Below are 144,179 nucleotides of genomic sequence, written 5' to 3' on the forward strand. Positions count from 1 at the left end.
TGTGCAAAATGGAGATAGGGCAATTTATACACCTGCCCGAATGCAGACCAGTGTAGTGTAGTGGCCAAGTGCAACTCGGTTAAGCTTTCCTGCTTGGCAGAGCAGAAAACGGCATGCCCCTCCCACCAACCTGAACAACGACTTGGCAAGCTGCTTCAGAAAACAAACACAGACCTTTGATACAATCTCTGCTTCTGGGTTGGATGCAGGTTTGGTGTTTCCCTGCATGCTTTCTCAAGGTGATGGAATTGGGTGGAGGCTGTTGGTCCCAAGACGCCTGAAACAAAACCTCTTTTTCCTCTCTCTTGTAGTGTGGCCAAGAACTGTGGAAAATCTCATCAAATAGTTTCTATGCTTTGATCCTTCATGTCACAGTAGTTTTAAGGCAAAGACATTGCAACAGTTGTAAAACTCATAGTAGCCACCCAGAAGTGTAAGAGATGTTAAAGCTTTAGCTCATGGCTGTAAAACAATTACATAATTTCAAAGATCTGTCCCATGCTTCCATGGAGAGCTGCTAATGTTGTACAAAGCAGCTTCACAAAAAAGATGTCCAAAAAAAAAAGCCAGAAGGAAATCTCTAAGGGATTTGGAGTAGCAGTATAAAGAAGCTATAAAAAGGGTAGCAAACCTGAGGCCCTCCAGGTGATGTTGGACTACAGTTCCCATCAGCCCTGAGCAGCATAGCAAAGAATGAAAGATAAAAGCCTTTTCAGTCCAGCAACTTCTGAAGGGCTGTATTTTCTCTACCCTTGAGTGGTTGTATAGACCAGATGGGCGGGATATAAATCAAATCAATCAATCAATCAATCAATCAATCAATCAATCAATCAATCAATCAATAAACAAACAAACAGAGGCAATTTCACTAAATTAGATATTAACTGTATAGTGGCCAATTCCAGGTTAGGATAAGTACACGGATCTAAATCTTGTTTGTTCGTATGCCCCCGTCTTAGTGCATGCAAGCACTGATGAGAACAAGGAAAAGTAGCATCTACCAGGAGCCACATAAGTGACCCATAGGGAGAAGGGACTGAATGGTGACATGATTCCACAGGGGAGGGTATCTTACCCAAAGTGCCTCCCCCCCCCCGCCCACACACCAATAATAGATACCCAGAATGTTTCACCACTGTTGCTCAGGCTTCTGACTTGTGGAAATAACTCTGTTAATGATAGAATCATAGAACTATAGATATGGGAAGAGCACTTTACCATCTTGGTTGACTTCCTTCAGACATATTCCAGCTTTTTAATATCCCTTTTGAACTATGGCAGCCACAGTTAAATATTAAATCTAAACAGTTCTCTTTTCTAACATCAGATGCTGATCCAATAATATTTTTGAGGTGAAATCCATAGCAATAGTAACATGAGTCAGGAAAAATATTGCACATAATTTATTTTAAATGATCAGTATATAGCTATTGTGACGAGAAAGGAAAAGTTGAAAATGGTGGTACAATATCAAAGAAAGTTTACCATTGGGACTGTGTACTTAAGTGACTGCAAAGCTGGAATCAAAAATACAAGAGTGACACAAAATGGGTGGTGAGGCCAACCACAGACAAAACAATGAGAATGCAGAGAACTCCAGTGCTGAAGTACATGGGGCCCAGTCTGTGTGAAAAGAACAAAAGATGTTACCATTAGTTCAGGTGGTTAGCTGTGACATTGGTTACAAGATTCTGTTTGCTTTTTAAAAAAATCCGTGTTAACATTAATAGGTTTGACATGACAGCTAATTTGTGTTAGGAGCTGTTGGACTAAAGATTCAGTTGTGAGAGCGGTTAAATGGAAAATGTGAGAGGACAGGAAGATGTCCAACTATCAACCTAATTTTTAAGATATGTTAAAGGCGTGACCTAAATTGCCTGTGGCTTCAATTAATTTGTTCATTGGTTTTCAACCATTAGGAGTATAAAGGGATAACATAGGCCACTGGGTCAACTAATTCAGTGCCAACTGTTACAACAAAAGAAACAACCTAAAGAAGTGTTGCTTTGGAAACTGATGTGTTCATGAGCACATGGGAGGGGTTTCAGTTAAAAGAAAGATACTCCTCCCCTCAAACATTGGAATAATTGAAATACTAGGACTTCTATAATAACAGTTTTGGAATTGGCAAGCATCATATGGATTGCAGTCCTAGGCACACCTACTGTGCAGAACGTATATGAGCAAGTATGCAGAGATTGTACTATTCATTTATTTTATATAAGGACTGAGACCAGGAAAATTGAGAGAGATTCATACAACAAGGCAACATTACTATGCTTAGCTATGCCCCAATATTGTTGTTATGTGCCATCAAATCACTCATTTATGATGATCCTGAGAAGGTTTTCAAGGAGTGGTTTAATCGTTCCCGCAGTAAGCTTCCATGGTTGAGCAGAGATTTGAACCCATATGTCCTAGTACTGTACATTATTCTGGCCACTACACCACACTTGTTCTCTGGCACCAATATAGGGCAATAAAAACCAAGCTCCTTTTAACTGCATTTTCCCAGCTGATCTCTTATACTGCAACATTGCTCAAATGTAAATAGAACACTATTTCTTTCCACTTTTCTTTCCTATTATATTGTTTTCTGTTACTTTCCTGTCTCTTTTCTCCCAACATATTTTCATTTAACTCAACCTGTTGTTTTACCTATTAAGGTTTTACCTGTTAGGGTTTTTGTGAGCTTCTTTCACAATTCTAATGACAAAGCCAAAGGAAAACTTCAGAATAGCCTTCCAGGTAGACAGAAGCCTATAGAACTGAAGACCAGGAGCCATGTGTGGATTGCCTGGACCTGGGAGACTCTTATTTAGCTCTTCCAATTTCTTGGTCATTCTCTCATTTCTAAAAAAAAAGCCAACCATAAAGCCCCTCCCACCCACCAGGAAAACGAAAGCCTATGGTTTGTCATAGCTGACATCACAGCAAAGGACTAATCCCAGAATCAAAATTAGACAATAATGAGCATTTCTAAACTATGGGTTTCTAATAATAAGTCTTCGTTGCAATAATGCCAGGCAACTCCAAGACCTTCCTATTTCTATAAGTTTTATTTCTACATGGCATCTAGGCTTCATAACATAAAATTACATCATAGCCATTGTAACATCCAAATATTTTATACTTGTAAGAAAAATTGTAGGCACAAATACTTGTAATCCAAAATCTTACATTTATGTAAAACTGTAGGCACATAACCTAAGCCTATATGAATACTAAACTTACGCTTTAAGCAAATACTTAAGTTATTTCAAAATATCGTCATCTAATCGTTTAGTCGTGCCCGACTCTTTGTGACCCCATGGACCAGAGCACGCCAGGCCCTCCTATCTTCCATTGCCTCCCGTAGTTGTGTCAATTTCATGTTGGTTGCTTCGCAGATACTGTCCAGCCATCTCATCCTCTGTCGTCCCCTTCTCCTCTTGCCTTCACACTTTACTAACATCAAGGTCTTTTCCAGGGAGTCTTCTCTTTTCATGAGATGGCCAGAGTATTGGAGCCTCAGCTTCAGGATCTGTCCTTCCAGTGAACACTCAGGGTTGATTTCCTTTAGAAATTATGGTCCAGCTCTCACTCCCATACATCACTACAGGAAAAACCATAGCTTTGACTATGCGGACTTTTGTTGGCAAGGTGATGTCTCTGCTTTTTAAGATGCTGTCAAGTTTTGTCATCGCTTTCCTCCCAAGAAGCAGGCGTCTTTTAATTTCGTGGCTGCTGTCTCCATCTGCAGTGATCATGGAGCCCAGGAAAGTAAAATCTGTCACTGCCTCCATATCTTCCCCTTCAATATCCCAGGAGGTGATGGGACCAGTGGCCATGATCTTAGTTTTTTTGATGTTGAGTTTCAGACCATTTTTTGCACTCTCGTCTTTCACCCTCATTACAAGGTTCTTTAATTCCTCCTCAATTTCTGCCATCAGAGTGGTATCATCTGTGTATCTGACATTGTTGATATTTCTTCCAGCAATCTTAATTCCACCTTGAGATTCATCCAGTCCAGCCTTCCGCATGATGTATTCTGCATATAAGTTAAATAAGCAGGGTGACAATATACAGCCTTGTCGTACTCCTTTCCCAATTTTGAACCAATCCGTTGTTCCATATCCAGTTCTAACTGTTGCTTCCTGTCCCACATATAGGTTTCTCAGGAGATGGATAAGGTGGTCAGGCACTCCCATTTCTTTAAGGACTTGCCATAGTTTGTTTTGGTCCACACAGTCAAAGGCTTTTGCATAGTCAATGAAGCAGAAGTAAATATTTTTCTGGAACTCTCTGGCTTTCTCCATAATCCAGCGCATGTTAGCAATTTGGTCTCTAGTTCCTCTGCCCCTTCGGAATCCCGCTTGTACTTCTGGGAGTTCTCGGTCCACATACTGCTGAAGCCTACCTTGTAGGATTTTGAGCGTAACCTTGCTAGCGTGTGAAATGAGTGCAATTGTATGGTAGCTGGAGCATTCTTTGGCACTGCCTTTCTTTGGGATTGGGATATAGACTGATCTTTTCCAATCCTCTGGCCACTGTTGAGTTTTCCAAACTTGCTGGCATATTGAATGTAGCACCTTAACAGCATCATCTTTTAAGATTTTAAATAATTCAACTGTAATGTCATCACCTCCACTGGCCTTGTTGTTAGCGAGGCTTTCTAAGGCCCACTTGACTTCACTCTCCAGGATGTCTGGCTCAAGGTCAGGAACTATATTGTCTGGGTTGTCCAGGATATCCAAATCTTTCTGATATAATTCCTCTGTGTATTCTTGCCGCCTCTTCTTGATGTCTTCTGCTTCTGTTAGGTCCATCCCATTTTTGTCCTTTATCATGTTCATCTTTGCACAAAATGTTCCTCTAATATCTCCAATTTTCCTGAACAGATCTCTGGTTTTTCCTTTTCTGTTATTTTCTTCTATTTCTTTGCATTGTTCATTTAAGAAGGCTCTCTTGTCTCTCCTTGCTATTCTTTGGAAGTCTGCATTCAATTTTCTGTAGCTTTCCTTATCTCCCTTGCATTTTGTTTCCATTGTCCTCTCTGCTATTTCTAAGCCTCGTTGGACAGCCACTTTGCTTTCTTGCTTTTCCTTTTCTTTGGGATGGTTTTTGTTGCTGCCTCCTGTACAATGTTACGAGCCTCTATCCAAAGTTCTTCAGGCACTCTGTCCACCAAATTGAGTTCCTTAAATCTGTTCTTTACTTCCACTGTGTATTCATAAGGGATTTGGTTTAGATTATACCTGAGTAGCCCAGTGGTTTTTCCTACTCTCTTCATTTTAAGCTTGAATTTTGCTATGAGAAGCTGATGATCAGAGCCGCAGTCAGCTCCAGGTCTTGTTTTTGCTGACTGTATAGAGCTTCTCCATCTTTGGCTGCAGAGAATATAATCAATCTGATTTCGATATTGCCCATCTGGTGATTTCCATGTATAGAGTTGCCTCTTGTGTTGTTGGAAAAGTATGTTTGTGATGACCAGCTTGTTCTCTTGACAAAACTCTATTAGCCTTTGCCCTGCTTCGTTTTGAACTCCAAGGCCAAACTTTCCTGTAGTTCCTTTTATCTCTTGGCTCCCTACTTTAACATTCCAGTCCCCTAGAATGAGAAGAGCATCTTTCTTTGGTGTCAGTTCTAGAAGGTGTTGTAAATCCTCATAAAATTGTTCAATTTGAGTCTCCTCAGCACTGGTGGTTGGTGCATAAACTTGGATTATTGTGATGTTGAATGGTCTGCCTTGGATTCGTATTGACATCATTCTATCATTTTTGAGATTGTATCCCATTACAGCTTTTCCCACTCTTTTGTTGACTATGAAGGCTACTCCATTCCTTCTACAGGATTCTTGCCAACAATAGTAGATATGATTGCTGTCTGAATTGAATTAGCTGATTCCTGTCCATTTTAGTTCACTGACGCCCAGGATGTCAATGTTTATTCTTGCCATCTTCTGTTTGACCACATCCAGCCTACCAGGGTTCATAGATCTTACATTCCATGTTTCTATGCAATATTTTTCTTTGCAGCATTGGACTTTCCTTTCACTTCCAGGCACGTCCACAGCTGAGCGTCCTTTCGGCTTTGGCCCAACCACTTCATTAGCTCTGGAGCTACTTGTACTTGTCCTCCGCTCTTCCTCAGTAGCATGTTGGACGCCTTTTGACCTGAGGGGCCCATCTTCCAGCGTCATATCTTTTAGCCTTTTGTTTCTGATCATGGGGCGTTCTTGGCAAAGATACTGGAGTGGCATTGCCATTTTCTACTCCAGGTGGATTGCGTTTAGTCGGAACTCTCCACTATGTCCTGTCTGTCTTGGGTGTCCCTGCACGGCATAGCCCATAGCTTCTCTGAGTTACTCAAGCCCCTTCACCACGACAAGGCAGCAATCCATGAAGGGGATTACAAAATATAGGAACATACATTTTAAAATACAGGAGCCCAAAAGGGCAGATAATACATCTCCATAACATCTCATTGAAAGCAAAAAACAGTATAACTCCAAAAGCTTTAAATATATATATATATATATATATCCAAAACCTTTAAATATATATATTTAGCTCCTGTTGCTTGTCCCAGCTCCTGCCAAACTAGCAGTGCGAAAGCATGTAAATGCGAGTAGATAAATAGATACCACCACGGTGGGAAGGTAACGGCGTTCCATGTCTAGTCGCGCTGGCCATGTGACACGGAAACTGTCTACGGACAAACGCTGGCTCTACGGCTTGGAAACGGGGATGAGCACTGGCCCCTAGAATTGGACACAACTGTACTAAATGTCAAGGGGAACCTTTGCCTTTACCTAAGCATGTTTAGACACACATAAAAATCAATGTCATATTCTCACCCATTTTTCCAGAATATAGTTAAAATCTTAAGTGAAAATGATTACTTTCTGGTGCCATGTCATTATCTTTTCAGCTGCTCTAATTATGCTTGCCAGGCATAATTTTCATTCTCTGTCTCACACTATTTCATCCTCTTTGGATAATATGTCTCATACAACTGTGTGTTTCGTTGCCCATCTATATAGTACTCTGTGTATGCTCCAACTAATTCCTATCCTGCTGGGGTAGCAGATAGCTGTGAGATTTGATAGCAGTCCCGGTGATCTGCTGGGGAGTCCACTTGGCTACTCCTGCCAGCCCGTCTACCAGTGTTCCTCTGGTATAGTCCAAATTAAGCAATTTACATTACTGTCAAAAGATAGTGTTATGAGATAACATATAAATTCTATGCTTTTTCTTTAAGCGCAATTGTGACATTTTAAACTGCACTTTCACTCTTGTTTCTGTTTGTCCTTTTAACATTACACCCTTCTCTTTCTCAAGAAAACTGGGACACAATGAATGAGATACTTCTGTCATGTTATCTTATCAGTAGCTCTGTTCCTAGTTGTTTTGGAAGGTAGTGGAGTTATTTAGAAAACAGTTATAACTATTGTAAACTATCTTTTTATTAAGTACTTTTTCAATCATACTTTTACTTTTTGAACAACCTGGGAGGCACTTTTTTTCTGGCTCTCCCTTAATCATTCCAGCACCCCATAAATTCAAGATTTTAAAATACTGACAGGACTATCATGACCAATACGAAGTCTTAGAACAAGAGACTTGTATTTCAGCAGAAATAATTGGTAGAAGGTGGCAAACAGGCACCAATGAGACACAAAATAGTACACTGCACACAGAGTGCTGTGCTTGGAGCTATTCACCTTTCTTGAGCAGATCGTGCATATCCAGTGAAGTACCAATAGCGAGCATATAGATAAAGTAACCCACAGAATGCAGCCAAAACTACAGGAAAAAGAGATAAAGCAAAGTAGTTACTGCAGGACAACTAGCAGACACTGACCTTACTTTCGAAATGTCATAAAATCCTGTTGCACACGTCCTCTCCTGTACAGTCTGAATGATGTCATCATCAGTGGCACATTGCCATTGCCATTCCTTCAATTTTGGGATGCACATGGCTTGCACATGATGAAACAAAGTTGCATGCACCCCAACACTGAAAAAGGAAATCTTTAATCAGTAGCAATGCGCCACTAAAAATGATGTCATTCCTATTGTTCTGGTGGAATCGATCCAATAGGATTTTATTCATTAAGTAATAATCCAGGAGAAGAAACTGGAATTAGTTGCTATATGAAATAAAAGTGTCATTTTGCAATTTGAAATAACATCTACAGCTTCTAGCTCCTGTCCTTAACTACTGTGCTACTACTAAAAAAGTATAGCTTTTGCTAACAAGTATGCATGTAATATGCATGGACTTGTGGTGACTTCCCACTACAAATACACTAAAAAGTGGTGTAGCTGCATCAGGGCTCCCTGCAGCATGTGTGAACAAGACAGTTGCATCTTTAATGGTCCACACACCTACATCTTTGTTTGGGCAAGGACTTCCTGATTGACATTTGCAATCTGCACTTCTGACTGGGAAGTGCTGACCTGCAGCAACCACCTGGATCAACCACATAGCATGGAACACCCCCCCCACACACACCCCACTCCATTGCTTTGTGATTGACCAAAAGTAAATCACAAAAGAGCAAGCATTAACACGCCACCCCCAAATGCATTAAAGTCCTTTGTTTTCATTCAGTTATTTTATGACTACACAAACAATTCGATAGTAACAATTAAAATTTACCTTGATGGGAAAAAATGCCAGATACCCACAATAGTGATATGAATATTGGAAAGTATTCTGAGCAATTGGTTCTAAACAAAAATGAAGAATATAATTACTCCACACTTCAGGGACAGGCAATACTTAATACATTGAAGCCTGGCTAGCACTGAGATAATGTTCCTCTGGAAAATCACCAACTAATTCACATTTATGACCAGATTTATCTCAAAAGCAATGAGAAGGTGCCCCACTGTTTTTGTACAGAGAGGTACTGTGCAACTATGCAAGCTCGGAATTCTAGGCTGACCAGATAGGGGTTCACCATCTCACTAAGAACTAAGAATGTCCATAACATAAACTCTCTGGCTTCTCTTTTCATTCTGACTCAACACTGACATCTGGTCAGCTAGCTTCAGAGTTGAAGCAATGTCTCAAGGGAAGAAAAAGATACTGCAACTATGGCTAAATCCCTGTTCCTTTTGACTGACCTGGAAAACTTATGTTCTGTTTGGATTCAGCTTCATTGTGTTTGCTTTCATGACATTCATTACTGTAGGGATGAGCCTCTTGTATTTTAAATTAACCACATCCACATTATTTTGGCAACTGTCTCCTTGAGATTATTTTCTGGATTTTCCTCTCCTTTTCCTTTCATTTCTTGCATCATTTTTTGCTACTGGCTGATCTTGGCTTGCCAGCTGCTTCCTGCTCAACTCAGAGAAGATAGGATATTAAGTAGTAGGGGGAGAGACATTTACCCCATTGCAGGGGTGGGTGGGCTTTGATTGTACTCTCTCTCTATCTCTCCTTTTTGTCTTTATTTGCTTGTTTGCTTTTCTTGGTTTTTGGCAGTGTGTGTGCGCACACTTGTTATTTTGTGATTTGTTCCCTTTGGTGGTGGGACACTTTCCCTGTTTGATTAACTTTATTAAATTGTTATTTGTTTGATTTACTGTGTATTTATTTTGTTATATACATATATTTTGTTGGGGGTGCTGGGACTGTTTTGTTTTCTTCTGAGACATGGAGTTAGAGCCCAAACAACTTCCTTTCATTTCTCTCTAAAGGGGAAGTAAGCATCTTGTATTTCTTTCTCCCCCCCCCCCCCAAAGACTCTTGTTTATTTCTAAGGCAGCAAAGTCTCCCGACACCATAAACTAAGGGAATAAAATGTGTGGGGTTTTTTGCAGCTTTGTATGATGGGGCCAAACTGAAGCCAATTTATCTCAGAGAGGGAATGGGAATCTTAATCTTATATTTGCCAGTCAAATCATTTTACCTCTGAAAACCTTCCTTGCAGCAGTTTTTACTTCCAACTACTGTACCTTTGAGGCATGTATTTATTTCCCGAACATGGCTCTGAAACCTCTGTGGGTAGAAGAAGGCTGAGAGAGAGAAACATTCAGGAAGAAACCGAAGCAGTCCCAGGAGAAGGGTGACAGATTCCCCCCTTGCTCTATTTTTTTTTAAATCCACTGCAATTTGTTCAGTCCTAAGAGCACTGTGAACAGCAGAAAAGGCCAATGGTGTAAAGAGCAGGCAGCTGTTAGCAGGTGCAAGATGAGTCCACATCCATAAAGAATGTTACCTATATTTAATAATATTTAAAACTTCCCTCTTGATGGTGGATCCTCTCCCATATTAAAGGAGCGGAAGATAAATACACATGCTGCTAGCGGTTGGCTTGCCTAGGCAAACAGTGCTTGAAGTTTTCATGTGAATGTTGGTTTCTCCTTTGAGAGCACTGTTTGAAACCAAAGTAGAGCAGGAAACCACGAGCTTTCCAATACAGTGGTGCTATCAAAATCTGGCACCATCCTTTTCAAAAATGCTAAGGGCTGGGCAGAATCAAACAGCCATGAAGACTCTGCAATGCCAAAAGTTCACTAGGATGTGAACTCCAAGGTTTCCATTTCCATTAACGTAGCCTTTGCGGAACAGAACAGCATATCTATCAATACAGAAGTCTTTGATATGGATTCTTCTAATGCAGGGGTGGAGATGATTTTTCACTCTACACTGTCCATTACAGAGACTTCAGGTGGCAGAGGAGCAGGTGTGGAGAGATAAGAAGGCTCTCTGCATATTGTAATAACCAGTGATACCCAGGTCAAATAAAGTGAGCATAAACAGAAATAAGTCTGCTGATCATAGTCAAAGTGTGACTCAGGTATAAAAGTCATCAAGCAATCCATCCCAACCCAACTTGAAGATGTTTAGCTTACTGGGCTCTGAAGATCCTTTCAAATTCTGGTGGACCTAAAGTTAGAGGAGGGGTGATTTTGCACTTCCTTCGAACAGAAATCACCTGCAGGGCAAAATAGGCTGGAGGGTGGGAATTGGGGAGCGGAGAGGAGGCAGAGAGAAGACAGGTCATTTTACTTGGTACAGGGCATGAAACATTCACATACATTATTCTGCATGAGGATTCAACTGCAATTTGGGCGCACTGATATTAGTCTGACTGGCAATTTTGTCACGCTTTTTAATTTGGCAGTTTTGCTTTGTTGTTTTAGATTTGTTTCTTTTAAAGCATCTGACAAGAACTGGAGAATAAAGATTCTTGCAAGTATGTAGAGAGATAATTGCTGCACGAAAGATTAGAACTTGATAACCTTCAGTTCCAACACCACTCAGACATTCCTAAGCATTTAATTGAAATTGCCCATATATTTTCTTCCCAACCACACCAGCCAGAAACATTCCAACTTGTAAAATTAAATGTCATATTCCACTGCATCATAGCTGAAATCATAGCTAAAACACCCATGACAGAAGGCTACCTTACCTCTATTTAAGAACTTCAAATGCAAATGAGTCCAACATTTTCTGGAGTACTCATTTCACTGTCAAATTGCTTTTACTGTCTGTAGGTTTTTCCTAATGTTCAATTGTATTATCATTTAATTTAATTTGAATTTATTCATCTGGGTTCCATCCTCAGAAGCCACATAAATTAAATTTGCTCCATCTTACATGTGATAGCCATTCACATATTAAGATATTAAGATGGCTACCATATTACCTTTCAATCATCTTCAAATTAACAATATCCAACCCCCTCAACTTCTTTTCAGAGGCCTTTAGCAACTTGGTCATCCTCTTCAGGGTATGTTCAACTTCTTAATATCTTATTAAACTGTTGTGCTCAGAACTGAACAAGAGTATCTTACACAAGATCTGACCAAAGCAGAATTGAGTGATACTGTTACTTCCTTTGACTTGAACACTACAATTGTTGAGGTGCAGCTTAATATTGCATCTGCTTTTTTGCTGACTTATCATGCTTTTGACTTATCTTTAACTTGTGAACTTGGGATCTAATGAAACTGATAGAACCCTTACATACAAACCACTGTCAAGCCATCTGTCACCCATCGTTCAGTTTTACATATGATTTTCCCCCTAGTTGTAAAAAGATCTACATATTTTCTAGTTTCTCATTTTCTTTCTTTTGACTCACTTCTCTAATCTGTTCGGGGCATCTTGAATCTTAATGTTGTCTTCTGAAGTAGTAGTTACCTCTTCAAATTGGTGTCATTACAAACTTGATGAGCATCCCCTTTATTCCTTCATTCAAGTCATTTATGAAGATGTTGAACAGCACACACTGCTCCAAAGACAGGACCCTACAGTACCCAGCTTCACATTTCTTGCCAAGATGACGACAAATAGAGGTGGGCATGAACCTCAGTTTGGAGGTTCGTGCTGGTCTGTACACATGGCACCAGAGGTGCTGTGCGTTCCCTTCCCCCGCTTCCCTGGCCAATGACCCACTCACCCATCGGAGCATGCTCCTCTCCTCCTCCCCTTTGGCTGTTTGCCCAGTCCCCAACAAAAGCACAAGTTTGCCTGTCCTGCCTTCTTGTCTGAGTGGGCAACCAGCCAAGGAGGCAGGGCAGGGCAGCCCATGTGGTCCTGCCACAGACTAGTCAAACAGGCAAAGAGAAGGAGGAGAGGAGTGTGTGGCATTTGGTGAATGGGGAATCCAGCCAGGGAGCTGGGGGAAGGGAATGTTTGTGATTCCGTGCATACGAACTGGCACAAACTTTTGAACTGAGATTTGTGCCCATCTCTAATGACAAAACATTGGATAGCACTCTGACCATAGCCCATTAACTGGTTACCAATCTAACAGCAGCGTCACCTTGCTCTGCATCATCCAGCTTGACCACAAGAATATCACATGGTATTTTCTTGAAAGCCTTGCTAAACTCAAGATACAACTAAACAGTCGCAGAAGTTTTCTGATCTGTCAAGTACAACGCCCCGCATTAGTCTGGCATGGCTTGTTTTTGAGAAATCCATGATAATAATCATAGTGTTATTGTCTAAGTACTCACAAACAATTATTTAATTATAGTTCTAGAGCCTTTCCTGGTATTTATGTCAAGCTGCTAAGTTGGTAGTTGCCCAGAGGTTCCCCCTCCCTTTTTTTAAGATAAGGCCAACAATTTGTGTGCTAACCTTTGCTAACCATTTACTTCTTACAAATACTTCTTACTGCGTCTAAAAAATATTGTGCAACACAGATATGGAAGTGGTACTCTTCTCAGCCAAGTTTTCCTTAAGTCAACCTTTTCTGCTGTGTTTCCCTGAAAATAAGACAGGGTCTTATATTAATTGTTGCTCCAAAAATGCATTAGGGCTCATTTTCAGGGGATCTTTTGTTTTACAGTCATGTCATCTTCTGATTGATGCACAGTGGGGGAGGGCGGGGCTTCACTTAACTAGGGCTTATTTTGGGGGTAGGGCTTATATTACAAGCATCCTGAAAAATCATATTAGGGCTTATTTTAAGGTTAGGTCTTATTTTCAGGGAAACAGGGTAGAACTTTAGTTTTAAACACTCAAACCAAGTTACTGCAATACAATGGCTAATGATACAGGCAGTCCATTGAAATAAAATATGTTGGAGTTATGAACACATTTGAGATTGCTGCTTCCTGCTATTGAAAGCTGCAAGATACATTTTAAGTTTTGTAACAAAACCATTAGTTTCTTATTAGTATGCCATTTAATGTGGGATAGACCACTAATGTGAATAGACAACTCTTAAGAGCAAGCGGTACCATGCATATTACCAGAACCAACTCTCATGGCCCACTAGAACACAATAAATATGCTATTCCAGTTACTGAGTTCAACTGACCACAGTGTCAGTGTAGAATTATTAGGATTTTTATACTGCCTTTTCAGTGCCAAGATAAGTCACAACTAAAGATGTTTTTGGTTCCTAACTGGCAAATTCTATGGAGAAGCAAATTTTGGCTGTGACCAGGACTGCCTTCTTTCATCTATGGCAGATTGCGCAGTTGTGGACAGGAAATCTGTGGGATCAGCTTTTTGACCTTTTCAGAAGATTGGGTGATTATAGTGATAAGGGTTTTTTTTATGGTTGTATTGTTGTGATAAACTTTCTTCTTTCTGTAAGATGGTGCAAAAAAGAAGAAAATCTAAAACTCAACGAAGCCTGGCTCCCAGCACTGAAAAATACAGCCTGCAAAAAGGTCAACAAACCCTACCCAGTCACAAGGACCAGTGATCACTGCACACAATAGACTAGATAACGACACCCACCAATCATGGTGACAGATCATCTCCCCCCTTATCACAGCCATATACCCATAAAGAAAAACACCCTGATCACCATAATCACCCAAACTCCTAAAAAGGATAAAAAAATGATTCCACAGCTACAAATAGTCAACTATCCCACACTCTACACCAGAACACAGACAGAGTTCTAGCTCCTGTCCTCTGAAGATGCCGGCCACAGAGACTGGCGAAATGTTAGGAAGAAAAACCTCCAGAACACGGCCATACAGCCCGAAAAACCTACAACAACCAAATAAATCTATCATTACATGGGGATGGGGGAGAGAGATGCAATGTTTTCAGTGTAATTAGTGTTGACCCCTTTCCCAGTTTTGCTTTTTATCGAGTTACTGCTGTTTCAACCAAGTGAGATTTGTATATTGTCATCAGGGCAAGAATGGGTTTCATTTTAATTCCGGTGCCCCTATTAGAAGAAGAAAACAAAAGCCACCTTTTAAGACTTCATGCCAGGGTATCTCAAACCCATGTATATTACTCACTTCCTCTAGTCATTCGACAGTCCCGTACATTTTTCCTCTTTACCAATCTCTTAATCCTAGAAAGAGGCAGTCACATTAGATAGATTTCCTCTTTGTAACATTGGCTCTATCTTCCTTACCTTGTTCCAGGACTCCCAAAATGGTAACAGTGGCCAGCCAGGCTGTCTGATGCAGCATGTTGGTGAGGAGAAATAAGCCAAGGCAGTCAGAAAACTAGACAGCTAAATCAGTGGGTTTTGTGCTTGCAACACCGTGGCTGTTAATATAATGGGAGAGCAAAGCCTTTATTTCCTCTTCCTGAGGGCTGGTTAGTTAACTCCATGCTTTCTGGAAAGTTTTGACGAGATGCCCAACCCACATCGGAGCTGCTTTGGAGAGCTTCCATTATCCATAGGCATTATCTTTTTTTAAAAAATCTGTTTTATTATTATTCATACATACAAAACAGCAAAGAAAAACAAAACAAAAACAACATAGCCATTATCCATAGCTCACGGATGCTTAGCCTCCTGGCCAGCTCTTATCGACACAGGTGACATTATTTGACAGTGCATAAATATGGACTACGCCATGGATTGTGTGATGGAAATTAGTTCTGTTTTTAATATTTATTTATTTGAGAGGAAGTTTAATGTCCCCTTTTGGGACAGCCTGCTTGTTGAGACAAGCACACACATGCAAGTGAAGGATGTGACTGATCTGACAGCAGCGGGTGGGAATCCCAAATCCCACCCTTCCATTCTTTTGTTATCTCCTTTACAAAAGCAATGCTTATTAGAGGTGGTGTGCTTTAGAAATTAAGTGGAAGAACAGAATATAAACTACACACACACACACACACACACACACACACACACACACACACACACACACACACACACACACACACACACACACACACACACACACACACACACACACACACACACACACACACACACACACACACACACACACAAAAACTGAGTACATAATTGGTACAGAAAGGTCTCCGAGTGTTGTCTTTCTCATACGAGCAACCTTTGGATGGGTAAGAGAAACATCTGGTTGGGCCACATGCAAAGGTTGGTTTGGTCTTTTCTCTCCTTCTGCTCTATTATGGTGATTAAAAGGAAGACAAGGGTGTTATAAAATCCACCTAGGCCAGGGCAATGGGGCAGGCAGCCCTCCAAGAGCCACTAAACCAGTGGTGTCCAACCTTGGTCCTCCAGATGTTCTTACACTATAGCTTCCAGAAGCCTTCACCACCACTTCTGCTGGCCAGGATTTCTGGGAGTTGAAGTCCAAGAACATCTGGAGGCCCAAGGTTGGGGACCACTGCACTAGACTGTAGCTTCCATTCATGGTGAGGAATGATAGGAGATGAGGGAATCTGTTCTGTTCTCTAAACACACATCCCCTTCAGCTGGTAAGGCCAGATCAAATCCCTGTTTTAATGAGGTGAAAGTGATGAAAATAGGAGAGAGGCTAAAGCATCATTGGTGAACAGCCTTGGACAAATGTGATCATAGACGGGCTGCAAACTATGACGTACACTGTGGTAGCAAAAGCAATGGAGTTTATCATTATTATCACCACAACATCTGCACAGAGTAGACTGGTGGTGCTCTTTTGACATACAAACAGCTTTTTTCATGAGGGTACTGGAGATAAATTGCCAGAGCAGTTGATTCCTTGCTCTGAGCAGTTTGCTGAATGTTGCAGACAAAATCAGCCAGAGTAGCCTTGACTTGGATTCCAATGCAGAGGCAGTTCCTACAGAACCTTAGCAAGCACGCTTCCTGTCACCTGGGACTGTTTTCAGTGTGTAGATATTGATCATATAGACAAGGTCTCTAGATCAGTGAGAGCTACCACCTGTCTACTTGCTCCTTTCTGGCTGATTAAATGTTCCTTCTGGCTAATTGAATCTTCAGAGATGGGACTCATGGTCAAGGTGAGTGATTAAAACCACTTTACAGGAAAAGGATTCTTCCTCCTTGCTTAAGAGAGGCAGGAGGAAGAATCCTGTTAAAGGAAATTGTCCTCAACGCAGATGTTTTATCTACCTCTAGGTTGGTCTCAAATCTAGTAATGTTGGCTAAGATGGTTAACAAGGTGGTGGCGGCATTGCAACTCCAAACAAATGAGAATTGGTTGCAACTCTGAAGGAAGTGCCTTCCATTGTCAGGAAGCGACATAGGAGAAAAGGCCCCCTCTGGTGTGCTCCTCAAGGAGGCCCTTCAGCAAACACTGGTCCTCTCCTGAAGATTGTAATGTTTTACAGGTACAAGCAGCTGATTCCTTAGACAGCCAGGTCCCAAGCCTTTTATGACTCTATGGTTGATGGGGGAGAGAGAAAAGTAATAGATTTAAACATAATTTAAGATAATATGGGGAAGGATTTTCAGAGTAACAGCAGTTCTAAAGACAAACTATCTGCCAGGAAAGGAATGGCTGACTAAGCCACACAGATGATTAATACATCACTACATATGAAAAAAAAAAAAACATAGTGCAGCCCATTTTGAAAAACATTGCTGGCTCCAGAGGATGTAACTAATTCCAGACCTGTTGCCAACATTCCATTTCTGAGAAAACTGATAGAGAGGGTTGTAGCAGACCAGTTGCATTTTTGGAGGAAAGTGATGCTCTGGATCCATTTCAATCGGGGACCAAGACAGTTCTGGTCACTCTGCTCGATGACCTGTTAGAGGCTGACCAGGGGAGTGTGACCTTGTTGGTCCTCCTGGATCTTTCAGTGGCCGTTGATACCGTCAACCATGGTAGCCTCCTAGACAGACTTTTAGGTTTAGGGATGAGAGGCTCTGTATTACTCTGATTCTGGTCCGTTCTCGAGGGTGGTGTTCAGAGTGTGCACGGGTTCTCCATTGTGGAGTCCCACAGGGGTTGATTATCTCCCCAATGCTCTTTAACATCTATATGAGGCCACTAGAACAAGTCATCTGGAGATTTGGAATTCGCTGTCATCAGTATACTGATGACACATAGCTCTATCTCTCCTTTTCCTCTTCAGCAGTGGAAGCTGTGCAGAACCTAGAGTGATGCCTGGCCTCAGTTATGGACTGGATGAGGGCTAACAGATTGAAATTGAATTCTAATAAGACTGATATCATGCAGTTGGGTGGAGAACCTGCTCACTATATTGCCTGGCCTGGGCCCGGTAACACTGTCCCTAAAAGACCAAGTCCACAACTTGGGTGTGCTCCTAGACCTGGTGCACTCTATGGAGAAGCAAATTTTGGCCGTGACCAGGACTGCCTTCTTTCATCTATGGCAGATTGCACAGTTGTAGCCCTACCTGGACAGGAAATCTCTAACACCATTGGTTCATGAGTTGGTAATCTCTCAGATTGACTACTACAATGCTCCCTATGTGGGGCTGCCTTTGAAGGCGATATGGAAGCTTCAGCAGGTGCAAAACGGAGTATCCAGCTTCATCTTACGAGCACAAAGATACAATAATATCTCCACAATCCTGGTACATCTGCATTAGCTCCCTGTATGCTCCCATCCCAAATTCACAACGTTGCATTTGCAGGTGGCTACCCCAAGAAGGGCTCAGAAAACTACTACTAGGAACTGGGCCCTCAGTGGTGACTGCAACGCTATGGAAAGCGTTACCTGCAGATACATGCCAGGCCATCTCCTTCTTGTCCTTCCAAAAACAGATTAAAACCATACTGTTCAAAGACGCCTTTGGAAACATCTTACCCTTGTAACATCTTAATGTGCAGAGTTGAGCTTGATTTTGATTTGCCATTCAGTTTTCCTTCTTCTTGGGGGCATATCCTGGGTTTTTAATGTTTCTTGGTTCTCTGTTGATGTATTCGTGGGTGGCATTGGATTGTGGTATTTTAATTGCTAGCTGCCCAGAGTAGTGCCCTGGCATTAGATGGGTGGGATATAAATGGAATGAATGAAACGACTGAACGTAGTTCAATACATTTTTCTTTTCTGAACGTCTAGTGTTTCTGGTTAACGTCTCCATATTAAAATGCTTTAAATTTTAATCAAAACTTTAGATTGATCAAATAGCATCCCCTTCTCATTCTGGAGAAATGAATACAAAGCTTTTTTTCCATATTATAATTGCTAGATTCGTGATCTTAATCCTTCTGCTCCTTTTCATGCTAAAGTGAGCTGAAAGTGAAGGAAATGAGCTACATTCAAGCTACATTTTCTTGGAAAGGCCAAATGTTTCAGTGGGATTTTTTGCCAAGTAAATCTGCATAGGATTGTAGTCCTATGAGTTTTGTACAGGGAGAAGCGCTGGATTTGTACGTGTAAAGATTGGCAGTTACCTACTCATTCATTACCAAAACAGGATTGTGGTATTGATCTGATGTCATCATCACAGTGTAAGCCTTTCCAAGAACTTCTTCAAACACTTCCTCCCAAGAAACCTCAAAATAACCCAGATTTCAAAACACGAACCTAGCATCCATGTCAAGTTTTTAGTTTCCTTAAACAACAGATTCTAATAGATAAGACATGGCATTTATGAAATTATAAGTCAAGACACCAAGATCCTTTAATATGGCTTAGATCTTGAAATGCCATTAGAACTGTGAAGGTTGCAAATTGAAAACGTCTCTACATTTTGTCTTTTTTAAAAACAGGACTACTCGTACCTGGTATTTTAAAAAACATGGACAATATCAAATACACAGATCAAGACAGGCCATGCAGGTTGTAACTGCTCTTAATGTTAACAGGATCTAGCAGTTTCTGCTCAAAGCTTGGTGCAGGGTTCTGAAATGCCAATTAAAATTACTAGCACCTACTAAATTAAAAAAGAGAGATTTGAGCTGTTAAGTTTAGTAACTTGCACTGTGGTGTTTAAAATCATATGGCTTAAAATGCATTCTTACCTTCATTGCTACTGGACTCCCAATTTTGACGTATAATTGAGGAGTGAGCAGAACGAAGTCTGTCAAATCATTTCACTAACGCACAAATAAAAACCTGATGGGGAGTACCTGTAACAGACCAATGATGCCAAACAAACTGAGGCTTAACATCTGGATTTAGTGCTGTTGTGGGAATTAGAAATCCTTGTCTTCTACTGTTAATCACCCACAGGTCTACCGGTTGATCTTGATCAATCTTCTAGAGAAATCATTATCTCCACCCTGGTCCTCTGTAGGAACATATAGAGGAAGTATCTGGAACAAAACGTATTTTTAAAATCTCCATATGATATTTAATTAAATATTGCTTTGTAATGGAACACCCAGGATCCAATGGAGTACTACTGCTGGATTCTGCTGCCCCTTGCTGCAGTCGGTAATCTCTCCTGCTTCATCACAGAGAATTGCAGCAGGAAGGGAAGGGGAAGAAAGTCCTGATTCCAGTGACATTTGATACTGAAGTACAGTGTTGAATCACATTTAACCATTGTATTTTGAAACCGACGAACAACTTGTAACAGACCGAACAAACTGCTTCGACCTCAAAACATTATTTCTCCCCAACCAACTCTTTTTGTCAGCATTAAAACTGTGGTTAATGTGTCTGGGGATAGTGGCCAACGATTCATACTTGAGCAGGTATCAGAAACAGTGTACTGTTGTTCTGATGCAAAGAATGAATCTACAGTTTTAAGCAGGAAATAGAGCAGATAAAGGTACTCACTATGTGACCCAGCTCACTGCTATCACTCTGATCTCTGAGCTCACTATGCAAATCAGCAGCCTACATATTTGGGTTCTTTGGGAGGCAGCAGAGGAAGATGGTATATGAAAATGAGAGCAAACAATTGACCCACACCTGGTATTACACCAAACTGACCATGGCACAAGAGCCTTAAGGGACTCCAACATACATTAAATTGTAAGCATACTCTAAAACATGCAAAGCATGAATGAAATACACGTTCCATACAAATCAAAAAGCCTGAGCTTAACTCTGAATTGGGTATAACATGCCCCAAAGTGTATGAAAGTAAAACTATGTTAATCAACAATAATTTCTATTAAAGAAACCCAGCAATGTGATGTGAAATATAATCAAGTGTAAAAGCTTTTAATATCTAACCTTAGGATTTTTGTTCAAAGCGGTAACCTTAACTCAATGGATATTTTACAAAAGGGGAAGCAAATTTGGAAAATCACAGCCAAGAGCAAAGATAGTGCAGGGAACTACAGTATGTTTGGTTCACGCAATGTATCAAAAACCACAACCACTTGTCTAATACACTAGCAAAATATTTATTTTTTTATAATGACATAACAGAAGTGAAAGATTTCTTTTTGGTGTGCCACAGTAATTGTAATTAAAGAAAAACTGGATTAATGGGCTCTTTACACATTACAATGAACAAAAAAGGTTAGCAACATATTTTAATTGTTCACCATTTAAACAAGTAAAACTTATCATAACCACCCCCAACATATATATAAAGAATTATAGTTTTTAAATCTATAAAAAGTAAAAAATATACACTCAGAAGATCTAACTCTTGTTCAATCTTTAATATAAAACTGTAAACATTTATGTACACAAAGAAAATGTGTAGAATAGAAAACAGAGCACCCTTTCAATGGAGTTGTGGGGGTATCAGAAGGCAGTGGAGGTTGAACAGTAATGATTTCACACCTTGTCACCTGTTCACGACCACAGTCTATAAATAAAGCCGAGGCAGCAGGCTAGGTAAAGCTCAGGAGAGCCACATCTTATTGCTCTGAAGCTGCAGCAACTGGAAAGCTCAAGTGCATATATTCATTTCTGAACTGCCATAAGCGGCTGAAGGACAGCACTCAGCCTTCCCCACGCAGCCTCCATGTTTTACTGATCACTGAACAGCGTGTTCATATTGTCCCACCAATGCTACATTTTAAAGATCTGAATAATTTCAGAAACCAAATGGCTACTTTGTGTGCTATAATTTAGAAGTTCTTACATCCAAGTTGAAAGCAATTTTTTTTTACAGGTGCTATTCCAAAAATATTCTAGACCAATTTGCTTAACACTTTATGTGCTCACAGTTGACAATATTCTGTGTAACTGAAGAGGCACAGACATATTCCCTTCTTACTGAACATTAAAACCTGACTGTAGCATTAGAAACATAAGGTGTTACATTTTCTTTTCACCCAAATTCTAGTTGGAAAATCCATCTAGAATTGAATACCATGAATCAATTTCACCTGTCAACGGGCCTCAAGGAGAAATCAGCAGAAAACAAATAATTAAGAAATATGAGGTCCCAAGCACCTCCAATAAGAAAAGGAAGGCACACTGGTGCTAAATTCCCAAGAGTGTACAAAACAATTACAACTATATCCACCCTAGCCCAGCATCTCCCTGACCAAATATTAAAAAATAAAATAAAGTGTGTGTGGTGGAGGGGAAGGCAGCTACAAATATTAAAATATTTTCCTGATGACATTCATCTTGGACCAAATCCTTAATTAAACCAAGCTCAATGAAACAAATTCACTCAACTGCTGACCTGTGGAAAAGATTAGTACAAATGTAAGTCTAATCTATTTTACCTACAACATCAGTGACATCTATGTTTCTTTCATTAAATTAATCACCACTTAGAAAATGGTGTTTTTAAAATATACAAGCAATGCAATTTGTTTCAGTTCGGACATTCAACAGTAGAACCACCCAGCAACATGCAGCTTTCATCATTTATCCCCATTCAACCAACTGTCCATGAAGAAGATACAATCAAAAAAACTCTGTGTAGCATGGTGTACAAACTTGCTCATGTGTGGCAAATATATGGAAAAAAATGGGAAAAGATTAAATAAAAAGTAGTGTTAAAGCAGTTTTCTTTTCCAAAGTGCACATTTGAGAAAAACACTGAAGATACAGTAAAACAATTTCCTTCCCATAATTCAACTGTTTTATCCCTTAACTCTTCCCAGTTCTAAAACATACCAAACTCACATCTCCTCACTTTTTTTGCACAGAAATGCTCCTGAATGTGCCTGGTGTGAAGAAATTCTTTGATTCTCAATTGCAGGTATGATGATGCTAAATATCCTTATAACAGGAGATAAATAGTCCTGTTCATTAAAGAACAAAAGAAAACCCAGAGTAGGGAACTGAGAGGTATCTGTGCATCTAAAAAACTTTCAAATTTATTACCTTTATAAACTAAAGGTTAAGGCAAAAGGTGGCTTGTTGGCAAGCAGAATAATTTTTTGGTAACATGTTAAGAAAAACGCTCTCTTTTCCTTGCCCTGTATAGTACGGACCTACACCATCCACGAAAGCTGCTTCATGGACCGCAAGGAAACAGCAGCATCTGCTTCACTGGAAATTAGTCTACTTGCATCAAAAGAGATTTAGTTCATCCTTTTTTTCCTAAGGGGTAGAGAGAGGGCTTTCACGATAGATCAAACATTATCAAAGTATTCTGCTTCTTCTGGCTCCTTGTGCCATTATTGCAAAGTTTTCCATGTTTCAAACAAATCCCAAGGCACAAGGCTTGCTTCATATGCTGACCAAAGCCAATACGTCCTGTTCTTACTGGTACAGCATGCATGTGACAGCCTGGAGATTGCTTATTACACATGCCCTCAGCAACAAAGAGGACAAGTAAGCTGCAATCTGTCCATCTCTCTCATTTAACAAATGCTGGAAAGGAGATGGAAAAAGTGCACAAACTTGATTCTAGTCTGATTCTCCAATTTTAAAAAAATCCTCTAAAAACCAAGAGCTCAGTCTCCCCCCCACAACAGTGCAAATTATTTAGCTTAGTAAGTTATAAGCCAATTAAGACTGAGGTGCTCACTTTAGGTCTAGAGGAACCTATGCTGGAAACTGTTTTAATATTGGACAATTCCAGCATAAAAAAACCATTAGCTATTAATTGTGAACTCTCACATCTTGTTTGCTGAGAATGCAGGCACATGTATCACTGGTGACTAGAAAATTATCCCCTCCAAACTGGAGATGATCTGACAAAGGAACAAGGGTTGCACTTTTTTTTTTCCTCAAAGTTGATAGGATGCTATTTTCATTAGTTTTCACTAGGACAAATTAGGATCAAGAAACTTGTCAAGTAATAACTGTAGGAAAGAATACCTTAACACTGAATATGTGGAGTCTTCCTTGCTGGCTTGTTTTCTGCACCACTACTGCACAAATCCACTTTTAAGTCTTCTAATTCAAAACACTGTTACAAATGGAATTTCTGGAGGGCTACTGGGGATACATACCAGATTGTTTGAGACTGTTCTCATGTGCAGTGTTTCATACACACTGGGAAAAATGAAATTATTTCCTATCAAACTGGTGCATCTTTCTCATCTCATCAGACCCGGAAGGGAGCAGCTCCAATACATTCCGACTAGTGCCTGTGTATCTTTTCAATGCCACAGGTATTTGGTCCAAAGATACTTTTTAATTTAAAAAGACTGAGAGGTGGGGGCAAACCGTATTTCAATGATTCCCTAATAACTCATCCAAGTCATTCATCCATTCTTCTGAAGTCCTGTTTTTCAACAAAGTGTCTATGAGATCTGTCTCCCCAGTCAAGTTCTGTAGCCCATTTCCCCCATGTGGGCTATTATAAGCGAAAGGCAGTTCCTGGCTGGCTGTCCTCACTGGATAACCTTGACTACAGTGCAGATTGGCTCTGCTGGGCATTTGTTGATTTTGATTCTGGCTGAAAGAAGTCAGATCTGGGACAGCCTGGCTCAAGCCTGGCAAAACCTGCTGTGACGAGACCTGCTGCTGGGTAGGAGGGTTCTTCCTCTGCTGGGCACCAATGGATGACAGCATCTGTCCAGAAACAGTGGAGTTCATGGAGGCCATGGGCCTGCTGGCGTTGAGGCTTACCTGAGGCATCCCCTGAGCAAACTGTTGACCAGTTAACTTTAGGTGAGTGGGCTGCATGTGGAAAGTAGAGCTGGCAGTAAAAGTTCCCAGACCACTATTTCCTTGTGCCTGGCTGTTCATGTTGGACATGCCTTGATGCTGCCATGATGGATTTTGGCCCCCAATAGCTGTTGGCATTCTTGCAATCTGGGGTTTGGGTAAAGTAGGATTCAGTCCTCCTTTACTGTGTTGCTGAGAGATGCTTGAGTTTCCCAGAGTGCTTTGTCCATACCCAGCAGCAAGGGGAGTCCCAGGAGCCAAACTGGGTTGTCTCTGCATCTGCGGTTGTCCACTGGCACTGGGATTTGTGTGCTGGGGGACCATTTGTGTCATACCAGATGCCATATTGTACAAACTACCTCGCTGAATATTCTGTAAGCCAGCATACTGTGTTACTCCACGATCCTGTTGATTGCTACTTGCTGAGACAGAACTGTGCCCTGTTCCAATCTGGATCATATTCTGGGTCTGAGAAAACATGCGTGGGCTACTGGAGTTGGACTGGCCTAAGTTGTTTACTCCTGCAATTGCTGGAGATGAGCCTGTAGCAGAAGAAAGAGATATTCATTGTTAGTGTTTATCCAAGAAGTAACTCAACACCTGTCATTAGCTGAGGAGTAACATAACATATATCATTACAATATTGGAACATTTCATAGACATATTTTGTATATACTAGTTTGAGTCTTGAGATGTATAGCTGGGAAGGGCTAGTAGAAAATTGCTTTATGGGACCCTTCTCTCCACCTCCACAGAACCCCTAAAAAGGCTTGTCCTGAATATACTACAGGCCTGGCCTGAACATGGTAGGTTGGGTGGGTGGGTGAGGACTGCCAAAAATTTGGTAAATGCAACTTCTCTCTGAACATGCCTTTTCTTTAGTCATCTGATCTGTGCCACTGAAAAATCTCCCATGTGAATAAATCCATGCCTCAGAAGATTACAAAGTACAGGAATAAAAACTGTTGAATAAAATTGACTACATGACTACATAAAATTGATTCATGTTGGATTTTGGGTACCTGCACTATGGTACAGTTACCTAAAAAAACAAGAGAAACACATTGCACTGAAAGCCTAATAATATAAACAAAACCTGTGTTATCTTACTAAACACACCCACTAATAATTTATATGCTTTTAGATATACATGTTATAAAATACCAGTCATCTATACAAAATAAATATTTGTGATATTCAAAAATATATACAACCACAGGGATGCCTGAAAGATTATCTCACGTGTTTATAATATATACTGTACAATTCTTTCATTGACAGATAACCATCTGCTGGGAAGCTGAATATACATTCTGACAAAGTGCTAAATTCATTCCTTGAAGTGCCTAATTTGTATAGTCTATATCCTGTTATGCTCAACATTTCCTTGAGAGTTTTCTCAAAATCCTCACTGCTTCTCTTCAGAATCTAGTTTGCTTTGACAACAAACTGTCCTTGTTTCTTGGTAATAAATTGTCTGTTGCTGCTGACCAAGATGCTTGTATATTAACTTGATTTCCATTTCTTTTATCAAAGCACTAGGGCTCAGTATTACCAACAAGTAATCTAAAGCATAAACAATATTCACATTCCATGCACTTTATTAATAAAGGGATTCAATCAAATCGTTGCTATTATGATTATTATATACTCACAAACTTCAGTCTAGATAGGCTTCCCGGAGAGAAAACTTTTGCCAGTAATTAGTTTGCACCTGTCTTTAAATATTTTCAAGGCTAATATATATTATAAACACACGTGAGATAATCTTTTAGGCATCCCTGTGGCTGTATATATTTTTGAATATCACAAATATTTAATTTGTATAGATGACTGATATTTTATGACCTGTATATAGAAAAGCATATAAGTAAATTATTAGTCGGCATTTGTATTTAGTAAGATAATCAGTACAGGTTTTGTTTATATTATTAGGCTATATGGTGCAGGGGCAGGCTCAAGATTGCCACCTAGGGGTTGTATAAGAAATAGTCATGTAGTACTTTTAACCCTAACAAATTTATTTTATCATCAGCTTGGATAGGCTGCTACCCGCATTCTCAGATGCAAGGAGGACCCAACCCTCTTTCACAACCACTGCTTGTACATTTTGTTGCTGGGACCTACACAAACTGTCTTGAATGAAACTCAATAACAAGAGAGAGAAAAATCAGTATTCATTTCTTTTTAGCAGAGTTTGGCAGTAATATCCACAATCCAATGTACATCAGACTAGAAGTGGCTTCCATGGATGCAGATTTTTTTTTTTAACAAACCCAAGATTTGTTACAAGCAGGATACAAATTCTACCTGCAAAAGTGCATGTAAAAAGTAACTAATGACTAAACTGAAAGAATCTGTAGAACGGTTGTTGTGGTTTTTTCGGGCTCTTTGGCCGTGTTCTGAAGGTTGTTCTTCCTAACGTTTCGCCAGTCTCTGTGGCCGGCATCTTCAGAGGACAGGACTCTTTCTGTAGAACATTTCCATTCCCTCCCATGGAATAATTGTAGGTCACTCCCAGTGTCTCCTTTACCTGTGAACTGTCCAACCTGCTGTTGGTATGGATTCTGTGCCTGATCTTGATACTGAGGGGGTGGTCGAGTCAGATGCCTTTGCAGCTGTTGTTCCTGATGGTGCCTTTGCTTTTCCTACAATAGGGAAGATATAAGGTTATTAGCAGCCATCTACATTTCATCAGAGTATCTTGGTGTACAAAGCAATGGTTGGAAACATTACTGCTTCATGAATCATCATCCAAATCACTGAGAGAATGGTATTTTATGCTTGTACTACTTTTACCACAGGCAGGATAGGAAAACAGTAAGAATATAATTGTGGTCTGCAATCAGTAATAAACAGATACTCCTAAATCAGTCCTAATACACCAACCGGTGATAGCTTTAATTGATCATGAAGAATTTTTAAAAACACAGAAAACAAACGACGAGGTTTTGATGATAAAACATCTTCTTCAAGGCTGTGCATCAAGTGCCTGGGGGTTAATTCCAATTTACATGCTATTACTAATGTCCCAAATCCACATGGCTGATGCTGTTGAGGCCAGGTTCGCTTCTGAGATGGACAGAGCTGCAGTATATAAGTTGTTTTTAAGCAACTTCCCAGCTCACAGTTTGGAATTTATGGCCCATCTCCTAAAACAGAGGAAAGGTAGGCAATCTGCCCCCACCCCACTCCCCAGAGCACAAAGATTCCTGCTAGTTTGGCAGGCACTTGAGAATCCCAGCAGCAGCTTGTGAAATGCCAGCTAGAAGCTAGTGAATGTCACATTGGTTGCCTTCTGCATGTGTAACAAAGTAACAGGATTTAGCTACTTGGAAGTGTTAGTGAATCAAAGATTACTGTTTCCCCGAAAATAAGACCTAATCTGAAAATACACCCTAGTATGATTTTTTAGGATGGTCGTAATATAAGCCCTATCCCCAAAATAAGCCCCAGTGAAGTGAAACCCCACCCTCCACCAGGGACTCTTTGTGCAGCAACCAGAAGATGAATGTATTTGAATAAATGCAGATTGTTGTACATGAAAAAAATAAAACAAACCCTGAAAATAAGCCCTAATGCGTTTTTTGATCAAAAATTAATATAAGACCCTGTCTTATTTTCAGGGAACCACAGTATTATAGATGGAGACAATCTGCACAAGGTGATTGTGAAATATATGGATTGTGAAAATATATATATAGTAAAGTTATAGCGGGACTACACTCTGGGCTAGTCAGGTATAATCTAAATCAAATCCCTTATGAATACACAGTGGAAGTGAAGAACAGATTTAAGGAACTAGATTTGTGGACAGGGTGCCTGAAGAACTACGGATGGAGGCTCGTAACATTGTAGAGGAGGCAGCAACAAAAAACATCCCAAAGAAAAGGAAATGCAAGAAAGCAAAGAGGCTGTCCAACGAAGCCTTACAAATAGCAGAGAGGAGAAGGGAAACAAAATGCAAGGGAGATAAGGAAAGTTACAGAAAGATTGAATGCTTATTTCCAAGAACAGCAAGGAGAGAGAAGAGGGCCTTCTTAAATGAACTGCAAAGAAATAGAGGAAAAGAATAGAAAGGGAAAAACCAGAGATCTGTTCAAGAAAATTAGAGATATTAAAGGAACATTTTGTGCAAGATGGACATGATACAGGACAAAAATCGTAGGGAATCTAACAGAAGCATAAGACATCAAGAAGAGGTGGCAAGAATACATAGAGGAATTATACCAGAAAGATCTGGATGTCCCAGACAACCCATATATTGCTGACCTTGAGCTAGACATCCTGGAGAGCAAATTTATTTATTTATTGGATTTTTACCCCGCCCCTCTAGACCATGTCTACGAAGTCAAGTGGGCCTTAGAAAGAATGGCTAACAAGGCCAGGGAAGGTAATGGCATTCCAGTTGAACAATTTAAAATCTTAAAAGATGAGGCTGTTAAGGTGCTACATTCAATATGCTGGCAAATTGGGAAAACTCAGCAGTGGCCAGAGGATTGGAAAAGATCAGTCTACATCCCAATCCCAAAGAAGGGCAGTGCCAAAGAATGCTCCAACTACAGTAGAACTGCACTCATTTCACACGCTAGCAAGGTTATACTCAAAATCCTACAAGGTAGGCTTCAGCAGTATATGGACCGAGAACTCCCAGAAGTACAAGCTGGATTTCAAAGGTGCAGAGGAACCAGAGACCAAATTGCTAACATGCACTGGAATATGGAGAAAGCCAGAGATTTCCAGAAAAACATCTACTTCTGCTATGCAGAAGCCTTTGACTGTGTGGACCACAACAAACTCTGGCAAGTTCTTAAAGAAATGGGAGTGCCTGACCACCTTATCTACCTCCTGAGAAACCTATACGTGGGACAGGAAGCAACAGTTAGAACTGGATATGGAACAAATGATTGGTTCAAAATTGTCTCCCTCCTTATTTAACATATGCAGAATACATCACAAGAAAGGCTGGACTGGATGAATCCCGAGCCAGAATTAAGATTGCCGGAAGAAATATCAACAACCTCAGATATGCAGATGATACCACTCTGATGGCAGAAAGTGAGGAGGAATTAAAGAACCTCGTAATGAGGGGGAAAGAGAGCACCAAAAATGGTCTGAAACTCAAAATCAGAAAAACTAAGATCATGGCCACTGGTCCCATCACCTCCTGGCAAATAGAAGGGGAAGATATGGAGGCAGTGACAGATTTTACCTTCTTGGGCTCAATGATCACTGCAGATTGTGACAGCAGTGACAAAATTAAAATATCCTGCTTCTTGGGAGGAAAGCGATGACAAACCTATATAGCATCTTAAAATGCAGAGACATGACCTTGCTGACAAAGGCTGGCATAGTCAAAGCTATGGTTTTTCCAGTAACGATGTATGGAAGTGAGAGCTGGACCATAAAGAAGGCTGACCGCCGAAGAATTGATGCTTTTTAATTGTGGTGTTGGAGGAGGATCGCGAGAGTCCCCTGGACTGCAAGGTGAACAAACCTATCCATTCTGAAGGAAATCAATCCTGAGTACCATATTTGCCGGCGTATAAGACAACTTTTTTTGCCCTGAAAAACATGCCTCCATGTGGGGGGGGGTTGTCTTATATGCTGGTTGCACTTCAGGAGGAGCCACCGCCGCCGCTGTGAGTGATGCGGGGCCGCTGTGGCCAGGGAGGAAGGCAGGCAGGCAGGCAGCCAGTCCGGACGGAGGGAGGGAGGAAAGCAGAGCCGGCCATGCCTGAGCAAAGCTGTTAGAAAAAGCTGTCTCTTCACAGGAAAAAGAAAGAAAGAAAAAGGAGCACATACTGTATGCAAGCTTAATTTTAAGACAGCATTTGAACAGCACCTATGATTACTATAAAACAGATCTCTCTTTTGTCCTCTAGTTTTAGTCTTCAAGCACATTAACTGCCAGCCAGAACCTCTTTGACACACCAAAACAGAGTGAATTTCCTTTAAATTGCTAACAAGCATTGTACATGCATCGTCTCATGCACAAATCAGCAATAACTTTCTAGATTCCATTTAACAGGGGATTCTTCTCAGAGACATACTATCGAACCAAACAGCATGCAACTCTCTGCTCAATGAAGAAATTCTCGAATGACTCCACCAGAGATTCGTCTAGCCTTTGTCTGAAGAATGAAACCCTAAACACTCACATTATGAAACTTTCAGTCCAACCCTATCCCCAAATTTAAGTCTAAAATACAGTATTCAGTCTTGGGCCACCCAATAATGTCTCTCTTCTATGCAGTAGTATTTCCATATTTTCAGGGATAGGCAATCTCCTAGCTAGGAGCCCAATACAGCCTGCAGGAGTTCCCCAGCCAGCTATCAGTTTCTTCTCCTGGTATCTCCAATCAGTGACTGAAAACAGGAGACTACTGAAGGATTTAAACTTAAATGTCTTGCATGTTATTAAGCTATGATCTGCAGACGAGAATACTGTGTCACTGACATTACTCATCAGTAAATGTACACAACTGAGCTTTGCCTGTGCAACTGCTGGGGAAACATCAACATGTTTAAGAATTACCTCTAGATTTGATCACATCTAAACATTAGTAGCAAAAAAAGAACGGTTCATGTTGGCTGAAATCTAGTAATAGCAACTGAAGTGGGCCCATTAAATCAGTGGGGGGGGGGTTTGATGAGTCAATTCCTCTGTAATTGCCACTGACAGCTGCAACTTACTTTCAGCCTGCATCTTCTCACTGTCACCTCAGAAACTGAAGTCCACTACAGATGTTTGCTTCACAATACAGCACACATTTTCTATAAAATTCTTCATGGCATTTTACCAGCATCAAAATTTAAACTTATACATTATTCCATAAATTCTTAACTACTAAGGCAGGAATGTCTCTCTTCTATAAGATTGTGAAAGGTTCATTCATTCCCACCAGTTGTTTAACTGCTTCAAACTGAAATGAGATTTATTATCTCACAAGGAATTATGCTTCCCACAAGACAGTAACCTGGCACTGTTTGCTATGAATTCTGAAGGCTCTTCTGCCTAGAAACAGAACAGCAGGGAGGGGATGGAAGGAAGACATCCAGGGAGAGCCTTGATCACTTCTCATGTCTCCTGTTTACCTCCACCAACGTCTCTAAACAGCAACTGACTCTCCCTGTTCTCTGGAAAATCAGGGAACACAAATGGAGCTTGCTAGAAAATGTCACAGTGTGGGGTATTCCTGTGGATTCCTCCAGACAGTCATGCTTTCTTCCACAATATTCAATGCAACACACACACACATACACTAAACAGAAAGCCCGATGTTTTATTTCTCCCTTTCATCAGTATTATGTCACCACTGAGACCACTCGATCCTCACTGGACAACTGTAAGCCCCCTTGATGAGCTGCCATGTCCCCTCTTTTACAATGAAGGGGCTGATTTAGCATTCACAAGGATCCACATTCACCTCTGAACTCTGGAAAGAGAAGAAATGACTAGCTACTTTTGGTCATAAATAATGAGTGGGAATGTTTTTTCTTTTCCTCCCTGTGCAAATGCAATCCTTTTCTTCTATCCTGTTGGGATGAGTGGGGAGGCCTTGTGGAGAGAACAAGCTGCAACTTCACTTTAGCAACAGTGGCTGAAATCCTGCTGCTTAACATAGTAAGTCACAATAGAGTAGAATCCATGGGAATCTGGTGAGTCAACTTCTCTGTAAGTTCCATTGATTCAAAGTTGATTCACTACATGCCTGTTGATTCAATGTGCCTACTTTAGGATTTAGTCAATATTTAATATCATGTAACAAGCCGTGCAAGTCCATCAAAGCAGTAAGACAGGACACAAGAAGTACCATATTTTCCTGTTTATAAGACCCACACACACACACACACACACACACACTTTTCTAACCCCCAAATTAAGAAAACTTAGTTTTGAGAATTCAGCCTCTGGGCTCTGAACAACAGACATTACAAGTCCCTGTTGCATCTGAGCCTACGAGGTGTGTTCCAATGGGTTTGTTCAGCATCAGCTGACATCACTTCAATAAGGCATGTGACTGTAGGGAAGCTAAGCCTCGTGACTGAAGGAAACCTGTTTACAAAGGCAAGGTACAGGCCATTTTGTTCTCTCCATGTTCTCAGCTTACTTTCATGTGTAAGATGCCCCTCAATTTTTAGTGTAATGATTTTAGGAAAAAGTAGTGTCTTATACACAGAAAAATATGGTGTGTTTTTGCATTCTGAGGTCTATTACCTGTTCAAGAAGCTGCCTCTGCCCCATCAGAAACTGTTTCTGTTGTTCCATTAACAAATGCTTTTGTTGTTGCTCCCTCTGCTTCTGCTGATCTAGCAATATTTGGTGCTGTTTCATTACAGCTGCTTGCTGTTGGCTGTTGAGATAGGCTGGGCTCCCATGGTTACCTGCCATGGAAACGTTCGAAGGCTGTGCATTCACACCAGGACCAGGAACAGAAACAGCAGCACGAGGAACACCAGCAGAAGGGTTCTGATCCTACAAAGACAAAGACATTGGTTAGACTTCATTTACCAAAAGAACACCAGACCTTGGAATATAGAACTTCATAATGTCACAGTTCTTTCACAGCATCATTCTGACTGAAGTGGGCCACGGAAGATGAAAACAAGGTATTGTGGATTGGTAGCAGAATACATGTTCCATCTGCAGGTTGCAGGTTCAATCCCCAGCTTCTTCATGGATGGAAAAGAATCCTGCCTCAAACCCTGGACAGCCACTGCCAGTCAGTATCAATAATACTGGGCTAGAAAAAGCAAGTATAAGGCAGCTTTCTAGGTGGCCTATGAAACACCTGACTATGTGGAACAACTACCATCCAGCAGTAATTTCAAGATGACTCAATGTGAAAACCATATCCCAGAATATTTAGTAAAGGGGACTGAATAGAATTATAACATGTCTTCCAGGGACAACTACAGACCAAAAGCAGAAGCACAGTGACAGATGTGTATGTTCAAGTAAGGGGTGGAAAGAAGATGTGTATTCCTCAAATTCTCTCATTTATTACAGGTCTCTGTCACCCCAACAAACAGGAAGAAGGTGACTAATGAAACTCTACATGAAATCATAAATGAGAATGCAGTAAGAGACAAAGTGTTTGGACACATCCACGGTGTCTCTATGCAGTTGAGATGACTTTCAAACTGCCAACTATCGTAAATCTTCCACACAAGTAATAAGATCTCCAAATCCCTTCAGCTCTAGGCAGGTAAATTCAAACAGAAGAAAGCAAATACAGTGGACCCTTGACTTACAGATGGCTTGACTTACAGACTTTTTGAGTTACAGACTTCTCTGGCCACAAAATGTAGGTTTGACTTGCAGCCTGAGAATTGACTTACAGACCAGAAAAAACCCAAAATGGAACAAAAACAGCCTGTTACGGGATTAATCGGTTTTCAGTGCACTGTAGCTCAATGGAGACTTGACCTACAGACTTTTTGACCTGCAGCCACTGTTCCAATACGGATTACTTCCGTAAGTCAAGGGTCCACTGTAGTTCAACTCAGAAAAGGTGTCTAACCAATGAGTACATTACATCAGGGTTTACAAACCATGAGGGCATGTTTTCAAAGGAAGCAGGAAAAACAGACTGCTTTGGTAATGAAACCCTGGTGCTAGTAGTCACTTCTTTACAATAAGCCCTACCATATAAACCTTACCAGTATGCCTATACACACCACTTATTCAATCATTCTTGCTTGCTATAGCCAAACTGCTTCTAGAAGCACTTACCTGGCTGTGAGGTACTAGAGGCCTGTAAGCAATACTTCCAGATTTCTTCAATGCAAACATCCCATTCTGCTCATCATTCATATGAGGCAAAGTGGGTTGCTGCCGCTGCTGCATATATGCTATCATGGGGGATTTGTTCTGTCCTGGTATTGTAACTCCTTGTCCACATTCTTTGTAATGCGAAAGCGGCTTTGTATTCCCATAGTCTAGCACAGAACTTTGACTAGACACAGGGTTCTGGTTCAAGCTGTTTGGCTGATGGCTCAACATAGACCCACCATGATAACTATTTCCAGCCCTTGGAGAACTCTTGTTTGGTATACTGGGCATTATGAGTTTCTGGTTACTGAAGTCCTGTTGGTAAACTGAAGGGCTAGTGGGATTTTCCATAGTGTAGGGAACAGCTAATGGACTGTGAGAAGACCCAGACTGCTGCCAGCTAGAAATCTGGTTGGGTTGGTGGACCTGCTGTTGATTCTGTAACAACTGATCTCTCTTCTGCTTGGCAGCTATCTGCTGGAGTTGTTTAGCCGAGGACATCTCTTTGGCACCCCCTGTATTTTGTCCAGATAACAATGAAGTAGGTAGAGGCCTTTGTACATTCGGAGACTGGCTGGATGGTTGCATCATGGACTGGTTGGGATTTTCACTTACTGGCTGGCTGGAACTCTGAAACATTGTTTGAGAATTACTAACGGCTGGAGAAGCAGCACTAACTGGAACAGAGGAAGTAGCAATGAATGTTGTGCCAGCAGAAGATGACCTGACCTGTGGAGATCCCATCTGCTCTTGTTCAAAATCTGCTGAAGAAAATTCAGTCTTTATAATGATGTCTTGTGGTAATGGAGTCTGTGCAGCTGAATTTGAAGAATCAACATCCTTCTTTTCCTCAAAGTCTTCAGTAAATAGATCTTTCATGTCTTCATCAGGCACTGATCTATTAAGTTCATCAATGAGCTCCTTCCACTCTTGCTCATTAAGGTTAAGATCAGACATCAAATTATTCTGAGATATAGAACTTCCTGGTCCCGTGATCATACAAGGTAGATCATCTGGTGGTTCTTGTTTGAGATCCTTGTTAATAACCAAAGCAAATGAATCATCAGCATCATTGCTTCCATTCAACTGAAGGCTGGAGTCTGGTAGACACTTTTTGTTGATGCCTTCTAGCCCCATGGAATGTTTTCCATTAAGCTGTAAAGTGTCTCCGCTGGAAGGTTTGCTATCAAGCTGGTGCAGGGGTGATACAGGAGGAATTCCATTGGAGGAGCTGGTCAGCCCACCAAGATTATCATCATGACGCAATTTCTTGGGCACAGAAAACATGTCCCCGTAGCCATTCTGCTGGTCGTCATTCTGAGGTGACACCGAACTATCAAGCTTCCTTTTAACTGTTTCATGAAGCTGCTAAAGAGAAACAATTCTAAATTAGCTTTATGCCCCACACAATATGACCATCTTGGTTTTCACAGTTAGCAATCACTCTGCCAAAGATAATAGCTTTTACCATATACTGTAAATTTTTAAAAAAAACATATTTAAATGTTTGAGAAAACTAAAATTCTAAACTAAACACATAAGGCCTGGGAAAGAATTGAAAATTGAGATACACATTCCCTTCCCCCTCCTCTTCCCATCTAAAACCTTTCGATTCCCCCCCCCCCCAGAAGTCAAAAAAATCATCTGTATGTCTTTCTATACTGCTTGCCTGAAATTTGCCTCCTATTGCTGTGGAGTATATTATATGTTCCCATAAACACAAAGGGGACATCTGAGCTTGCAGCATTGCTAATGCCGTTTTGGATCTGATCAACCCTTTTAATAGGTGACCACTGGAACACCTCCTCAGAGAAAATAGATATAAAAATATATTTTTAGCACTTAAATAATGACCTTATAGGACTAATGTTAGTTGAGATAAAGAGAGAACACTGCACATAGCACTGGCCAGTATGTAAATAAAGGCAGCATTACAACAGCTGTATTCATGACTTCTCTTCTAGCGCAAAAGGCCTATACAGCAAAGCCAATCTTCTTGCAGAGGGAACAGTTGCAATACATATTCGATATGCAAATTTTTTGAATCACTGTGATTCAGCCTGGTCACGTAACAAACTGCACTGCATTCCCAAGAAAATCAATCAACTTACTTATTGTTAGATTATATTTTTAGAACCAATATTTACACAAAATAATTCATACCTGAATATCTCTTCTCACCTGAACAAGAAAAAAACTTTATAAAAGAAGAAATTAAGTTCCATTCAATCGCATTTTCTTTTTAAAGTGAGGTGTGATTACACCTCACCTGGAAAAGGTGAGATGTCATCACAATGCAAATTGTACTTCTTTCTATGCTTCTTTTTTATCAAAAGCAGTCGTTATTCTCACAGCCTAAAACTGAAACAAATAAATAAAACAAGTGCTTAAGACAGCTCTACCAGAGACAGTGCCTCCCTCTATATATTTCTGCCAGTTATTAATAACATCTTCCGAGGCTCTTCTCTGGCTTCCGCTGCCCACAACGGTGCAATGAGCAGCTACCAGGGAAAGAGCTTGGTCAGCAAGAGTTCATCTGTGCAATGTCTCCTCTAGGGAGGCTGCCTGGTGTTCTCACTAGATATATTTAGAGATTAAGCAAAGTCTTCTAACATGCATTCCTTTTAAAACATATTACTTTTCCTATTGAACTTTTACCGTTGACTCTCAATGTTCTCAAATTTTAAAAGTTAGATATTGACTTAGAAGACTGCCTTGTTTTGGTTATGTTTTGATTTTACTGCTTTTTAATGTTTGTAAACCAACTAGAGGGCAGTTGTTAGTTGGGCAGTTTATAAAGTGTAACAAACAAATCAATAATTCCCTCTTCAGCATGTTTATACTGAAAATAGCGGTGTATGTTTTGGGTTTTCAGAGATTTGCAGAAACAGAAAGATCCAAATATAGACATTTAGACCTGGGCCCGTCTCAACATATAAAAAGAACTCCCCTTGAATTTTTACCTTCTCACATAGGGCCAGATTTAAGAACATAAGAAGAGCCCTGCTGGATCAGGCCAAGGGCCCGTCTAGTCCAGCTCCCTGTATCTCACAGGGGCCCCCCAGATGCCTCTGGGAGCACACGAGACAACCAGATACCTCTCTCCTGATACTCCTCCCCTGCATCTGACATTTTAAATTACAAACCAAATTATAATTATAAAATTATAAATTTAAATTATATACCAGTTCTTTTCAGATGTCCCAAAATCTGACATAAAGTATCTGAATACAGTATTAGATTAAATTCAGGGCAAACATTATAGTAGCACAATGAAAGGACATCCTCAAAGCAAGGTGGATAAAAATCAATTTGATTTAAATCATGATTAAATCAAATTCCACCCCACCTCAAAGCTGATTTCACCTATCAGTTAATTTGCCTCATTCAGCCAAAAAAAAATGGAAACCCGTATTTTGTATTTCCCAACATGCCACCATTAATAAATAAAAATAAATAAATAAATAAATAACTGGGAATTTTACAATGTGACTGAATCAATTTGGAACAAAAATTTTACTTCATTTAAAACATTTATACCCTGTCCTATATCACAGGATCTCAGGGGAGGGTACAAAGCTGTATAACACAATTTTAAAACGTAAGATATTTAAAACAATTTAAAATCAAACAACATGAAATTAAAACATTTGAACATTAAAAATATTAAAGCCTCAAACTCCAGGGCCTCTAATACATACCGGTAAATATGTCTTAACTTAATGAAGAAATGATGCCAGTGTTGAGAGCTAGTCAAGCTTTCAAGGGGAGGCATTCCACAATTGGGGTGCTATGGCAGAAAAAGCCCTCCCTTGTGCCGCCCCACAGCAAAAGCTGTTTCATCTTCGCTGAAACTAGAATTCTTAATCAGCTTTTTTTACTCTGAACCATGCTCCTGCAAGACTCCCAGAACTACTATGTACCAAATTAAAAAAGAAAAATCAGTAATAAATGTATTACAGCACCACAAGTCTCAAAGTACTCAAAAGTACTCAAAAATACTCAAGGCTACAATTTTTTATGAAGAATAAATTTAGAAGTTCAAGTAGTATTCTTTTATCTATTTCACACATAGACACACAATTCCTCTCAATCTTGCGTTTCATTTGCCTACTGTTTTTATTTTTTCTCTCTCTTAGGTAAACCTTTTTTCACCAGTGAAAATGAACTAAATTCAGCTGGAGGGAAGTGTTTTGTTAACTGAGTTATATTAAATCTGCTGCCATCTTAATTACTGAAATTCTGGTTATCGTTCTTCTCACTACTAAAGTTAACAAAAATATACTGAAAGGTTATACAGCATATAGATCTAACAGTCTATATCATGGGATTCTATGAACATGATTTGCCCAAGAACTCTGCACTACGCATCTTCATTTCCTTGGGGTTATCTACAGTAACAGCAACTACAATTCTAATAGGTGCCACATGTTTTTCTCTTTTGGTTTTTTTTTTTTTTGCTTTGTTTCTTTGGACTTTGTCTGATATGTTTACACAGATTAACACAGCTACCTCTTCTAAAACTACAATTCCAATGTTCCTATATCACATGTTGATGAATTCAAGAAATATTCCTTTCATTAAGTATGTAATTTTCAGATTTCTTTGGACTACAAATCCCTTACAGTAATTCTTTTACCTGACAGACAGACATCTAAATGTGTCTCAACTGGGAGAAGGACCTCATCTCAAAGTCAATGAATAGAGATGGGCACAAACCACAGTTCAAAGTGTTGTTGGTTCATGCCCATCTCTAGCATTGATGCCTGGCTTCTTGTTCAGAAAAGAAGCTCCCAGATAGCCCTGAGGCAGGAATAGGAAAACTGGATGAAGCAAAGACTCAAAGGCTTCCAATTCAGACCCGTCTATTAGGTAGAATTCCCAGAATAGGGAATTACAGGATCTGTAGTCGAAGAAATCCAAAAATCCCATTGCTTCCTCCCACAGCAATTCCATTTATTTTATTTATTTATTATACTTATATCCCACCCATCTAGTCATTGACAACTCTGAGCGGCTCACAACAAGTGGAATAAAAACAATTAAAATATAACAACAATTTATGACAATAAACAATCATATAATGCACTGTATATGAGTGTGAGTGCCAGGGTTTCAGCAGTGGCCTGGAGTGCTTCTCCATAGTTAAAACTAGTATGCCACCTATGCCCATTCCTGGAGAGGTCTGACCTAGCCACAGTGACACGTCTTAGTTACATACCAGCTGGATTACTGTATCTTGCTCTAAGTGGAAAGTGTTTGGAAACTTCAGTGAATCCAAAAAGCTGCAGCCAGATTGCCAATGGGCTGGCTACAGGCATCACATAACCATCTATTACAGGGGTCCCCAATCTTTTTCACCCCGCGGACCCCTGTAATAGACCCCCCACGCTCATGTGCACACGTGAACAAGCGCAGCCTCTCTCTCGAACAAACGAGAGTGCTTGCATGCATGCGCAAACGGCAGTGCGGTGCTTGTGCGGGCACACACACACGTGCACATGCACAAATGGCAGTGTGGCGCTTGTCTGGCTGTGCTTGCGCTCATGTGCATGCGCAAACGGTGGCATGGTGCTCGCACGGGCACACTGGAGTGCGCGTGCATGTGCAAATCAGCTGTGCAGGGGTGAGTGCATGCGGGGCTGGGGCAGATCTGTCTTCTCAGCCCGGTCCAGCTCAGGCCACGAACTGGCACCGGGCCACAGACCAGGGGTTGGGGACCTCTGCTTAGTTTGTTTCTGGGCACAACTGAAAGTGCTGATTTTGACCTATAAAGTCCTAAACAGCTTGGATCTAAACTATCTCAAGGACTGCATCTCCTTTTGTGAGCCTGTGGGGGTTTTAAAGACCATCCCTGGAGTCCTTTCTCAGTCCCATCACCCTCACAGGTGCATTTGGTGGGGACACAGGAGAGGGCCTTCTCTGTCACTGCTCTTAAACTCTGGATCTCCCTCCCACGGGAGGCCAGGCTGGGCCCATCTTTGCTGTCCTTCCACAAGCAGGCAAAGGCCTTTCTCTTCAGGCAGGCTTTCTCTCAGTGACTGGCTGTCTAACAAGGAGTTCTTAAAATGGGACTGTCATGTTTCTGTTATTTTTAATGTGTTTTTAATACAGTTTTTATCTACCAGCTTTGAATATGATCTTTATTTTTATATATTATAATTTATAGCTTTTAATACTGTTCATTTTTAATACTGTAAGCTGCCTTAGGTCCTTTTTACAAGAAAGGTAGGGTATAAATAATAAGAGTGGTAGAATAAACCAGATGGGCGGGATATAAATCAATCAAATAAATAAATAAATAAATAAGTCCGGAAGATACTGCCCACTTCACTCACATCTTTATATCTCCTGAAAAACTCATAAAAGCTGACATCAGTCTTTAAAATTAGTTATGGTTGTCTAAGTCCACTGGAATAATGAGCTGAAAGGCAGCTTATGTTTTGCCATCATACCAAAGGGTGTCATAATGGAGACCTGCACTAAATAGCTTTATTCAAGAACAGCCTGGAGTGACTGAGCCACTAACTTGAAGGGCCAGTTCAACACAAGATTACTTTCTTTCTTTGTTATCACTTTGGTATTACACAACATCTAAACAATGTGCAACACTTATTCTGCTAAATCTACACAGCAGAAAATTACAACTTGAAAAGGATTCTCACTGTCCCTAGAAGTGTTGTATTGTTGTTCCTCTACAACCAGATGTCATAAGATATTTTGACTTTGTATCCAGAAGCTCTAAACAAGTATCACTGTTCTTCCTACAACATGCACTTTACATGTGATTACATATGGCTTTCCTCAACAGCATCACCATCTTTGTTGGCCAAGATGAAAGTGTTTTAACTTTAGTTAAAGTGTTCTAAGACAACTGGCTTCTGTACTGTGATTGTTAAGTCAGTTCAGGTTGTGCAATTCCTGAATTATGTGTGTAAACAACTTTATAGCCATTCAAGTTCCAATGCTAGGTTTTATATTCAGACATGCACTACTAGAGAACTACTATGTTGTTTGCCAGGTTCTCAGTAATCATCCTGCACTGCAAAAGAAAACAAAAATTTGAAGGATGGCTTTTTTCACCTAATATTGGAGTAATCAAAAAACTGAACTTGACCAAGTTCCCCATTTATTCAATAAATCCTATTACAGATCACACAATTATCTAACAGTAAACAATTTGACAAACTAACCAGATAAGCAAAGAAATATATACTAGCATAATCCTGTACTGTGATAGCCATTTTAAGTACTGATTTTTATTTCATTTTTGAAATATTAAAACTTATTATGCTTTTAGTTGTATCTGTTCTAAACATGTTGTGAGCTTTCCTGAAATCCCACAATGAAAGAAAGTTGGGATGTAAATTGAATAAAGTGTCCAAAAATGCATCATCAACACAAAACAGGATAAAAGGGATATGCTAGATACTGTATAGGGAACCCCAAATTTTGTAGAAGTACAAAAACACTTTTTTAAAAAATGTAATAGAGGAACCTAGAATGATCATATGAGGGTCAAGCATACTCAGTATCTATATAACAAGAATTATCTGTTGGAAGGACAAAGAATGATGATTGGATGGAATGATGTACCCTGGAAATCATGTCTGGAACAATACTCCAGATTAAACTTTTTGTTGAAGATCCCAATTATTTCTCAGTTATTATACAAAGATATACTTCACACTTCAGGCACATATAGAGAATGTGATACAGGTGTAGTCCTAATTATTCCCAGTCTTACATAAATATAAGGAGAAGCATGATAGCGATTTGTGAGAAGTTGTTTTGTACCTGGATCATCTTTATTGCATTCTTTAACCTTACCCTGTTTACTAAGAATTATATAGTATACTCAATAATCTACATAACAACAGACAAAATCTACACTAATGCTAACACATACAACCTCTTGAAAAAGGAGCTGATAGAAGATTGGCAAATGAGTCAGAGAGGAGCCCCACCAAAGTAGTATCAAAGCAAGAAAAACCTGTTCTAAAATGAAATCTCAAAGGAAACACTGAAAAAGAAGTCAATACTGTCTCCCAGACATACAAAATGTTTTCATCTGTTTAAGGCAGTTAAACATATACAAACTAAATTAAAAATTAGTCAAATTATTTTTAATACATGCATAATTAACATCTGACTATCCTTTCTGAAAAAGAATCTGGTATCAACTTTGTCAATCAAAAAAACTTTCTGAACAGAAAAAAATATAGGACAAGATATTTAAAAAGTTATCAAGATGCATTCATTTGTATACGTAATTATTGACAAGCTAATACACATTAATAAGCTAATGCTTATTTCCTACAGGTATTACAATAAATTACATCTTATCAAAACTCGCAAAAACTACAAGATCCAAATTTTTTAGGATATTACTTTTTTAAAAATCCTGCATTGTACTATGACTATCCTGCACATTTTAATTAATAATGTCATTACATTACATTAACAATGTGACCCCAATTTTCATGAGACAGAGCAACCTATCATATCTCAATAAAAGAATCCATTCAAGGGGGCTTCCATAGTGAACCCTTTAATTCTGGGAATCAGCTCAACTCATTTAGAGAAGCAGATGTCAGCTACAGCAAAAACTGTTTTCTGCCGATTTGAACTACAGTATTGTGTAAAGCCAAATAAACATACAAATAAATAAAAACTGAATTTTAAAAATCTAGTTATTCATAGTAGTTTAACTCAATGGATTTTGCTTTATAGCCCAGAAATAATTACCATGGTTATCAAATGTAATTAAGATTTGCCACTTAAACAGCACTATCTTGCCTGCCCACCCAACCTAACTTGTTTGCAATAAGTTAGCCAACTTGTTAACATAAACTTTGATTGACCCATATGAAGAGAACCAATGGATGGTGCAGTGTTCCACAAAGCTGTACCTCCCTCTTATCTCTACAACAGGGGCTACCAGAGGCAACCAATAGGCAGTCAAGTCCAAGGCATTCTTGGAAGCCAGACATCACACAGCTCACAGGCAAGTACTGTACTTGCTGTCAGGTGTTGCCATGTCCCTGAAACTAATAAGTCACAAAATATTCCAACCAAGACAGCTGTACAGTGGTGCCTCGCAAGACGATTTGAATTCATTCCGCGAAAATCGCAGTCTTGTGAAAAAATTGTCTTGCGAGGTTTCCTATGCATCGTTCTCAAAAAAAAGTCTTGCGAAGCATTGGTCTTTTAAAAAAAAGTCTTGCAAAGCATGGTTATAGAAAAAAAAAAGTCTTGCGAGGCACCATAGTGATTGCAAAAACCAATCGTCTTGCGTGTTTTTCATCCCATGAGGCAATCATCTAGCAAGGCACCACTGTATTATTGCGGGGAGGGGAGAGATGTATTGCCAACATATTATATAGTCCCCAGGGATACCTAAATTCTGTAAGAGCATGACAGAGGGGTCAAAAACTGAATAGTTCAAATATTTATTGATTTATTTACTTGTATGTTCCATCTTTACTTCAATGAGCTCAAGGTAGTTGTACATGCCACTCCCAATTTACCCTTACAAAAATCCTATAAAGGAGGTCAGAGTCAGGAGAGCACCCAAAACAACTAAATTAGTTTCATGGCTGAATGAGGCCACAGGAACTTGGCATGTAAATCTGTGAAGTCACCATCTACCATATTAACCAGTATACAACTTCTGCTTCAGTATGTTGCTGAAATTTTTGCATATTGGTGTTTTCTTGGTACAGGAACATTCACAATATTATTTTTAAAGTGAAATATTAGGATTCATTAACTTAATGGATACTTCAACTGGCTTGCAATTTGATTTTTAGTGGTCCAATAAAAAGTATCACCCACTCTTACATTTGTGTAATCTTTGCAGCCTTTTCCTTGTTCTTTCAACTAGGTACTATAACTAGACAGAAATCTGACACCAGAAATGGCAACACACAAAACCTGTTTCAAAACATTTCAATATACCTGGACATTCTTGGAATGAAGTGAAAGTAACTGTCACAGAAAAAAAAAACCAAATCCATATATGAAAGAAAAACAGGTGAAATAAGGTACATACAAATGTCGGACACTAGCTCGAAAGGATTAAGCACAAGAGTTCCTAGCTACTAAGAATGAGATCGCTTATGTCAACTGTGCTATTGTTACCTGGTAAACTCTTAGAGAATAACTGATAATTGAAATTATTCACAGCTTAACAGTCCTATTCCTGTACTAATGAACCAATGTCACTTTGTTCAACATCTGTATCCTCACCTGATCATGGGGCCATGAATAAATATAACTGTCAGTCTTGCTCATATTAAAATAAATATTTTGTTTTTAAGGTGCCACAAAAGTTCATGTCAGTTTTGTCTGATAGCCCATTAAAGTAAATTAAAACATAATGGCCAGAATCCTAGTACTATATATTTACACTGATACAACTTCCTCATATTTCCCCTTCTGCAAGCAAATTGCCACACGTTTTGAAGTATGCATTGTCTGTACTGCTCACTTAGTCACATGACTAGCAAGCAATAGCAAATGCCCATGTTAACTTTTTTTACTTGTGCCATTTCCCTGAAGTTTACACCGATGGAGTTACACCAACAAGTGTAACTAACAGGACTGTGGCAAATAGGTTTACTACTATAATTTTGCCATGGTGACAATTAAAATCAATTAATTCTAATTTTTAAAGATGAGCTTTTGACAAACTTCCAACTACATCAACAAAACTGTTTAAAATTAACAGTGTTAAGGCACACAGTTCATGCTTCCAAATAATGCAAACAGCCATGGATATCAATGAAGGGGACATATAAGGAGGTTTCACAGTACAGTAGTTCCCACATTTAGGCCCCCAGGAGCTCTTCGTATACAGTTCTCATAAGTCTTAATTTTTGGCTGTGGTCACTATATAAACCAAAAACATCTTGGCCACCAAGACTGGGAATCACTGCTACAGTACTGTATTTCAACATCACTGCTCCATTGCTATTGTGGCACGAAAATAAACCAGAGACACAGAAATTTAAATTCTCAAGCTTGAAATGAAAAATCCTGTTAGGATAAAGTGCAGTGGAGCCAGATGATGTCATCATCTATCACTGGTAATATTTAAATTAAATTAATTGAAGGCTTCTTAACTGCCCCCCCCCCTTTCAGGTTCTGAGTCTCCCTAGGGTTCCCTTTTGCCCCAGGTAAGCCTTTTGAAAGCTATGGGAGGTGGAAGCCTTTAATAGCCAATAATCACTGCCATATTGCTGCTGCTGGGATAGGGACCGCTGGTGGCAATCCAGCAGCAGTCCCAATCCTAATGGCCAGAATCAAGTATGATTTTTTTTGCTATTATAAGCTTCTTTCTCTCCCTCCCAAGACTTCCACAGGCTTCACCAGGGCAAAGAGGAGCCCTAAGTAGCCCCAGAGCCTGAAATGGGAGGATAGGAAGCTTTCATTTATATTAAATATTACAGGCAAACCTTTATGCCAAACAGGATTTTGGCCAATAAATGCCAGCAAAGTGAGTAAAGGATACACCGCTTTTTCAATAGTCATACTGTATAATGTATACATCGGGACGTGGTGGCGCTGTGGGCTAAACCGCAGAAGCCTGTGCTGCAGGGTCAGAAGACCAAGCAGTCGTAAGATCGAATCCACGTGACGGAGTGAGCGCCCGTCACCTGTCCCAGCTCCTGCCAACCTAGCAGTTCGAAAGCATGCAAATGTGAGTAGATCAATAGGGACCACCTCGGTGGGAAGGTAACAGCGTTCCGTGTCTAAGTCGCACTGGTCATGTGACCACGGAAAATTGTCTTCGGGCAAAACGCTGGCTCTATGGCTTGGAAATGGGGATGAGCACCGCCCCCTAGAGTCGAACACAACTAGACAAAAATTGTCAAGGGGAACCTTTACCTATAATGTATACTGTACAGAAGTATCAGTGACAGAAGCACTGTACTGAGAGATAAAGCTACAAATGTTCTGTTCAACATTTATTTATGTTATATTAAGCCTGTATAAAACAGTAAGTAACCAGTTATGCCCCAGAACAGTGGTTCCCAACCATGGATAAACCACGAACTGTAAGTGAACTGCAATTCCCAGAAGCCTTCACCACAGACTGTGCTGGTTGAGGTTTCTGGGAGTTGCAGTCCAAGAATACCTGGGTTACCAAAGAGTGAGAACCACTAGGACATGTTCCTCTTTTGAAGTTATATTTCAAAATGGAATTTGTTATTAAAGAATCAATGTTCACTGTAAAAGTTTTAAGCAGCCCTGCATATTACTTTAGGCAGTGTCAGATCACAGGATCTTCTCACAATACTGTCAGATAAAGAATGAAGTACCCGATCCTTCTGATTCAGTCAGCTTCTAAACAGAGAAATGACTAACTGCCCAGGCAATTTCTGATTCTATCAGACACAAAGTTCACAACCTACACCACTGACTGGATTACCTATTTCATTTTCATTTCCATAATTAACCTCAGAATTCAAGACGGTCTTAAACTTCAGGACTATCTTCAAAGCATGTTTTAATGCAGTGATAACTGATTATTCTAGCAGTCCATTTCTTCTTTACCTGCAAAGATGATTTCCTTGATTTTGACAGATTATGCTGTCAGAACAACTGAAATCCTAACAAATCCCTATTTTTCTATTTCAGCACACTAGTTGCCATCAAATAAAAAGTCTTCAAATTTCCACAGTAGGACAGACATTTGAAGGCATAATTGGGGAGAGGGCAAAGCTCAGCAATCTGTTTGTATAAGGTCTTAGGTTCAAACCTTACCATTTTCAGTTAAACTATCTCAAAGCTAGAACTAGGAAGCCCTTATAACATGTTGTTGTGCACTGTAAAGTTGCTTCCAAATTATGGCAACCCTATGAATGAGCAACCTCCAAAATCTCCTGTCTTCAACAGTCCTGCTCAGCTCTTGCAAACTCAAGCCTGTTGCTTCCTTTAAGGAGTCAATCCATCTCATATTAGGTCTTCCTCTTCTCCTTCTGCCTTCAGCCTTTCCTAGCATTATTGGCTTTTCCAGAGAACCCTGACTACTCATGATGTGCCCAAAGTAGGAAAGCCTTAAATGATAACATAGTAAAGTTGTTACAATTTAGTGCTGCATTTTGACTGTTTTAAAAACCGTGATCAAGTTCTAAGATAATTAACAAAGACATACAAATATATCCATTTAGGACAACCCACAAAAGATTCCCTGTGGTCTCTGGTTCCTTAGTACTCCTACCATGGGTTTTGTGACTCTGCAAAAGCTCTCCTATATTGAGTGTTAAGTCATATGGGGAAGGTGAGGTTAGTAAAACCTACTCTGATGCAGAAAACATAGGTTTCCAATCACATCTTCAAAAGCCGCAACTGATAACCGTAATCATTTTCCTCTTGTTCTGGGACTGCCTAGTATATAGGATGTAAACCAATTTGTTCAGAATTTGAGCATGCAAGTCTTATTCTCTGGAGAAAAATGAACAAAGAATCCTCAACTGTTTCTTCTAAATTTTTAATGAATTCTAATGAAGCAGTTTAATATAGTACATGGACGATATCTTAGGTAACAAAGTATTCTCTGTCTTATGTTCTTCAGATCAGATTCATAAAGCTCCCCATGCCCTTTACTGTATTAGTTAAGTAGTTCAAAAGCTAGACATGGACAAGGGAGACCTAGTTTACTCCTCCTCCTAGGGCAGTGCTACACACAAACTTTTTTCCAGATAATTGAACTAGCTTACAAGATTGCTGTGAAGATAACACGGAGTAATCCTATGTAAACTACCTATGTTAGGATGCTTGGATTAAAAAAATGCAACAAATGAAAGAAATAAGTACAATTCTATTGTATTGTTTGCTGCTAAATAATTACTTGCACAAGTCTGCTACAACACCATACAGCTTCAAGAACACCTCATCAATTCCTAACTGCTTACCTATCTAGATAACAGAAGCACCAATGCTTTCAGCTGAAAGCAGGGGCATCCATTTAATATGTCGCAAAAATCTGTTTACTTTTTTTGTTACCTTCTTTAAGATCTAGACTGGAAGGAAATGCAGTTCTGTAAAATATGGTACTGTACATTTTTATATTTTAAAATATGGTATATTTTGTGGTATATACTGAACTTTTTAAAAACGTTTCTCTCATGCAGAATATATATATATCCCGCTCGCTCGCCCGCCCGCCCGCGCACCCCCTAAGAAGTCTTGATCATGAGGCGATGGGGGCACCCATTAACAAGGCCAAAACGAATGCCCGGGCCCAGCTGGCCCCTTACCGCAATCAGAGCGCTGCTCCGGCCGTGCTGCTGATCACCGCCCGCGGTGTCCGTGTCCAAGCCGTTGACTCCGGGTCTGTCGGAAGAAGCCGAGGTAGAGGCAGAGCCCGGGGCGGGCGCAGGCGGGGGGGGAGGCGGCGGCGGCGGCTGGGCCGGGGCGGCGGGCGGGGGTGCTGCCGGAGGCGGCAGGGGCGGCTGGCGGTGCTTCCCGGCCCGCTTGGCCTTGGCCTGCAAGCACCGCTGGTGAAGGGCGAAGGTCTGCTGGCGCTCCAGCTCGAGGCGCTCGGGCGAGACGGCCTGGTAGCGGGACTCGCAGGCGCTGTGATGCCGCCGGCACAGTTCGATCCGCCGGCGGAGCCGCTCCATCACCGCGGTGTGCCGCGGAACTGCGAACTCCGCCATAGGGAAGGGGGGCAGAACCATGAGCCGAGGGCGGCGCGCCGAAGGAACAACAGAGCAGGCGGCCCTTTATTCCGCCATCGCTCGCAGCACCGGGCACCACTTCCCCGTCCCAACTCTCCTTCTTCCTCCGCCTCCTCTGCTGCTGCTGCCGCCGCCGCCGCCGCTCCTAGGGCAGCCACCTTTCCTGGCGGGGGCGCCCCTCTTCCCCCTCGCCGGACCTGGCCAGGCCCCGTTTCCTCAGTCAGGCCCGGCGCGCTCGTCCCCACCACTTCCCTCTCTCCGTCCCCAGTTCAGGCCCAAAGCCACCCGAGCCTCCCGTTTCCCATTGTTGCCCGCGCCTCAGCCGCCGCCATCTTGAAATTGTTTTACCCCCCCCTTTCCTTCCTTCCTCCCTTCCTTCCCCTCCCCCGACCACTTAAGAGTCAGCCCCGTTCAGAGGAGGTGGATGTTCCTAGGCGGTGGGTGACGTCACGGCGGATACACGCACTGGTTGGAGGAGTCAAGACCCAAGTGGTCGGAGCCAATCAGAGACGAGGACAAGAGAGAGCAAAGTAGAGCAGTGGGGGGGGAATGGATTTTTCTCTTCCCCTCCCCCACTTTTCCGGAAGACTATAAAGGGCGGGGCTTCCTGATTGACAAAGGGGGCGCTACGCTCTTGCTACTAAGCTCGCTACTGAAACTTCGTAGGGAGGCGACCGGACTGACTACTGTGTGCTACTTCTCTGTCCTCGTCTGGGGCACTCTGCTCATTTCTCCTCGTATTGAGTTTAAGAAGAGTATTCGCGTAGTGGAGTAGTGATATGATTTGGGCGGGGGGCAGAATACATGAAATCAAGGTTATTTTAGCGGTATGTTCTCCATTTGAAAGAGTTGTCACAAACTAAAGAAACCACACCAAACCTTGAAAGCGCGATGCCAAAATTCACTGTGAAACTTAACCAAGCACGCCTTTCAATTAAAAGGCTGCCATTTTAAGAGGGAGGGGGATCCTCCTCCACTACGTTACCACAGGGAAAGAAGGACATCCTGCTCTATTAACAAAGATTTAAATAAGCTACAGCAGAGGTTTTTAAGCATCACATCGCTATTTTTTAAAAAATCCTCTTCGCGTAGAGTTCTCTTTAGCGCTTGTCTACGGCCTGTTTGATACAAACGGGAGGGACACTCAATAATCTATTTACTTTTTTCTCTAACCACTCATTCTACTAAATGTTCAATTCAAGTTCTGCTACACAAGGGGATCAAAGCTACCTGGGCAAAGCGCTTCTCCACCAGAGGTTCAGAAGTGAAAAAAAAAAAGGAAATTAACACCATAGGGCAAGCGAAGAATCGTACCTCCATTTTATTAATGAAATGAATAACCTGCAGATTACCCTTTTTATGAACGGATACAGACACCTTCAGGAACAGGGCCAGTACCAAAGAATATACCCCAACATGATAATCTCAGGCAATTTTATTTTTACTGCTTGCAGAAAACACCAAGCAGGAAGCAGCTTGCTAGGGAAGGGAAGAAACACTGAACATTTTTTGAGGATAGCAGTCTAATTTATGTGGGGAAAATATTTGTTTTCACGAGCAGCGAAAGTTTTGCCAATCTACTGCAGATCATACAGAGATCTTGTTGATCCTAATCTAAATTCTGCTTGTTTCTGTAGTGAACTGAAAGATGCCAACATTGGACCAAGTACACAAAATAATGGATGTGAAATGTGGTCAAAATTAATGAAATTATTGTCAAACATAATCCTATGCTGCATCAAAAATATATGTTACAGATATGTAGCACTTGAACAGTTCCCATGTAGGGTTTTTTTCAATACAGTTATATTAAAATTCGCCTTTTAAAATGTGCAATTCCCCCCCCCCCAAATTGTAGTGGTGAAACATTCTTTTCTAATGGCACACCAAGAATTCAAAATAAATAACAAGTCTGTGTGCTTTAAGATTATGAGAAACAAATTATGAGTCACATCACAATGTGACCTTCATGCCAGGGATATGCTCCAGATTTGAAGGAAGTAAGGTAGTTTACCATGTAATATGCCAGAATATACAAAAGCCACTCACTTCTATAATTTAATCTACTTCTTTAATACGTCTTATGTAAAAATAAAATCTCTATTAATTATTGTGGGATCCTGACTTAATCACTTACAGAGCTAGTGAAACTAAGACACAGCAATGACTAGCTTAATTTTAAGTGCCACTGATTTCACTGTATTCTGAAGTATCATTAAATCAGGATGCACTTAACTATATAGATACAATTATTGTATTCACGTTGATACTATTAAAATTTAATACTTTGTATGACCCTACAATTTCCAGGCAATTTTATCTGTAACCAGTTAATGTCTGTAGAATTAAAAATTCCTGCCATGTTCAGAATTCCTAATACAGTACTAAAACAGATTCAGCTTAAAAAGCTCTATACACTTGTATGAGTTATAGAATATGCTAAGAGTACATATTTTGAGGGCCAGGACTTCTGCAAATTCTATGCTTACATGAATTCCTTTTTGAGAAATTTATTTGTCCAACTTTGTTAAATCAAGGATATAACTATAAATCATGAAATAAATGAAATACAGCATTTTAAACGTAACTGGGACTGACAGCATATTCAGTAGTACATTCAAACAGAATGCAGAACGTTAACTTTTGCACATTTTGTATGATGTTCAACTCTTACAGAACTGACTGCTCTCTTGTCCCTGAATTTCCTTTAGGAGTTACTGTATCCTTTGTCTTTTGATTAGCTAAGCCCACAGGAAAAAATAGAGAGAGAGTGCGAACTACAATATATTTCTATGCATCTTTAGATTTATTGTTAATTTTATAACAGTCAGGATGTCCGTGAGAAAATCACAGTCTTGCTTAGCAATATTTAAGGGTTTGCATCTGAATGGAGGCAATACTGGCATTTAGAAAACTGTTGTGGATAAGAAGGCAGAAAAGTGCCAAGAAATTATTTTTAGCACCATATTTACTGCCACAGATTAAGTGGAGCCAAGTTTTGAAAATTCAGGATATTGGTTATCCATTACGTATATCTAAACATGAGACTCGTTGCATTTTACATCAGCATTTTAAAGGTATGCAAACTTACACTACAGAAGACACCTTGTTGACTGAAAAGCATTACCTTGCTTTAAAGCATGTTATCTTTTACTCAACACACTAACACAGATGAATTTGAAACTGCCGGAATGCACTTTTATTTTCAGAAAATTAAAAACCAAATAGTCTAGCATTCTATTCACCTTTAAATTCTCTTTCTTAGAAGAAACACTTTCCTTAAAGGCTTAATATGGTACTAGCGCAGTCTAGGATTGTATTTCTTTCCCATTTTCTTTTTTCCTTGTTAGCATAAAAGATTTTCCACAACAGAATATATTTTCTTCAAATTTAAATTAAAAAAAAAACAAATTATCCTTCAAGTCACAACACCTGTCACTTGGAACCTCAACTGGCTTCATAGTATTTGACTTCTGTACTCCAAAATAGTAGATGTGACACTTTTCTCCCAGTGTGAAATCTTCCTTAATATGATGGGCTCACAATGACACACTGGGCTGAAGATTTACAAAGAACATTTCAAGCAATAAACTGACATGAAAAAAGCTAGAACATGCAAACTGGAAAGTATTCTGAAGAGATGCCAACCTTCAGTTTTATGTTAAGCATCACCTTATAAACACCATTTGAAAAGTTAATCAGATGTTCATTTCTCTAGGCATTCTGGAGAAAAAGAACGCATGCCCCACAGAGAAATGAAGTAATAAAATAGCTTATTCCAAGATAGACAGCATTAACTCAAGTACTTTAAAATTAGTAAAAACTGAGGTGTTCAATTACCACCGCCAAGTGAAATCAACTATGTGTAGGGAACAGGTAAGAGGCAGCTATGGATGATTGCATTTTAATCTGCCATTTTAACAACCAAGAACTAATTAAGCAATAGCTGCAAACTCTGTAGCTTCCAATAGGAACATATCAGCAGGACCCTTGTGGAAAAATCAGGACACCAAGGAAGTTTTACAAGATGTATATATTTTGGTTTCTGAAAGCAAAATGATCCATAAATGCCTTTAGCTAAGTTTGGAAAAGCGATGCACTGACCAAGTGAAGAAGTTCTATAGTGCCTTTACAGGCACAAATCTGAACAGGGACAATTATACTTGCAGGTAGCAAATGCTCTCTGTTACTGGAGTGTTTCTATTCAGTGCATGTACAGCAGTTTTGCTCATATATTTAAATAGAGATTAGCCAGTGGCCAAGTATTCGTTCTTCTTTCCTTCCCACAATAAATAATCAGGAATTACATGTTATCATTAAAGGTATACACTCTAATGGTTGGTATCTCTTAAAAAGGAGTTCTGAATCTCTATATACTCAATGCAACACAGTTTTTAAAAAATTTATTTAGCTGAAACTGGAACCCCCTACATTCACAATAGAGTTTGATACATAAAGAGCAGATTGAGATTCCAAATGTTACATATGCCCAGTATGTTTTCATGTTCCCTCCTTTCAGCCATGAATACTGACATCTAATTTTGGTGCAAGTCTTTAGATCACCTTGCCTGCATCTCATTTTAGTGCATGAAGGTACATACAATGGCAACAATGAGAAAGTTAGCAACACTGTCCTGTCCACAGTGTTTGGACCCAAAAAAGAAGTAGTTCTATCTTTGCAATTAAAAAAACCCAACAACAACAGACTTAACAGTGAGCTAAACATATGTATTCTGTAGCAGCTAAGCTGCATTCTGAACAAGCTGCATAGCAGCAGCAGAAGGTGGAAGTTTCAAAAACCACAGAAAAAACTGTAAAAAAAACTTCAAATACAAAAACAAATTCCAAATTGAGAAGAATTTAAGGCCTAAAGCAACAAGAAAGATCAGTGTCAGTCTTAGTACCCTAAATGAGAATCCATTCCCCAACTTCGACTGATTGTGAATACTGTTTCATCTGGGCAATACCGATGACCAATGTATTTATTTCATGGCCTCTTTATGGTGTTCCTTTTATAAGACAAAAATAAAGTTAATACATTTCTTTAAATGGATTTTAAACTCATCCTATCAGCACCATACAATGGCACTGACCATTTGTTTAACATGATCAAACTAAGGGAACAAATGTTGGTGAATAAATGTCCATGTTTGTTAAAAAAAACTGTATACTTAGCATTTCTTCTAGGAGTTGCTGTTCATTTCCACTGATAGATTGCTATAGTAATTTCAAGCCAAGGTTTTAAGATTGGCAAGTCTATCACTCTATTTAAAAACAAAGAAAAATGTTAGTTTTTATAACATTCCAGAAATTCATAGCTGGGTTGTGTTAAATGCATTCTCTTTCTACAGGGATATTCTATTTAAAAACACAATTGCAATATTTGACTGCTAAACACTCATTTACACAGGAGAGCATTTGACAGGAACCTGTGGATGGTGAATCTTGAGGTTTTTTTGTGTTTCAGCAAAAGGTATCCAAGGTCCTCTCCCAAAACCATGTTGAGGGAAAATTAATCAGATCAAGTTCTTAGGATATTTCAATCTTTTCTTGGTTTTCTGTTTCTGGGAGATCTATTCACAGTTTCTTCCACCTATAAAGAAAAAACATTTTTCAAATAAATAGAGAAGGCACTTTCCATATGACTACTATGCTTCACTTTAAAAAATAGTCAAGATAGCTAAAATGTAAAAGTAAAGGTTCCCCTTGACAATTTGTCCAGTTTTGTCCAACTCTGGGGGCGGTGCTCATCTCCGTTTCCAACCCACAGAGTTAGCGTTTGTCTGAAGACAATCTTCTGTGGTCATGTGGCCAGCGCGACTAGACGCGGAACGCCATTACCTTCCCACTGTTGTGGTATTTATTTATCTACTTGCATTTTGCATGCTTTCAAACTGCTAGGTTGGTGGGAGGTGGGACAAGCGACGGGGGCTCACTCCGCCACGTGGATTCGATCTTAGGACTGCAGGTCTTCTGACCTTGCAGCACAGAGGCTTCTACGGTTTAGCCCGCAGTGCCACCACGTCCCTCAAGATAGCCAAGGGTGTGCTCTTTTGGGTTTCTGAACTTCAATTCCCAGAATCTGTCAAGAATTCCAGGAACTGCAGCCCCAATCCCTAAAATCAGCACATTCATACCTCCCATAAAGGGCCTTTTCAGCATATCTTCATCATTGGCTCTCCAATCTTCCTTTGGCTTCCTGCTATTGGTTTGTTTTTAAAACGAAAGCCACCACAATGCCTCCTGGGAGTTTCAGTCTCTCTGTCCCATTAAGGTGTGTATAGAAGGCATACCCCAAAGATCAATGACTCCCATGTAGTACTGCAACAGCTCCCTTTTTATTTATTTATCTTAAAACAAGAGGAAGCAACAGGAAAGCCAGAGGGGAGAGAGGTAAGTCATTCAGAAGCCCTTCTCAGAGAAGAGGAGCATGAAGCTTAGAGGTGTGCTGGTTTGGGTTTTAGGGCTACAATTCTCAGAATTCTTTAAGAACTGCAGATGAAAAGCACAAAAGAGCACACCACGTAATGTAATTCTTGCTAGTTAAATTATTTGTTGTAGTCTAGAAATGATGTGTATGTGCTCTTTCTATGATAGCAGTTAACACTGCTAAGGAGTGAAACTTGACATTAGAAAACTATGCCCAGATGTTTTCCTGACTATCTTCCTGCTTGTTAACACTGTCAAATCCCCTGGCTTTAATAAACTGGTTAACACTATTGTTTTATTATTTTTAACATTTGATTTTATTATATTTTGTTTTCACAGAAACAAAATTATCTGAATGAAAAGCAGTACAGTATGAACATAAACTGATGGCAGAAAGTGAGGAGGAATTAAAGAAGCTTGTAATGAGGGTGAAAGAGGAGAGTGCAAAAAACGGTCTGAAACTCAACATCAAAAAAACTAAGATCATGGCCACTGGTCCCATCACCTCCTGGAAAATAGAAGGGGAAGATATGGAGGCAGTGACAGATTTTACTTTCTTGGGCTCCATGATCACTGCAGATGGAGACAGCAGCCACGAAATTAAAAGACGCCTGCTTCTGGGGAGGAAAGCAATGACAAACCTTGACAGCATCTTAAAAAGCAGAGACATCACCTTGCCAACAAAAGTCTGAATAGTCAAAGCTATGGTTTTTCCTGTAGTGATGTATGGAAGTGAGAGCTGGACCATAAAGAAAGCAGACTGCCGAAGAATTGATGCCTTTGAACTGTGGTGCTGGAGGAGGCTCTTGAGAGTCCCCTGGACTGCAAGGAGGACAAACCTATCAATTCTAAAGGAAATCAACCCTGAGTGCTCACCGGAAGGACAGATCCTGAAGATGAAACTCCAATACTTTGGCCATCTCATGAGAAGAGAAGACTCCCTGGAAAAGACCCTGATGTTAGGAAAGTGTGAGGGCAAGAGGAGAAGGGGACGACAGAGGATGAGATGGCTGGACAGTGTCTGCGAAGCAACCAACATGAAATTGACAGAACTCCGGGAGGCAGTGGAAGACAGGAGGGCCTGGTGTGCTCTAGTCCATGGGGTCACGAAGAGTCGGACACGACTAAACGACGATGAACATAAACACTAAGGAAAAGCTTTAAATTCAGTGGCCAGTACCCACTTGCTCCACAAGCACTGTTGGAATGATGTGATAAGAGTCTCTTTTTGAATTTTGGAGCGTATGCAACTTTGACTTACTGCAACAATTTGAGCACGTCCTGCAAGTGAAAAGGAACTGTTTCATTAGCAACAATCTGCCACTGCCAGTGACATCATTCATACTGTGCTGATGGGACACTTGCAAGAGGATACTGGCCACTGACTAACCTTTTCGGATGCCAATCAAACTACATTTGGCTGTTCTCCCATAGATGTGTAATACACACAGAGAGAACTGTGATATTTATTAAAGTTACTGTATCTATCTCCAGCATCTAGAACTGTGAGAAAAATTTACAGTGATGAGCTATATATAGGTACAGATATAGTGAGGATATATAGAATAGATTTAAGGAATTAGATTTGGTGAACAGAGTGCCTGAAAAACTTTGGATAGAGGCTCGTAACATTGTACAGGAGGCAGCAACAAAAACCATCCCAAAGAAAAGGAAATGCAAGAAAGCAAAGTGACTGTCCAACGAGGCCTTAGAATAGCAGAGAAGAGAAGGGAAACTAAGTGCAGTGCAGATAGGGAAGTTACAGAAAACTGAATGCTTACTTCCAAAGAATAGCAAGGAGGGACAAGAGGGCCTTCTTAAATGAACAGTGCAAAGATATAGAGGAAAATAAGAGAAAGGGAAAAACCAGATATCTGTTCAAGAGAATTGGAAAAATTAAAGGAACCTTTTGTGAAAGATGGACATGATAAAGGACAAAAATGGTAGGGGCCTCACAGAAGCAGAAGACATAAAAAAGAGATGGCAAGAATACACAGAGGAATTATATCATAAAGATCTAGATGTCCCGGACAACCCAAATAGTGTGGTTGCTGACCTTGAGCGAGACATCCAGGAGAGTGAAGTCAAGTGGGCCTTAGAAAGCCTGGCTAACAACAAGGCCAGTGGAGTTGATGGCATTCCAGTCAAACTATTTAAAATTTTAAAAGATGACACTGTTAAGGTGCTACACCCAATATGCCAGCAAGTTTGGAAAACTCAGCAGTGGCCAAAGGATTGGAAAAGATCAGTCTTCATCCCAATCACTGTCCTCCAACGAGGACAGTGCCAAAGAATGCTCCAGCTACCGTACAATTGCACTCATTTCACACACTAGCAAGGTTATGCTCAAAATCCTACAAGGTAGGCTTCAGCAGTATGTGGACCGAGAACTCCCAGAAGTACAAGCTGAATTTCAAAGGGGCTTAGGAACTAGAGACCAAATTGCTAAAATGTGCTGATTTATGGAGAAAGCCGGAGAGTTCCAGAAAAACATCTACTTCTGCTTCATTGACTACACAAAAACCTTTGACTGTGTGGACCACAACAAACTATGGCAAGTCCTTAAAGAAATCCATTCTGACGGAAATCAATCCTGGGTGCTCACTGGAAGGACAGATCCTGAAGCTGAGGGTCCAATATTTTAGCCATATCATGAGAAGATTCCCTGGAAAAGACCCTGATGTCGGGAAAGTGTGATGTCAAGAGGAGAAGAGGACGACAGAGGACAAGATGGATGGACAGTGTCATCGAAGCAACCAACATGAATTTGTCCAGTCTCTGGGAGGCAGTGGAAGACAGGAGGGCCTGGCGTGCTCTGGTCCATGGGGTCACAAAGAGTCGGACACGATTAAACGACTAAACAACAACAAAAATAGTAAGGATTGGTTTTATTTTGTTTTCTATTTAATGTTCAATACTCATGGCTACCATGTCCTCTTTTGAATAATCCTTTACTAAGTAAACTATTCAAAATATACCTTATGCAATGAAAAATAACATATTTTTATCACATTGGTATGTCATGGAGTTCATGTGATTCACTTTGCCCTTGGCAGCACTCCATGGTCAGGGGGCACTCTTAAAATAGCCTCTTCCACTGGTAAAATGCTGAATATTTTGAACATTCGCTCAAAGCAAAAATCAACTAATACTTTATAAATACCCATAATTCTGAAACCTCTGCAGATACCAAGTTAAATCCAATGCTGCAATAAGATACTTCATCTATTCCAATGGGACTTTAGCTTCCTTTCCTTCTTCCAACAGTCATCTTTGCCATTTGAAAACCTGTTCTGAAGGGTTTTCCAGCCATCCATAGCAAATGTTGAGTGTTAGTGGTGGGCCATGGGGGAACTATCCATGTCAGTTCTGCAGCTGGAACCGTTTCAATCAGCAAAATCACTTCACAACCTTTTGGCCACATTACACTCACATCAACTGCCAGCAGTTTACAGAAATCAACACGTTCATATTGAAATATGATCTTAAAAGAAATGTTAATCAGCTTTTCAAATTTGCAGCACTGATTCACAGGCTATGATGCCCGAATGATTCCATCAAAGAAAGTGGTGAGGAGGCCATTAATGATTTAGGAAGCACTGCAATGTAATCTTCCAGAAAGACTTTTCAGTATTTTTAAGATTATTCTTCATCCAGTGCAAATATTTTTAAATATGTTTACCTCTGTAACAGGATTACTATCTTCTTCCTCTGCCTTCTCTTCCTCCTCCTCTTCCTCTTCCTCCTCTTCCTCTTGACTAGCAGTTCCTGCATCACCATCATTCTTCTTCTCTGCTGAAATGCATATTTAATTTTTTTTACTAAAAAAAGGAGGCTACCTGCGTTTTCTGCAGATCATTTATTCACCTCCCCATTCTCCACCAGCACTAGTTTCTACATTTTAAAGTAGAAAAAAATCAGCATTCTCAAGAGCAGTGAGAATATCTCATACTATGAATACCTGGCTTTTCTTCTTTTGCTTCTTCCTCTTCTTCTTTGGCTTCTCCCTTGTTCGTGTCCTCCATCTTCTCTTCCTCATTTACATCTGGCTGAGGTTCATCTGTTTTTTTGTACTCTGCAGCACTTGGTTGTTTCTGAAAGATATACCAGAAAAATTCCAACAATAAGTTTCTCAGAGAATGACCACTTCTTTATTTTTTTATTTGATGTCAAACATTTCGATAGTGCCTTTCAAGGCAAACCATGCCTCCCTGTTGCAGCTCATAAAATAAAACACAAAGAGCAATATAATATTGGTTGCTGTGGGTTTTTTGGGCTCTTTGGCCATGTTCTGAAGGTTGTTCTTCCTAACGTTTTGCTAGCCTCTGTGGCTGGCATCTTCAAAGGACAGGAGTCAGAACGCTGTCTGTGCTCTGTTCTGACTCTTGTCCTCTGAAGATGCTGGCCACAGAGACTGGCGAAACGTTAAGAAGAACCACCTTCAGAATACAGCCAAAGAGCCCAAAAAACCCACAGCAACCATCAGATCCCGGCTGTGAAAGCCTTTGAGAATACAATATAATATTCTTAATTAAAATAGAAAACATTTAGAATAGTTGTATCAAACTGTATCTTGATGTTACCCAACATACTTTGGAAACCAGCTATTTCTAGGTTACATACCTTTCCAGAGCAGCAGAAGAGAACAACAAGGAACACAGGTAAAGCCACAGTCAGGATGTAGACTATCCAAAGCCAAGGACGCTCTTCAGCTGCTGCCATCATCTGGCTCACAACACCAGGCTAGAAGACAAGTTAGAATCTCAGCTTGTATGCACCCAGTTTAACATCCAGTAGGGCAGGTCTCACATCCAATACATCAACACTAACTATCATGCTAAGGGTCACAATTAGTACAATAGTGAATATAATTTCACAACAGTTTTAAATGATTAGAGTCATTTGTAAAATCACTTTTGTACCAGAAAACTAAAATAGTGGCCAAAATCCTGCTCCATATTATGCTGCATAAGGCTGATAATGTCATCAACCACAGTGTTTTTTTCAACATAAAATTTTGTGTGCATTCTCCTGAGCACAAATATGCATAAGCAATGACATACGTGCAAATCTTCTGAAGAGCAAAATGGAGACAATTCTCCAGTTCACCTTGTCACAATCATGGAAAGAAGCAAATCTTTTATTTCTCACCTCAGCAGCACCATCAGCTGCCTTCTTCAGACCCCATCCATCATTAGCCCAGTCATCTGCTACTGCTCGGTCTGTACAGATAATGAAGTTATCAAAGAATATGTCAGATGTCATAGACCATAACTCAAGTCCCAGAGCACTGAAAGGGCTCATTCTGAAAGGTTCCAAGTCTTCAAAAAAGTCTGGGTTTGGAATCTTCCTTGGCTTCCAAATGCCCTGAAGAACGCAGAGACAAAAATAAGTCAACCCAGTTGCAAGTATTCATCTTCACTGATTCTTCAGATATTCATGAACTGATCCGAATATCTAGAAGAAACTTTCATGTGTCTACTGTATGAATTAAGATGAATGTTTTCCACTATTTCTCCAACATTTGGTATACCCCCTCCCACCAATCTACAGCAGTGTTCTACTAACAGCTTAGTGTCAGGACACGTGATTTGTGTTCACAAAATAGAAAATTTAACCACTGATCTCTCAAATTAAATGGAGATCAGAAAGCAGGACTGTGAAATAATTCTGCTGTGATCCTGGGAGCTAATACAAAAATTTTAATTAAGAAATGTTTGAAGTCACAAGGTAAGATACAGGTAGGTAAAGCTGCTGTGTATCATGTACCCAGAATACACACATTCATACACAAGAGAGCTTAATGGGTAACAACAGCAGCTTGCACATAGTATAGCATCCAAGTCCTTTCTGGGGTTCCATATAAAGCAGCTGCCAGAAGGGCACATATGTTAACTGTTGTTGCAAAAAGAAAGTGCTGTGGCACCTTGAATATGAACAATTAAAATTCATCAAAATATGTTGTTTTATTTAGCATTTTAGTCTAGCGATTACAAAGTAGAACTCTCCCAAAAAGTTCTGTCTGCTCACTTGAATCTAAATAAGATATAATGGTTTCCTGTCCTCTCACATTCCTGAATTAAATCAGCACTGTTGTCTTTATCAGACTATCACATGCCCGTGTGCTAATATGGTACACACTTGCTAACTGTATTGTCCTTCTCTATACTTTTTGCATTTTATTCCCAAACTGACCACGATGAATCCCACCACCCATGTTTTATATACCTGCAAATGAGATAGCAGCTCATGTGTCTGATGACATGAAACTGAGTCCACAGAAGCTTAAATGTGCTATGAAACTCTGATACTGTCTTCCCATATTAAAGGTAGTCTCACTAGTGTGAAAATTTTCATGCCTTGGGCCACTCAAATTCCCTCTGCACAAAAATGCAAGTGCCTCCTTGCTGTAGAGCAATTTCTCCTTCTGTCATGCTCCAACACTTAGTTGAACGCCGGGAGCTGAATAAACTGGCACAGTGTACCAAGAACCTACCTAGACAGAGGCCTAGAAGGCTAATGCAATTATCTGAGGGACAGCATCTTCCCATACATACCTGCCTACAATTACAATTTCCTGGGAAAGCTCTCCCCTATATCCTGTAATGGAAAGCAGGCTTTCTCAGCTGCAGAGCCACAGTTATGGAATCCTATCCCCATGAAAGCTGGGCTGGTGTTAACAGTGCCTTTACTTCAGTGCTGAGTTAAAACCTGGCTGTTCACCAAGGTATTTTGTACTTAAAAGAGATGATAGGTGTTTAATCTTTCAGTGTGCTTGAACTGTTAAAGGATTATAAAGTGTTTCATTACATTTTAATTATTTCATATTATTTAAACTGCATGAATTTCTTTACTGGACTCTGCACTGAGATATATTGATAGAAGCCAAACTACAATTATTTTAATAGATACATTCAGAACCTACAACACACGATAGTTTACCTGGTAGTTTGGGTTATCAATCATGGGAGGCTTCCATTTGCCGTTATAGTTAGGATTGTCAATAGTTGGCCGCTGCCAGACACCACAGCCAGGGGCTGACACACATTTGGGATTTGCAATCTGAGGTGCCTCCCACTCTCCATCCATATCTTCATCCCTGAAAGAGGAAACTCTTGTTTTAGGACCCCAAAGTTTCTTTCTTTCTTTTTTTTATTTTTTTAAAGAAAGAAAACAATGTCTTTGATGTATCTTACAAATCGTAATTCCAGTGTTTGGAAATACAGAATTTGTGCAATATAATCTTCCTGACTTAGGAAATATGTTTATTTTTCCTACTGTTTAAAACTTTAGAAAGCCTCCAGGAAGCACAATTCTCTAACGAGCAAGGCTTACAGACTGTTTTAAGCAAAAGAGGCTGTTAGAAGTATTTTATAATATAATGAAGTAATGAATGAATAACTATCATATTCAAATTCTATCACACAATAACTATGATAGAATTGATCCATCTAACTTAAACCACTGCAATAAATTAATTATGTGCCATCAAATCCACTTTAACATTTGGTGACCCTTTCCAGAGTTTTCTAGGCTACATACAGAGTACTCAAAAGTGATTTACCAATACTCCTTACTTCTCTGCAGCCAGAAACCTAACTTAAGAAGCTATTCAAGCCAGCTGCAATCATCTCTAAAAATATACGAAGATTAACATTCTCTCCTCCCCACACCTTTATTTATCCTCTATCAAATTTAAGAATGATGTTTGATCAAACCTGTTGCTTAGAGCCTGAACTCTGCACCTTTGGTGTTTCTGAAATAGAATGCATATGCCCACACATTGCTACACAAACTGGCTTTAGATGTCTTGAGGCAGTGAAAAAAATCAGATGAGAGTTCACCGCAACAGGTCATGCTCTCTAGACAGACCCCAGGAGATATTACTAGCCAACTCAATTGGTCTAGCAAAGAAAATTCCTCACATCCCACAATAACCTTTTATCAACAAGTAAATCATATATGTCCAATATTGGTTTTGAACTAGCCATGCAACTTACAGGATTCATCATACATATAAATGCATGCAATGTCCATGTATGTCATCCATGTTTGTTATAAAATATATGTATTGCCTGCAAATGTCATCAACATGCCACTTTATCGGTCATCCTGGTCAGTAGAAACGATATTTTATAATAACCAACTTTGCTGTGACAAGTACTGAGATACTTCCAATTAATGCACTTCTTCGCCTCCCTGGATGTTTTCAGGGAGGCCAAAACAGGTGATATGAAGGCAACAGCCTCTCCTCCTCTCTGCAAGTCCCTTGCTACAGACACAAATGCAGGCACAACTCGTTCACAAATGACTTTAGTCTCCAAACATCGTGCTAAATACTAGCAGACCTGCTCTACATAAATTTGTCTCATTCACTTTTTAAGGCCCTAAAGCCATAACTATTACAATGTTCTGTGAGAACATACTCTGCTTTCACTGACTGGGGTCTAGACTCATTCATGGGTAGAAAAAAACCTACTGAAATCCAACCATCTACTTTACAAAGCTCATCGTTTCCTAACATGAGTCTACTGCTGATTGCCCTAGATGAACAAATTCTAGTATTAACAGAATTAGGAAAAAAAAAACCATTTGTCAAAATTCCCACAACATGCATAATTTAGAAGATTTCCACCATGTTCCCATGCTCTTCACAATAGCCTTGTATCTTAGGAATATAGTATGGCAATACAAAATAACCTAGGAGTCAATCTAGGGGTCAAGGGCTATGCAATATTAAGGTTAGTTGTAAATGTATTAGACCCACCCCACAGCTGGGACTGACTACTTTTTTTTTTTAACAGAATGGGAACAGCCTATGGAATATTTCTAAATCACAGCAAATCAAATGGAAATGTTAGTCTGAGAAGCAGGACTGTATTAAATCTCTGAAAAAGTGAGGCCAAAAATATGGCATGCAGTGGGCCAATACTGCAATATATCTGGCCATGTCTCATAAGCACAACTAGATACCAATTACTAAATTTAAAACAGGATTTAACACTGAAGATGCTGCACACCCTAACATCTATTTTTTCATGTTATTGAAATGATCAATTATATTTAAAAAACCCCAACAACTCGTAATTTAAAGGTGACTTAGACAGTTACTATCAGAGAGTTTAAGACTGAGAACCATGTAACACAGAACCAGTGTTTACATACCAATCCTCTGGCTTCTCTGCATCAGGGTCAGGAATATACTCTGGTTCATCATCTAACCAACCTTCTGGCTTCACGGCATCCTCATCTGGTATCTTAGCAGGAGCATCCTCATCCCTGAAAGACAACAAAAATAAAGATCACTGTTAATGTTTTCAAAGTGTTACTTTGCTCCTTAAGAGCTTTCCTGGCTGCTTTATTACTTCTGAACACAATTAATGGTACTGGTCACCAAAGCCCTCAACAATTTAAAGAATACCTTTCAGGACTGTTTCCATCTAAACAATCTATTACATCCTTTATGATCAGTTAAAATGTTTTTCAGTACGTTACCCTCCACACCAGTACAACTGTTGGTAACAAAAGAAATGGGCTTCTCTGCAGTGGTGCCCAAACATTGATACCCATGCCCCAAGAGATATATCATCTTCGCTCAATTGGCTTTTTTTCTGGTCTCAGAAATCTTTGGTCTGCTCTCTCACACCCAACAGTTTCTTTGTCTTAGGCAAAGAAGGCCACTACAGTGTTCCACGCTTACCAACAGAGTGTGGGCCTGGCTTTTTAGCCCTGCCAGCTATTCTCACAGAAAAATGGAGACTCTTTCAAGAGACAAGAGAAGTTTGTGCACAAGACACCCTGGTTTTCTTCCCTCAAGGTTAAAGAAAAGCAAGCAAAGCTCAATCTCTTGCTCAAGGCTTTCCCCTCTTTACCAGGAGCAGTGACTGAGCCAAACCAGATAAACTAATGGGCAAACTCAAGATGCACTGCCTTGTGCGAATGCCAGTAACTTCAGTGTCACTGCTCTTACTTTGCTAAAGATTGATATAACACAGATAGAAATTGTGTTAGAGGAGAGTTTGGAGCCTTGCTAAACGTACTCTTTAAAACTCTTAGCTAGCTTGTGTCCTCAGCAAACAGAAATATTAACAGCGGCACAGATGACAAGTGCAGTAATGTGCAAACCAAAAGCCAGAGTTGCCCTATCTCCTACCTCTTATCCAATCTGAAGACAGACTCCTCTTAGCTGGGAAGGGAAGTAGGCAACCTGATAGCAAAGAACTTTAAAATAGCTGAAATGACTGATACTGCCTACTATTACAGTGTAGCCAGAGTACACAATTGTTAGGCTATTTTGCACTCTGCTTAAGCTGTGACAAAGTTCACAGAACACCAGTTAGAGAAACTGTACCCAAGTTCACTTTTAAACTTCTTAGGATTCAACATTTTCTGTACAGTCCTTGTGTAGATAAATGACATAGTAGAATTACAGAGCCTGTGTGTGTTCTGTGCTGTCAAGTTGGAACCAATTTAGAGTGACCCTAATGGGGCTTTCAAGGTAAGTGAGAGATTTAAGGAGTGGTTTCTACTCCCCCCCCCAAAGTTTTCATGGCCAAATGGGTATTCAAACCCTGTCCTCCAGAATCCTACTCCATCACTCTATCCACTACATCACACCACCACTTACATCCTTTTATACATCTTTTTATGACCCACAAAATGTGAAAATGTTGCTGTTTTTTCAGACTTCTGAAAGTTCAATACCTACTCACCAATCATCTGGTTTAACTGCCTCTGGATCTGGAATCTTTGCTCTCTCATCCCAATCTTCTGGCTTCTGATCATTTGGGTCCTCTATCTCACGTGGTGGATTTATAGGGGGGGTCATATCAGAGAGCAGATTCCCACTGTTTACAACCATTTGATCAATCAGAATTTCAAAGCTGTTGTCTGCCTTCAAAACTAAGATAACCACCAAAGAAAATAAAGATAAATCAATAACTTTTTCAGAAGGCAAGGAAAATAATTTAACACTAAGAAGGTCCCCCTTCAATCTATTGTTTTCTTCAGATGCGAAACAGAAGCCTTTTTTTGCTGCCAATGGCTTTCAACAGTGTTGTAGTACTGTTTGTTACACTGCCCATCAGCAAACTACACATATCAGCTAACCTTTTTTAGAAACTTCACTGTCTATCAAAATGCCTAGTTTCTGCTACAATAAGTTGTTCTGTCAATCAAGGCTTGTTCCCTGAGATAGAGTAAGTAGAAAAGAAAATATTCACTTTGCACTAAAATCCAGTCCACTGTTGCAAACAAGTGCTCTCAGATTCTTTCCTACCTTCCATAAGAGCTATCTAAATTGGAATTTCACAAACAACCCTCTATTTCAAAATATGTAATTTACCCAACGTGTACAGATGAGTCTTCTTGTCAGTAAAGTAGTTCTTCAAATCTGCATCAGGTCGCTTTGCATGTTTCTCTTCATACTTCCCGGTCTTCGGGTTCTTGTGTCGGAAGATGAAGTGCAATTTGTAGTCCTCCCCACATTTGTCTGGCCCAAACATGATCGTGTAAGGAGTTTTGTCATGGAAGTGATCCTTTAAATGATATACAAAGACAGTGTTTCAAAAATGCAGTATAAATCAGCTCTTGAGGCAAGCTGTTGTCTTCCATCTTTTGGTTCAAAACACAAAAACATTTACCGTATTTGCCAGCATACAAGACGACTTTTTGGCCCTGAAAAACATGCCTCCAAGTCATCTTATACGCCGGGTGCACTTCTAGCAAACCCTCCCTCTCTCCCAGTGAAGTCACTTACGAGTAGACCGAGCCCGCTCCTCCTTGGTAGCCTGGGAACAGCCTGACTCTAGTGCCGAACAGCTGACTGTCGGGAACCAGCAGAGAAGCGGCAGCCATTCTGAGATGCAACCACATGGCTGCTGCCTCTCCAAAATGGCTGCCGCCTCTCCAAAATGGCTGCCGCCTCTCTGCTGGTTCCTGACAGTCAGCTGTTCGGCGCTGATGCTGTCCTTCTTCCAGCAAACTCTGGCTCTCTCCCAGCGAAAGGAACCAAAAGCGGCAAAAGGAACTCTCCCCATGATGCAGCCAAAGTAAGAATACTAGTCTTATACAACAAGTATATAACAAACTACATTTTGAGTGGAAATGTTGGGGGGGGTGTCATCTTATACGCCCAGTCGCCTTATACGCTGGCAAATACAGTACTTTTTAAAAAGAATGTTATTTAGAGCAACAGCAGTTTTACAGTCTTGTTTGTTGCTGTAATACAAAATTATGAAACACAGATGCTTAGTTAAAGTTAGCAATCCACGGATATTTTCAGTGACATTAGCAACTGCAGGACACACTTACCAGGTTCAAGTCAGGAGTTTTAGTAAGCAACTTCACATATGCGCCACCACATTCAATTCCATTTTGGAAATTCACCTCATATCTAATAGAGTTTAGGAGAGCAAAGGATACATTGTCATTTACAAATAAAAACAAAAAACAAAGCACTATTATTTCTTTTTCTTGATGGCAATTGCACACAACAGACATCAAGGTCTCCTCATTTCCTATCCTCAGATTACTTCCTTGCTTTGCCTCCAAACTAGGAACTGAAAACCTAGTTTTAAATTCTGGTTTTTAATTCTCTTCAGGAGGCAAACCATACATTGGCCAATTCAGCTTTCAAGACAAATGATGGCCTCTTCACTCAGCAAATGTGCACTAAATGAGTTATGAACTAAAGACAGATTTCTGACAGCAAAACCATGGTTCAGTCTAGAAAAAAGCAGTAAGATACTTTGATGTAGGATTCCACAAAAGAATAATCACTGATTCGATCAAGTAAACAGAACTGTTTGCTTTTGCTGCAAAGTGGCATAACCACTAAATCATCATATGAGTGAGTACAATACTTAGCATGCTTTTCTACAAAAGATCAACTATTCAGTGTCTATGCATCTATCAGTTGCTCCTTCCATCCCAGAAGGATCATTTGCTTCTGACATAAATGAAGTCAATCAAATGGGGGGAAAAAACCTATTTCCACTTACTGTACAATGAGGGGCTTGGTATCAAAAACAAAGGGCTTGTTAAGTTTGGCAGAAATTGCATGATGCTTCGCTCTGGAAGCCAGCACAAGCCCTTTATCCCCTGGAAGTTTAGTGTCTTTCATTTCTTGCACTTCCCATTTACCTATAAGAAGGGAGAGAAAATGTCATCAAGACTCTCTTGCTGTTTCTAATTGTTTTCGCAGCAAATCCTACAAACTGACATGCTGTTTCTAGTCTTTTTATTTACACTGACTGCTGCATGGGTTTCATTATGTTAATCACTTAACTGGTTTTACTAATAAAACTCATATTCAAAGTTCAGTTACTGCTTATCTACAGATTCAATTTACAAGTAAAGGTAACTTTATGCAACAAAGTAACTTTGTTTACAAAACTCAAACACACTATAGTCAAATTACAGTCTAGCAACTACGAACTGGATTCTAATCAACATTAGTGGGAGCACTGCTCAGTGGAGGTCTACTCGGGATTGGGGGTGGGGGTGGAAGAGCAAAAATAATAATAATACTAAAAAAAATCACCAAAAATGCCTATTTTTTTGTAATACATTCTCTCTATGGGAATGATGCTGGAATACTGTAGAGGTAGAGTCTACTGAAGTTGTGCTATCAAACTGTTTTCACTACACTTCAGCATAACTTTCTCTTTTTGGTGCTACTGAGGAGAACCAATGTAGTCTAGTGCAGTGATTCTTAACCTTGGGTTACGCAGGTGTTTTTGAACTGCAATTCCCAGAAACCCCGGCCAGCACAGCTGATGGTGAAAGCTTCTGGGAGCTGCAGTCCAAAAACACCTGAGTAACCCAAGGCTAAGAACCAATGTAGTCTAGTGCTTAGAATGCTGGGCTATGTCTCGAGAGAGATCACTTCAAAACCCTACATAGGCATGAAGTTCACTGGGTGATCTTGAGCCAGTTATTCTCACTTGGCTTAAACTATTCCAATTATTCTTGAGGGGAAAAAGTAATGAAATATCCTATGTTAGTTGGCCAGATAGAAGAAAGGTAAGATAAAAATTGAAAATAAGATATATATATTGCCTTGTCTCTAGTAAATATTTGCACATGAATTCTACTACTACTGTGTTTCTATTATATATAGTGGGGTCTCAACTTACGAACGGCCCGAGTTACGAACTTTTCGACTTGCGGACCACTTTGAGAGGAAAATATTTCCTCGACCTGCGAACTTTACTTCGATCTACGGAAGGGAGAAAAAAACGCGGGGAGAGTGCGAAATTTGAACTTTCAGTTAACTGTTGGCTAACTGAAAGTTCAAACTGACTTTTCCTCCCCTCCTGTTGATTCGGAGGCTGGGCGAGGGATCTTGGGAAGAGGGGACGGGACGGCGGGGAAAAGAGTGCATTGGCTGGCACAGTCCCTGCCCCGGATCTGAGCTCCCTGGGAGGAGGAGGAGGAGGGTAGGTCAGGTCCGTCGTGGCTGCTTCCCCTCCCTCCATCGCTGCATTTTTCCTTCCATGCCCACCCGGAGCATGGCCATGCCTTGCCTCACTTTCCTTCCCTCCCCTGCCGTCTCCTCTCTCCCCCTCACCTGCACCTGGGGAAGGATTCTGGCCGCCGCTGCTGCCGGGAGCTGAGCCGTGCGATCACAGCCATGCCCGGACTCCCGGGAGGAGGAGCAAAGTCCCCTGGGAGGAGGAGGGTAGGTCAGGCCCGTCATGGCTGCTCTTCCCCTCCATGCCCACCCTGAGCATGGCCATGCCTTGCCTCACTTTCCTCCCCTCCCCTGAGGAGAGCGGACCTGCCATCTGCTCTCTCCCCCTCACCTGCTCCTGTGGCAGCAGTGGGGCAGAGGCCCTCCCCAGGCTGGCTCTCCTCCCTCTACTCCCATGCGCTTCGCTTCTCTGGCTCCTGCCTGACCTCCTCAGAGGCAACAATCCCACCGGGTCGCAGCCATAGTTTCCCCCCGGGCAAGGATTCTGGCCGCCACCACCACCACCAAGTGCTGGACTGACCATGCTGAGGCAAGAGACCAGCTCAAAGGTAGAGGTTCTCCTTAGGCATTTTTGTGCTGGAGGAATGGTTGCTGGATTCTGTGCCTTGCTGTGGGGGGGGGGGTTAAGGTTCCCTCCCTCCTTTGCTGCCCCTTTTCCCCCAAAAGGTGCTCGGCTTGGCTTGCTTGAAAAGGTGCTTTTCAAGCTGTTCTGTTGTCTGAAAGGTGCTTGGTTTAAAAGGTGTTCCCTCCCTCCTTTGCTGCCCCTTTTTTCCCAAAAGGTGCTTGGCTTGGCTGAAAAGGTGCTTTTCAAGATGAAAAAAACATTCAAAAGTGCTTTGGAAATTGTTCCCTGCCTTCCCCCTCCTTTCCTGGACTTTTCTTGACCTAATAAAAAAGAAAAATATCCCCCTCTAGTGGTAGAATGCAGAATAGCAGCTTCCTATTATTTTCTATGGACGGAAAACAGCAGATACGGATTAAATGGTTTTCAATGCATTCCTATGGGGAATGCATATTTGACCTGCAAACTTTTTGACCTGCGGACTGCCTTCCAATACGGATTAATTCCGTAAGTCGAGACCCCACTGTTATACAGAAAGTTAATCAGTAGGTGTGTGCTCTTCCATGTTTTTGCACTCCAAATCCCAGAATTCTCCAAGAATTCCCCAGGCAGAATTTTGGGAATTACTCTCCACAAACACAGATCTACAAATGTCTAGATTTCGACTCTATATAGAAGTGTAGGTGATCACAGAACAAAGAAAGGCTAATGATGTGGATGATCACAGAATAATAGGAAGGCAATTGCAAAGAAGTCTGACAAACAGATGTCGGATCCAGTGGATCCAGCAGATCCCCCAGGCAACGCCTTGAGAACCCTTTTTATTAATACAGTAAGGATTACATTGTATGTTGTGAGAATTCAGATAGGATACTAGTATCCTAATCACCACTAGGATTGGCCGGAGAAAGTCTTTGAACTTCTGCTCTAACTCTAAGCAGAAAGGCAGAATGAGAGGTCACCCCGCCCGCTAGGAGCTGCTACTTCTCTGCCAGGAATGTTTGCTCTCACTGTAACAGATAACAACCAACGGCCTTGGGCAGGATTTTCCCACATAGAAGGCCTCTTTCAGTTATTTACCTGCAATGCTGACTTCATTTCCTGTCACTCACCCACTTCCCACTGTGGTGCTTCCTGGAAATTGTAATTCTTGAGCAGATGCCTTCTGTAGAGCCTAACGGGCATCAAGACTATTTCTCCCGATGATCTTTCCATCTCGTTAGTCACCCCTACCCTGCCATCTCATGAACAACCCAGTGGCTAGGTCTTCCTGGGTGCAGAGGATGCTGTGACTTGTACTCTTGCTGCCCATTAGGCAATACAGTGGGCACTGTGATTCCCAGTTATGTTTAAATGTATTGATTCAAAGGTTTGGTAAGTATGTAATGGGAGTTGGTGAGTGAGACGCATGGAATGTTGATATGAATAGTTATGATTGGCAGGAGGAACTAGAGGAGTGGCACGTTGGTGAGGTTTTTGAGCAATCTGGTGAAGAGATCAAAGAAAGGGTGATTTTGGAGTCTTGAGAGTGACATTTGGAGAGATGTCTGCATTTGGAGGTTTGACGGGGAGAGAGGTGACAGAGACACTGAAGAATTGGTCTGAACAGATTTGAAGCCTAGGAATAAGCAACGTTCTTTCAACATTGTTGTTTTAATAAAACCTTATTAATTCTATTCAAGCCTTAAGAGATAAATAAGTGGAGGGTGGTGTAAGAGCCTGAGTGAAGTGGTAAATACAACACACATCAGGGCAGCGAAAGAGGAAAGAGGTGGAAATTAAAGAAAACACATTTATTCCTGTGGCTATTTAAAGAAACCATTACATAAATAATCAAAGACAAAGGGATTTCTGACAGAGAAGGGGTATGACAGGCACTTCTGAAGAACTATGAGTCCCAGGAAGCACTGCAGCCGGAGGGGGTGAGTGAGAGAAAATTAAGTCAGCATCGAAAATAAATTTAAAATTTTTTAAAAGCCTTCTCAGGAGGAGGGAAGCAAAATGTAGATGTCTGCAGATTTATGTTTGTGGGCTACAGTTCCCAGCATTCTGCTTGGAGAATTACTGAAGAATTCTGAGGGTTGCATTCCAAAAACATGAAACAGCACACCCCTAATGAATCGTTTTATGCAAGGCATTTTCATTTTGATATTTTAACTCCATGTACATATTCTTCATCAACAAAGGGTAGCAAAAACACTGCCATTTTTTAAGTTCAATGCTTATAGCTACATGATTCCATCCACCCCCACTTATCAAGTCACAACATATAGCCAGGACTGAGCAACATGCAATACTCACCATCATATTTGGCAATCTCATCATCTGTATCATCTTTCTTAGCCTTGGAAAGAGCCCACCTAATAAACAAACAATTTTTTCTAATGAAGAATTGCATGGCAAGCAGACATTTAACAAAGACTTTGAATATGTCTTGTGACAAACATCTTGTAACAATTTAACTGAACATTATCAGACTTTAGTCTTATTAAATATTGGGATAAGAACATATAACTTAATGGGTGATGTCCAAGAATGTACATTTATGCCACATAAGCCCGATTATGTCATCAGCTGTGGACCTATTTTGTTAGTAAAAGGTTTCTTATCCCTTCCCTTACGGTTCATAGGCCTCCTTGGAATCTCTTTGGTTCTGGGAAAGGTCAGATGTCCAAAAATCACTACAGCAGCAGCAGGACCAACACAAACGATTTTCAGACTTCCCTGCAACCTGCTCTCCCCAAAGAGTTCCCCAGGACTAAAATGAATCTAAGGAAGCCTTGGAAGGTGTAGAGAGTGGGATAGGAAACATTTTTTTAACAAATATGGCTATGGGAGATGATGTCATTAGACTTACATGGCGTTAACTTAATGTGACTGGACTTCAGTCACTGCTTTGTTGCTAATAAGCTACAGTGGGGTCTTGACTTAAGAACGGTTTGAGTTAAGAACATTTTGACTTAAGAACCACTCTCATAGGAAAATATTGACTTAAGTACTTAGATTTGAGTTAAGAACTGAAAAAAAACCACGTGGGAGGCAGGGAAAGTGCAAAATGTGAACTTTCAGTTAACTGTTGGCCAGTGAAAAGGGTGCCTGTCTGCTTCCTCACTCCTCCCAGCGTTTAGAGAGTGGATTGGGAGACAGTCTTCGGACTGCCTGGTACTGTACTGCCTGGACTGTATTTTCCCTGCCTTCCCTGAACCTTTCTTGACCTAAGAAAAAAAAGAAACAAAATATCCCCCTCTAGTGGTCGAAGGCGGAATAGCAGCTTCCCATTAGTTTCTATGGACGGAAAAGAGCAGATACGGATCAAATGGTTTTCAATGCATTCCTATGGGAAATGCAGATTTGACCTGAGAACTTTTTGACTTGAGAACCGCCTTCCAATACGGATTAAGTTCTCAAGTCAAAACCCCACTGTACTGGTTCTGCAAATTCTCTCCATCAAACAAGCAAGAAGTGCCCATCTCAGTGTCCAGGCGTTCAGCTTTGGCAGAAGAGCTTGGCTTTCTCTGATAACCGCTGACCTATCTCGCAGGGTCATTGAGGGAAGGAGAGTAATGGCCCTAGACCATGGAATCAATCAAAGCAAATAAGTGAGTAACATTTCAGGCAAGGTGTAAGACTTTTTTTTAAAAGCAAAGCCTTTGTCTATGCCACAGGTGAGAAAAACATAGCCGTTCATATCATGGAATGGATTTCCTATTATTCCATATCACCTGCTATGCTGATTAGGGATTATGGAAGCTATAACTGATCATAGAGAGTTCATGTCTGAACTAGGCTGACTTCCTTATTTCTCAACACCTGCTGGTGTGTTATTCCTCTTTGATGAAAATTAACTTGGAGGATCACCACATGAGCCGGCTGAACACCATACATAGAGGCAGAAAAAAAAGTTTATAAGCAGACTAATGGATAAAACTTTTCCTTTGGAAATCTACTTGTGCCTCTTTCACTTACCCTTCCAAAGTTCCCTTATCGAAGTTTTCAGCGAAATAAACTTCTCCCGTTGGGACTGGGGCCTTATATGTAACCTGATGGGAAAAAGATGAACTAACAAACTAAACTGAACATTTCCCGAACACTGTTTAAAATGAATTTATATCACATTGACGTTTTCATTCTTGATTTGTACATTAGAACTCCAAATGTCCTTAATTCCAGGTTAAAAGGTCATCACTTCCAGGGTGGATTTGATTTAAATTAAGTTGATTTCAATCATGATTTTTAGATTTAAAGACTCATTCTTGTAGTTATAATCTTTAATATTTGCAACCAAATGAAAAATTTATATTTAGAATAATAACTTGCCAGATTAGTAAAACAGTAATATCAGAACAGATTTTAGTTTAATAGGTTAATCACTCAAATTTAGATAACTACTTAAATTGTTTTATTTAACTAAAACAGTATCTTTATATACCATACATATTCTTGTACTTAAACATCCATGTGTTCATTGTTTGTACATAGATTTGCAGAATAATGTGATTAAGTTTTTTCCTGAACTTTGTTCATTTTATACTGGAATTACTGTGAAAAGTGCATACTATCTCAGCATGGATTAATTTGGAATAAATTAATTAGTTTGCAAAGAAAAGTTGTATGAATATACAGCTTTACGCTATATAACTAAGTTCTATTTCATGCTGAACAACCTTTGAACTATAATGTATCTTAAATAGAAAACTATCTTTAGATTTTCCTCCCAAAGCATTTTGTTAAGATAAATTTGATTTAATTTTTTTAAAATCAGATTAAATTTTAAAAATCCATTTTTAATTCTAATATCACTGATTTTAATCTACCCTGTCACTTACACATTTCACTTCCTGATACATGTTCCAAAGTGGGTTGGTAATGCACTACTATGTCAGCAACCCACAGTACTGTATATATTGTTCTTCTTTTTGCCTTAAAAGGAAGTAATTCAGTAGTCCAAAAGGAGAATGAGAGCTGAAAGAACAATCTGAACTGGAGATGACGATATTCATGTTCGTAAACAAATATGAATATCCCTGTCCTAACTGGGCCTAGTGAGGGCCTGGCCCATCCACTCATATGTCCGGTGGTTGCAAAGTTCCTACTCTTCCTGCCAATGGCACCAGGAGCTCTGCTGTCTCCCCACAGAGCTGCTGGCACCACTGGTGGAAAGAGTGGGGCATTTGTGGTGCTGGAACGCGTGAGTGGATGAGCTGGTCCCAGGGGGCGAAACCTCATTAGGTCCAGCTGGGAAGGGGATATTCATATTTGTTTATGAATATGAATATCCCCATTTCTAATCAGCACACATCTACATGTTTCTAGGTTGACTTTCAAACAATGGTTTGTTGGCCATATATACAGTACACAAAACAGGTGTTATAATTCCAAACAATATTGGCTTCAAACAAAGCACAAACAAACTTACTATCCCAGTTCCTCTGTGCAAAATGCTCCATGCTGCAAATACCCAGAGAAGTTACTTTGAGTAGTACAGCAATTAAAGCAAGGATTGAAATTACCACTGTCTACATAAAGACTCAAACCAAATGAAATAAATGCTGGCCCCCATGGTTCTCAGCTACTGGACCAGTTAAAATCAGAATAAATTATGGTTTAAAAAAGTAACAGATTCAACTCAATCTCTGTAAAAGGAGTACTCGTAAAATACTGCACGTGACTTTTTTACAGATCGGCTGAAGAATGAAGTATTCAAGCAAACCTTTGGGAGTGGAGGTGGAGTGGTGGCTTCATGCTTCAATTCCTCTATGTCTTCAACCCCATCTTCAATGTCATCTTCAACATCTATTATATCATCATCATCATCATCCACATCATGTGCCAAGACCAGAGAGATCCCAGCTAACAGCAGTGCTGCACACAGCAACCACTTTTGTTTCATGGCCTATGAACAAGAATGAGAGACAATCTGACATTGCCAGCAAAATCAAAGAATAATCCCCACAATTCGACACATCCACACATTACAGCAGACCCCAAGACAGATTTTTGTTCAAAGTAAATCACAGCTATGATGTATAGAGATGAGGGCATGTGTATATGAATACGAATATCCCCATACAGGTGGAAATAATGATGGTTCACTTACAATTTCACCGCTGCTACCAGCTCTGCAGAGGCTTCCTATCACGCCACTGTCTGCAATCGATTACCCACTCCTGGCAGGAGGTGGGATGACAAACCTCCCTGCTAAGTCGCAGAGTGGCTATCCATTGAGAAGAATGGCACGATAGGAAGTCTATGCAGAGCCGGCAGCAGCAGAGAAATTGTGAGTGGACTATCTGGCCCCATGGAGCCGGACCCGCACTATTTCCACCTGTGCGGGGGGATATTCGTATTCATATACGAATACCCCCATCTCCAATTATGTGCGCAAGCAATACTGTGGTGATTAAGCACACTAAGCCGACAGACCTGTGCCACAAGCTGTTTTAAACATGTAATCACTGCAATGTATAAGATGTACACACTTTACATTAGTACTTTAATCATGCAACTGATGGTACTGAATTCCTTCCTATCCTTTCAATTCAAAACTTGAATAGAAAACAAAACACATAGTAATTGTAGGGAAAAACGCACATCTAATGCTATCACTACAAGTAAGTTTGAATTAGCAACAAGAATACTGCATTAGGGACAAGCAAATTGATTTCTCCATGTTTCACAGCCAATACTATTTTCAGTTTTCATGGACCCATCCTATACTACAACACACACAAACTCAGAAGAAATGCAGTAGCTCTAGTGATGAGATAAAATGTAGCACAGGCAGTTAGGGACTACAGTGCACCCTCAACTTACAGAATTAATCCGTATTAGAACTGTGATCACAGGTCAAAAATTCCGTAGGTCGAGGGTCCATTTCCCATAGGAATGCATTGAAAACCCATTAATCCGTAACTGGCTGAAGAAAAAAAATCCCGGGCTTCCAAAGCTGCCCCCGCTGCCCTCTGTCCCCACTGTCCTCTGCCTCCTATCCCACCCGGGGACAGGAGACAAGGGTCCAGTGGGTCCAGCTTTCTAAGCCCAGAAAGCCGGCAGCGGGCGCGGAGTGGCTTTTGGGCGAATCGGCTTTCGGCTCTTAGAAAGCTTTGGGCTTTCAGAGCGTAGAAAGCTGGCCCCACTGCGCTCTTGCCTCCTGTCCTTGGTGCCTAGAGGGCATTGGGGACATGAGGCAAGAAGCCAATGGGTCCAGCTTTCTAAGCTTCCAAGGCCGACAGCGGGCACAGAGTGGCTTTCGGCCTTCCCCGCCTCTCCCTGCTTGCAGCTTTGGAAACCGGAAAGCCGCCCTGCGCCCACTGTCAGCCATGGAGCCTTAGAAAGCTGGACCCACTGGCTTTTTACCTCATGTCCCCAGTGCCTTCAGCTTTCCCCACCTCCCCCAGGGAGGAAGCCGAAAAGCCAAAAGCCACCCTTCGCCCTCTGTCAGCTTTGGGCTTTCTGGGCTTAGACCTGCAGCCTATGGACCGGAAGGGGGAGGCGGAGAAAGCACCAAATTTGAATTTGGCGCTTTCCCCGCCTCTGCCTTCTGGTCCGTAGGTCGATTCTCCGGCTGCAAGTCAAAATGAAACTTTGCGGCCAGAGAAGTCCGTAGGTCGAAAAGTTCATAAGTGGAGCCGAACGTAAGTCGAGACTCCACTGTATAATACAAGGACTGAATAATATCAATCACATTCTGTGGAAAACTTAACCATCACTGAAATCTATGCTCCAACTACAGATGCCGAAGAAGATGAAATCAAAAGGATTTATGCAAGCGTACAGGAAGAAATTGATCACATACCACAACAAGACATGCTTATAATCACAGGTGACTGGAACACAAAAAGTAGGAAACAAAGCAGAGCCAAATGTTGTTGGAAATTTTGGCCTAAGGAAAAGAAATGAAGGAGAACGACCTAGAGTTCTGTGAAGCCAACAGTCTGTTTATTGTAAATATATGTTTCAAACAACCAAATCAACAGCTTTATATGGAGACAACACCGGATGGTCAATACAGAAATCAAGCAGACTACATAACTGGAAGCAGGAGATGGCAAAGCTATTTTCTCTCTGCCAAAACAAGACAAGCAACAGACTGTGGTACTGATCATGTTAATAAAAGAACGGTACTGCGAAAGTATAATTTAAAAAGCACTCCTGATTAATTAAAAGTCCACATAATGAACAGGTTTGAATTACTAAACTCAACTGTCTATGAACCAGAAGAACTATGAATTGAAAACAGAGAATATCAGGGGAAAACGCAAAAATACCATTTATGTAGTAAAAAGAAAAGACAAATTTAGAGAGATGAAATACTTAAAACACATGGAATACCAATAGAACTACAGTGGTGCCTCGTTTAACGAGTGCCCCGGTTAATGATGAATTCGCATAGTAGTAGGCATCCTTCAGTCTCGAAAGACTATGGTATCGTGCTCTGTATGGAGGACTTGGAACAGCGTCTAGTGTGGCTGAGGAGGCCAATTCGAGGCACGGTTGTCGATCTGCTTGTCGGGTTTCACCCTAAACCCCACGCACCCCGTGAGGTTAACAGACCGTGGCGAGGTAGCACCTTACTGGCTGGGGGCTGCCCAGCTTAAGGCGGGCGGTATCTACCTAGTGAGGTGCAATGACCTCTCCCACCGTCAGAAGTAGCCCCTGGCGTCCTGCTCTACGCCAATTGAGCAGAGACTTATAACCGGTAACTGCTAGTTCCCGTGTTGTTTCGACGCTGTATGCGAAGCTGGAGTGTCCTCTCCAGAGCACGAAGCCTGGGTAAAATAGTATGGAGGATAGGCTGTTACCCAAGCAGCAAATCCCCCCTCTCCACATCGCTGAAATGGTCCAGTGGAAAGGCAAGAGCCAATACAACTGGTTCCAGCAACGTCGCAGGAGTTGGCAGAATGAAAGAAAATGCCTCCGGGACTCCGGCTCCGGATTTTGCCTCGAGGTTATCTCCTGAAGCCCTTTCCATAAGTGGATATAGCCACAAGGCAGTGGAGGTTTAAATTCGGAGTGGTCCTTCTCCTAGATGGGCTGCCTTCCAGGGCTGACGAGCCCCACCTACCCGGCCTGATCTCTAATAGTGACAATTCCTTCCACACTGGGAATTCGCATAGCGATGGCAAAAAAGCAATCTCTTTTGCCATCGCTTTGCGATGTTGCCTATGGGGAAAAATCGCTTTGCGATGTTTTCCCCATAGGCCCCATTTTCCCCCAGCTGAGTGGCGGGAGCCTCCAAAGGACCGCTCCCGCTGCTCAGCTGGGGGAAAATGCCGGTGGTAGCCTCGGAAGGACCCTTCCGAAGGGTCGTTCCAAGGCCACCGCCAGGATTCCCCTTCGGAGGGGGCATTTTCTCCTAGCTGAGCGGGAGCCCCGCTGCTCAGCTGGGGGAAAATGCCGGCGGTAGCCTCGGAAGGACGCTTCCGAAGGGTCCTTCCGAGGCCACCACCGGGATTCCCCTTCGGATGCCTGAAAGGCATCCGGACCCTCGCCGCCGCCGCCGTTTGTATCCGCCCCACGGACGGCTACCCCCGCCATGGTCGGACTCTCAGGAGTCCGACCATGGATGGGGTAGCCGGCCGCAACGCGGATCCAAGCCGCGGCGGCAGGGGTCCGGATGCCTATCAGGCATCCGGGGCTAGGATCCGCCCCCCCCGGCCGGTTCCCCTTCCATGGTCGGACTCTCGGGAGTCCGGCCATGAATGGGGTAACCGGCCGGGAGGCGGATCCAAGCCCTACCGGCACCGCTGCCGCTTGGAACCGCCCCCCGGCCGGTTCCCCTTGCATGGTCGGATCCGACTGTGCAAGGGGAACCGGCCGGGGGCCGGATCCAAGCGACGGCGACAGCAGTAGGAGCTTGGATTCTCCCCCCGGCCGGTTACCCCATCCATGGCTGGACTCCAGAGAGTCCGACCATGGAAGGGAAAGCCGGCCGGGGGGAGAATCCAAGCAGCGGCGGCGGCGGTAGGAGCTTGGATCCGGCTGGGGGCCGGATCTAAGCTCCTACCGCCGCCGCTTGGATCCGGCCCCCGGCCGGTTCCCCTTGCATGGTCTGATCCGACCATGCAAGGGGAACCGGCCGGGGGCCGGATCCAAGCGGCGGCGGCGGAGGTAGGAGCTTAGATCCGGCCCCCAGCCGGTTCCCCTTGCATGGTCGGATCAGACCATGCAAGGGGAACCGGCCGGGGGCCGGATCCAAGCGGCGGCGGTGGCGGTAGGAGCTTAGATCCGGCCCCCAGCCGGTTCCCCTTGCATGGTCGGATCAGACCATGCAAGGGGAACCGGCCGGGGGCCGGATCCAAGCGGCGGCGGCAGCGGTAGGAGCTTGGATTCTCCCCCCGGCCCGTTACCCCATCCATACCTGGACTCCTAGTCCGACCATGGAAGGGAAAGCCGGCCGGGGGGAGAATCCAAGCAGCGGCGGCGGCAGTAGGAGCTTGGATCCGGCCCCCGGCCGGTTCCCCTTGCATGGTCGGATCAGACCATGCAAGGGGAACCGGCCGGGGGCTGGATCCAAGCGACGGCGGGGGCAGGGGGGTTCCGAATGGCTTCCAGTGCTTCACCTGGAAGCCATTCGGACACCTCCTACCCTGTCCCCGCCGCCGCTGAGAGCCTTCCGAGCTCTCAAAGGGCTTTCTCCAATGTGTGGCGGGGAAGCCCTTTGAGAGCTCGGAAGGCAAATGTCGGCGGTGGCTTTGGGATCCATCCAAAGCCACCGCCGACTGCCGATATTTTCCCCCAGCTGAGCGGCGGGGCTTTGAAGCTCCCGCCACTCAGCTGGGGGAAAATGCCAAAGGCCCCATTTTTGGTCAGCTGGTCGGCGGTTCTAAAATGGCCGACCGGCTGTGCTGCCTCGCTTTAGAGGCACCGAAAATGGCCGCCCCTATGGAGGAACATCGCTGAACGGTGAGTTTATCCTCCATAGGAACACATTAAACAAAGTTTAATGGCTTTTTTTATTCCGTTCAGCGATGTTTTCGCATAGCGACGATTAATCCGGAACGGATTAACGTCGCTATGCGAGGCACCACTGTATTTCAAGCAACAGAGACCAAGTATGTTAAAATTTTAAAAAGAATGTGCCAACAAATATGGAAAACAGAAAAATGGCCCACAGACTGGAAATGCTCCATATACATTCTAATCCCCAAGAAAAGAGATGCCAAGGAGTGTACTAACTATAGAACCACTGCTTTAATTTCCCATACAAGCAAAGTGATGCTCAAGGCTTTTACCTTATACAGGGGGTGCTGATAAGTATTGAGCCTTTCCCAGAAAAAATTGAGCTAGGAAGCTGTAACTGTCACACTATTCTACATATTTCCCCAGGAAGTCAATGCACTTGCAACATCTACTTCTTATGTCCCTGCAAATAAAATTCTTCCGACTGCTGGTGTAACCACTCATTTGCAGCATCAGTTGCCTCCAGAACACTCCCAAATCGTTGTCCCTTTATGTGTTTTCTGAGTTTGGGGAACAGGTAATAGTCAGAAGGAGCCAGGTCAGGAGAATAGGGTGGATGGGGCATCACTTGGAAGCTTAAGGGGTCAGTTTTGCCACTGTTTCACCTGCAGTGTATGATGAGGCTTTGTCATGCAACAGGATGACATCTTTGGAGAGCTTTACTCAACGTTTTTCCTTGATGGTTTGCCTCAACTTTGTCAATAAAGCACAGTAATATTTTGCATTGATGGCTGAACCCTGTTGGAGGTAGTCCACCAGCAGAACCACCTTTCTTATCCCTAAAAAATGTTGCCATTTGCTTCTGCACTGACCTTTGCACTTGGAACATCTTTGGCCTGGCGGAACCATGTGCCTCCATTCCTTAGACTGTTCCTTTGTCTCAGGATTATAACAGTAGATCCATGTCTCCTCACCAGTTACCAATTTGCCCAGGAAATCTGATTCATTTCTTGCAAAATGTTCCAAAACAGCCACCTGTGACTCCACACGTTTCCTCTTTTGTTCGGTTGTCAAAAGTTTGGGGATCCACTTTGCTGCCAGCTTTCTCATTTCCAAGTCATTGTGGATAATGGCACCAACTCTCTCAAGTGATATTATCAGATATATAGAAATACTTTTGGCTGATATTCGGCGGTCCTCCATGATCATGTCATGGATGGCTTTCACATTTGCAGGCACAGAGACAAACAGGCCTTCCACTGGGTTTCTCACTTTGAACACCAAAATGGCCAGTTTTAAAATTGACAACCCAACATTTAACTGTTGCATATGAAGGGCCAGTGTCACCCATAGTTTGTGACATTTCATCATGGATCTGCTTTGCACCTTTCTCTTCGAGAAACAGGAAATTGTTTATGGTCCTATACTCTTCCACACTGAACTTTTCTGGAGTTGCTGCTATGTTCACTTTGGACCAGAAAATGAAAGTTAAAAACATAGTTGATTTTTGCACCGTTGAATATAGACAAATTGGCTGATACAACCTGCAATTTATAGCTTCCTAGCTCAATTTTTTCTCAATACTTATCAGAACCCCCTCATAATGAACAAGAAATGCCTGATGTTCAACCTAGATTCTAAAACGGAAGAAGCACTTGAGATCATATTGCAAATGCCCACTTGCTACAGTGGGCCCTCAACTTACGAATGTCCCTACTTACAAAAATTTTGAGGTACAAAAAGCTCTGGCTGCAAAATTTTGGTTCGACTTGCGGCCGGAGCGTCGACCTACAAAAGGCAGGGGGAAAGGGCGGGAGAATCAAAGCCACCCCCAGCTTTGAAAGCCCGGCAAGCTGAAAGCCACTCCCCACTGCCAGCTTTCGGCTTGCCAGGCTTCCAAACCCCCTCTGCTGCCCTCTTGTCTCCCATCCCCGTTGCCTCTGCCTCCTGTCTCACAACAGGGACAGGAGACAAGAAGACAGCGGAGGGGGTTTGGAAGCTCGGCAAGGCAAAAGCCGGCAACGGGCGTGGAGCTGATTTCGGCTTGCTGGGCTTTTAAAGCTGCACCCGCTGCCCTCTGTCTCCTGTCCCTGGTACTCTAGGCCTCCTGTCCCCACGTGGAGACAGGAAGCAAAAGGTAGCGGGTGCAGCTTTGGAAGCCCGGGATTTTTTTTTCTTTGGCCGGTTACGAATTAATGGGTTTTCAATGCATTCCTATGGGAAATGGACCCCCAACCTATGGACTTTTCAACCTGCGGCAACCGTTCCAGTACGGATTAATTCCGTAAGTCGAGGGTCCACTGTATTAAGAGTGCACCAAAGAATGTCAGAAGATCACTTATGCTCTATAGCAGTGGTTCCCAACCTTGGGTAACCCAAGTGTTCTTGGACTGCAACTCCCAGAAAGCCTAGCCAGCACAGCTGGTGCTGAAGGCTTCCAAGAACTTACTCAAGGTTGTGAACCACTGCTCTATAGACTACAGCAAAGCCTTTGACTGTGTAGATAATGAGAAACTATAGGTTGCTCTGAAAGAAATGGGTGTGCATCAGCACGTGATTGTTCTAATGCGTAATCTGGACTGTGGACAAAAAGCTACCATTAGGACTTAATATGGAGAGACAGAATGATTTCCTATAGGAAAGGTGCTGGATAAGCGTGCGTTTCATCTCTTTATCAGTTCAATTTGTACACATAACATATAATACAGAAAGCCACACTAGATTCTGATGGAGGAGTGGAAATTGGTGAAAGAAATATTAATAATCTAGGATGCAGATGACACCATTTTACTGGAAGAAAGCAGCAATGCTGATGACTGTAATGACTGTAAGGTGAAATGACTATAAGGGAAAGTTAAAACGAGGAAGTATCAAAGCAGAAATGCAGTTGAACATGAAGGCACCAAAAATCATGACTACAGAAGAATTATATTGGTGCCTCACTTAACAAGCGCAACATTTAACGACGAATCCGCATAGCGACCCGTTTTTTGGGGTCGCTAATGCAATCGCATTGCGATGTTTAGATAGGCTAAACATCGCATTGCAATCATTTCTGCACCCGGCGGCCATTTTGGGAGCAGCTGATCAGCAGTTCCAAAATGGCCGCCGGGTGCAGAAAATGGCCGCCCGCACCATTTTCGCGGCCTGCCCTCGTTTACCGAGGGTGCGAAAATGGCGGCGCTATGGAGAAACTTCGCAGAACTGTGAGTTTAAGAGCCAAAGGAACGCATTAAACTAAGTTTAATGCGTTTCTATGGCGTTTTCCGTTCCGTATAGCGGTGTTTCCCCATAGCGACGGTTAATCCAGAACGGATTAACCTCGCTATGCGGGGCACCACTGTACACAACTTTAATGTTGACAATTGTTTCCTACTTTCTTTGTTTCTTTGTTTCCTACTTTTTGTGTTCCAGTCACCTGTGATTACAGTGGGGTCTTGACTTAAGAACGGCTCGAGTTAAGAACATTTTGACTTAAGAACCTCTCACAGGAAAATATTGACTTGACTTAAGTACTTAGATTTGAGTTAAGAACTGAAAAAAAACCACGTGGGACGCAGGGAAAGTGCAAAATTTGAACTTTCAGTTAACTGTTGGCCAATGAAAGGGGTGCCTGTCTGCTTCCTCACTCCTCCCAGCGTTTAGAGAGTGGATTGGGAGACAGTCTTCGGACTGCCTGGTACTGTACTGCCTGGACTGTATTTTCCCTGCCTTCCCTGAACCTTTCTTGACCTAAGAAAAAAAGAAACAAAATATCCCCCTCTAGTGGTCGAAGGCGGAATAGCAGCTTCCCATTACTTTCTTTTTTTCTTTTTTTGACTTATATACCGCCCCATAGCGCTACAAGCACTCTCCGGGCGGTTTACAATTTAATTATACAGGCTACACATTGCCCCCCCAGCAAGCTGGGCACTCATTTTACCGATCTCGGAAGGATGGAAAGCTGAGTCAACCTTGAGCCGGCTACCTCGGATCAAATGGTTTTCAATGCATTCCTATGGGAAATGCAGATCTGACTTGAGAACTTGTTGACTTGAGAACCGCCTTCCAATACGGATTAAGTTCTCAAGTCAAGACCCCACTGTACTGTATAAGCATGTCTTGTTGTGGTATGTGATCAATTTCTTCCTGTACGCTTGCATAAATCCTTCTGATTTCATCTTGTTCGGCATCTGTAGTTGGAGCATAGATTTCAGTGATGGTTAAGTTTTCCACAGAATGTGATTGATATTATTCAGTCCTTTTATTATACAGTGGAGTCTCGACTTACGTTCGGCTCCACTTACGAACTTTTCGACCCACAGACTTCTCTGGCCGCAAACTTTCACTTCGACTTGTGGCCGGAGAATCGACCTACAGACCAGAAGGGAGAGGTGGGGAAAGCGCCAAATTCAAATTAGGCGCTTTCCCCGCCTCCCCCTTCTGATCCGTAGGCTGCAGGTCTAAGCCCCGAAAGCCCAAAGCTGACAGCAGACGAAAGGCGGCTTTCAGCTTCCAAAGGTGCAAGCAAGGACAGGCGGGGAAAGTCAAAAGCCACTCTGCACCCGCTGTCAGGTTTGAGCTTTCAGGGCTTAGAAAGCTGGACCCACTAGTCTTTTGCCTCATGTCCCCAGTGCCCTCTTCCTCCTGCCCCTGGGGGGGATGGGAGGCAGAGGACAGTGGGGACAGAAGGCAGGGGGCAGCCCTGTTTTTTTTTTTCTTCTGCCAGTTACGGATTAATGGGTTTTCAATGCATTCCTTTGGGAAATGGACCCTCGACCTACGGAATTTTTGACCTGCAGCCACAGTTCCAATACGAATTAATTCCCTAAGTCGAAGGTCCACTGTAATTTGAAATGTGGAGCTGGAGGAAAGCTGGGCTGCTAGAAAGATGAACTAGTGGGTCCAAGAGCAACTATTTCAAAAATGACTCAGGCTGTAGTACTTTGGGCACATCATGAGAAGGCAGCATTCTCTGGAAAGACAATAATGCTGTGGAAGGTTGAAGGCAGCAGGAAAAGAGAAAGACGAAAGAAGAGATGGATTACAGGTGTACTTCGTGGGGGGTCACAGAAGAGAACTTTCTCTGTTATTTCCATCAGACTCTGGAATTCCCTCCCACAGGAGGCCAGGTTGGCCCATAAGTGCATATAAGTACATGGAGGAGGAAGAAGAGGGGAATTGTTCATGTACAGAATGGAATTAATATTTCAGAAAAGCGTTAATAAAGAAAATATGGGATAAAACAATTTACTAGGTGTGCATGCAAGAATTAGGGAAACAAAACTAATGCTTGCTCTACACAAAATATCTGCACTATGAAGTAGCTTTGCATCAAGTTAGATTAGACACCTGGCTAATCTAGAGAAGGCATGATGTCAGCAAGGAAGCTCTGAATGCTTTGGTGAAAAAAGACCAAAGTCCATCTCTTTCCAGATGTGGGCAAACAGGTGTAGATCAGCTTCTGGATTAACTGCTAAATTCTGTGTGTTTGAAGATTTGGATTATAATCCACAAAATCTCACTGTAACAAATCTGATAATCTTTAAATGTCATAGCTCTTTTATTTTATCTAGATATTTTAAATTAAAGGAAACAGATATCTGGGGGTGGTTGTGAATATTTCCAGACTGTAGTAGAAACTACACCAACCACGTATAAGAGAGAGAGAGAGATTTAAAAGCCTGGGGGAAACTGTTGGTTTACACACCATCTTTAGTTGAGCCTTAAGGGAGAGGGGGAACTCCAAGAATAGTACAGTGAAGACTTCACTGTGCTCTGTGGCTGTGGAATATTAGTCGATTATGAAGTGGTGCAGTTGGAATGGAATATTCTGGAAGACAGCATGTCTCGCTAGGATCTTGCACAGGAGATCACTCCACAAATGCAGCGTTTTGTAGCAGATCTCACTTCTTTCCACCACCACCTGAACACTAAATTAAGGACATTACATTACAAAAGAATTTGTTGGTCACCTGTTGAGCAAATAAATTTGGATTCATAAAATATGTTTTTATAAAATAGACCTTTATATATCAATTGTTCAAATAGCCAAGATAATCAGCAAGAGTGTCTTAGATGGGCAAATAAACAAAATCTAACAATATTTACATATTAAAAGCTAGTTAGATAGGTCATTGAGATGGGTACTTAGCTGTGGATTCAGAGGTGAGGAGTTCAATTCCCCACTGTGCCTTCTGGGAGAAGAGTCCACTTATATGGCCATGGGCAAGTTCCAAAGTACCTTTAAAAGAAGGTACAGGACTAGTAAACCATTTCTGGATCAACTGAGAATCAACCTGACAGTGCATACCTGGACCATCTCATAAAGAGAGGTACAGTTTCGGGATAGCTTGAACCCAAGCCACTTAGGGCTCTATAGATTAAAAACAGCACTTTGAATTGTGCCCAGAAATGGACTGAAAGCCACTGGAGCTGCTGTAACAGGTTATGTGATCCCTGTAACCAATTTTTAATTGCATTCTGACCAAATTGACATAAGTCATAGCCCTATGCCAGTGGTGTCGAACTGTGGCCCTCCAGATGTTCTTGGCCTTCAACTCCCAGAAATCCTGGCCAGCAGAGGTGGTGGTGAAGGCTTCTGGGAGTTGAAGTCCAAGAACATCTGGAGGGCCACAGTTTGACACCACTGCCCTATGCCATACCATAATAATTATCACCTCCAAGATCTATAAAACTTCCATAATATATTTCATTTTTATTCTACTCAGATGTCATCTGAAATGAGCTGAAAATGTCCAGAATGAAATTCTGGTTTGTCACTCCTGACAAAATGGACACCTTACCAACAATGTCACAGGCCTCTCCCTTTGTGTTATACTTCAACTTCATTATCAAGTAGGCACTATTAACATAGCCTTCACAAACTTTGCTATACTTTTTACACTGAGCAGAAGAAATCAAGCTGGAAGAGTTAATAGATGCAGTCTCTTTTCCAAACTATATTATTAAATCCTATGCTTAAATGTCTAGAATCGCTGCAACCTTTTTCTAAGTACATTACACAGAGGAACAGGCTGAAAATCTGTTTAAAAATAAACATCATATGGTAGTGAAGCTGATGATAAAATTTCCTTTCAGAAGCTGAAGTATCTGGGATATGGTAGCAGCTCCATGCCATAATGTACGTAACTCTAAATCTGTAAATAACTATCCAGCTCATTGTCTACCACAAATAAGTGACCAGGGTAAAACAGTTCTGGACACAATTTTTCTTAGGTCTGTCAAATGTTCCCATCTTCTCTTTCCCCCAAAATGAGAACATTCATATCCTTTTAGAACCCAGATTGTATTTTTAGGTGGCATGGAGGGCTACCATAATACAGCTCTCAAGGGAATTCTGTTTCATGAAGGCTGCTGTCCCACTCTTTGTTCTTGTTTCCCGATTTAGACCGAATGGCTCTAATCTTGGAGACAGAGAGCAGCTGCCATTAGACCTGCATCATGGAACATTAGCACAGCACCACTGACAGCTGGGCCTTCACTATCTTCTAGAAAGGCATGTACTGTAAGAAGTGAAAAGGAGGAACAGTATGCATGGTGGAAGGAGGCTGGCAAGTGATGAAATTAAGTGACAGAGTCCTCCTTGAAACTTGACTTTTAAGGACACTTTGTCAAGTACATTTGCTATTATTTTATTTTGCATTTACATGCAATGGAACTATATCATACTGTTTCTTTTATATACTAACAAGTTACTGTACACAAGGTTTTACTAGCTCTCTCTTAATGATGAATTAGAGCCCATTCTTCTTAGCATCAAGACCATCAGGTCCCTCAGCAGTACCACTATATCTCCAACCTATCTTTGATGGTTCAACTGGGGTCAGTTTTCCAGCTAGTTAAGTGATAAACTCACAACACAGAGCACAGCAACTATACTACTCAATGCCATTCCCACATCCCCCCAAAAATGGTGTTTTTGTACACAGAGCATATCATATGGAAAGCCAGACTAGATTCAGATGAAGGAGGAGTAAAAATTTATGTAAGAAAAAATGGTAATTTAAGATATTCAGATGACACTACTTACTGGCAGAAAGCAGCAATGGCCTGAAACTACTTTTAATGAAAATGAAATACTGTACTGTAAGAAAGTACCAATGCAGGACAATAGTTGAACCTGCAGATAGCCAGCTCAGGGTTGACTCAACCTTCCAAGGTCAGGTCAGTAAAACGACTACCCAGCTTTTTTTTTGGGGGGGGGGGGGGAGAGCGCAAAGTGTTGTTTTTGTAATTATGTTGTAAACTGCACAGAAAATAATTCAGCACTCTGGGGAGGTACTATAAAGAAGTCAAAAGAACAAAGCAGGACTGAAGTTTAATATTAAGAGAACAAAAATCATGACTACAAAAGAACTACACAACTTCCATGCTGACAGTGAAAAAACTGAAATAGAGATTGTGTATACCTTGGTTCAATCATTAATACAAATGGAGACTGCAGCCATGAAATCAGAAGATGACTGAGACTTGGAAGGACAGCAATTAAAGAATTAGAAAAGGTCCTCAATTGTAAGAATGTGACACTGGTAGCCAAGGCCAAGATGCTCCACACTCTTGTATTTCCAGTCACCATGTATGAGTGTGAAAGCTGGACAGTAAATAAGATGACAGCAAAAAATTAATAATTTGAAATGTGGTGCTGGAGGAGAGAAGACAGAATTATCTGGAGAAGACTTGAGTTTTTACAAGCTGTTAAGGACAGGACGTTTGAGATTGTTCATTCATAGGGTCATTGTAAGTAGGAGACAATAATTAACATCTCTCCAAATTACAATACTTTTTTCATCCCTACTAAGTGATGCTGAGTAGAAACTCAATCTTTTAAGATCTTTTCTTTAGCCTTGTTGAGACTTGGTTTAAATAAGCATTTAAGAGTGTGCTAGCCTGTCCCCTCCATCATCACTCCCTTCACAGGCAGAGCAAGAAGCACTGTTCTGAATCCATACATAGACACTCTCCTTCAAACCATGGCTCTCCACATACTGAGAGTGAAAGGTGAGCATACAAGAGTCCTGTATTCCCTTCTTCATCCAGTTACTTACACTGGACAACATAACACTTAATTAGGGATTATGTGGCTAGATTGCCAATTAATTTAAACATCTAATTTCCACTCCTTCAGACAAGTGCCTTCTGTTTCTTATATAAGATTGATTTTAAAACTTTACAAATCATATAGTAGTCCAGTCCTCAATTCACTTACTAGCCGCATTAAATGCAGTGCAATTATTTCCAAAAAAGCATGTCTAAAAGTGTGCTACAAGACACATTTCATATATACTAGCTTCCCGTCATGTCAATCAAAACCAACAAGTCAAGAAAACAGAGATTTTTGTTATTCCATAAAAACAAGGAGTCATGTGGCCCTTTAAACATGAACCAATTTATTACAGAATAAATGTTTTATGTTAACTGCATACCAAAACAAATTGGAAACATATAGTTAATAAATTTCTTCTCAAAATAGAAAAACTATGCCTTGGAATCATAAATGAGTGATATTTCATTAAAGCTTCATCTGCTGTGAGGAACAGAGGCTTCTTTCACAGTTCAGCTGCAGTATGAAAGCCTTCCCTCAGCATTATGCAGAACCACACCTCTTTAAAAAAATAACATTGTATGTCACTACAAACGTTTCCTATTTGAGCAGTATGTTATTTGATCCTTCTTGCTGCAAAGAAATGTTTCCACTTCAGGTCACACAAAGGAAAATTTAACATAATTAACCAAGGGGAATATAGAATTCTACTTAGTTATACAGTTGGAATGTATATTTCTGTGATGTACCGCTTTCAAGTAGACTCATAGGTGGTTCCTCATTCGTGTTAATGCTATGTTTGAAACTCAAGCCTGGGAAAGGTTTGGAAGAGGAAACTGGTATTTCATATACATTTCACTTCATTCTGTCTCTTAATGTCTGATGAAGTGGATGTGTCCACAAAAGCTTACATTAAAATATAAAGCCTGGGAAGTTTTATGACACTACTGGTACCCTCATTTTGCAGCCCACTTTTCTCCTCACAGGCACATTTCAGTAATTCCTTCAGCTCACCAAACGTAGCTTCTTCTTTTTGAATAGCCCTATTCTAAAAGCAGTTTCAGCTAATATAATCTTTCCTTAAAATCCCAATTAAGTACAATCTTAAAATGCATTCCATGTTTCGTTGTTTTATTTCGGACATTTCCCTCAACTATTTTTCAAAGTTTTATCTCCAAATTACCTGCATCAAATTAGACTTGCACTAAAACAACCTCACAACCCATCCTTCTAGAACTACTCAATTCAAAACATACATGCAGCAAAATTGTAACCATTAGCTACATGAGAATCTGCTACTCATAAATCCAAATGCCATGCTGCATTACAGATATACTCTATAGTCTGTGTCAAATTAATTTCCATCCTCATTGAGATGAGGAGACCAAGAGTATACACCTTACACAAAGTTACGCATGTTTTTAAGCTCATGGGGCAGGAAGGCTGGTTATATATAAGGCTAGACTTCTTATTCTAGCATTGCCTGGCCCTCCTTTCAACTCAAGGCAACTTTCCTATTTAGTAAAAATCATTTATACTGTTACGGTGTTTTCCCCAAAATAAGACAGGGTCTTATATGAATTTTTGCTCCAAAAACACATTAGGGTTTATTTTCAGGAGATTTTTTTTTCATGAACAACAATCTACATTTGTTCAAATGTCATCTTCTTCTGGTTGCTGCACAATGGTGGAGGGCAGGGTGTCACTTAACTGAGGCTTATTTTTGGGTTAAAGCTTATGTTACCAGCATCCTGAAAAATCATACTAGGGCTTATTTTCAGGCTAGGGCTTATTTTCGGGGAAACAGGGTATTTCCCTTCCATCCTTACTCCCTCCCTCCCCCCCTCAAGCGCAACCACAGAAGGCATCCCCTCCCGCCCTCCCAAGGCCAAGAAATGAACACCCCCCCCGTCCCAAAAAAGCGAAGTGATTAGTCATGCCGTGCATGTGCAGCTGGCCAGCAGATCTGCGACGATACCACCTCAGTGCGCGTGCCTGCACAGGGAGGGAGGGAGGCCTCCCTGTGCAGGCACTTTAACTACCACCCAGGGCGAAACCCCAACGGTGCCTTGATCCCACAGGGCGCCCCGCCAGGGGAACTCACTGCCACGCTACGGCTAGCAAGGAAGAAGATCCAAGCCCTCTCTCTCCCATCTCAGTGCCGACCAAAGGCCCCCGAGGCCTGCTCCATCTGTATTGCCAGCGCCATCGTTCTTTTCCTCTTCCTCCCGTCCCTCCCGTCATCATCCCACCCACCTACCCCTCTCCATCGCGACCCTGGGCTCAACTCTCAAGCAGTTATCTTCCCCCCCCCATCAAACCGGACTGCCTGCCCACCCACCACTTTCCCCGAGTCAAGAAACCCCCCCCTTGGCTATTCGCCTCCGCCAGCGTCCCAGGGTGCCCCGCGCGCGAAAGGAGGGCCACTCCCCCTGGCCTTCCCCCCCCCAGAAGCTTCTCTGAGGCTCCCCCCATTCAGAAGGGAAAAAACGGGGCGCAGAAGTTAAGACTCACCTCACTCGACACCCCACCCGCCTCAGGACTCCGGGCAGCCCCAGCGCTTCTTGTCACGTGCTCCCTCCGACAGCTCCACCAGCCGCCTCGACCCTTCCTTCGATCGCTGGCCCGCCACAAGCTCCACCTCCAACGTTCCGATGCTTCCTACCCATTGCCTCAGGCGGGCGCTGACTGCCCGCCCCTACGCTCACTCCTGGATCGCATTGGCTTCGGAGCTCGTCACTTACCGCCACGTTCAATTTAAGCCTCCGCCCTCCGGCACTGCCCTTCGTGGAGCGCTTCCATTGGCTGGCGGTTCAAGGAGGAAGTTCTTTCAGATTGGCCGGCAAGTCCGAGAAGGCGGTGTTTGAATGGAGAGGCGTCCGATTCATTCTTAAAGCAACATTAGGCTCCCGCAAGAGGCGGTTGCGTGGTGGTTATGGCCGGAGAAGCCGGCAGGTCGTAGGGGCCTTACCGGTTTTTATGCTGAACACACTAATCAGCTTCTGGACATGTTCTTCCATTAATATTTTACCACATTTATCCATAGTCAATGACACGAAGAGACTATTTGTATAATAAAGTGGAAAGTACGGGGTGGACGAGCACAGCACTGGGGCTGATAAGGGACTTCGTGGGCTGTCATCTTGAAAACACACGGAGAACAGGGATTCTTGAGTGGAAGTCACCTAATAGGATAAAACCCTATTAGGATAAAAATAAAGTGGAGTTGGCAAAACCAAAGTTAACCTGGAAAGGGCTTTTTCCCACCGTTGTCTGCGAGTGTGTAAAAGAATGGACAACTTCAACCCGATGTTAACTGTCCCAAATGCTCTTGATGTTATTGGGCGAAAATGTTCTAATATATTTATTAATTGTGCAGTGGTGTTTCTGACCCAAAGAAAGGTACTGAAAGCTTGTGCTGAATTAAACCTTTTAACCCAGAGGTCGACACCTTGTGACCTTCCATCTGCTCTTGAACTGCAAGTGCCTTTGCAGTTAGTTCTGCTGCTTAGGCCTGGGAGGAGATCCAAACGTTGTCCACTCTTACTTTAGGGTGCAATCCTAAGGAATCAAGAAAGATGAGCCTAAGGATGTTTGCAGCCGTTTCGGACTACAGTACCTTCAGCTTAGCCTATCGTCATACCATCACAGTTCCTGTCTTTGTAGGCTGGAGGAGGTTTGGCTCTGGCACAACTTGGCTCTGCCCTTGTTGAGTTTTCTCCAGGCAGATCCTAAGTACCCAGAAGGGTAGTTCTGTAGTAAATCCCTGAGAATCAGCCCGCAAAGTGGTTCTGCCTGCACAAGGATGTAAGAGGATTCTGTCTGTTCCCAACCCATAGGGGAACATAGGGGACATTCCTTTGTATAACCAAAAAAAAAAAAAAGAGAGAGAGGGTGGTTTTTCTAATTTTTTTTAATTTATTTTTATTATTCACGCTGAAACTGACTGAGACTGCTATCTCTTTGAAAACGGCTGCCGTGGAAGACATTCTGTCAGTTTTGCAGCAACAGGCTATCTAGCTAGAGATTTCATGAGCATATTGTTCTTGGAGCACTTCTGAAACATTGTCAGACCAAGAAAAACTTAGATAAGTGGAGCCTAGGAGATAAATTAAGAAGTGGAGGAAAGTACTTACATGGATAGGGAGATGAGTTTTCTTGCTATTAAGTTTCCTGGCAGGACTTAAATAAACTAAACTCTCCTTTAAATGTGTATCTATAAAACAGCAGGTGGGCTGGTTCCTCTGCCACCTCTTCCTTTTAACATGCTATTATCTGGTCTCTCTGTTTTTTTAAGATTTACTGTTAATAATAACATTAACGATTAATAAATGTTTCATTTCTATAAACATAGGAGAACAACAGCAGCAATATGTGGGCAGAAGTACAGATGCAGAATTGTCACTGAGCAAGAGTGCAGTGATGTTACTGTGCAGTATAGCAAATCAACATTCTACAAGGCAATTATAAAAATGGGGCATCCTAACAAGAATTATGATTTTAAATTGGACTTCTGACCAGAATCAAATTTAACACAGATGTAGCAGACAGTCTGCTTTCGCACTGTGTTAATTTTGGGACAGTTTGGGCAAAGTTTTTTTTTATTTATTTTATTTATTTATTTTATATCCCGCCTATCTAGTCCCTCAGGACCACTCTAGGTGGCTTACAACAGACATATAACAATATAAGTAAAACAATTTTTAATAAAGGGAAAAACATTAAACAAGATGGGGCAAACACTAGGAGAGGAGAAAAGGGAAAATCAGGAATTAGCTGAGGGGAAGGCCTGCCGAAACGTCAATGTTTTTAATTGATTTTTGAAAATACCCAGCGAGGGAGCCGTGCGAATATCAGGGGGAAGGTTGTTCCAGAGGCGAGGAGCCACCGCCAAGAAGGCCCGATTTCTTGTCTTTTCTTTCCGGGCCTCCCTCGGCGTTACACTCCTCAGCCTCACCTCCTGACTCGCGCGCATGACACGGGTAGAACTTGGTGGAAGTAGGTGTTCCGCCAGGTATCCAGGCCCTAAGCCGTTTAGGGCTTTATACGTAAGCATCAACACTTTGAAGTCGATGTGGAACTGGATGGGCAGCCAATGCAGCGCGGCCAGAGTGGGTGAGATATGTTGGTATTTTTTCACACCACTAAGGAGTCTAACCGCAGCATTCTGCATCACCTGTAATTTCCACAGCAGCCTCAAAGGCAGCCCCACATAGAGCGCGTTGCAGTGGTCTAATCTTGAGATTACGAGCGTATGTACTAAGGTAGTGAGGGCCCCCACATCGAGATAGGGCTGCGGCTGGGCTATCCGCCTAAGATGATAGAAGGCGGTTCGGACCACAGAGGCCACCTGGGATTCCACAGTTAGCGCCGGGTCCAGATGGATCCCCAAACTGCGGACCCCATCTTTGGCAGGGAGGGTCACCCCCCCAAAGGAGAGGGAATTTCCCAAACCCCCCACTGTGGGGACACCCACCCTCAGCACCTCCATCTTGTCCGGGTTCAGCCTCAGCCCGTTCTCCTGCATCCATCGCAGTACGGTCGCCAGGCAGCGCTGAAGGGACAGAACGGCATCTCCTGCAGAAGGTGGAAAGGAGATGTAGAGCTGAGTATCATCAGCATACTGATGACATCGAGCTCCACACCCCCGGATGACCCCTCCCAGCGGCCTCATATAGATGTTAAACAGCATTGGGGAGATAATCGACCCCTGTGGAACCCCACAATTGAGACTCCATGGAGCCGAGAAACTCTCCCCAAGCTGTACTCTCTGGGGGCGGTCCTCCAAGAAGGAGCGGAGCCAAGCCAGCGCAAGGCCCCCAATTCCCAACTCAGAGAGCCTCCCCAGGAGGATACCGTGGTCAATGGTATCAAAGGTCGATGAGATATCGAGGAGGACCAGCAGAGACACTTTCCCCCTGTCGGCCTCCCTCAATAGGTCATCGCACAGGGCGACCAATGCCGTTTCTGTACCATGGAGCGGCCTGAAGCCCGACTGAAATGGATCCAGGGCATCTGTTTCATCCAGGTGCGCCTGGAGCTGATCGGCCACCACCCTCTCAAATACCTTGCTTAGGAAAGAAACATTGGCGACGGGCCTATAATTGCCAATTTCGTCTGCTGCCAAACTTAGTTTCTTCCTAATGGGCCTAATGAGTGTCTCCTTGAGGATAGATGGAAATCTACCCTCAAGGAAAGACCCATTAATTATTACAGTGGCCCATTCCGTTGTTGTAGGCCTGGCCGCTTTGATTAGCCAGGCCGGGCAAGGGTCAAGGGAGGAGGTGGTGGCTTTTAGGTACGCTTTTTTAAAAAGTAAAACAGTTTAACATTCCCCGTATAGAGACAAGCAACCTTAAACATCCCCAGATTTAAAACAGTGAAAATAAATTAAAAGATCAGTCTTGCTTATGTTTAAAGATAATGGTTGGCTCCACCTGCCTTTTTTTAATTTGGAAGGATTCCAGGCTTCAGGGGCTGAAATACTGAACCTCAAAAAAAGGCCTTTCAAAAAGTAAGAAACAGTGACTTTCTTATAACCATGCATAGAAAAGGCATAGCAGCAAGAGCATTCCAGAGTAGGCACATTGTCCCAGCTTCATGGCCCTGGAAGAGAGATGTTTGGAGGGCAATGAAACGTCACAGAAACAGTCAAAAGACAAGTTTTACTTGAAAGTTAAAAAAAACAGGTTTGCTTTAAAGAAAGTCGTGGAGTGACAGTTCTCCGGAAAGAGACATTTTACTCTGTATATCCAAGGAAATAGCATACAATTTTGTAAGGTATATTAAAAGTATTCTGGCTTTACAAAAGCACAGAAGAGTTGTGTTTTGTCCCATCCCTGGGAGCTTTCAGTAAATGTTCCCTCGAGATCTTTGAGACCAGGCTCCTGATACATGTCTTCAAAGGGGAAATCACCTCAACATCTAGGGAAATATTAAATTTTGACCCTGTCAATCAGGATCCCATTAGGTGACTCTCAGGATAAAAACTTAAACACCTTCCTTGCAAAACACATTCATGCTGGTAAAGGGATTCTGTGTCTAGCTGTAAAATATTTTAAAAGGTATTTTAAAAAGAATAGAGAAAAAATATTCAGAAGCTCACTCTTTAAAGCTATGATATTACTGGGTTTTTTGTTTGTTTTCTTTTTTTGTAACTGGGGATGGTGTTACACAGTGTTAGCAGAGCTTTTATGCCAATAATTTTTAACCATTCCACCCATCTTGTCACTATGCAGTTGTCTGGTAATTAAGAATAAAAGCTCCAAATATGCTATGTGCCATCAAGTCACTTCTGAGGTGGAGTGTCATTGCTGTTTTTGAAGAATGTGAATAGTAGTGATCACAAGAGGGTATCCTGTAGATCAGTGGTTCTTAACCTTTGTTACTCGGATGCTTTTGAACTGCAACTCCCAGAAAGCCCAGTCAGGACAGCTGGTGGTGAAGGCTTCTGGGAGTTGCAGTCCAAAACTCCTGAGTAACCCAAGGTTAAGAACCAGTGCTGTAGCTTATCTTGATTGATGCCATTGTTGTCAACATTCAGGCTGCCCTTTTGTTTTTCCTGCTGGCATAATATTGTGCAACAATATCAGGTCACTTTCTTGCATTTTGAATAATGGATATAGAAGCACAATATCCCATACTCATAAACCTGAGTGTTTTTTTAAGAATTAATAAATATTTGCATGCAGATAAGATTATACTGAAGCAGCTATAATTTTATACAATAAACAATCTAACCAGAAGAATTAATAAGTTTTAGAGCTATGCTGTCAAAATAAATAAATGCTGATGTGAATAGATAGCAGTTCTCCATTTGGAGATTAAAAATTATTTTGTTTGCTTCCCAGAATCTGTGCAAGAGTTGGGGAACCTGTGGCTCTATGGTTGTTATTGAATCCTCATTGTCCCTGGCCATTGGCCATATGGATTGAGTTGATGGGATCTGTAGTCCAGTAGTGGTTGGAAGACCATACGCTACTTTTAGAATAGTTAAAACAAATCATTGCAGGATAGCTCTTATGTCTGTAAAAACTAGTTTCCAGTAGGCTTCAATCATTTTCCAAGTTTACTTCATATGCATATGCCAGCATCAGTCACCCAATTTCTTTATCACATAGGTGATAAAGGACATAGGAATGACAAACTCTTTAAAGGGACAAATGTCATCAATAAATCACCATTAACTCATTCTTCCATCTATAAGTTAAAGTATATTTGAAAGATTCTTGTTTCCAGGTCCACTTCCACCTTTCCACAGAACTTAAATAATTCTGGGCAGAATCCTATTCATTAGTTATGCCTGCAGAAGTTCAACTGCATAAACTGTGGTAGTGAATTGCTGCTAATTAATCAGGTGTCACTTGTATCCCTCACATGACTCCTGCAACTAGAGTATGACAAGAGATAGAAGCAGTGACTTTTTAACTAGTGGACCCTTCCTGCTGAAGTTTACTCCATTACATATACACTGGCATAACTAATCAATAGGATTCTCAACTTTGTTTTGTATCTCATTATGACCTGAGACTCTTAAAGGTGTCATAATAACTTACAGGTAATGGCAGATTAGACAGTTAGAATTTTTATATCATTATTTTGTTACTGTTGTTTGTTTAAAATTTAATTTATTATTTAAAATATTTTACCCTACCTTTCTCCTTTAAAAAGGAACCAAGATGGCTTACATTATTAAAATAACAATATTAAAAGCTAAAAACAATAAATAATTCAACTATTAAAAATAATTAATAAAATTATATGAACATATTGGAACATATAAGACTAACCCAGCATGTATGGTCATACAAGATGTATTAGAGTTGTGAAATTTACATATTCTAACTTATGTGACCAGTTAGATTCTGTCTGGTGTTAGCTAACAGATGTTAAGAGGATTAACTGCCACACATAGATAAAAAGAAGCATCAGTTATATTATTCAGTTAGATCAGTGGTTCTTAACGTGGGTGATAATGCCCCCCAGGGGGCGATTTCATTTTTCAGGGGGGCGGTAGAATGAAAAGGGGCGGCGTGGGGGCGCTGGAGCAGAAGGGGGGTGGTAGGGGGCGCTGGAGCAAGCCAAACCTGCGAAGATGGCTACAGCCTTTTTACAATGTGCATAAATATATATTTTCCTCCAATCTTAATTTAGTTTCAGAGTTTTCGTTTTGAAATTTTTAGTTCCTGCATTGCGGTTTGTTTTTATGCCCTTTTTATATTTCTTTTTGTGTCTTAAAATTCACTTGCAACTAAATCATTAAATGTTACTTTTTGGGGGCATTTCATTTTCTTGGAATTGAATTTTGTTTTCAGGGGCCATTGGATTTAAGTGTCTTAAATAAATAAATAAATAAATAAATAAATAAATAAATAAATAAATAAATAAATAAGTAAGTAAGTAAGTAAGTAAATAAATAAATAAATAAATAAATAAATAAATAAATAAATAAATAAATAAAATATCACCGCGGGGAGGGGGGCAATGATAACTTCCTCAATGGCTCAAGGGGGCTTTGCTTTCAAAAAGGTTAAGAACCACTGAGTTAGATAGTCTGGAGGTTGTCTGTTAGAAATGTCTGTTAGTAGGAAGGAATCTGCTACAATGTATGACAAGAATGAGTCAAGCACAAGTCTGTACCAAGCCAAATGTTTCAAGCACTGGTAGTTTATTCTGCATATGTGGTTTACTATTTAGGGTACTAAATATTGAAATAGCAATAATATATTTGAACCTCGTAATCACTTCTACTTTTACAAGAGCTGTTTATGCTTGTTTGCATTCCATAACCAACAGCCTGCAGCCTTTCACATAAGACTATGTTTTCCATAAAGGGGGCATGGAAAACCTGTGCCCCACCCCACAAGATTAAACATTAGATTAAAATGCCTGCCAAGTCCAACCAGAACAGACAAAGCTGAAGGATGGTGGGAGTTGCAGTCTGACATGTGCAATTTGGAGTGCCCCACATTTCCCATCTTTACCAAAGAGTTATAGCTCTGTACTGTATAGAGATTTAAGAGGTTGATTATCCCGGCAAATAATACAGGAGTCACCCTGAGACCAAAGTTTAAAAAAAAGAGTTGGTGGGGAATTAGGAGGAAATTACTAATTAGCACATTTGCAGCTTAAGATATCTCTGCTGTAGCCATGCCTCCTGCAGATCTGGACAATCACAGCACAGCTCCCTTAATAAGCTGCAAAAAACATTGACTGGCAACGTCCTATCCTCTCTGTGTTCATTCCAATATGGTTGGATAAAACAAATGGACCTGTAGAAACCTGGCTTCAATTTCACAGCAGATCCATTCCCATTTTTCTCACTACATAGTTGCATCCCTAGTATATCTATCCTAAGTTCTAGCTTCCTGCAGATATGGTATATAATTATGACTGAGGTAGCAATAACATCTTATTTGATTTCTGCTGTGATTAAGTGAGCTGATTTTATTATTCATTTTTGAGGCAAGATGGACAATATGGTTAAGGCATAATCCAAATAAAGAAGAGGTGATACCTTTATTTAAACAACTAAAAATCAAGCATTCAGTGGAAGCTTTCATGAATAACATTACTCAAGCACAGTGTAGAAAAATTATGAATAACAGTCCCAAAATGATCATGGCAGAGATCCACCAGGCACATTGCTTAAGGTGACCTGAGAGCTGGTTTCAAACAGTTGGGAGATGGGTGTTTTCAAACACCCCACCCCTGGTGCCATTTGGTTGGAATTTTCCACGTAGCCTCCAGGATAAGATAGGTTAAGGCTGTAAGGCTGGAGGTGAGAGTAAAGTCCCTCTCATGGGAGTGCCGTCCCTTCTGCCTACTGCTGACAAGGAAGTACAGACCCTGCCAATTCCCCCACCCAGGAAGATAAGGCCACCGGGAACAGACTTGGGGAAGACAGAGAAGAATTTGAAGAGGTTGATGGTTGAAGAATGCGGGACAATCTTGGTGGGAAGAGAACGAAAAACCCCGGGTGGAGGTGGAGACTGGTCTGGCAGATATAAGGCAGGGTGAGGAGTTACAGCCAGGCTAGGAAGGGTTCTGGATAGAGGACCCGTGGACGAGGAATGTGGAAAAGTTAAGAATACAGAAGAAAGAGGCAGATGCCAGGAGGAGGAGAGTACCCCAAAGCCTTCATATTGGGGTGAGAGAGAGACTAAAGAGTGGAGTTGAAAGAGGAAAAGGAGAAGGTGGAAAGAGGAAGGAGAGAGAGGACAGAATGGACAATGAGGGAGATGCAAATGAGGGGACAGCTTGGGGGCCCTGGCAGGTTCCCACCGCCTCCAGAGAATTGGCCTGGCTGGAAGACTGAGACGAGGACACCGTCCCCTTACTGGAAGGGAAGACCGGACAGATACTAAGCCGGGGAGATGCTATGGACTGGCTGGGACCGTGGGATGTTCAAGGGGGAAACCCCTTTAAGGTTGAAGAATGGAAACCCCTATCCGACCCGTTGTTGGAGGGGAAAGAACGCTGGAATATATTTGCAGACACTGTTTTTGTTGTTGTTGTTAAGTAACACAATAAATATTGGTTGTTCTGGATTTTTCAGGCTGTTTGGCCATGTTCTGAAGGTTGTTCTTCCTGACGTTTTGCCAGTCTCTGTGACCAGCATCTTCAGAGGACAGCAACCTGTACTCTGGTCAATAAATATTACTCCGATTTCTAAACCTCACAAGTCCGATGATTTATTCGGAGCCAAACAAGAATTAAAATCTGAAATCTCACAAAGGCATGTTGCTCTTTCTGCTTTGCAGTGACAAGAAGTCTTATGGCACCATAAAGTAACATTTTATTTGGCATAAGCTTTGGTGGACTGTAGCCCTCGTCTTCAGATTCAAGAGGGAAAAGACAGAAAAGTTCATGCCAAATAGAAATTAAGTAGCCTTTCAGGTGCCACAAGACACCTTGGTTTTGCTCCAATAGACTAACATGGCTACCTCCCTCAACAGGAAATCTTTACTTTGTAATGTTAGTGTTACTTTCAAACAACAGCAACTGTGTGTCATCCTTACTTTCATCTACTGTACTTTGGAAAAAGAAGAGACTTATTCAAGTCTGAGTACTCCACCTTTTCGCCAGATGGCACTGTTCATCAAAAGCGCAACACTACCACTGAACACAGTAAACAAAATGCCGGAAAGACTTCTTAACCTATTTTTTAAATAAGCATGTGAGGAGCTGGTTCTGCAAGAATCCTACTCTATAATCCAGGTTGATATGCTTACTTAGATATGCACTCGCAGGTGTGTATTTTTCTTTTTTTTTTTTCAGTTGCTTCTACTTTAGATGTTTAGATGATTAATTTATGAGCAGATGCCAAATGCTGTTTCTTTCAACAAAGTTACAAAATGCAGATTATGGCCCAATTTCCAGTTAGAGAATTTATTTGTTGGGAGCAACCACACAAAAGTGACCAAAAATAACGAATAAAGCAAGGGCGGATCATGAGAGGAAGCAGAATACATTACGGGAAGAGAAGTGAAATGAGACTATGTACATCACACTCTGGCTATTTAACAGCTCAAAGAGTAATTGTGATATTTGACTATATTGTATCCTATATGGAAAATAATAGTTACCCATATGAACAAAACTAACAACAGAAAAAAGGAATAGACCTTTAGACAGTAGGATGGCAGTGCCTAGGAGTGAAATAATAGGCCAAAAACTGTTTATTATCTAAATGCATACAGTACTGAAATAAACATAAACATTAGCAACTGAAATAACAGAAGAGAAAGAGCAATACAGAGCAAGGGGCGCCTCGCCGTGATCGGGGCAAAGAGCTACCATCTTCCTGGGACCACAGACCTGCCATTTCCCCTCCGGAAAACAGCCTTGCTTCTTGTTTCATTCCATTGACCTAGCTGGCGCCCAGGCATTTCTTTTACCCTTGTTTCCAGTTGCACTTCAGGTAGCGACCGAAGTCAACCACCCTTCTTTCGGGGGGGGGGGGGCATTCCTGTCAGGTGTGTTGGATAGCCTGTGAAGAAGGATGAAGTTATGGGACTTATTTTTTTTTTGCGGGGGGGGGGGGAAAGGATCTCCCTCGGCTGCTCTTCCACCTGGAGGACTCCTGTTCAAGAGGGTTATAGGTAAAAACAAAAGTAAAAGTAAAAAATAAACAAATAAAAATATAAATAAAAAGACAAAAACGTGGTGGCCCCTTAAAGACTTCTATAGTTTTTTTAATGTAAGCTTTCGTGTTCAAGGCACCCCATTCGACCCCCCATCCCAACTTGCTTTTCCCTTCCAGAAGCAAAACAAAAAACAAAAAAACCCGCCATAAAGATGGGCGACAGAACATTCTCGCGCACTGTAGCAGCAGCAACACATGATCACCGTCCCGACCGAGTCTGGCTTCCCCCCCCCCCCGCAACTCTTCCCTCCGCAATAAGGGGAAAGATAAAAATGCCACCTATATGTATTAGAGAGGAGATTTGTATTGTACTTTTAAATATATTTTTTTAAAACGACATTTCCCTTTAAAAAGAAACAAAGAAGAGCCAGGGTCGGAAAGAACCGGAACCTCCGCCTTCGCGTCTCCCTTTGTTGGGGAACAAAGTTGTGCAGCGATTTGATTACCGCGAGATAAAAAGGCTGGCGGCGGCGGCGACGACGTCACTTCCGCCTCACCTACGAGCGAAAGGCGGAGGCGTTGGCAGGAAGCCGCGCTGTCCGATAAAAAGGGACGAAGAGGGGCGTTGGGTTTTTCTCCCCTCCTCACGTGCTTCCGCCGTCGACCCATGTCCTCTTCCTTCATTATTTGCATGGATGCAACCAGCGAGCGGAAGCGCTTCTAATACTAACTTCTAATAAATTTTAGGGATTAAAACCTACTACTGTAATTGTAACCAACTCATAAATCTGTTCAATATAAGTAAAGGTTCCCCTTGACATTTAGTCCAGTCGTGTCCGACTCTTAAGGGGCGGTGCTCATCCCCGTTTCCAAGCCATAGAGCTAGTGTTTGTCCGAAGACAGTTTCCGTGGCCAGAGTGACTAGATACTGACCGTGCAACGCTGTTACCTTCTCACCGTAGTGATGCCTATTTATCTACTTCCATTTTTTTTATATGCTTTCGAACTGCTAGGTTGGCAGGAGCTGGGACAAGTGACGACGGGCGCTCACTCCGTGTCATGGATTCGATCTTGGGACTGCTGGTCTTCTGACCTTGCAGCACAGAGGCTTCGGTTTAACCTGCAGCGCCACCACGTCCCCTGTTCAATATACACATTAATAAAAGCAGTTATTTTAGAAGAAAAAACATGCTTTTTATATTAATTACCTTATTAATTTCTATAATAGCCACATCGCGGACCTACAACTCGCTACCACATGTTGTAGCCAACATTACAAACAAATCTCATTCCCATCTATAAATACTAAAATTCAAGGTAAGGAACATGCTAAATCTGCCTCTCATTTGTTGTCTGATTTTCAGCCACTGTACACCTCTCCTCTAGCCTTTTTCAGTGATGAGTGTAGCAAGCAATAGGGTGGAGGGTAGTTCACCATTGGGGAGCAGCAACTGAGGTGTAAGCGTGAGAGCTCAAGAGACATGGCCGAGGTATGTTTTACTGAAATCTTGAAGCTGTGTGGGGGTGGGTGAGAATGGTTTTGTGGTGTTATCTCAGAAGGAAAAAAACAAGATTAGATTTGAAAATGTAATGCTCATTTTCAAATCTAAGCTTATTTTAATAATTTAGCAACAGAAAATATTTAATTCACAATTTAGCATATGAAGTTTCATTACTTCACATATTTATGAAATTTAAAATTTCATAAAGTACTGTATAGTTTTGTATGAGCAAAAATGGGAATATACCACATACTGCAAAGAGACCTACAAAAGCTGCATTGTATGCATTGCATTGCACAAACAAATCGGTCTTCTTCCATATGCTCCAATCATAAAAATGGCAGCAATCTGCTGTTTGTCTACAAAATGCATAAATATTATTCCTTGGTTTGCAAAATTTTATCTTACAAAACATTTCACTCGTTCCAAAAGCCAAAACATTTAATCAGAGGTCTTATTGAGATGCAGCTTTGTTCCTTCCTGCTTTCTGTTGATTGATGCCGTTTAGCACCACTTAAGCACAGCTCTCACAGGGATTTTGGCTCATATTTCCCACCTCTATCTAAATCCCCCAAAGTTCCTAATTTTTCCCATTGGGAATTATTTGTCATTTGGGGAGGAAGGACCAAAAAAATCCAGATGTTGCTGTCTGTGGGACTGGAAGGACTTTAATGTGGAAGGGGAGCAGACCAGAGGACAGAGTTATCTTCTCAGTAGGAATGCGATAATTCCAGGCCACCTCTCTCCAAACACTGATTGCGGTAGTGGCTCCATGCACATACCGTAATAAAACTCAGTACAGTACCTGTAGGAACCTAAATTGTATGGTTGATTTCCAAATTGTGGTTATGGTATCAATTGGTCATTTCATATCTATATGAGCTGCATGTCATCTTTTGAAAGCTCACAGCCATGCCCAGCTAGAAAAGCAGAAAGCCAGCATCTTTCTCCATCATCAGTCACAAGAACAAAGCTAGCTGTTAGTCTAAGCTGGTGTAGACTCATTGATTGAATCAATACTTATCTATATTCTTCTGATTCTGTAGCTCTGCCTGAGATGGGATTAATAGTTGGATTTAGTCCAGCACATGTATCCTCAAAGGGATGCAACTCAAGCCCCACAAATATATACAGTATGTTAAAATTATACCGTAGAAGGATTTATTTAAGCAATGAGCTTCCTTTTATTTTTAAAGATAAGTATCTTTTATAGTTGCATAAATTTAATTAAAAATAACATTATTTCTACTCACTTTTCGCAATAAGCTGTCTCAATGTGAATTACGGGGTTAGGGCAGGTGCAAAACACATAAAAGGTCATGTACTTTCATTAATAAAAAATAAATAAAGGAGGGGGAGTCCAAATACAGTAGCACTTTGGAGACTTAACTTCAAGGTGAGCCTTCCTAGGTTGCTCACCTTGAAGTTAAAGATTGTCTAAGGAAATGGAATTTGATCGATGAAAGCTCACACTGAAATAAAATGGTTAAGCAATCAGTCCTTCTACCAGTGATTAACATTTGAAGTGGGGTTTATGTATGCAGATAGATTGTATGACACTTGTCCAGCAGGCCGAGGCAAAGAGGCAGTCCCGAAACCAGCAAAATCAGGGAGCTGGACGGGACAGATTGTATTTGTCTTCAGTGTGGAAGGGATTGTCACCCTTGAATTGGCCTTCCTAGCCACACTAGACACTATTCCAAGACCTCTATTCAGAGCACGTTACCATAGTCTCTTGAGACTGAAGGATGCCTAATCTGAATCTGAGATTGTATGATAACAGTGCACTTTGAAATGCTTCTACTGTGTGATATATGTATATGGTGTATGGTGCATGAGAAATTGATATGGAAGGAGTAACCTTAACATGACTGAATTTTGTCTTACCAGTAACCATTTCGCACTGGAAACACTGCAGAAGTTATCAGAAATAGCATCAGATCTCTCCAATACATAGTTTTGTTTGCATCCAATATAGCTCCTTCTGATATACCATGATTTCACTGTAAGAATAAACATTTATTGGCATATATTAATCTGTATAATTACAAATGTAACTCTAATTAGTTGTTAACATTTCCAGCCTGGTGAATTCCTGTAAGATAATTGCAGGAATTACTTACCTAGGATCAAAGAAATAAATGTATTTCATTAATTCTTTCAATTTCGCTCTCACATATGATTTATTTCTCAAATGCACCGAGGATTACACTATCACTAGCCACTAGTCAAATTCTTTCTATGCCAGAGATAGGAGGTTTTATATTAGTTTATGAGGATCATAAATAGGCTTCCCAGAGGCCACTGTATGAACTGAATGCTGGACTGAGACAGGCCTTTGGTGTGATCTGTGTCACCTTAACAGTAGGTCCTTAAAAGCTATCTTCTCTGCAATCTGACTGTTTCCAGGTCACTGGCTCACAGTAAACAAGAAGGCTGGAGCAGTCTATGAACAGTGTTCCATTCTCTTAATCAATATGACCACACCCCTTTCAGTTTTCCATAGCCAAGTGGGGATTTGAACCCAGATCTCTCCTGAGCCCTACTCCATCAGGATGACACTTAAAAAGACAATGATGCCAGTTTGCTCAATAGCATATTGAAATTGCTACCAATTACTGTCTGGCATTTGAAACTCATCAGCATCATCTCAGTAAAGTCTTTCCATACATTACAGATAATATAATTGGCTGTACAATGTGTTACATACCTACTGAGTAGCAATAACTGGCCTCAATTTGACCTTTTCCCCAAAAAAGTAATACAGTATGGGATAGCAATTTAGCAATTGTGATAAACAGCAGGAGGAAATTGTCACAGGAAACCATGTGTTTTCTTTTAAGCAAACAAGTTGACACTAATTTCCAGCAAGAACATTTAATACTATTAATGTTTGAAAGACATTAAAGTTACAAACAATCGCATTCTTACTGTGGAGCACATTGCGCTGAAATCACCAGGATTTATTTGGGATCAGGCTAGAAGGCAACAATCCCATGCAAATATACGTCGGAGTAAGTCCCAGTGGACTCACTGGGTCTTGAATGCTGACTTATTTAAAAAGTAACAAATGTTTAATGTCCCACTGCCAACTTATTATTGTTTCTGACTTACAAATGACCTCCATACTGGACAAACGTATACAGTATTTGGGTTTCTGGACTACAACTCTCAGAAATCCTCAAGCATTACAGCTACTGGCCATGCTGCCTAGGTAGGGAATTCTGGGAGCTGTAGTTCACAAACCAATCTGCATACCTCCACACTATACTTTATACATAGCAAAACAATATATTTTCCTCATAGCTCACCACAGGCACTAGTCCTGACACATAACCAACAGTGATGTGCTATAATCACTTAGCCCACTGGGATCTCACTTAACGAGGAATAGCTTTTCTGTGAGGGTGACAAGGCCATTGTTTTGACTTTTGCTTTGTTCTATTTCAAATCAAAGAACATTTACAAAGCATGGAAAAACTGAGTGCACAGAATTTGAGAAGTTACATTTTAAAAAATGGCTAGAGTATTCATGAAATGTGATGATTCTGGGAACTAGCATTACTTGTTAGGTTGTTGGAGGGAATCACCTCATGTACAGTGTTCCTGCAATTTAATTTTCAGAAAAGTAACTGTGTTATGTGTGTTTCAGCAATAAAAAAAATTGATAAAATAAGAGACTGACATATTTATGGGACGTGGTGGCGCTGTGGGCTAAACCGCAGAAGCCTGTGCTGCAGGGTCAGAAGACCAAGCAGTCGTAAGATCGAATCCACGCGACGGAGTGAGCGCCCGTCACTTGTCCCAGCTCCCGCCAACCTAGCGGTTCGAAAGCATGCAAATGCAAGTAGATAAATAGGGACCACCTCAGTGGAAAGGTAACAGCGTTCCGTGTCTAAGTCAAATTGGCCATGTGATCACGGAAGATTGTCTTCGGACAAAACACTGGCTCTATGGCTTGGAAACGGGGATGAGCACCGCCCCCTAGAGTCGAACACGACTGGACAAAAATTGTCAAGGGGAACCTTTACCTTTATTCTTTATGAGATTTTATGGATTACAATTTTACACCAAATCTCACACCAAAATATGTTAGTCTTAAAGGTGCTACAATACTTTTTTACAAGAGATAGCTATGTTAGTCTTTGTTAGCATATCAGGCCAAAACCAAATAAAAATAAAGAAGACAAAAACATTGTGGCACATTTAAGACTGCATGCTATATTTTATTATGAGCTTTTGTAAACAAGTCGACTTCCTCAGACATAAGCGTGGGACTACATGGCAAATACGTTATAGATTTATGCTATACACGGTACCCAAACTGTTTGTTTCCTGGCGACAAGTTGTTTTTCACACCTGCCAATGACATTTAAGACCCTGTTGCTATTCAGCTCCTCTCCCAGGGATGCATTGTTCTGTAAATGATGACAGTGATTGGTGGCTAAATTAATTTCAGGTGATAGATAGCATACAAGAACAATATTTTAATGAGTATCTCTAATAACCAATAGGACTTGTGGGGTGGCATTGGTTAATTAGTTAGAAAATATAGCTGGGAATTACATCAGATGTGACACAATTATTGCAGTGTTATATATTTGATAATGGCCTAAGGGGGCATGCATAAATGTATAGTATAAGTATTTCCATGTAGTCTCACTCTTATATCTGAGGAAGCAGATTTGTCCACAGAAACTTAAATTCAAATACAGTACTTAGTCTTTAAAGTGTTCCAATACTTTTTGTTTTCTTTTTGCGGTTCTTGCAAGTGAATATTATAATAAAGCTGCTTATAAGGAGCTGTCCTCTGGTACATATGAAGCCTGAATATAATTAATATTTTATGTCTGCTAACATTTTGACAATCAGCATTCAATACTGTTAATGCAAAAGTATTTTAAGTAAAATTTCACATTTGTTCATGTCAAAAGCACCACAGTACAATTAATGAACATATCAGATTATGTTTTCCCAGTAATGGGGGAACATTTGGAGCAGCTAACATCAGGTCTTCCATAGTGCATGTTGAGGGGCATAGAGTGTGCTGCCATAGATGTGAAGTTCCCTGTTCTTTATATTTGCAAAGGCTTTCACAGCCGGGATCTAATGGTTGTTGTGGTTTTTTGGGCTCTTTGGCCGTGTTCTGAAGGTTGTTCTTCCTGATGTTTTGCCAGTCTCTGTGGCTGGCATCTTCAGAGGACAGCACTCCGGCATGACCAGAGCACAGAGTGTTGTCCTCTGAAGATGCCGGCCACAAAGATTGGCAAAACGTCAGGAAGAACAACCTTCAGAACACGTCCAAAGAGCCTGAAAAACCCACAACAACCATTCCCTGTTCTTATCCACACATGCAAAGGATTTTGTCAGTGCAAAACTATTAGGTTCACTTTGGTTCCACCAACTCCAGTCTGTAGCCTAGTAAGTTACTTCCAAGTAGACCAGTTCTTCATCTGGTAAGAGGCTAGAGGTTTCTTGGGTTCCATCCATTTTAAGAGACGAGTAATTCCTCCTTTTTTTGCATTAAAGTCCTGACATTCTCTGCTCATCCTTCAAGATTCACAGATATTCTGAAACAACCTCTTGATTTTAATCTGAGAGCGGTGGGATCATAGCCAAATAACTGATCTGCATTCAATCCAGGTGGTTTGATAGCTTTCACTATTAACTGTTAACTCTATGTCACTGGAGGGGAAATGCCTACTAGCTAACTGATTTTATCAAAAGTGATTGGCTTCAGGCATCCAGTAAAGATACAACTTTCACTGAGTGCAACGTCCATCTGTTTTGCATGGGCTAAATTATACTACGTAGAGCTGGTGTATTCACCTGCAGAGTAGCTATAATTCTTAGTGTTTGTGGTTTGGTCCCAGCTAATTCCTGATAGTTCATGAAGAATATTGTTCTTTGCAGAGACCTTTTGCTTTGTCTTTTGGCAGTGTTGCTCATAAGTCTGCAATCCAAAGTAACACCGGGGTATGGGGGGGGCAGAGAATGTTCTAGCTCATTGGTTCCCAGTCTTGGGTAACCCAGGTGGTGTTGGACTGTAAGTCCAAAAACTCCAACCAGCACAGCTAGTGGTGAAAGCTCCTGGGAGTTGCAGTCCAAGAACACAAGCGTTACCCAAGGTTGGGAACCACAGATCTAGCTGGATGCCCTGTCATAACCTGAAGTTTCCAGGATGCCTGCTTATTTCTTAGATGGAAGGAACAAATTGAGTTTCTTTAAGAACATAAGAAAAGCCCTGCTGGATCAGGCCAATTGACCAGCTAGTCCAGCTTCCTGTATCTCATGGTGGCCCCATCAGATGCCTCTGCGAGCACACGAGACAACGAGAGACCTGTCTCCTGATACCCCTGCAGCTGGCATTTTGAGTCTTTGTAGGTTTGGGTTTTGAGTTAATGTCTATCATCTATTAGATCATTAACAAATATAAAGTCTGGATTATAGCCACATTGTCATCTTTTAAATCATGTGGCATATCTTATTAAAGTGATAGCTATGTAACATGCTCTGGAGAGGATACTCCTCGATTCAGAGCATGTTACCATAGTCTCTCAAGACTGAAGGATGCCTATGATGTAACATTCAATTTCAATGAACAATGTGCATGTGTTCCATCTAGAGTTATGATTCTTCTGCATGCCATATACTCCTAAATTAGGAAGCATCCAGTTTACAAATGGCAATAAGTCATATAGTATAATGATTTTGTTGTTGTTTAGTCATTTGGTCGTGTCCGACTCTTTGTGACCCCATGGACCAGAGCACGCCAAGAGACACAGTGGAGAATCCAATTCCTGACCTCTGGTTTCACAGCCAGGTGCCCAAATCACTGAGCTATCTAGCTAGCTTAATATATCTGGTGGAATATACTGTATTCTTGTCCACAAAAGCTTATTCAATAATAAATCCATTGCTCTTTAGCCTTCATGCACTGCAATGAGACATATTATTCTCTCAAATGCAATTTTATCTTAAAGAAAACAGAACCTGCAGTGTAGGTCATTATATGACATTGGAAGGGGAGCACAAATACTGACATATTCTTTCCTCATTTGTAGGTTGATTCCATTTAGGGGAAATTAGAATTGCACGGTAGGCAATTGGGAAATACTACCTCACACTGGTTAATGTCCATGAGGACCCTGTGTCGTGTAATGGATAGAGTGATGGACTAGAACTCTAGAGAAGAGGGTTTGAATCCCCACTCAACCAGCTTCTCTATAAGTTGATTCTGACTTGATAACATGTAACAACAACTGTCAAGTCATTTCTGGCACACGGCTGTCTACATAGAATTTTCTCTGTATAAAGTAGCAGGGGGGATTTACCTCCTTTTGTTTGTGTGTTTTTGTATTCTGTACTGTCAAGTCAGAACCAACTTAGAGTGACCCTAATAGGGCTTTCAAGGTAAGTGGGATACTGAAGGAGTCGCTTTACCACATTTGCTCCTCCAGTTCGTTTCCATGTCAAAGGGGGGATTTGTAACCTGTTCTCCAGAATCCTAGTCTGTCACTCTATCCACTACACCACACTGAAAATCCTTCTTCATCTGGTAGTCTGGGGTAATTAAGCTTGCCTAAGGTTGCATGGGTAGCAGGGCATGCAGCCTCACTATTCACACATACTGGATGTTTTGGATTCACACATGAACCCAAAGGAGCAACTGTGTTAGGCTTATTACAGAAAAAACAACAAAGGGCCTGAATCTTCATGGGGTCTTGGCTGGCTTCCCTTTTGGGGATTCAAACTTGTGGCCCTTAGCTTTGAATTGTATTTGTGTACCATATTGCATGTTTTGTGCTACAGTACTTTTTTTTAATGCTACCTGAATTTTCTGACTGTTGGTGTTTAGGTAGAGCTTTAATGCACCTGATTCTGAGCAGAAAAAAACTCCTTTGGACATGGGATATTTTAATAATTTTAATACACTGGACATGTCATTGAGGTCAGAAAATACCTTAGGACTCACATGGTGCAGGGTATGTTTGTTTAATTCTAGCACATGAAGATTAAGGTCCTTTGTTGTTGTTTATTCTGTTATAAGCCTAATGCAGATGCTCCTTTGGATTAATTAATTACAATTTCAGAAAAATACTTGTATCCTTTGTGCTTTGGGATCATACTGAGCATCACCATATTTTCCAGTGCATGGATAGTCTACCAGCCTATGGTGAATCCCCCCAAAATCAATGGAACTGAGATTATGTGAAGCTCCTCTTTGTGATGTAGATTTGTTACACAGGTTGCCATAGTAGCTGCATCCATAACAAAAGGGGGCCAGCTGCAGGGCAGAAGTAGGTCAGACTGGTCTAAGTAACACTTTGATCAGAAAAACATCCAGATCAGTGAAGAAAGAAGATGAAGAGGAATGGGAAGAGATCAGATTCAAAGGTGCAAAGTGGTTATAGAAAATGATTTCCAGTATTTATTTCAGAAACAGAATAGGAGGCAATATTTTAAGTTTATATTCATATTGCTATTTAAATTGATATTAAGGCAAACCTGAAAAGTGTGCATTTGTGGAAGTAGCAACCGAACCTCATTTTGTTCATATAACCATTGGTTAAATTTATTTCACAAATGACTGTCCACTACTTTGCATATTTAGTTTATCTGAAACATAGCTTATTGGATTTAAAGGCAATTCCACCTGGGTGCAAAGAACCGTACTCCAGTTTATGTCCCTGTCTGGGAAGTGGAGTGAGAGGGCTACCACCACTCTCGCCCCCCCCCCCCCCGGTCTCACAGTGCTCAACATTAGCTCTCCCAAAATTGGTAGCCTCCAGTTTTAGCCTACAGTTCCCTTTATCTCCATCCAACACATCTGATCTATATGTTGGGTTAAGGGATGAAAGGGCGACCTTTCTTTTTATCAAGACAGCTTGTTCCAGAGGAAGACTTTTGCAGCACATTTGCAGTCCTCCAGATTTTTTTTAACTGCTCTCTTCCATCCTTGGCTGCAGAGCCAAAAGTGAAGGATGGTGGGAGTTGCTGTTCTGAAGGATCTGGAGAGTGGCATATTCCTAAACCTTAGTGCAAACTCTGCATCTGACCTTGGAACAGCATTTATGCAATAAACCAGAGAAAATTTATGATCAGTGGGGTTAGCTGCAAATGGGCACGAGCTCACTTTTAGCACACACCCAAATTGCAATACTTTTTTCTTTGTTTTAATCTGCTGCATGTGGGTGTGCACATGGCTGTCAAGGGCAGGTTGTCACATGATGGGAATCTCATGCCCCACTCCCTTTAAAACAATTATAGGTTTTGGGGAAAAGGGAATCACACATTCATATATGCAAACAGAGACACAAAGGAGAAAAACTGAAGATGTGACAGTGCCCAAGGGAGACTGAAGGGATAGTGAACAGGGAGGGGGAGATGAAAAAGAGGGCAGCATCCTTGCTCCCTGGAGGTTCTGCGGGGTTCATCCTGAACAGCAAAAGGGTCCTTCTGTCTTATCCTTCCTTTTATCTTAATAAACTAAACTAGCATACAAATAGTCAACAATGCTAGGCCGTAGGTGAAGAGGAAGAGCATCAGTTTGCAAAACATAAACAGTTATTTAATTAGTTACTGCTTGTGAAAACAAAACAAAAAAGCCACTCTCTTGAATTTTATCTTAACTCCCTTCTACAGTTTCTATCTAAGGAAATACCCAAGAAGAGTGTGCTAGCCAGCTCCCTCACTTGTCATTCTCCACGTGGGCAGAGCAACTGTGTGAAGAGAAGTGTCTCTTGAAATCTATACTGTAGTTAGTGGAGGTTCTGTCCTTCAGATTCACTGTCTTTGTGAAGAGAGAGCTAATATGCTCCCATCCCTATGTTTACTTAACCTAAGCAAGTAACTAGTGAATAGATTATTAACAATAATCTTGCAAATCTGCTTTTATTTTGACATAGCACAATGAAAATTCAAGCATCAATCCAAATGAAGACTGCAGCCAAGAAACCAGAAGAAAACTGACTTTGGAAGGGCAGCAATGAAGGAATTAGAAGAGATAACCAGGAGCAAGTATGTGTCACTAGAGACCAAGGCCAAGATCATCCACACTCTTGTATTCCCAATCACCATGTATTAAGTGTGAAAGCTGGACAGTGAAGAAAGGTGACCGGAGAAGAAAGAGATTTGTTTTAAATTTGGTGTTGGGGGAGAACTTTGCAAAGATATCCTGGACTGCTAGAAAGACAAATGAGTGAGTTCTAGATCAAATCTAGCTGGAACTATCTCTGGAGGCAAAAAACTTTGAAATGGAGGTTGGCCTACTTTGGGCACATGGTGAGAAAGCAAGATTCTCTGGAAAAAGCAATAACGCTGGGAAAGGTTAAAGGTAGCAGGAAAAGAGAAAGACCAAATAGGAGATGGATTGACGCCATCAAGGAAGCCACAGCCTTGAGTCCGTCCTATGATTTCATCACCTGATATTTCTTACTTCTAAGGTGGATGATTAATAAATTAATGCATATGTTATGCCAGAGAGATGCACTGTGAGTCCTTTGCAAAATACAAGGTTTATGTAGGCAGTAAATTAATTAAACAGTTAATTTTAATCAGTTCAGGCAGAACAATGATTGTGGGCGGAAGACAGAAATAAAAAATACTGCCATTTCACTATTAGTTGCTTACAAAAATATGATTGGCCAAAACAGGAAAAGCAATTGTGAGATATTGAAACCACATGATGACATGAGGCAAACAACATGATGTCAGGTATAACCAAAGACTGTGTATCCATGTACCCTAAAGCAACAGTTTCTTTCCGGTCCCAAATCAGTTTATATCACAGGTTTCAACTGGAGCAAGAATCTGAGTAGCTACAACAAAGTGCGGTCTGGTGAACAGAGTCTTTTGAGAACTGGAAGAAAACTGTGTGTGAGTTTGATGAGTGGTGGTTGGTGTGTCTACATAGGCTTTGTTAGAACAGCTTTTAAGAGATGTGGCAAGGTAGCCTATGGCCATAGATTAAATAAGTGAAGGTGTCCTAATTCAATCAGGGAAACTTTATTAAGCTAAGATCTAAGTGTGTAAACCAACATAGAAGTAGCAATATCCTTTGTGGATTGCCTAGCATGCCTCCCATCTTTCTTTTGTTCTTATTCATGTGGCATCCGTTTGTGGTAACTTCAACAGCTCCTCCGGCCACTGAGTTCCACAGAATGCCAAGATGGTGTCCAGAACTGCCCACAATCATGAGATGATCATACTTGTCATTATGCTATGATGCCACTGGCAACCTACATTCTGTGTGGGGTGAGTACTTTATCCTGCTATTTCAGGGTGAGGTACTTGCCTTGCCTTGCCATGAATGGAATGCAGCTCTTCCACTGGGATTCTGGATCTGAGTGCAAAGGGAGGAGACATGATGCATTTGTTTCAAGATCCATTGAATCTGGGCCCCAGAATCTTTAATGCAAACACTCATTTTGGGAATTTGGGAGTAGAAAAGAAAGAAGAGTACATAAAGGAGGAAAAAATCCTTCATTGAGTGACGAAGACATATTGAATATGTTGAGGAGCAAGGTCATGGCTTCTGTTTTATGTGTTCAGACTTCCCACTGTCCTCATTAGAGCTCTTCCGCTAGAATGCCATTAATGAGGAGGAGAGAAAGGGAGATTTTGGATTGTCTAGGATTGGAGAATGTGTGGTCAATGAGATTCCTACTGCCTCTTAGGCAGCATAACCAGTGGTGAGAGATGATGGGAGTGAACAGAGCATCTGGAAGACCAGAAATTGCCCTCCTTGCAATAGAGGCATGCGCCTCCTCTCTTGGTATCAGTAAGATCCTATGAATTGTAAAGTAGGTATTTTAGTAATTTTAGTATGACCAGCCCCATAGGTGCTAAGGCAGCATTCCTTGTCACTTAATTTCCCTGTCATTATTAAACCAGAATCAGTTTTAGACAAGAAAACATTCAATATATTCGTGATGTGACAATGGCAGTGCCAGCCTGGACCAATGAATAGATACCTGCCTTTGTTAATTCCTCATGTAATCCCATAAACAATTGATACAAGAGATATACTCATAGGCCTAACCAGGTTTAACAGCAATTCCCTCTCCCTGGTAACCATTGCTTTGCATATAAGGGGAAGAGAAACCCTGAGGCAATAATTCTCAGGAACCTTCACTACATTTCCCAGAATTCTTGGGAGATGCCGTGATAACAGTTTAGGATTGTTGCTGTTGTTGTTAAATTAGGTACAAAGCTCATGTACAGCATATCTATTTACACATTATAATAATCATTACAGGCAACAGCTCGGTTCGATGTCTCCTTCCTACCACAAAGCCAGATACAAACATTGTGGTTATTTCCTTAATTTGTTCAGAATGAAGTGTGGTCAGTCATAAGGAAACTGTTACCTTACAAGAAACTGCTAGAGACCTAAAGGACTGTGTTATCTTCCTCCTTCCTTCCTTCACACTTGATGAGGACTTCTTTGAACCCAGATACAGTGGTACCTTACGAACTTAATCCCTATTGGAACGGTGTTCGCAAGTCAAAAAGTTCATAGGTCAAGGCATCATTTCCCATAGGAATTAAACTGATTAATGCATTCCGGGGGAAGAAAAAAATACAAAAAAAACACCCCAAACTGCAAGACCCACACCGGGACTGCAAAAAAATAAAAATAAAAAAAAAATAAAAAATCCAAATGAACATTGGAGCAAGTCCCGCGCTGGGACTGAAAAAAAAAAAAGATAAAAATCACCAGAAAACAAAACAACAAAGCACAGAAACATAACCCCCCAGACCAAACCCACCCAGAACAGTTTTTTTTAAAAGCAGCACTTACCTTTCCAAAGCTTCCTGGGGGTCCCCTGCCGCTGTGATCACCACTGCTGTTACTGCCACCACTGCTGTTACTGGCCACTTGCCTCCTGGCTCGCCTCCTGCTTGCTCGGCGCCACCCTCCATGGGCCCATGGCAGCAAATTCAAATGGCAGAGGGTGGTGAGGAGCAAGCGAGAGGCGAGCTGGGAGGCAAGTGGCCGAAGAAACCCAGCCAGCTTAAGCCTCCCGGTGCTGGGTGACCGCTGCCTCCGATCGCAGCGGCGGGAGAACCCTGGGAGATTTCCCAGGGCTTTCCCGCCACCATCGGAGACCTCCTGGGGGTCCCCCACCAATGCAATCGGCACTTTTGGAGGTCTCCAGAGATCTCCTGGGGGTCCGATCGCAGTGGCGGGGCACCCCCAGGAGGTCTCTGAAGGCAGCAGGAATACCTCCCAGGGCTTCCCTGTCACCATTGGAGACCTCCTAGGGGGCCGATCACAGCGGCAGGGGAGCACTTTTAAATTTCCTGCCATTTTCTGCCGCCACGATTGGACCCCAAGGAGGTCTCATAGGGCTTCCCCGCCACCATCGGAGACCTCCTGGCAGCCCCCTGCCATCGCGATTGGTGCCTTCAGGCTTTCCAGGGGGGTAGACTGGGTCTACAAGGGGAGAGCTTCCCCTGATTGGCCCAGTCTACCCCCCCGGGAAAGCCTTGTAGACCAGGCCTATCAGGGGAGGGCTTCCGCTGGTAGGCCCAGTCTACCCCCCAGGAAAGCTTGAAGGCACCGATCGCAGTGGCTGGGGACCCTGGGAGACCTCCCTGGGGGTCCCCCGCTACCATCGGAGACCTCCTGGGGGTCCCTTTTCCTAACCATTGGGGTAAAAGAGCAGCCTCTTCGCCACCAACGGTTTGAATGGAATGACAAAAAAGGCAGGGGAAATTTGAATTTCCCACCCTTTTCCCCTGCCTTGTTTTCGTTCATAGGTCGAGGCTCCATTCGCAAGTCGATACAAATTTTTGCGAATGGAGGCGTTTGTAAGTCGAAGTGTTTGTAGGTAGGGACGTTCATAAGTCAAGGTTCCAGTGTATGCCCAGCTACTAAGATCTCCATCAGAAACATTTTTATTGTGTTTGTGGGCTGCCTGAGGCAAGCCTTTTTTCTTTTTTTCTGTATTGTGATAACTTGAAACCTGCAGCCCAGAGATGCCTTTCTGGAGGCTTCACTTTTTCAGCCTAGAATGGCTGTCTGTGTATGTCTTGTTCTGTGTTGCTTTGTGGCCTTTTTTAATAAACAAAACAAAATTCTGTATTTGACAAGGAGGATATTTCTCTTCTTGGATAAGTCATTAAATTAAAAAAAATCCTCTCATGGTTGTCACAGGGCATGTGGGGCACGAGATAAAAGATAAAGAGAGCAGGGACTTTGAAGTGATGCTTCAGCAGTTAGCACCCAGACACCACATTGAGCAGGCAGATGTGGAGGTCACTTGGTCTTCTCTAGTTTTGTAACATGTATTCCTATCCAAATTAGCCTTCTCCCACATTATGTCTTCCAGATAGCATAGAGCAGTGGTCCCCAACCTTGGGCCTCCAGATGTTCTTGGACTTCAACTCCCAGAAATCCTGGCCAGCAGAGGTGGTGGTGAAGGCTTCTGGGAGTTGTAGTCCAAGAACATCTGGAGGCCCAAGGTTGGGGACCACTGGCATAGAGGACAAATCCTTCTTTTCCTGTCCCATTGATCAGGCTGGACAGAGCTGATGGGAGTTGCCATTCAAACAATTTCAAGGGTACCATATTGGGGGAAGCCTGATTTTAAGTTACAGTAATTATTTCTAAATGTGCATGTCTACAAATAAATCAGGAGATGCATAGACTGATGTTGCTGTGATGCCTTTCATCTATTCTTGATGAGGCAAAAATGGCCACCCTTGTTTGGCTCCAGATCAAGACTTCTGTTTTGTCCATGATTTTATAGATTCAACGTTTGAGTGACAGGTTTGTTGCCCTTTTTGCAGAAAAAAAGATACTGCATCTTTTCAAAATTTCATAAATGGCATGTGGAGATTGTACACCTGAAAAATTACATATAAGTATGTCAAAAAAGGAATAAATAAGTGGGTTCTATAACATCATCTGTATACAGCTTTGTTTACTTTAACATAAGTGCATGTTTCCTCTATGTCCTGCTTTACTAATAAAAATGCTATGACAAGAAAAAATAAGAATTAGCAAGTTTTATTTTCCCAAATAGTTATCTTGAGAAAGTCAGTGTGCTGTAGTGTAGTGGGCAGAGAGTCAAGCTAAAATTTAGGAGACTCACTGGGAGGTGGCCATGGTAAACCATTCCTTTAATGCAGTGGTTCATGGTAAACCATTCCTTTAATGCCGATCGCAGTGGCGGGGGACCCTGGGAGACCTCCCCGGGGGTCCCCCGCTGCCATCAGAGACTCAGATGCTTTTGAACTGCAACTCCCAGAAACCCCAGTCAGGACAGCTGGTGGTGAAGGTTTCTGGGAGTTGCAGTCCAAAACTCCTGAGTAAACCAAGGTTAAGAATCAGTGCTTTAATGTCTCATGTATCTTGAAAACTCTGCTGGAGTCACCATTTGTTGAAAGTGTTGTGAAATCACATCACAACAAACAGTTACCTTGACAGTTACGTACTTCTTGGTTCTTCACTAAATGACAGAGTGTTGCATGCAATTTTTACTTCTTAGTGGTTTCTTTTAAATGTTAGCAATGGCGTATAATCTCTGACCTCCCTCTGTAATAGTCCACATATTGGCTTTCTATTCCAGAACTTTTTTCGGTTGGTCTCCTACTGGTATCCTCCGTCTCTAGCACCTCTTGTCATGGAAAGCATTTCTCAAATTCTGCAAGATATACGTGACTACTGGGCTGATCATTTCTCTCGTAGATTTTTGCCCAGAAGGCCACCCCTTCGCCAAGCAACCTCCCTGTCCACTTTCTATCTGTTGGACTACAAAACCCGGCAATCAGAACTGGGGATAGATTATGGCTCTCCATGTGCTCAGCTGAACAAAACAAAGTTTGTTTTTCAAGATGGTGAGTGGCAGTCTGATGGTGCACCTCAGGGAATGCCTTTGCTGCAGTTATACTCATCTCCTGATAGGAATTCACCCCATAAGGCCCTGAAGAAAGCAAACAAAGTCCTGCTGGAAGAGAACAATTACTTAAAGCTACAGCTTGAGTTGCTGATGGACATGCTGACAGAGACTACGGCACGGCTACACTCAGTAGAAAAAAGGATGGGCACCACTTTATGGCATCCGAAAATTAAAAAGACAAACAAAGTACTGCTGCTTCAGTCTTAACAGATGTCTTGGACACAAAAGTCACAATAACTGTATTTCTGAAGTAGCTTGCCTTCTTTGGTCTAGACACTTAATAAAATCTTGAAGATCATTTCACAGTGGCTTTCGTCTTATTTAACCTGTTTTCACATTATTCTGTCCCTTTCCCTTTGGTTTTGATTTCATTATTTTAATTCAGATAGGCTGTAGGCAGCAATTTGCAGCAGGCAAACCGTGATCTGTTCCCTGTTGCTCAGCTCATCAATGGGAAATCTACAGGAAGAATCCCTAGTTTAGCAAGTTGCATAAAGAGAGGTCTAAGGAGCCTCAGTTAACTGAAACAGGCTGAAATCCCATTGCTTAGCGTAGTACTGTACATTGCATCTAGAGTAGGCCCATTAAATCATTGTAAACTCTGTCAGTTCAATTAATTCAAATTTACTTACTCTGGTCATAAGTTACTGTGCTAAGCAACTGTTTTGGCCACAGTATGTTCTCCCTTTACTTTACAGTACTTTATGTTCTTCTCCCTTTATAGTATCTTCTTCCTTTACTCATCATGACACCTGTGTTTTTCTGGATTTCCCAAGGACACAGAACCAATCATTAGTGAGGCCTGCAGGAGCAGCCATGACGGAAGGAATCCCAGATGGTGAGCTGTTTATACTGGGTTGGCAGCTACTATGTACCAGTTGAAGGAGAAACTCCTGGCAGTAGCTTTAAGCACTGGAAGTGCAGTAAGCACTGTGTCAGTGTAATGATTGCTGATGGTATCCTCACCTCCGCTATGCTGACATTTGCTGCTTCCAGTACCACCTTCAACCATTTCAATATAAGGGAAAGAATGGCAGCCCTCCATTGCCACACAGCAGCTGGTGATAATTTCACTCAGCAGACTGGCTCATTAGCTACCACTGGATGTCAATGGGTCTTCTGTGGTCAAGAGGGCAAAGCAAAGGAGCATGGCACAAGAGCAGCTTCTTGAAAAGGCCATGGTGCAGAGAGCTGTCCCAGTCGCTTGTCCATCCTCAGTGCAGCATTTTCCAGGATACCACCAAAGAGAGTTATTTATTTGGTTGTTGTAGGTTGTTCGGGCTGTTTGGCCATGTTCTGGAGGTTTTTCTTCCTAACATTTTGCCAGTCTCTGTGGCCGGCATCTTCAGAGGACAAGAGCCAGATTTATTTATTTATTTATTTATTTATTTATTTATTTATTTATTTATTTATTTATTTACCCCACACACCCCACCTTTCTCCTTGGAAGACCCAAGGCAGTTTACAACACTAAAACAAACAATATTAAAAGTTTGAATTTTTTAAAAAAGCATTTCTGTTTTTAGTACCCTTCTGTTCCTTTTCCTCAGTATGATTTACTTATCCCAATGCAAGTAAAGCCCCTGCTCCCTCCAGATAGCAATCTGGAGCAGCCCTACAGTAATCTGTTCATTGTCACTGACCTGAGGACTCATCAATGGGAAATTGACATGGAGAATGTCTGGCCTAGAAAAGTCACTGAGACAAAGCCTGCCTGAAAATAAAGGCTCTACTGATGTTAAATAAAAGTTGTGACTGTTCTCCAGTATCTCTAGTTCTTATGTTCTTCTCATCCACTCTTCCCCCCACCCAACTCTGGCCATATTTTCTGATGGTCTCATGCTGAGGAAGTGACAAGATGGGGGCTCTGTAGATTTTCCACTAGCATTCTGCCTTTTGCCAGTCTTCTTGCTGTAGAACCCTAGTAAGGGTGGGAGCTGTAGCTTTTCTGTGTGTAACCTGATCTTAGCCTGGGATAAATTGTTCAGTCTCTGGCAATTAGCTCACTGTACAGACAATTTTCACTATACCCCAAGAGTGGTTTAGGCTTCCATGAGTTGAACCACAAAACATATGGAGGCCCAGTGCTTCACTATTCCTGGGGTGTACCTACAGTTGCCACACCTTAAAATTAACATATTTTCATTGTAACTTCATTGTAACTTCATTGTAACTTAACCAATACTGTATACCAGAAAGAATTTGTGGGAAATCTCTCAATAAATATTTTAAAGTTTCTAAAAAGCTGTGAAAAGAGCAGTTCTAGGCTACATATTATTAGAAATGTGATGGAAAAAAATTACAATTGTAACAAAACAGCCAGATACAATTCTATAATATTGTATACAGTGGACCCTTGACTTACAGACGGCTCGACTTACAGACTTTTCGAGTTACAGACTTCTCTGGCTGCAAAATTTAGATTCGACTTACAGCCGGAGAATCGACTTACAGACCAGAAAAAACCCAAAAATGGAACAAAAATAGAATAAAAATCGCTGGTTATGGGATTAATCAGTTTTCAATGCATTGTAGGTCAATGGAGATTCGACCTACAGACTTTTTGACTTGCAGCCACCATTCCAATACGGATTAATTCCTTAAGTAGAGGGTCCACTGTACTTAGAAGAGAGTAGACTGTTCTAGGAACAGGCTACAACCTGTGTTTGTTTTAATTTCGAAACAAATATACTAAGAAAAACATGTACAGATTTTAAACATGTGTGATGTGAGGAAAATAGATAAAAAGTAGGAAGTGGTTTAAATGCTGTTATACAAACAGGATAACTTTTGGAAGCAAATTGCCATAAGAAATCTCAGTAGGCATTTTCTGTGCCTCCTGAATTGCACTACTTGATGTGCAACAGATAATGTCTACTGAGATTTCTTAATTTATACGAGTTTGCATCTGAATATTACACTGTTTGAATAACTGTGTGACAGTATTTTAGGTAGTTTAATTGTTCAGTAAATCCAGGACAGAGAAAGGAGAAGATAGGCTGAAAGATGGATTCCATTTTGTATTTTAATCTCATCCTTTATGTGAGGAATTTAGGACACTTTATGAGGTAATTGCCTCACTCACAGCACCCTTTTGTGTTAGGTTAGTGCATAGCCAGGCAGCTTTAGTGGACTTGCCCCCACACCAGGCCTGGAAATTGCAGCTTGCAGTCCAGCTTTCACACCCATAGTAACTGGAAATACAGTAATTTATAGGATCTTGACCTTGGTCTCCAGTGGCACTTATTTGCACTTGACAATCTTTTCTAATTCCTTCATTGCTGCTCTTCCAAGTCTCAGTCTTCTTCTGATTTTTTGGCTGCGGTATCCATTTGGACTGATGAGTGAAAATCTTTCACTATTTTTTGTCAGCATTAAAGTTGTGAAGTTCTTCTGCAGTCTTCTGTTGTTTACTTAAGCTACAGTCCTGTCATTGCTGATGTATCTGTGTATTTCAAATTACTGATGTTTCTTCTGCCATTATTCAATCCTGTTTCATATGAATCTAGTCCAGCTTTCCATCTAAGGTGCTCTGCATACAGATTGAACAGATAAGGAAAGAAAAGATACAGAAAGCCTCAAGTCAAGTTACTTAACAAGGTGGGATAAGCCTTTTGTTGTGTGGATGGTAGAAAAAACAGTGATAAAACCTGGTACTTTTATAATAATAAATACTCAGTGTAGATAAGATGCTGCTTTAAACCTACTCAGAAAAAGCAGCTTGATCCTTTATGAAAATATACACAAAAATCTTTTTCTCCATTGCTTTTGTGGCCATTGCTCCTAATTTTCATACTTATTTTCATTGGTGAGACTAAATTACATTTCCTCAAAATGTTCTAACTTAGCAAAATACTGTTATGTCGATACTTTAAACTTCTCTTTTGCTGACTCTGCTTGATGCAATGGCTTCCGTTTCTTCCCCCTTTTTCAGATAAACAGCAGCTCTTATCAAATAATCTGCAGCTGTTTCCACAGGCACTCTAGTTCCCTTACACAATGACTGGAATGGGCACATGGCAAGGTTGCTGAAAGCTGAAGGGTGAAGCTAGAAGGAAAGCAGCCAATCTTCCTACAATCCAGGCAATAATTTCAAGAAACACTACATCAGTCTGAAGGGTATCTTCTGATCTCTCGTTCTGCTAACCTTAGGCAGAAAAAAATGAGAAAGATGTTTTTAAAACTATATTTTAAAAATCAATCACACAGCTTTAAAAATGATTTACCTCCACATATCATACATAATTTGTTGCTGTTTGTAAAATATGGGGGATGTTCTATTAATAAGTAAGCACTTTTAAAATAGTAGCAGTATAATATGGGTTGTGATTCTTTGAATTCATAAGCAAGGTGCCAGTTACAAATATCTATTTGTACAAGGAGTGAATGAACATATCAGGGAATAAGCAAGTGTTTGATTTTTACTGCTGTTGTTTCTTATTTGTATTACTTATAGTGTTTGTTAGAGGTGACATTTGTAACTTGTGCTTTTAACTGTGTGTTTTGATTTAGATTGTCAGTAATTCTAGACTTCTATGAAGAATGGTAGGGTATATACCAAATGAATAAACCTATTAGCAAAAACCAGGTTTTGCCAAACACTTTCCTTTGTGGAAGAATTTGGAAGGAAAGCAGAAGAGCTTTCCTGAAGAGAAAGGCCTTTGCTTGCAAAAGGAAAGCAAAGATGGGGCCAGCCTGGCCTTCTGTGGGGAGTTCCAAAGTCTGGGACAGAGAAGGCCCTCTTCCATGTTACCACCAAAGGCACCTGTGAGGGTGGTGGGACTGAGAGGAAGGCTTCTCCTGATACTTGAACGGGTTTATAAAAGGAGATTTAGCCCTTGAGATAGCTAGGAACTAAGCTGTTTAGGGCTTTATACTATAGCCAAGACTCAGCACTTAGAATTGTGCCTGGAAATGGATTGGCAGCCAGTGGAGCTGCTGTAACACTCCAGGTATATGTTCCCTGTAACCAGCCCCAGTTAATCTGGCTGATGCATTTTGGACCCACTGAACTTTCCAGGCAGCCTCCCTGGAAAGTGTGTTACAGTAATCCAGCTGGGATGTGTCTAAGACATGTGTCACTGCTGCCTGGTCACACCTCTCCAAGAACAGGTACAGCTGGCACACAATTGTGCTAATGCACAAATTAAATTAAATTAAATGTACAATTAATATTAAATTAAATTAATTAAATGCACAATTAATATTACTTTTTTGTTTTTCTTAGCTCTAAACAAACTAAACAACAGTTCCTTTTGTTGTTTTAAAAATGTTTACTAAATGTTGTTCATTTTAAGAATTAGCTGTCCCAACACTTGCCATACAGTGGAAAGTGTTACCTGTTCTGTTTGTGTTCATCCTTGATAAACTCCTCCTCCTCTCATTCTGTATACTTTCCTTTGAATCTAACCTCATCAGCAATGTCCTTATGCAGCCATTCCACTTTCTCTACACATCTCCCATTTTCTTCCTCAATAATTAATTCCCTCTTCTTTTAAAAAACTTTTATGTGTCCCAATATGTCACGGTGACTTCCAATAATGTTCATTAATACTTTTATCTCATAAATCTATTCTTCCCAATTGCTGAGTCTTGGGGTGTAAGGTAGCTGATACCTTTATTTCTTCCTTCACCTTCTGTCTAACAAAATGATCAACAGCATGATATGATATCAGCACTTTAATAGATCTTTTATTCTTAACAGAGTTTAACTTCAACAAGTACCAGGGTACATAGACCTCCATCTGACTGTTAGTCTCAATTAAAGTAGACCCACTGAAACAACAGAACTTACATATGTCTTGGTTTATAAGGTTCCCGTTGAGTTAGTGGATCTGCTATATGTGGGATTAACAACTGGATCTAGGTCAAGTATAATGTTACTATCATGTTTCATTTTCATGCCTAACCAGACATTTTGCAATCAGGGGCAATAAAGACAAAAGGGGGCACATGTTAATCTTTTTTGTTGCCATCAGTCTACCAAGGTGGGAGTGATTTTTTGAAGAGGAGATATTCCTGTATCAGTTAAAGCTCTCCCATTGCAACTCATGTTGATTTTTTCCCTGCAGGTTGAATTATCTGAAGCTTCCATATTTAGAAATTAGCCTCTCAGAATGTTGCTGTCCATGTAACAGGTGACAAGGAGGTGAGATTACAGTGCTTTACTTCCATTACTTAAATTGATGATGTTTATTTAAACATCATTCATAATGGGTGAACAGGGATTTGAAAATATGATAACCTTATTTAGAAATGCATTAGCAAAATCTCCTGTCTAGCTTACTGATCTACATGAAACTCTGACCATTGCTATTACTTTTCCTCTCCTTTTATACTTACTAAACACTATCAGTTAGACTTCTAGGGCCAACAGTTCATTGTTCAAAATACTGTATGCCTTGTTCGAATTTTAACATTACTTCTAATGGGCTTAAGCAAATGTCTCAAAATCTGGACATCGAATTCAGAGACACAAAGAAATAGACAGACAGCCTCAGATGTGATAAGACAAATATCCTCAGTCCCCTCCCCCCCATGGTAATAGACAATTATTCTCCTCTTGTGGATCCGCTCTTCCCACATAGGTTCTGGTAAAGAAAATTCCATCTCTGCACCAAGGACCTTCATTTTCCTGTTGTGGTGTCTGCCCAGGTAATGAATATGAATGTGCTATCTGCATGCACCAATGAGAGTGCTGGACAGGCAGAGTCACAAGATATAAGAGTCTCTGCAGGGGGAGGAGAGGTTGAGATTGGAGATTAGAGGGAGATTGGAGGATTGGGTGATTTGGGAGTTTGGAGTAGAGAGAGAGGGTTAGCGGTTGAGAGTGTACGAAGAATGTACAAATTTCAACCTCTTTTATAAAAAAGAAAATTGGGTTTTATATGCCATTAGGGAGGGCCCTGAAGAAAAGCCAGAACTGCAGTGCTGGGAAGGCAGGGGAGAACCCCAATATAATCCCAAGGATGTGATCCTTAGCCCTGCCCTATCCCTAAGTCAAAAAGAAGAGATTAGGATGCTCCTAAAAAGCATAAGAATTTGTTTTCACAGAAACCTGGTATGGCCAAGGTGGTGGTCACAAAAGAGACACTGGGAATGTCCAACCCATAGCAGTCACCTTACAGAGTAAAGGCTGTTATGTTAACAAAGTTCACTTGGCAGTAGATGAAATGCTAAAAACAGATATCATTGTTTTATTCACAAGTCCTTGGGCTGCTCCTATAGTTTTAGTAGACCAGTGGTCGGGAAACAGGGGTAAATTACCCCAAATGGGGTAAAAGTGAAAATCCTGGGGGTAATGACCAGAATGCTACCCCCACCCTCTGCAGCCAAACCTCAAATTGTAAGCCACTTCTCCCTAAGCCATTTAGTCAGGGGAGGTGTGATCAAACCCCTTGAGACTAAGATAGAAGCCATTAATAAATATTAATATGCTATCTGCATGGACCAATGAGAATTCTGGAGAAGCAGAGTCACGAGATATAAAAATCTCTGCAGGGGGAGGAGAGATTGAGATTGGAGATTAGACGGAGATTGGAGGATTGGGTGATTTGGGAATTTGGAGTACAGAGAGGGTTGGCGGTTGAGAATGTATGAAGAAGGATGTTTTGTTAAGAGTTAACAACACTGATTATACCTTCATCACTTGTAATAATAAACAATTTCTATTTAGTTCTTTTTAAAATGACACATTGTCTGGACCTCTGTGATTAACAATAAACAATGTTGATGTAATCAACTCGTGGCAGCGTCACCTAGCTTGTGCCCTTTGATTGGTGAAACAACCAAGGGACAGGTGGGAACGTGACACCTGTCCAGAGCCCTATGGGACCAGCTCTGCCATAAGACAGAGAGGCATGTCAGTAAGACATGCTGGAGAACTGCAGTGGCGTGTCCTGGGGGGGTGTGTGTTAGATGTGGTGGCAGATGATATATTATCAATTATATTCAATAATTATAGGATATCAAGTTGATTTTGATTTATGACACCCTTCTCAGGGTTTCTAGAGTACAGTATTTAGAACTTGATTACCACTTGCCTTCTTCTAGAGCTGCCCTGGACAGTCCAACTTGCCCAAGGCTACACAGCTGGCTCTTCTCATACAAGATACAGTAGAGAATCAAATTCCCAGCCACAGGCTCCAGTCTGCAGGTGCACCAGCTCCCTGAATCATTCAGTCAGCTCACCATTGGTGACCAGTGACCACCATTCCAGCTGGAGTCTGTATGTAAAATGGAGTAGTGATGCCAGTTTGTTCTTTACTTTTTCTAAATACTTGCACGTTTTTGTTATCTGTTATTTTGCTTGTTGTGAACTGCCCAGAACAGCACATCAACTAATAGACAGTTAAATAACTAAATAACTAATTAAATAAATCAGATAAAAATGCTTTGGGCTGGCTCTGCATTCAAAGCTTTTAAAGATAAAAACTATAACTATCATCCTTAGAATTTGTTCTCTTTGGACCACTTCATAAATTCAGAAGCTTTTCTTAAGACAGCCCTGCTGCGGGGGTGGGGTGGATGGGTTAGTTTGCTTGATTGCTTCCTGTATATACAGTTGTGTTCAAAATTATTCAACCCCCAATGCTGTAAAGGGGTTTAGGGACTATAGTGTACATTTGGAATTGTATTCAGAATCAAATCCTACAAGGACGTTTTAAAGAACCAAATGCAACTAAAATAACATCAATTGTTTATGTAATACAGTAGTAAATGTTTCTTTTGTGGTTTCTTCATTGCCACAATTATTCAACCCCTTAAAGACTACCACTCTGAAGAAGAGAGGTTCATTCAGGTGTTTTCGATCAGGTATTGAAAACACCTGTGGATGTCACTGAGCACCAATCAAGCATAATAAGCACCAATTAGGCAGCTTTAAAATGACTGTGATACTCAGCTCCTTCTAGACATTTACTGGTGTGGTTACAAACATGGTGAAGTCAAGAGAATGGTCCAGGAAGACAAGAGAAGAGGTGATTTGTCTTCACAGGAAGGGCAATGGCTATAAGAAGATTGCAAAGAAGTTAAACATACCAAGAGACACCATAGGAAGCATCATTCACAAATTCAAGGCAAAGGGCACTGTTGAAATGCTACCTGGTCGTGGAAGAAAGAAGATGCTGACTTCGACTGCTGTGCGCTACCTGAAGCGTAGAGTGGTGAAAAGTCCCCGTGTGACTGCTGAGGAACTGAAAAAAGATTTGTCAGATGTGGGTATAGAAGTTTCAGCTCAGACAATAAGGCGCACACTGCGTAATGAAGGTCTCCATGCCAGAACCCCCAGGCACACCCCCTTGCTGTCTCCCAAGAATAAGAAGAGTCGACTGCAGTATGCCAAAAGTCATGTGGGCAAACCACAAAAGTTGTGGGATAGTGTTCTGTGGACTGATGAAACAAAATTAGAACTGTTTGGGCCCATGGATCAACGCTATGTTTGGAGGAGGAAGAACAAGGCATATGACGAAAAGAACACCTTGCCTACTGTGAAGCATGACGGAGGGTCAATAATGGGGCTGTTTTGCTTCTGCAGGTACAGGGAAGCTTCAGCGTGTACAAGGTACCATGAATTCTCTTCAGTACCAGGAGATATTGGATGAAAATGTGATGCAGTCCGTCACACACCTGAGGCTTGGGAGACGTTGGACCTTTCAACAGGACAATGATCCCAAGCATACCTCCAAGTCCACTAGAGCATGGTTGCAGAGGAAAGGCTGGAACATTTTGGAGTGGCCATCGCAGTCACCAGACTTAAATCCGATTGAGAACCTCTGGTGGGACTTAAAGAAAGCAGTTGCAGTGCGCAAGCCTAAGAATTTGACTGAACTGGAGGCTTTTGCCCATGAAGAATGGGCGAAGATACCCGTAGATCGCTGCAAGACACTTGTGTCAAGCTATGCTTCACGTTTAAAAGCTGTTATAACTGTAAAAGGATGTTGTACTAAGTACTAAGATTGAATGTCACTTGGGGGTTGAATAAAAACTAATAATGATGTGAGCACAGAAAAGACATTTGTGGTTATTTCATTATAAACTTAAGGTTATATTTCTCTGACCTACAAGTGCCTCTTTCATGTAAATGTAAGCAAGATGACTGAATGATCAAAATCAATGTCAAAATGGCCAAAACATTCAATTTCAGTGGGGGTTGAATAATTTTGAACACAACTGTAATAATGTTCCCTGGGTAAAAGCCTCAGACATCAGCTCAGAGAGAAGGGTTAAACTGATCACTTGCCCAGTGTTAAGTTTCTAAAGGCATGGATACTTTTAATAGAAATTACATTGTTGAAGTTTACCCCATCCCACCTGCCATATAAAATGATCCAATAAAAGTCTAGGAAAACTTTATTAAGTGTTTTTTTGTACGTAGACTTATTCAAGAGGATATACAGAGGCAAACGTGGGGGATGTAGGGCGCCCCCTCACTTTTCACCAGCAAGCAGCCAGATGACTTTCAGGCTAATACCGTAACTACATTTGATATATTATATGGTCATGAGTGTTTGTCAGGTGAAATACTGGGAAAACGTGAAAGAAATGATCCCTGGAGGGAAGTCATCTGGGATGCACTGAGAGGAGGGGGAAAAACGACTACAGTAGCTGCAGCTCTTAGTCCCTGGAGAGTTAAATCGGGACAGGCCTTTAGATCGTCTTCGGACAGGAGCGATCCCCAAGGTTGCCCACCGGTAGAAACAAGGCTGCAGACTTGGAGAGAAAAGGTAACTCGGCGAGGGCACCAGCGGCCCTACAGGAGGCGACCCGAAGCGGGTGTTCACACCATCTTTCTTGAGCTCCACGGAGCGTCTTGCCTCTCCCTCAAGAAAGCGGCCGAGAGCAACCCCACGAGCCGAGTCGAGCCGCCCGCCTTTTTCCCCCCATGGTACCGGAGCCCGTCTTCGGCCCCTTCAAGACGGAGGTCCTGGGGCTTTAAAGGGAGAGGGGGCGCCCAACGCAGCCTCTCCAGCGCCCCTGTAAGCAAGCGATTGGCTGGTTGGGCAGGCCGGGAATGGGGAGGGGTTACTTAATCTGATGTCACAAGCCCACAAAGTGGGGGAAGGAGTTATTTATAGAGAGGACGAGCAGCTGCGAGGAAGCGCGGTAAGTGGACGCGAGGCAAGCGCGCGGTGGCGTCGGCCGGTCGCCTGCCTGCCTTGTTCTCCGGTGAGGGTGACGAGCACCCGGGAGGGGGCCGGCGGGCGGGCGGGCGGGCGGCCCGGGGAAGGCAGCGGCCTCCTCGCCCGCTGGCGCGGCGCTGCCTTAACCGCCCTTTCTCTTCTGCTCATTGTTTAGCGCCCCCTTCGACTGATCGTTCCTCCGTAGCCGCCTTGATCGCCGCGGGTTGAGGGGAATAAAAGCAGGGAAAGGAAAAAAAAAGAAGAGCGAGATTGAGTCGTGATGGATCCGTGTCACACTGAGGAAACCGGCCCAGAGATTCCCGGCCTTGGTGAGTGGGCTCCGCCGATCGGCGGCCGTTACGGCCGTTGCTGCGGGCTTGGGAGCGCTGGCGCAGATCGGGGGGGAGGGGCCGTGACTGGGACGCCGCGAGCCTCGGCTCTGTCTGTCTGTCGGTCTGCCCGCGTAAGTGCCCCCCCCCTCCTCGTTTGCTCCCGCATTGCCAGCGGGAAGGGGCGGGTGTTAGGGACAAAAACGGGATTGTCCTCTCCTCTCCCCCCAGCCCTTCATCGTCTCGACCCCCCCTTTTCTCCCCTCCTCAAAGAAAAAGCCACGGGAGCGCGCGCCCCCCCCCCCGTCCGGCCCCCTTCCAGGGTTTTTCGGTCTTCGTTCCGAGCCAGGGCTCCTTCCCCTCCCCCCCCCCCTCCTCGCCTGCTTCCTTTTGACCACGTCCTGCCTCCGCCATTGTGGTGGGTGTTGCCTAGATTGCGCGTTACGCGCTCGGCGGCCATTCTGAGGCCTAGCCGGCCGAGAGCCTGACTTGTGTAGGCCGCAGCGGAAGGAAACGGTTGGCATTAACCCGGCCCTTGCTCCTTTTCTCACCGTCAAGCGGGGAAGGTGAGGGGCGGGAGGACTCGAACCCAGGGAGGGCGGGAGGGAAGGGGGCTTTCAGGATCTCTGGCACTTGAGTCGCCGAAATGGAGGGGAGCGTGGCGCCAGAGCAGGGCTGGGAGGCCTCTCCGGAGCCTCGCGGCCCCCACCGACGGGATCCTGGGGCTTGTAAAAGCGGCTGTGCTCAGTACAGGCGGGTCGGCTCGCTCGAAGGAAACCTCGCGGTTGTGTCGCCCATTTTAGTCCGTTGAAAGAAATTAATGTAGTCAGGACTCAGTAGTAGTTCCTGAGTAGGGATCGTGGCCAGTTCTCAGAAAGCGGCCTTTGTTCCTTTGCTTCTTGAATGTTTTAATACTCTGTATAATACCGATGGGAACATTGATGCTTTGTCTGAATTTAAGTATGGTAAAACTCATGGAAATGGCTCTGAAGTAGCACAAAGGAGCAGGCTCTTCAAAGTCATGCTTTTTAACACTTTTTCTGCCTTGTCCCGAACACAAGAAAACGCTGCTTCGTAAGTAAAGGAAAGAGAAGACGTGCTGTAATATACATGTTGTAATTTGTACCTTCCCACAAGAGAGCCTGAGCTTCAAACATTATTCCTAGCAAACATGTGGCCAGCACACAGGTAGATATGACCAGTAAGTATACTTGTGAATTTGACTTCACTGATACTCATCATATGAATTGGCAGTAGTTACCACAGAAATCTGCACTTACAAAAAATATTTATTGTAGCTAAAGCATCTTTAAAACATGCAAAGCATACTATGTAGAGGCATTGTAACAATGTTTCCATTAAATACTCCACACATTTCCAGTAACAAGAAAAATGTTAACATTACATTCTAAATTATCTTTGAAGCAGTTCATGCAAGTCATCATTTTCTTCAAGGCAAATTGGCTCTTGAAAGAATCTGGATCTTTAGTAACTGCTAATTTTATGCCTATGTTCTCTGATTCTGTTATATAGCAGCTTATTCTCTTTACACATAAAAAAGAAAAATAGGAAGTGGTTTATATAAATTGGACAAAGAAATTGTAGTCTTCCATGTGTCAGCATTGAGCAATATCTTCGTTTGCTAAGTAGTCAAAAAAGCCTTGACCTGTAAAAACAAGACATTTTAACAAATTGTTGAAAGCAATTCTGATTTGAATGTAGGTATCAAACCAGATATATAGTATATTAAACAGCTGCATAGAAGCTAAAGTAAGGGAATTGTCTTCAACCTCCACTTTGCTTGAAAGGTGAACTAATATAATTTTAGAACTGCGGAGCTAGAAGGGACTCTATGGATCATTGAGTCCAGCCTCTGTCAAGGAGACACACTAAGGAATCAAATTCCCAGCCACTAGCTCTGAAGTCAGATGCCCAGCCAGCCATTCTCAACCTTTATTTGGGAATGGCCCTTCTAGTAGCTTTCCTCAGGTTACAAGGCCTCCTGTCAAACACAAATACAACAAATATATCTTTCAGAAACTTCTTACATTTTCCAGTTTGATGGCCCCTTCGAATGTGCCAGGGCCCCCCTTTGAGACTGGCTAAACCACTGAGCTATCCAGCAGTTCTTAATGTAGATGGGCACAATTTGGTCTTCAGTTTAATGACAGAACTGCAGGACAAATGGGTCAGCATTCTGAATGGGATTTTGGAAACATTTATGGTGCTCCTTTAAATAAACGTACATCTTTATGTGGCTAGAAATTAATTTTGATGGCATACTGTGTATGATAAATACAATTGAAGCTTTCTCTTGCAATGTTTAGATCAGCTGCAAAAAAAATATACAATCAGTTGTCCAGATTTGGTCAGTGTAACTGACTGATGTTCAAGTACTAGTTTTATTGTGGAACAGATGAATGTGAATGGTAATTAAAGGACAGCAACATGACCCAAGAAAGGAGAATCAGTTATAAGGCGTTTAACATGAGATCACCGTGGAATGTCAGGATACACATCAAACCAAACCAGCAACATAGCTTTGAAAAACAAGCTACTGCACAAGGGGAGATACTTACTTTTTCCAACAAGTACTCTTGTTTTATTTCATCATTTTTGAAGTCTTCATTAACATCTAAAACTAAAACTGGTATGTCCCCAAGGTTGTCAAAATCCACCCTACAAAAAAGTTTGTATTGTGAGTTTGCTTTTCTTGAGGAAGATAATTTAAGATTATTCCAGTGGTGATCAGTTATCACATTGCATGAAACAAACAGCTATTTGTGGAATAATTTTACTTGCAGATACATTTATTACACCTCAAGCAGAAAAGCACATCCTTCGTTTTCTAATATAGTTGGAAGCAGAGTGGATAACAATGATTTTAAAAAATTGATGTAATTTAAATAAAATTCGTAATCATTTTTAAATTTTAAATAAAATCCACCCTGCTTGAAAGCAGTCCCTATTGACTTCAGTGGACCTCCTTACAGTGACACTTTGTGTCAAAATTGGGCTGAAAAGTCACATGGTTCTTCAGCTTTTGAGCTCACAGGAATCTTGATTTGCTGGTACCTGTACTTTACCAACAGGTGCTACATATCCAGTCAACATTATTTTTAGTCAATGTGATATTCGCAGCTAAGGCTGAACATTGATGCTTGATTAAAACTGAACTTTCTGATGCTACAATCAGAGTAACATGTAAACAGCCACAGAAGTCCTGGATATGCAGCCTTAACTCTGCTGCAAGACAGCACCATTCTGGTCTGTTATTTTCTGGTTCTAGAAATCCGCTGAGTTTCAACAGAGGCTTGAAGAACTCATTCAGTATTAAGAATACATTCAAGAGAAAAGTTAAAAGATTACAAGCTGCTTACTTCATTGTCCTTTCATGAAGCCAAGTTTCATGTTTGTGGTGAAGATTTTCTAGATATTCCAGTTGAATGTCTTGTTCCTCTTCTCTTCCTCTCCGTTTCAGTCTCTCCATACACTTCTGTTTTTCAGTGTCAATAAAGCATTAAGCACATCATATGCTGATTACAAAAAAGGTTCTCAAAGCCTAACCTTTATTTGCTCTTGAATAAGCTACATAATTTGCTATGTACAAAAATTGTATAAATTATAGATTCTGACTTTAAAATACTTGTCTCAGAACTATTTAAGTATACTAATTGCTTAACTACCTATTTAGGTGAGAGTGAAAAAGCATGCTAACTTGCAACAAAGTAAATGAGTTTAGGGTTATAATGTATTTGCTTGATAAATACATTTCTGCATGCTGTTGACACTCAAATGTATCTAAAGCTTGAGACAACTCACTGAAATATTATTTTAACAAGTGTGCTATTTTGATAATGTTATCATGTCTATATATGCTTCATTTAAAAAGATATCTTACTAGTAGAATGTTTTAAAACAATCAGTAAAATTCCTTATTGTTGTATCTTGGCAACAGAGTACTTCTATGGAACCCTGATGTCAGGATGACTAGGTTGCGGTCTAGGCTTAGACTTATTTTGGGATTACAATTGCCTAGGTAGGTAGGACTGAATTCTCCTTGTATATACCAGAAATTAAGAGTTTTTCTTTTTTTGATATCCTGATTAAAAAAACTTCTTTTGGCAGTTAAGTTCAACAGTTAGTTTCCTGTGCTTTTCTATAACAGAACCAAGTTGTCTGTGTATTTCAAGGACAAAGGTGCTGTTTATGTCTGCTGATTTAAAAAGATAAAGATTGTGACCTGGCTGTGGTTTATTATGGTGGCTAAAGTTCTGTTGAGTGACTCTGCACATATAAAGGCTGCTATTATCCCCTGAGTGAGTTTAGTATCTGGCTAGAGAGATAGACGTTGCGAGTTCAATTCTCCATTGTGCCTTCCAGGGGGGAAAAAACAGGTTGAGTAGTCCTGGGCAAACTGCATAGTCCCAGGGTGTCCTCAAAAGAAGGGAATGGCAAGTGCACATCTGAGAAACCTGTAACTGGGAAACTCTAGAAGGGATTGCCATAAATTAGAATTGGCTTGATGGCGCGTAGTAATTGTTCTCCCCACCTCTTAAGTTCCCAGGAATCCATTTTTTATCTAGAGAAGCCTTTGGGAGCCTCAAGGTGAGGATGGGCGTCTTTAATATCTGAAAAATTGGCACCTCTGGCCCTGGTAATTTTGAGACATTAAATGCTCTCTGCCCATGGCATGACTCCCAAAGGCTTTCCAAGGTTTAAAGCGAGCCTCAGAAGTGGGTGCTGGCATGAGATTGGAAACTTTAAATTAAAGATTAACATGCATAGCTGATGATTCTGATGACTATCAGTCTTTATAGTTGCTCAGTTGGCTTTTAGCCTATGTGTTAGCAAACTTGCCCTGCAGGCAGTTTAGGGACATATCAGAAACCTAGAAACTGACCTTTTTTGCACCTTATTTTGTTCAAAGCAAAGTGAGAATCTCCAACTGTTCACATTGGAGAACAGACAGTATTTGCATCATGCTATGCTGATGCCTTAGCTTTGAAGTTTGCAAATTTTAAAAGCAGCTTTTGGGAATACCAGTATGAAAAGTTCCAATTTGCCTACATCAAAACTATGTCCAGTTTCAGTCTAAATGGGCATACATATGTACACATTTTTGATCTCCTGTCTCCATAATAATCAATGATGTGGTTTTTGCAGGAAAATTCTTGTTAAAATTTCAGTTGCTCTAAATAGAGCATGATCTGATTCAGCATGTTTTAAGTTTTTGTTTGACTTGCACTGCTAAAAGGTAAATGTGTAATTTGATACTGGTTTGGATTACATGCATTTTTTGTTTTCTTTATATTTTTATAATCATACATACTGTTATACATACTTCCTATAAACCAAGGACTTAATAAGCATTACTCTCATAATAGGGTAGAACATAAATACAGTGAGGCCTCGCTTTACAATTGCCCCGTTTAACGACGAAACCGCATTACGACGAACTTTTTGCAATCGCTTTTGTGATCGCAAAATGATGTTTCCTATGGGGGAATTTCGCTTTATGATGATCGGTTCCCTGCTTCGGGAACAGATTCTTCGCAAAACGACGATTTTCCAACAGCTGATTGGCGGTTTCAAAATGGCCGCCAGGTAAACAAAATGGCCCCCCACTGTTTTCTGGGACGGATTCCTCGCTGCATAATGGCTGCCCTATGGAGGATTTTCGCTGGACGGTGAGTTTACAGCCCTTTGGAATGCATTAAACTGGTTTTAATGTGTTTCAATGGTTTTTTTCTTTTTGCATTACGTTTTTGTTCTACAGCGATTTTGCTGGAACGAATTAACGTCGTAATGCGAGGCACCACTGTAATGATTTTTTGAATTATGTCTTGCCTACAAATGTAAGGATGACTTTAACTCTCAGATTACTTTGAAAATGCCATGGTTGTTAAATACTGCATCTATATCCAGTCTTAATTTATGAAGTTTATGAAGCAATATGTCTTTAGAAATAAAATTTTCTGTTAAGAAATTTAAGAAGGAGCACTCCATTTGAGAATCTAATGCAGAGACTTTTGTACCCACATAATTTCTATTGGTTTTTGCTCTGTGTATCTAAAACTGTAGCTGCCAAGGGTGGTGGACATACCTCAGGAGTTGTTCGCAGATAGATAATGCCATCTAACTCCAGGTTGGACTCAAATTGGTTCAGAAGCCATGAATGCCAGTCCTGATAAATTGCCCACTCTGTTTCATTGAGGTCTCCTGATTCAAATGAGTTGGAAGCAAACACATACCTATAATAAAATATTTTTATGAGATTAAATTGCAAACTTGATAATGTTGTTGTACAAAAATAATCACAGCTGCAGTCCTACATAGAATACCTTTTTGTAAGGAAATCCCAGTTAAGATATGAAGAATTTTGAAAGCATTTAGAATCAAGTTAAGTAGATTAGTATAGTCCCATTGAAACTAAGTAGCTGTGGACAAGACCTAGAAATTAGAGAAGAACCTAAAAGTTCTATGTAGCTGTGGTTATTTCTGGAAGGATGAAATAATTTCATCCAGAATGTTTCTGTTGCAGGGATGCCATTTCATGCTTTATTTTTGATACATAGTATGTGGACTATTTCTTACTCATTACTAACAATATTCATGTAAATTACTACATGTTTACCTGTCACTGTACACTGATCTCTCAAAAAACTGCACAGGATGTTCCGCTTCATAGAGTTTTGCAGAAACTGGCTTCAGTTGTGCTTTAACTCTACTCAAACAGGCATAGGTCTGGAATGTATATGTCCATCTTGTAGATTTGCTGTATAGCATTTGAAGCAGGTTTCCCCCACTCTTTTGAGATGTTGAAAGTTCCTGTTAATTATAAAATGAGCTTGACAGTCACTTTTCCCCCAGTTACAGACAGGCCTTGCGAAGGGTCTATATAACTTAGCTCATAAAATATACTTGGGTATGGCACAGTAGCATCAAAACTGAAATAGTCAAGCTATCTTTAGAACTGGTTTGCTAGCATACATCCCTGTAATTCCCAAACAATGTATAATGATTTTTGGCTGAAGTTTTAAGGCCAGTTACTTCATCCCCACCCCACCCCCAAATTACTGTAGTCAATAGTTGGGACTTACTTGATGCTCATTTTCAGATGTCTGGATGTTGCACCATTTAGCAATTGGTTCAGGAATTACTTCCCACTCATCATTATATCTTTCTAGTAGATGAACAAATGTAGATTTTCCTGCAGCTGTAAAGAAAACAAGATAAAATCATTGGTATTCCTATAATTCAGATACGAGATCTTCTGACACACTTCCGTCTTGGAGAGCCAGTCTACTCAGACTGATCTTATACATCTGTATCCTTTTTCTCCCTAGTCCTGACTCTGAATATGTACAGTATTCTCTGACTTGCTTTCAGTCCAGAACTCAAGTTATGTAGTGAATCATAGTATGTTATGTGCAGAGCATTAAGGGAGGGGAACAAAGAGTACAGAAGCAAACGACGAAAGTAACCCTTGACCAACTCCAAATATCTGAGTTTTAAGGTCTAAATAGTATGCCTTTTGCATACGCCCTCAGTGAAATGTGCAGTAGGGTAGGGCATCTGTAAGAAATCTCGTATTAATTTGTAATTTGCATGCTCAGTTTGCTGGTCTGTTTTTCATGTTAGGCGAGGAGCACCGGGTTGCTTGTGAAATTATTTTTGAGCAGAAGTGCTAATAGCACGAGAGCGCAGTTGCAGTATAAAGGCTGCTTCGAAAAATCCCGCCAACCCCGTGCAATTACTTTCCGGGAATTTGGCGCCATTAAACTTCTACTGGGAGGCACGCATCTGGGGAGAGCGACTGGGTGAGTGGGGGAAAGGATTTCCGTTCCGCTGGAACGAGTCACGGCCGAGTTTTCAAAAAGCAAGCTTCCGATGGACAGGATAGTTCGTTCCCTTCGGCTCTTGGGTGTTAAAGGATGAGGAAGTGAAGTGCTGTGCACATAAGGCGGGACGGCGGAGAGGCACTTACCGATGTTCCCCTCAATGGAGACTTTTTTGAGGTGCTTCTGGAAGCTGCAATCCAGCGAGCGGGGGGGACTGAGGCAATGGCGCTTGCACGGCGGAGACATCACGAGCCGCCCTCAGCTTCTCCGTTCCTGAAAGGGGAGTGTAGCCCTCTGCTTTCGCGCCTTCCTGCCGCTTCAAGAATCCCGCCTCTCGGCGGCCAATCCTTGGGGGCGGCCAGCCCTCCCTTTCGCCCCTGCTCCGCCCCACTTTTTTTTTTGTCTCAAAAGCACGGAGAATTCCCGCTTTCCAGAAATTGCCCTCCCACCCTGTAGTTAGACGCAGTTTGGGACGGGTACTCGCAGCCCTTGTGCCTGCCGAGTCCTGCCTTGCCAAGCTATCATCCAACCCCCCCTCCACCTCCGTGTCGCAGGCCACTCATCCGCGGTTGTAGTAGGAACTACAATGTGGAGCCGTGTGGTTTGGCTGGTGCTCGGCGGGTTTGGGAGTTGTGCGAATAAACTCTTCTGCGCCTTTCAGGAAGTTAAGCGCTATGAGGTTTATAGTCAAAATGTTACCATGAGGCGGAGTTCCTAAAACCACCGACAGGTGGAGGCTATGCTGATAATTACGAACCCCCCCCCCCCGGCCCAACGGTTAAATAACGCTCTTTCCCTGTGAAGTGGGGAGCGAAATTTGAGGTGGCAACATTTACGTGCTGAAGCGTGTTTTTGTTGCCTGTTTGGCCTCTGAAAGTGTCGCCTAAGTACGGACTTGGGAATCGTGGCTCGCTCGCTTGCCGAGGGAATAGTCTAGTAGGGAAGGACTAAAATGGACTCTTCATAGTGGCGTGGCCTAAAATCCCGTAGTAGTATGTGGTAACTAGAGTCGGCCGATTGAATCAGTGGAACTTGCCTAGATTTCAGTGAGCTTACTCTAGTTGTGACTTACTACTGAATTTCAGCTATTGTGTGCTTGGGACAACGGAGACATTTTATGTGTTTTTTTGTGCTGCTTCAGCTCTGTTTATGGCCCTGTTGCATTACGCCAACGCGGTTATTGCTTTTGTTTGTTGGTAAACTCGAAAAACTGGTGAAACTGGTGTTTGCTGTGATTTTTCTTTAGGTCGTTCCCAGACGGATTTAAACTAGAAAAGTACCTAAGCGTTCTTCAAATCAGTGGATTATCATTTTCCAATGTCGAGAATGCTTGCATCCATGGGAAGCGCTGTATCTTAAGGCTTTTTTTCCGCCAAAGTATTAAGTTATGCTATACCTTTGGATTCGACGTGGATAACACTGGCTTTATATTGTCTCACAATTCTGTGATTTCCTGTTTTGAAACGAGTACGGCGACTTCTCTTATACACGATAATTAACCCTGGCGCTGCTGCTCTTGTAGGCCATTGTTTTGAACGCATGCGTATAATTACGTCGAGACTCAATTAGGTAGCGTAGGCTATGGCAGGAATAGAGTCGCTTCGTCAAAGTACTATGTGCTGCGGGTGAGGAAGCGGCGATACGTCAGGCTTGGTCAGCGTACCCAACTACAGTATTTCCATTAAGTTCCACAAGAGTTCCGACTCCCCAATAACGGTGTGTTAGGTTTTGCCAGGCAGGGCATGCGCAGATGGTGTTCAAGCAGGCTGGGGGAGGGGAGACGCCGATGCCGTACGGCGCGTGCGCTGTGTCGGAGCTTATTTACGCGCGTGCGTCCTGGTCTCCATTTTCGGCCACGCCGCGCCAGACTTTAGAAGGTGAGCCTCCTCTCAGTTTGGGAGTCCGTAGTTGCGGCCTCCTTGTTTTGAGCTCTTCGCCGAGGCCCGCGGTCCCGGGGAGCGGCTGACTTTTTCCCCAGCTGCTCAGGGCGGCTGAGGCCTCTTGTTTAGCAAGCGGGGGCGGCGCCAGGGCCTGGTCGAGCGGAAACGCAATACGCGCTCGGCGCCATTTCCTAAGAACTGAGTGCGTCCTGCTGACGCCGCCCGGCCTTCCGTGTCTGGTGAGGCGAAGTGACTTTTACTATCTTCTGTGCTGCTCCGGACGAAGATTTCTCTTGCCATGTGTACGTGGGGTAGACGTGGGAAGGCGGGAGAAGGCGAAGAGGGCGGGCGGGCGGGCGGGTATAGGGCTGCCGATGTTCTCCCCCACTCAGTGTGGCGACGTCTTTGTCTGCCCCGTAGCAACAGAAGGTGAAACCGAGACTACGCTCACTTCCAGCATGATGTTAAACACCGAAGGCGGCGAGGGCTATGTCGTGAAAGTGCGCGGACTGCCCTGGTCCTGTTCTGCCGATGAAGTGCAGAGGTTTTTCTCCGGTAAGAGTTTGGTCTGTGCGCGCCCCCTCCCCTTTTGTATCTGTTGCCGGGAGGGGGGAATCTCTCGCTTTTTGTTGGGAAATCAGTAAATGCATGCTTAATATTTTGGAACTCACATCCTTGCCGCAAGAGGAAAAGGTTCCTTAAGTTTTTAGCTTCAGAGATAGCGATTTTAATTTAATTTGTAAATCAAGTATTCAAGTCAGTTTTTAAAATAACTGGTATTGAGCATGGCAAGATTTCTATTATAGAGTGTTGTAAGAGTGGTGCAAACGTCGGACAAAAGATTGAAAAATTGTATTTATCCTTTGCTTTTGTTTTCTGTAATTTTTAAAGCATGCTGTTAATGGAAATTCTGTGAGATGTTATTTCTATGAATTGGTATTCCTTAAAGTTCAGAAAAGATATACAGGTATTTACTGAGACCACAGTTGCTCATTTCAGATTGAAGCATCATAAGGCAAGCTTTGTAGACTGAAGTCAGTGGGACTTGAGATGGTGGTCTGTTGGTATGCCTAACTGGTTCTCCCACTTCTTCATAGAATGCAAAATACTAAATGGATCTTCAGGGGTCCGTTTTATCTACACAAGGGAAGGACGACCAAGCGGTGAAGCATTTGTGGAACTGGAAACTGAAGAAGATGTGAAGTTGGCACTGAAAAAAGACAGAGAAACAATGGGACACAGATATGTTGAAGGTTTGGATTGCTGTAGTAACTCGCTAAATAGGCTTTCATTTGGGTGGAGTTTTAGGTGCATGACTTTTCTGCGTTTGTGTGAACTTGAACATGTTTTCCAAATGATTGTTGTGCATTGATGTTTTTGTACAAAATTCCAAAATTCATTAATTCTAAGTGCCTCTTACAGTCTTCAAGTCAAACAACGTTGAAATGGATTGGGTTCTGAAGCATACTGGTCCTAACAGCCCTGATACGGCTAATGATGGTTTTGTACGTCTTAGAGGACTTCCATTTGGTTGTAGCAAGGAAGAAATTGTTCAGTTTTTCTCAGGTATGTGGGGTACAAGTTCTAGCTATAGTTGTGGGGAAAGGTTAGGTTTTAGTGGCACTGAAATAATAGCTAGTTATAAAGCAAGCCATACTTAAACTGCCAATCTTGAATGGTTAATGCTTTTGGGTATATTAAAACGAAAATCTTTTAAATGTTTTCTGCTTGGAAACTGCCTCCAGATTTTAAAGTATCCCCTAAAATTTGGTCCTTTGAACCTTTACAATATTAAGGGTGGTTAATATATTAAGCAGTGAAATAAATGTTAATAAACTGGAGGCAAAGCTGTTATTTAAACTCTTCCACTCTGTTTAGTCAAGTGCTTAGAATTTTTGCATAGCTTTAGATAACGTGTTGAAAATATAGAAATTTAGTTTTGTAATTGTAGCTTGATTGAAAGGGTGGAAGAAGATAAATGCTGAAATTATCCTAAAATCCACAGTTAGGCTGGTTTCTTCATTAGAATGAATCAATGTCATCAAATTTTGAACAAT

General features: G+C 41.6%; 6 protein-coding genes across 33 annotated transcripts in view; 2 read left to right on the forward strand and 4 right to left on the reverse strand.

Moving 5' to 3' along the window:
* Positions 1-1,388: 1,388 nt before the first annotated feature.
* On the reverse strand, positions 1,389-14,998 carry LTC4S (leukotriene C4 synthase). The gene is made up of 5 exons (XM_020782765.3): positions 14,846-14,998; positions 10,854-10,953; positions 8,647-8,717; positions 7,706-7,787; positions 1,389-1,623 (listed from the first exon to the last, which is right to left on the reverse strand). The coding sequence occupies exons 1-5, from the start codon at positions 14,901-14,903 to the stop codon at positions 1,524-1,526; spliced, it is 411 nt and encodes a 136-aa protein (XP_020638424.1). The 5' UTR covers positions 14,904-14,998; the 3' UTR covers positions 1,389-1,523.
* Positions 14,999-20,922: 5,924 nt separating this feature from the next.
* Positions 20,923-49,174, reverse strand: MAML1 (mastermind like transcriptional coactivator 1). 2 transcript variants are annotated; one of them, XM_072990076.2, is made up of 5 exons: positions 48,615-49,174; positions 34,309-35,712; positions 32,791-33,048; positions 27,103-27,217; positions 20,923-25,111 (listed from the first exon to the last, which is right to left on the reverse strand). In XM_072990076.2, exons 1-5 carry the CDS (start codon positions 49,035-49,037, stop codon positions 24,132-24,134), a joined length of 3,180 nt encoding a protein of 1,059 aa, XP_072846177.2. In that variant the 5' UTR covers positions 49,038-49,174; the 3' UTR covers positions 20,923-24,131. The 2 variants fall into 2 exon arrangements, with proteins under 2 accessions (XP_072846177.2, XP_072846176.2); XM_072990075.2 differs by having other exon boundaries at positions 34,309-35,715.
* Positions 49,175-51,824: 2,650 nt separating this feature from the next.
* On the reverse strand, positions 51,825-93,124 carry CANX (calnexin). 9 transcript variants are annotated; one of them, XM_078385658.1, is made up of 17 exons: positions 92,554-92,780; positions 89,818-89,999; positions 87,096-87,318; positions 76,215-76,397; positions 74,471-74,544; positions 72,806-72,864; positions 68,468-68,609; positions 67,779-67,860; positions 66,811-67,003; positions 66,179-66,368; positions 64,632-64,745; positions 62,409-62,565; positions 60,618-60,833; positions 60,090-60,209; positions 59,428-59,560; positions 59,149-59,258; positions 51,825-54,630 (listed from the first exon to the last, which is right to left on the reverse strand). In XM_078385658.1, exons 3-17 carry the CDS (start codon positions 87,096-87,098, stop codon positions 54,577-54,579), a joined length of 1,830 nt encoding a protein of 609 aa, XP_078241784.1. In that variant the 5' UTR covers positions 87,099-87,318; positions 89,818-89,999; positions 92,554-92,780; the 3' UTR covers positions 51,825-54,576. The 9 variants fall into 9 exon arrangements, with proteins under 9 accessions (XP_078241784.1, XP_078241783.1, XP_078241785.1 ...); XM_078385657.1 differs by lacking the exons at positions 89,818-89,999; positions 92,554-92,780 and adding an exon at positions 92,964-93,084 and having other exon boundaries at positions 87,096-87,629; XM_078385659.1 differs by lacking the exon at positions 89,818-89,999 and having other exon boundaries at positions 92,554-92,820.
* A 21,821-nt stretch (positions 93,125-114,945) lies between these two features.
* Positions 114,946-122,757, forward strand: CBY3 (chibby family member 3). The gene is made up of 3 exons (XM_072988886.2): positions 114,946-115,058; positions 116,175-116,294; positions 120,620-122,757. The coding sequence occupies exons 2-3, from the start codon at positions 116,262-116,264 to the stop codon at positions 121,154-121,156; spliced, it is 570 nt and encodes a 189-aa protein (XP_072844987.2). The 5' UTR covers positions 114,946-115,058; positions 116,175-116,261; the 3' UTR covers positions 121,157-122,757.
* A 9,133-nt stretch (positions 122,758-131,890) lies between these two features.
* The window catches only part of HNRNPH1 (heterogeneous nuclear ribonucleoprotein H1), an 18,076-nt gene continuing 5,787 nt past the window's right edge, over positions 131,891-144,179 (forward strand). For 4 of the 19 annotated variants that reach the window (XM_020782735.3, XM_020782737.3, XM_072990081.2 and 1 more), the window contains exons 1-4: positions 141,594-142,119; positions 142,543-142,677; positions 143,220-143,375; positions 143,545-143,688. In XM_020782735.3, coding sequence (XP_020638394.3) covers positions 141,993-142,119; positions 142,543-142,677; positions 143,220-143,375; positions 143,545-143,688 — 562 coding nt within the window. In that variant the 5' untranslated portion in view covers positions 141,594-141,992. Of the gene's footprint in view, positions 132,116-132,244; positions 132,399-141,593; positions 142,120-142,285; positions 142,425-142,542; positions 142,678-143,219; positions 143,376-143,544; positions 143,689-144,179 lie in introns of those variants that run through there. The other 15 variants (XM_020782738.3, XM_072990084.2, XM_078385674.1 and 12 more) reach the window with 7 other exon arrangements.
* Positions 133,670-141,392, reverse strand: LOC110073482 (deoxycytidine kinase 2). The gene is made up of 7 exons (XM_020782743.3): positions 140,389-141,392; positions 139,502-139,617; positions 139,036-139,229; positions 138,505-138,652; positions 135,779-135,894; positions 134,978-135,077; positions 133,670-134,064 (listed from the first exon to the last, which is right to left on the reverse strand). Exons 1-7 carry the CDS (start codon positions 140,486-140,488, stop codon positions 134,041-134,043), a joined length of 798 nt encoding a protein of 265 aa, XP_020638402.3. The 5' UTR covers positions 140,489-141,392; the 3' UTR covers positions 133,670-134,040.

The sequence above is a fragment of the Pogona vitticeps genome, chromosome 2, assembly GCF_051106095.1.
Source record: "Pogona vitticeps strain Pit_001003342236 chromosome 2, PviZW2.1, whole genome shotgun sequence".
Taxonomy (NCBI): domain Eukaryota; kingdom Metazoa; phylum Chordata; class Lepidosauria; order Squamata; family Agamidae; genus Pogona; species Pogona vitticeps.

What these genes read in the sequence shown, in the direction of transcription:
- LOC110073482 (XM_020782743.3), bottom strand. Translation starts at nt 140,488, where the DNA reads ATGTCTCCGCCGTGCAAGCGCCATTGCCTCAGTCCCCCCCGCTCGCTG. An exon ending in CTCCATTGAGGGGAACATCG is followed by an intron (nt 139,618 to 140,388) that starts GTAAGTGCCTCT and finishes TTTTCTTTACAG; the next exon opens with CTGCAGGAAAATCTACATTT. An exon ending in CATCTGAAAATGAGCATCAA is followed by an intron (nt 139,230 to 139,501) that starts GTAAGTCCCAAC and finishes TATAATTAACAG; the next exon opens with GAACTTTCAACATCTCAAAA.
- MAML1 (XM_072990075.2), bottom strand. Translation starts at nt 49,037, where the DNA reads ATGGTTCTGCCCCCCTTCCCTATGGCGGAGTTCGCAGTTCCGCGGCAC. An exon ending in GGAGCAGCGCTCTGATTGCG is followed by an intron (nt 35,716 to 48,614) that starts GTAAGGGGCCAG and finishes GTTTCTCTTTAG; the next exon opens with CAGCTTCATGAAACAGTTAA. An exon ending in CTCTAGTACCTCACAGCCAG is followed by an intron (nt 33,049 to 34,308) that starts GTAAGTGCTTCT and finishes TTGTCTTTGTAG; the next exon opens with GATCAGAACCCTTCTGCTGG.
- CANX (XM_078385655.1), bottom strand. An exon ending in AAACTCCTGACTTGAACCTG is followed by an intron (nt 67,004 to 67,778) that starts GTAAGTGTGTCC and finishes TATCATTTAAAG; the next exon opens with GATCACTTCCATGACAAAAC. An exon ending in GCAGAGAAGCCAGAGGATTG is followed by an intron (nt 62,566 to 64,631) that starts GTATGTAAACAC and finishes TTCCTCTTTCAG; the next exon opens with GGATGAAGATATGGATGGAG.
- LTC4S (XM_020782765.3), bottom strand. Translation starts at nt 14,903, where the DNA reads ATGCTGCATCAGACAGCCTGGCTGGCCACTGTTACCATTTTGGGAGTC. An exon ending in TTTGGGAGTCCTGGAACAAG is followed by an intron (nt 10,954 to 14,845) that starts GTAAGGAAGATA and finishes CCCACCCTCCAG; the next exon opens with CCTATTTTGCCCTGCAGGTG. An exon ending in TGGCATTTTTTCCCATCAAG is followed by an intron (nt 7,788 to 8,646) that starts GTAAATTTTAAT and finishes TTTTTCCTGTAG; the next exon opens with TTTTGGCTGCATTCTGTGGG.
- CBY3 (XM_072988886.2), top strand. Translation starts at nt 116,262, where the DNA reads ATGATGCCACTGGCAACCTACATTCTGTGTGGG. An exon ending in CAACCTACATTCTGTGTGGG is followed by an intron (nt 116,295 to 120,619) that starts GTGAGTACTTTA and finishes TTTCTATTCCAG; the next exon opens with AACTTTTTTCGGTTGGTCTC.